This window comes from Dipodomys spectabilis, unplaced genomic scaffold (genome assembly GCF_019054845.1).
Source record: "Dipodomys spectabilis isolate Male_0828 unplaced genomic scaffold, ASM1905484v1 ptg000095l, whole genome shotgun sequence".
NCBI lineage: Eukaryota > Metazoa > Chordata > Mammalia > Rodentia > Heteromyidae > Dipodomys > Dipodomys spectabilis.
In genome coordinates this window covers 14,137,698-14,281,876 of record NW_024870772.1, presented here as the reverse complement: position 1 = coordinate 14,281,876, position 144,179 = coordinate 14,137,698, and the positions used below count along the sequence as shown (strand labels likewise).

Here is a 144,179-nt window from a genome sequence, read left to right as displayed (position 1 = left end):
GGGTGGGGAGGAAGGAAAGGAAAGAGAGGAGAGACAGACGAAAGAGTACATGCAGTAAACAGTAACATTACAGTTAAAGTTTCTTATAGGTTCCATTCTTCTTAATTCCAGTTGGCAGTAGATCTAAGAATCCATTATAGACATAGTGCCATCTTCCTTAGTTCAATGTGCATGTAAACGGAAAACAATACTCCCAAACTACTTATGGTGTAGAATTTTTTTTAAAGCTTCAGTTATATTTTATCAACTCTGAAATTTTTCTGAAAAAAATTTAGTAAAAACAGTTAAAAATAAAAATATAAATCATCTGGATTGATCTTTTGAAATGAGGTTTACATATAGGAATATAATTCAAATTTAACAACAAAATTCAAACACATAAATAAGTGTACACATAATTTCTCATACATAATGCATTTAAGCATAGATATAATATGTGTCATAACAGAAAATATTCTCCCCAGTGTGTCTGATTTTACTGTTACTTTAGAAATATTCCGTAGACAGTGTCTACAGAAATTTTACTACTCAAGTTTGCTTATATCTGTTGCTCTCTTATCTAAGACAAGAATAAATAAACAGAAATACAGAAACATGTTACAAATCAAGTTCTCCTTAATACACTCTGCTTTGGCAGAATCCTGATTCAGGAGAATGCTCCTACGCTTTTATATGCACAAAACTATATTGAAGACTCATTTATCCCATATGTCTCTTATTTTTATTTAACCACAGAGAAATTATTTTTAAGCTTTCAAGATGATTTTAGGGTGCTGCAGCAGTACTTTTTATATCAATAGTAGATTTCAAAAATAAATTATGAGAAATGTAGTGGCTATGTTAGCCTGAGCTGCATACTGAATAAAATCAAAGTCTCATTATCATACCACATGAAAAGAAACTATGAGCCCCTAAGTAGAAATGGTGCTTTTGAATTCTAAACTTTACTCTATAGACCCTATATCAAAGCATATTGAAAAGGAGAAATCTACTAGAAAGAATAAGAAATGAAGTCTATGTAGGAGTTAAGCTTTCTTGCAAGTTGTCAAAGGGAAGTACACTACTTCTGAAGTTAGTGGAGTGAGGAAAAGAACAAGAACATGAACAGACAGTTCTACTCCAAGTGTAGCAACTTAAGAGAAAGGAGAGGCTTGAACTTCATGTCAATCAAGACACCATTTCTTTCATTGAGAATGTCTTGCTAGACAACAGTGAAACTGAACAGTGAATTCAGTTTCAAAATTTTTCTGTAAGCTCCTCTTATTTCTCTATTTTTTTAAAATTACCTTTCAATAGTTGTACAAAAGGGCTTCAAGTTAACATGTCAGTTTAGGAGTAAAATGCATCTTGATCATTGTCACTCCTTCTCTCATTCTCCCTCATCTCTCCCAACCCCACTCATCCCCTCCATTTTTCTAGTTCCATTTCTATATTGAATATTCAATATTATGAGTGCATTTTCTTACCCTTCCTTTCTTCATTTGTTTACACGCTACCCTTGACTTCATCACCTCTTCCCCCTCACATTTCAAGTTCAAACTTTTTGGGTGTTCATTTTGTTAGACTGTTGGACCTGTAAAAACGTGTGTAAAATGAAATAAATCAAGCCCAGAGAGACAAAAGGTGTTTCATTTCAAAAGTCAACATTAGTTATAATTTAAAATATGTATGTGACATATACAGGTCATACATGTATATACATAAGCATACCATCTAATGTCTGGTGTGCAGACAACAATTCTATTGGTGTAGCTCCTTTGCTATAAGATCTATAAGTTTAGAGCCTAGGTCACAAAATCTGGGAAAATTAGCCAGTCTACAAACATATTTTGATTAGCACTATAAAGATATTCCATTTTTCTGTTAAAAATATTATAACTCTAACAAGAGAAAACATTCTTCTGTGAAATAATGAAAATAAAGAACAAAATAGAGTTATCAAAATTCTATTCTATAAGATTTTAAAACTATTTTCAAATTTTGTGTTTAGTTAAAAATTTTAAATAATAAATGATTGTTTTTAATTTGTATTTTTAGACAAATCTATCTTGCCTAATTTCGAAATGCAGTTATTCCTTATGAACTGGTTAAACATGTATAGTAATAGGAAAGGCTGAATTCAGGAGCAGCTTTTCTGCTATAATATGAATTCCTTTTTTTTTTTTTATCATCTTTGAGCCAACATTTACTTAAGTGCATAATTTAGATGTTAATGTAAGGTCATACTAAATAAAAAAAGACAATGTCAAGCACTTAGTCATAATGACTCTGAGGAAATGTACTTTAATTGTAACATATTTCTTAGAACACATCTAAAGTCTATGTATTCCATTCCTGAAAGCCCAACATTTTCCCATACAGATAATTCTGTGGTTCCCCTACTTGCCTTCATCAATACTGGTAAAGAAGTGTAAGGTTTGCTTAATGACACATAGCCAAAATAAAAATCCAATGATACTAAGTTATTTTTCTCTATAAACTTTGCCTGAAAAATCAGAGGAAGAAAATTACCTGTTAATCTGTGAAATAATCATATAGAAACTCCAGGTTCATTAAATGACACATATATTAACATCAGAAAATATGATTTTAATGCTGAACATGATTTGTCCATTTTAATCCATCAGTTAGTATCAAAAATATTTTATCTAATGTACTACATATTCTTTACTATTTTACAAAGCATGTGATTTTCTATCCACAAGCTAAAATGGGTAAGATCCTAGTTTATGACTTAAAACTTTCAGCTTGCTTCAAACTATTAAAAAAAAATCTAGTCACATATGTGTGCTTGAAAATTAAGTCTAGATGGTCTAAAAAGTCACAATCAGAGCACATGTCACAATTATTCCTTCCAATTTCAATGTTAAGGATTTTCTGTGATCATATCATCTTTATTTTACCTGCTTGCTAACTTTTTAAAAAACAACTCCAGTCTGAAAATTAAATTTATGGGAATTATGCTGCTTGCCTTTACAGTTATTTGGTGGTTTAATGATTAAAATACCAAGAAACTGCAGCTTTATAATAATGTTTGAAATTTGGCATTGGTATTCCTCTAAAGGAATATCACTGTTCTTCCTGCTAAAGATTATTTTTGCTATTTGGGGTCTTCTATTATTCCATAAATTTTTGGGTTGCTTTTTCTACCTCATTAAAGAATGATGTTGAGATATTGATCTGTATTCAATTGAATTTTAGATAGCTTTTGGCTGTATTGCCATTTTCCCTATGTTATTTCTCCCAACCCAGGAACATGGGAGGTTATTTTTTATTTCCTTAAATATGTTTTAATTTTCTTTCTTTCTTTTTTTTTAGATTTTTAAGTTTTTTTTTTTATCATAGAGGTCGTTCACTTCTTTGGTTAAGTTTATTCCTAGCTATTTAATTTTTTGAGGCTACTATAAAATGAGTTGCTTTTCTGATGTCAGCCTCTCTCTCTTCTTATTGTTGGCATACAGAAAAGCTACTGATTTTTGTGGGTTAATTTTATACCCTGCTATTTTGCCAAAGTTTTGGATCATGATGCTCAAGTAACTTGGGGAAATAATGTCATCTGCAAAGAGAGAGAGTTTCACTTCATCTTTCCTTATTTGTATCCTTTTTACATTTATCTCTTGCCTTATTGCTCTGGTTAAGCATTCCACAATATTGAAGAGGAGTGGAGAGAGCACAGCCCTCAGTAGATGAATGGATCAAGAAAATGTGGTATATATACACAATGGAAGCCTATGCTTCCATCAGAAAGAATTACATCACCTCATTCATAAGGAAATGGGAAGACTTGGAAAAAAATCATATTAAGTGTAGTAAGCCAGACCCAAAGAAATATGGGTTCCATGGTTTCCCTCATTTGTAACAATTAGTATGCCCAGTATAGTCCTAGCAGAGGATCCCAATAGTTCAACAGCTGTGTTCATATGACCATACAAAATGATGCTAATAGAAATGATCTCCAAGATATAGAAACAAGAGTTGCTGATGTTGATGCTGTTATTTTTTAATGTATTATATGTAATTATATTTTTTTGTCTTTTTCCCTTTGGTCTATCCCCTGTAGTCACTGTGTTTGATTCTGGCACCCTGTGTCCTGCAAATATGTTTGTCTGATTTGGGAAAGGAAAGAAGAAGAATAATATGATGAAACAAAGGACAAAGGGTGAACCAATGCAACAGTGATACAAGACAATATGTTGAAAATGAATTATACAACCTGGTGGGGAGGGGAATTGGAGGAGAGGGAAACTGGGAGAAAAATGAGGGAGAGGTAACAAGCTATGCCATAGAAAAATGAGTTCTTGGTTCAATCCTCCACAATGAAAACAAATTCTGTTTTCTATATAAACTTGATGTCATCTTACAGTAATAGAATATTATCCACTTTGGGGAAGTGGAACAATTTGTGTGTATTTATATTCATCTGTAGTTAGCCTCCACTGACTTCTGATTTCTGTCATAAATACCATTTCTATCATTACTACTATCATTATCTACCATTAAAACTATCTTTCGCAGAATTTGGTAGTAATTGGGAAAGTAGTTTATATATATATATATATATATATATATATGCATATATATATGAGATTACATTTGTATTGTAGGAATTTTATTAAATTCAGTCTATTTAGTAATCCTTAAATAGTATTTTAGAACCCATGGAAATTAAATTAATTTACACATTAAACATGAAAACAGACTGTCCACCAGGAAAAGAAAAGTTTAAATGCACTTTGCATATGAAATTCAAAGCTCTTACATCAGGCTTTGATAAAACTTTCAGGCTAGGGGAAAAATGAGAGATGAATCTAATGATTAAAAGTGGATGACTAAATATTCAAAAGTACACAACTAAAACATAATGTTTCCTTCTATGTTCTTATTATATAAAGAGTATATACACATATTAATATAAATATCGTATACATGTACTACGTAATCAATAATCACATAATCAATAATCAATTAAAATTCTATCATATTCAGGAATTGAGTTGTTAGTGGGTAATTCTAGTGATTATTCCAATGTGTGTGTGTGTGTGTGTGTGTGTGTGTGTGTGTGTGTGTGTGTGTGTGTGTGTCTGCATGCATGCATGCCTGTTTTAGGTTGTGAATTTAGGGCCTAGGTGCTGTCCCTGAGCTTTTATGCTGAAAGCAAGTGCTCTGATATTTTTGCCACAGATCTACTTTCAGGTCTTGTTGGCAACTCATTGGAAATAAACATATCACAGACTTTACTGCCCAGGCTGGCTTGGAACCTCCATAGTCATAACCCAGCCTTTCGAGTAGCTAGGAGGAAAGGTGTAATCCACCAGCACCTCATTGATTATTCAGTTTTATGGCTATGGCAAAAGTACTTTTTGTTTTGTCATTTTCATTTTTCATCAAAGCATGTACATGCTATCTATTTACATACATTTGATTTTTAAAGCCCATCATAAAAAATTTAATATTACATTTCTGTTAAGATTTCCTTTTTCTATTTTTGTTTTGGCAGTACTGAGCTTTGAGATCAGGGTCTCATGCTTGATAGGCTGGTGCTCTATCACTAACACAATGCCCTCATTCCCTGTTTGGTTTTAGTTACTTTTTAAATTCTCATGTTCTTTCTCCAAGATCAGCCTCCAATCACAATGCTCTTAGAGACACCTCCCACTTAGCAAGAATTAATGGTGTGCATCACCATGCTTTATCTTATTTGGTGAATGGAACCTCATTAACCTTTTGCTTGAGCTGGCCCTTGAACCACAGTTCTAATCTTTGACTCACAATAATTTAAATTTCAAGGATGTATCACCACATCGAGCTAAGCTTTGTTTTTGATTTATAATTCCTCTATTATCTCAAAAAGTTTTGATAAAGTTTTCCAAAGCATATTTATGAGATCTGCAGTCTTATTTACAAGTATAATTGTGCAATATGCATATCTAAGTAGTTGATAATTTGATAGTAATTTACATTTTATTTCCAAAACATATTGATTAGCAATGTATTTCATATATAAAATACCATTATTTTAACCTGATACTTTCACCCCTATTGTTATTTGTATAATTTTTCTTTACTGAGAATCTATTTCTATCACCTACTTCCATCTGTTTTGTTCTTGTCAATTGAAGTTTCTTTCAGAACTCCCTTTGTTGACTCAGCTGTAGAGTTTTGGGAAGTTTTCTTGCAGAATGCTTTGGCAATTCATATAGGAGGCTCAGTAAATGACTGTGATCTGTCTGCATAAATCTCATCACTATGGCCCATGACAAACTGTTCATGCACATTTGAAAATATGTTAAAATCTATGTTCTTTGCAGCTAATAAATAAGTTTAAAAGTAATGTGCAATAGTTATTATTTAAAGGAGTCAAGACAAATTTCATAAAATTTACAATTAGGAATGCTGAAGTTTGTGTAGGTATTCTTTTGTTTCCTCTACACTTCTTTTTTTTTATTGTGAAAATACTGTACAGAGGGGTTACAATTATATGGGCAAGATAATGAGTACATTTCTTATCAAGCATTGTAGCCTCCTCCTTTGTTTCCCCTTCCTATCCCTTTCCGTCCTCCCCCCCCCTTCCCCATCCAATCCTCCCCACCCCACACCCACCAAAGTTGTAAAGTTCATTTTCGACATAACGACGTGTACATCTCATTATTGCAATGGGTCCACCTGTATCCCTAAATGATTTGTTTTTCCCGTTCTCCTCCACAAATTATACCGACATCAAATACAGTGAAAGCAGGGATTATACTGTGGGGGAGGGACATACAAAACAACAAAGAAATAATCATATAAATGTGTTAGAAATAATCACATGAAAGAAAAAAAAACATTTGTACGTATGCTATGGATTGTTTCATATATATCATTTGGTTCTATTCCAGTGAAAATAAAGAGGCTGTGACTTGCCCTAGAGAACATTTTTTTTTGTTTGTTTTTGTTTTTGTGAGTTGTGGGGCTTGAACTCTGGTCCTGGGCACTGTCCTTGTGCTTTTCAGCTCAAGACTAGCACTCTACCTCTTGAGCTATAGCACCACTTCTGGTTTTCTAGGTTTTTTTGTTTGTTTGTTTTTTATTGGAGATCAGAGTCAGTCTCATGGACTTTTCTGCCCGGGCTGGTTTTGAAATGTGATCCTCAGATTGCAGCCTCATGAGTAGCTAGGATTACAGGCATGAGCCACCAGTGCCCAGCTTGCCCTAAAGAACATTGTTAAATATAGCTATCTTCATATAATTTTCTTAACTATAATAGCAATTATTTGATTTTTTTGTTGTTGTTGTTTTTTGGGGTCCGGTCATGGGGCCAGAACTCTGGGCCTGGGTGCTGTCCCTCAGCTCTTCAGCTCAAGTCTAGCACTCTACCACTTGAGCCACAGCGCCACTTCTGCCTTTTTTCTTTTTGCTTATGTGGTGCTGAGGAATTGAACCCAGGGCCTCAGGCATGCAAGGCAAGCACTCTACCACTGAGCCACCTTCCCAGTCCTAGCAATTATTTGTTTAAACTGCTTTTAGATATATTAATTGAGCTGTCAGTGGTGACTCAAATGTGGAATCTCAGCTATTTAGAAGGCTGACACCTAAGGATCATGGTTCAAAGCCTTCCTGGCAGGAAAGTCTGTGAGACTTCTATCTCTAACAAAACACTAAAAAAAACCCAAAAAACAGAAAAAGAGCTATGGCTCAAGTGGTAGAGATTCAGCTTTGAGAGAAATTGATACTGGAAAATTTGTTTCATGTTGCATTCAATTTTACATGTAATATATATGTTGAAAAAAAGAAAAATAGCCTTGTTAGATTAAGCATAAGTGCAAGATTAAAGAAGACTCACACATAATACTTTATTTCTTTTTAAAATTAGTTTTGTTAAAGTTAAAAATGTTCCTTCTGTGAAAGAAATATTTAAAGCATGAATGGCAACCAATAGACTTCCCAAAATGTTTTCAATATCCATAGACATCTAGCTAAAACAAAAACAAAAAACAAAAAAAATATGTATCCAGAATGAGGAAACATTAGAATTTACACAACAGAACAAGAGGACTTTATTAATAGATATCTTTAAAATACTCCATTTAATAGACATTACACACATTTCTTAGTATCCCATGGACCTTCCTCTGAAACAGATACCATTTTAGAACATAAAGCATGTATTACAAGAACATTGAAATAACTCCCTGTATTTCTTTTGTACATTTTTTTAGTGTAAAAATGTTGTACGGAGGGGTTGCAGTTACATGAGCAAGATAATGAGCACGTTTCCTATTGAGCATTTTTGCCTCCTCCTTTGTTTTCCCTCTACAATACCTTCCCTCCCACCTCCACAACTACCCCCCTGTGTGCTGCTCCTCCCCCCAAAGAAAAGTTGTAAAGTTCATTTTCAATATAGTGCTTTGTACATTTCATTGTTACAATGGGTCAACCTGTATCCTTATTTAAGCATTTTGCTTTTTTCCTTTCCCTCCTGGAATTAGAGATTCAGGGCACTGACATCAAATACAGTGAAGACAGGGGTTATATCACGGGGGACAAACATACAAGGCAACAAAAAAAATCAAATGGTACATTATAAATATGTTAGAAACAATAGCAAGCAAATGAAAAGAAATTTGTGTCCCTGTCTTGGGGATCATTTCACTTAACATCATCTTACATGGTCATATGTATATAACTTTTGGCCTTTTCTGATTGTCTTACACATGTACTAGTAATTGAAAATAAGGGAAACCATGGAACCTATGTTTCTCTGGGCCTGGCTTACTTCATTTAGTATAATTTTTCCAAGTCTTTCCATTTTCGAATAAATGGAGCAGTGTCATTCTTTCTGATAGAGGCATAGAATTCATTGTATATATATACCACATTTTCTTGATCCATTCATCTACTGAGGGGCATATGGGTTGGCTCCCTATCTTAGCTATGGTAAATAATGCTACAATAAACATAGTTTTGCTGATAGCCTTAGTATGGTCTTGTTTGTGATCCTTTGGGTAAATGCCCCAAAGTGGGATTGCTGGGTCATAGGGGAGCTCTATGTGGAGTCTTTTGAGGAACCTCCATACTACTTTCAAAGTGGTTGAACAAGTTTACACTCCCACCAACAATGCAGTAAGGTTCCCTTCTGGCCACATCCCCTCCAGAATCTGTTGTTATTAGAGTTCTTGATTATAGCCATTCTAACAGGGGTGAGGTGATATCTCAGTGTTGTTTTGATTTGCATTCTTTTATGGCTAAAGAAGTTGAGCATTTCTTTATGTGTCTATTGGCCATCCTTCTTTCCTCTTCAGAGAAGTTTCTCTGTAATCTTTAGCCCACTTATTTATTGGGCAGTTGTTTCTTTGAGGATTTGTTGGGGGATTTAATTTTTTGAATTCCAAGTATATTTTAGATACGAGACCCTTGTCCGTTGTATGGCTAGTGAAGATCTCCCAATCTGTGGGCTTTATTGATCTTGCTAGCTATGTCCTTTGCCATGCAGAAGTTCTGCAACTTCATGCAATACCATTTGTCCAGCCTTTCTTTCATTTGTTGTGTTTCTGGGTCTCTATGTACTCCCTGTATTTTATCAGACCACAATAGTATGATTCCAGAAATCAGTAACATTAGAAACCACAGAAAATATTCTGCTATATAGAAACTGACTAAGGCACTAGTGACTAATCAGTGAGTTATAGAAGAAAGAAATAAGGGAGCATAAGAGAATGTGAAGAATAGAGGAGAATATATATATGTGTATATAAGCATATGTGTGTATATATATAAAATACATATATGGATGAGAGTATGTATATGCAAAAGAATATATATTATTATATTTTAAGAAGCAGAGTAAAAAATAATAAGGATAGGGATATAAATTAAAATAGAAAATGAAATAGCAATAAAATGTAAGAATAAGCAAAAATTTGCCCTTTGAAAAGATAAATACAATTGAATAAATATGACCAAACTAATTAAAGAGGGAGCAGACACCAATCAGTTGACTTAGAAATGATAAAGAGAATACCACAACACTTAGCAAAGAAATCCATATGGTAGTTATACAATACCTTGAAAACCTACATTCTAAATGAAGGAAAATCTAGAAAAAATTGATAAAATTTTGGAGGCATATAACCCACAAAAACTGAATGAAGGGTTTATAAAGCACATATTTTGAGACATAAATAGATACCATGGTATTTATTTAATGGCCACTGTGATGTTTCATGCCAGAAGCCCCAGTTACTCAAGAGGAAGTAACAGAATGATTGTGAGTTGAGCTCAATCCAAATTACACTGAGATTCCATCTAAAAAACAATTTGGGATAGATGCATGGCTATTTGTTAGTCCTAGGTCTTCCCTAGGTTTAAATCCCAATGTTGCCCAAATAAACAAGTTAAATCAATTTAGGTTTTTCATTTTCAGTCAGTCATGAGGCTGAAACTCTGGGACTGGGTCTTGTCTCTGAGCTCTTTTGCTCAAGGCTAGTTCTCTATCACTTTGAGCCATAGTGCCACTTCAGGTTTTGTGGTAGTTAATTGGCAATAAATGTCTCAAGAACTTTCCTTCCCAGGGCAGGCTTCCAATCATGATCTTTAGATCTCAGCCTCCTGAGTAGCTAGGATTAAATCATAAACCACCCATGCCTTGATAGTAAGTACCTATTGTTCCAGCTACTTGGCAGATAAAGGTAGGAGAATTACAATCTGCAAGGCTATCCTGGGTTGAAGTGTGAAACCTTTTCTTTCTTTTCCTTTTTTTTTTTTTACAAGCAAAATGTTAAACATTTTTTTATTGTAAAGATGATGTATACAAGGGTTATAGTTACAAAATGTAATCAGGTAATGAATACATTTCTTTGAACAGTGTCACCTCTTCCTTCATATTCTTCCAGTTTTTCCCTCCCAAACTTCTTCCCCCACAAGTTGTATAGTTCATTTTCAACATAGTATCTAGTGAGTATCACTGCTGCATTTGTTCATCCTTTGCCCCACCATTTCTTTGCTCGACCTATCCCCGTGAATAGTTACAAACTTACATTAACTCTAAAGAGACCGATTAGTTCTTCTCTTTCCCTCTCCCTCTCCCTCCCTCCCTCCCTCCCTCCCTCTCTCTCTCTGTCTCTCTGTCTCTCTGTCTCTCTCTCTCTCTCTCTCTCTCTCTCTCTCTCTCTCTCTCTCTTTATATCAGTCATGGGGATTGAACTCTGGGCCTGAAAGTTTCTGTTCAAGGCTAGCACTTAAGCTGCAGCGCCACTTTCAGTTTTCTGGTGGTTTATTGGAGATAAGAGTTTCACAGCCTTTCCTGCCCTGGCTGGCTTTGAACTATGGTCCTCAGATCTCAGCCTCTTGAGTAGCTAAAATTACAGGTATGAGCCACAGATGCCCAGCTTCAATTGTGTTTTAAATGACCATGTTTTCTTATATGAAACCCTTGAATAACTCTTGATTTAACATTTAGTTACTACAAATCTAATAAAAGTATGAAATAAAATTGTAAAATTTACTGTTCTAACAAAAGTGTTTATATTTTATATATCTGTCAGTACTGGTATTCAGCAGAACAAGCTCTCCTCTGATAGAGAATGGAAACTCACTTTTCAAATGGCTTGGGAACTAATGCCTATATACCTTATATGTTCCTTTTTTAATGGTAAGGATCTAAAAAACTTCCTACTATCACAGTACTTTTACTTGAAATTGAACTTGCTTTGCTATTTTCTTCCTTTTACAATTTTTGCCTACTGTACCATTTTAAATAAAAATTAATTTGAAAGCTGGAGCCCTGTATGTTCAGAGAATGTGTTTGACCTACTTGGCTTCCTTATTCTCACTTTTAGAGTCATAGGTAGACATGTGACAGACACAGAGGACTGTTGTTTAACCACAAATTTGCCACCTGATTTCCTGAAATAATCATGCCAACTGTTTTATTGTCTTGCTGAAAATTGAGCAGAATTTTCCATTTCCAGGAAGGTATGCACAGAATTGTAGGACAATCAAAATACCCAGAGGTTATTTTGATTCCTAAATTTTCTTAGGGAATCTTTTCTCTTCAGACATCTTAGGATAAAGGTAAACACAACTCAGCCTTCAATGAATTCTAGACCACATAGTCATAAAATATAATGTCCTTCATCATGATATGTGGAAGGTGTATTACAGCATTTGAGAGCTAGGAAAAAGCATCAATATGCCCCCATAGCTGAAAAGCTTTGTAAGAATGTAATGGTCCCAGAATGTGTGGGACAAATGTGACAAATTTTATTAAATGACTGGGGCTCAGATGATTGGACATTTTTTTTCTTGTAAAGTTTACTGCTAGATTAAAGACATTGGATTTTGTGTAATAGCAAAAAAACAAAAACAAAAACAATCAATCAAACAAACAAACAATAAACCATTTCTGTTTTCCTCACATTTAACAAACACATCCCCTAGGGTTTTGTTTCTTTTAGCCTCTCTACTTTATGTTTTAATAGTTTAATAGTTCTGAGTAATACTAAGTGTTGACTGAAAATATAAATTAATTGATAGAAACCTAGAACGTAAGATGATATCAGGAATAATCTTATTTGTGTCATTTATACTAACAACAGAACTAACACCTGCATTTTCTAGATACTGTAATCAAATTTGTGTAAACAACTAATGATTAACAACTCAAAAATGAAAAGCTAGCCTAATGGACTTCAAAGAACGAATAAGTTCAGTGTAAATATGTGTAATGAGTCCAAACTCCTGACAAATCTAAATTTGTTACCAAATAAAACTAATAAAAGTAAACAAGTAATTAATGAATCTTGGCTGGAATAAGAATATTATTTCAACTTGAAGATTCTTTCTGATGGACTGGTTTATCTTTTCAATGGTTGAAGATTGTGACTCTTTATCAAATTGACAATATGTTACAAGGATGAGCAGAGGAAATTTGCTGAGTAAATCCATAAAATTCCACCAGGATCTCTGAGGTGATTGTCATGGATATAACTATAGAGTATTCAAGTCATAAAAATAAGATGTCTTGAGTATTAAATATAGAAAAATAGAATCGTTGTTTGTATTTTTAATTTAATAAATGGGCTGAAAATACATTTCTTCCTAAGTTTATTTAGACATTTTGGCTTATAAACAGATGATCTGCTCTTTAGAGGTTAAAATCAAGGGCTTTTGGAAGTAGTGCTGTGGCTCAAGAGGTAGAGCGCTCGCCTTGAGCTGAAGAGCACAGGGACAGCGCCCAAGCCCAGAGTTCAAGCCCCACGACCAACAAAAAAAAATAATAATCAAGGGCTTTTTAGCCATCTTTGTTTACATATGGTTTAGGATAATGAATTGAAGATTTCATAAATTTAAATGTATAATCTTAAATATGAGTTTTAGCATTAAGAATTAATAGGTAAATTTGTTTGACCAGCTCCACATTTTATATATAGTTAATGTAAGTCTGTATCTGATTAAGTAAATGTAAATCACATGAAAACAGAACTAGGAAAAGAGCTGTTTTAAGATTCTTTCTTTTCCCTTCTATTTACTTTACTTTCCCCATGCTTTCATGTTTTCCTTCATGTTATTTATTCACAAGAGAATATAACACTTAAAAACACTGCTTCTCTAAAAATCTTCTTGTAGTGACAGTGATTGTTTCTAAATCCCATTAACCATAATCAAGCTTTATTAAAACAATTTTAACTCTTGGAGATTTGTGAATAATATGTTTTAGACATTATGAACCATGTTACAATGACACTTTGGTACAACTGTTGTTGAAAAGAAAACCTAGAAAATCCCCAACTCTTTAGAGACTTAACCAAATGTACCAAAGCAAGGAAATATAAAATGATTAATGTTTCACAAACAGATCTTCAAGTGAACCTTTTTGTATTCACCAACAGCAGATTTAAAGAAGAAAATGTAACATTCAACAAATATTTGTTAAACATTTAGGATGAATATGCTACCCTGCTGTATGTTTCCAAGTGTAGAAGAACAAAATAAGAGACAGTCTCATTCTGAAAATCATAAGGCAATCCAAGAATCAGTGAAAGAGCTCTAGAAGTGAATAACTATTTACTTAAGAGACAAAAGGACAAACAATACATAAAAGGTATAAAGTACTGTAGGATTCAGCTGACTTATTTTCAACTCTTTGGAGATGTGTTTCATAAAGTCAAAAACCTTATTTCTCTCTGCAGCAGCTGCTGACATTTTCTGAAACCCTGGTCCAGTGTAAGTGGATGAGGTCAGTAACAGATATGGATGGACATTGACAGAACTAAGAGAAGGCCCAAGGCAGGTGAAAACACAGGGAGAGTAAGACAAGTTGACTATTACGAGCCTGTGGAGATACAATGAGTATTTCACAAACAAAGAAAGGGGCCTACAGAGAAAAAGAAACAAGCTTAGTTAGAGTTAGCAGCAGCTCAGGATAATGAGAGTGTATGGAGAGTGGTCATGAGCGGACCATTGACAACGAGTCTAATAATTGGGCACAAATACCTGCTTTCACCAAGGCTAAAACCAACATTCAATAATGATTTGTTGAAATACCACTCTATACCAGGCTTTATTTAATACTTTTTATTGTAAAAATACTGTACAGAGGGGTTACAGTTATATGAGCAAGGTAATGAATACATTTCCTATCAAGCATTATTACCTCCTTTGTTTTTCCCCCACCATCCCTTCCCTCCTTGAAGATCTAATTTTAACCAGGTCATTCAAATGACCAGGTAACATCCAAAAATTAATTTCATCTTCTGAAATTAAAAAAGCAAAATGAGCAATTTTTTTCTTAGTTAAATCACTCAAAATTAGTTGGATTCCTAACATACACCAGATTAACATGGTGAGAAGGAGGAAGATGCAAAAGCTCTCAAGTCAAGGCAGATTTAGATTTAAATTTACTAATTCCCAGAGTGCAGAATACCCAAGCCCTATCAAGTCTGTGGTTTCTCCTCACAGAGCCTATAAACAATGGTCCTTCCCACTTAATGAATTGGGTTTGGTCTGACTATACATTCATCATTTCATGTCCCTTTGCTCAGAACACTACCTTATCCTGTAACTACTCAGAACTTAAAAACAAACAAACAAAAAAGCTAAATGTTGTGATATCTTTAAAGTGCTTAGGTACACAAAACAGTTCAGAGAAATACCAACAAAAGTTTACTTTAGAAAAAATAAAAATACATTTTACAAGTGATGGAGTATTGTTACTTTTAGCTATATCTGTGATTTGTGAAAATATAAATGCTTTAAGAAAATAGGGACTTGGACAGTATCCAGTGAGAATGTTTGATTCATTTTATTCTTTAGATATTTGGATTGCTAATTATAAAAAAATAACTTGCCCATTGATTCTTTCAAGCAAGAGGGCAAGGCTGATAAATATAGATTCAAAGGGAATAATAACAAAATTCACTTTAAAAGAATATTTAATGAACTATTAATGAAGAAAAGGTCTGACTTTTCTATTATGGCTTCTCCTGATAATCGATAGACATAGAGGCACATTTTTTATTCTACCAGCCAATGCAATTTTCAGCTAGGAAATACTTATCAGTACCCTTTCTTCTTTAAGGAAATTGTCCAAAATGTATAAAGATTAAAGATCTCACTGGGTGCAGATGGCTCATATCTTTAATATGAGCTAAATAAGAGGCTGAGACTTCAACATCACCAATATGGGAGGAAAATTCTTCACATTCTCCAATTGAGTACCAAAAGTCAGAATTGAAGCTTTTTTTTAAGTGATAGAGCACCAGCCTTAAACAAATATATAGGACAATACCCAGGTCCTGAGTTCCAGCCCTAGTACTTACTTTCTCGCTCTGTCTCTGTCTCTCTCTTTCTCTGTCTCTCTGTCTCTCTCTGTGTCTGTCTCTGTCTGACTCTCTCTCTGTCTCTCTGTCTCTCTCTCACATACACACACAAATATACACACAGTGTAGATGTCAAATGAAGCTTATCAGCTTTGCATATTTCCCTATCACATGGAAAGGAAACAAAGCATGCAGAAACAGACAAAGCTTTGCTTGTGAGCAGTAAATTTTCTTTTAAGCAAATTGACAAGTTTGAGTTAAAAACAGGACCAGTAATATTAATGTATTTACCATTTTAAATACTACATAGAAATTATTACATTTACTAAATGGATGATGAGGTTCAGTTATTTTAAATGACAGGTTATTCATGGAGTTATCAGGGCAGTTGTCCCACTCAAACAAGTCTTCATACTTCTACTCTTGATGTCCCTTAGGATGACAGATACATTTACCTTTGAATGGAGAATATTTCATTTTACCATGATATTCTGAATGAAAGGCCACTTCTCATGATGTTTTGTTTGCTCTGAAATAAACAACTATATACAAAGGTAAATTTCATATTAACATTTTCTTTGTTTGTGGTCAGCAGTCACCTTTGTTATTCTGAAAATAATTAGCATATGGCTGAGTTTTATATGATCAGTTAGTGCCTAATTTCAGTTTTTCACTGTCAGAATAATTACTAGTTATATATATATGTACACATACTATACACATGCACATACTGGACACAAACATTGATTATTACCAAATATTATTTCTTAAAAAGGCAAAAGCAAACATAAAGACTGAGAGTAAAAAAATGATTCACAAATTCCTTTGTTGGCACTTAGTTCAGTTATTTTGACAAGTGCAATTTAATTTTTAACAACTTGATTAATCAGCCTTAATGCAGAATCACCCCAGGGAAGATTACAAAGAAAGATAGCACAAGGTAAGGGCAGGAAAGTAATTTTTGCCTTTTTCTAGAAGACAGAAAATGTGCTGTTCTCTTTTTTTGATGATAACCTTTTATTAGACTACATAATCAAAATATTTGCAAAGCATCTTCTATATCTATGAAAACACTAGACATAGTCTTAAGATTTTTTTTATCTTGTTTCCAAGACTCAAGTACATTTTTGTATTTCTAAAAAAAATATCATTTTCCTGCCTTTGAACCCCAGTTCAAGCAATTCCCTAGTCCATTTCTGAAATTTACCATTCTCTTGTGTGTTTGGTGATAGTTCTGAGTCCTCTCTGATTCTAAGATATTTGCACACTGTCATATTTGATTGAAAAAAAAGAATGCAACATTATACATATGGGGCTCCCATTCAAGGTGAGGGAAAATCAAGTTAGCCTGGAAAACTTCAAAGTACAGCTCATCAACAAAAATTAAACTCAGAATTTAATATCCACAAACACTATCATAAAATAGCTCTAAATGCCAAAGCCTTGTTTCTGAGTGTTTATCAAGTCCTAGGAACAAAGAGGCAGAAGAACAGGTTGAAGCATACTTGTAAATGAATATATAATATTAAGAAACATTTTCCCTCCTTCTACCTGGTGATAGAAAACAGCAGGAAATATATTCACCACCAATGTAATGAATTATCAAAATACATTAATAAGGTAAAGGGATCCAGTTACATAAACTCTGTACAGGGTTCTAATTTTTGAAAATTGTAGAAAGGTCTAGTGAGACATTTACAAGAGCATATGTTTTGTAGTATTTATCAGTTATTTATTTATTTATTTATTTATTTATTTTGTTGGTCATGGGACTTGAACTCTGGGCCTGGGCACTGTCCCTCAGCTCTTCAGCTCAAGGCTAGCATCACTTCCTTTGTCAGTTTAATAAGTCAATTGCACTCTATCAATTATAGTTCAACTTTACTTCCATATTTTCTCTTGCACTAGTAGCCAAAGAGTGACTCTGCACTATTGCTATCTAGTTAAAAGAATTGGAGGTGGAATCAGTTTGTCTTCAAATGTATATTTGTGTGGTTCAAAGTTATTTTTTGTAATAAATCGCTATTATTTGAAAGGTTCCCAATGAACCATTTACCACCCAAGACTTCAGTTTCAAATGAGTCTACCAACTCAGAACTTAAAGCCTAAACCAGAAGTCAAGGAACCATATGAGTATATTAATACAACAGAGCCATATAAACAAATATGTATAAAATTACATTCCTCATGTGAAGAAATAAAAGCTATTTTATGGAATATTCTTCTACAGCAATAAAAGCATATATGGATTTTGTTTTGTTGTGAATGTATTTGGAAATATGTCAAATCACAAAATACTATGTTTTATTTTGTTCTTGGATGAAATTTATAGAAATTATTTTAATACCCAGAAGCATGTTGTTAAAAAAAGTAAAAACATAACAAAATCCCATATTCAGATATTTAGAAAAAAATTATGAATTATGGAGTTATTCGATAATACCATGAGTAAAAGTCAAATAAGCTCTAGAAATGAGCCAGACATCATATGTTTAGCACTTACAATATTGTATTTTCGAACTTAAAAGCTAATAATGCCCCTATACTAAATCAAGCAGAAGAAAAACTGTACAAAAAGACATAAAGGAACTTCAAGAGATGGGGTGTATGCATATTACTTTATCTCAGACATTTTTGGAGCATAGCATACATTGTCAAACTCATCATATTGATTATAATAAATATGAAGTCTTACACATCAATTATTCCTCAATAAATCTGCTTTTAAATAAACTCATTGCTTTTTTGTTTTTTGTTTTTTTTTTTACTTTTGGTTTGGGCTGTAAGTTCTGAGGTGTAAACACATGCTATAGAACTGGAAACGGTGAGTGGTAAATGTTTCATTGGGAAAACTTCAAATCTTAGGGCAGATTTGTTAAAAGATAGTAACTGTGGCCAGGCGCTGGTGTCTCAAGCCTGTAATCCTAGCTACTCAGGAGGCTGAGATCTGAGGATCACGGTACAAAGCCAGCCCTAGCAGAAAAATCCATGAGACTCTTATCTCCAATAAACCACTAGGAAACCGGAAGTGGCACTGTGGCTCAAGCAGTAGAGCGCTGCCTTGAGTTGAAGAGCACAGGAACAGCGGCCAGGTCCAGAGTTCAAGCCTCACAACAGACAAAAAAAGAAAAGAAAGAAAGAAAAGAAAAGAACTGTGAACCAGGCAAATATACATTTAAGACAAACTAATTCCACCTCCAATTCTTTTAAATAGATAGCAGTAGTGCCACAGTCACTCCTAGGCCACTAGTACAAGAGAAGGACATTAATAAAAATCATAGCTAATAAGTATATCAAATATATCACATTTCAATTATTATCTGAATAATAAAATGAATATAGCACAAAACTCATAATGATCACTAAATATAAATAATGATGAACTTTCAATGAGTTACATAAACTAAAAGAGTATTTACCATTCATTGAACTCTTCAATAAAAATTTAAAAGCCCTGTAATTCTATGTAGAAACTGGATGTATTTGAATATTAATCATAAATATACACACACGAAGTCAAACATCATTTATTCAGAGTGTGAAGTGCTGCTGCACAAATTTTATGTATGTATATAATCTATTACTTATAAGGTCATAAACAAAATGATGTGAGATCCAAGAGCCAGTTGCTCATGTCTGTAATCCTAGCTAAATCTCAAATATATATCTATATATATATATTTAGAACTATATCTATACATAGATCTATCTCTATATATAGATACAGGTATAATATCTATACATAGATCTCTCTAGATAGATATATATCTAGAGAGATCTATGTATAGATATATGCATAACATAAATATAAAAATGTGGAAATATATGTGGAAAAATATATAATCTATATAGAAAAAAGTACCTATATATGGAAATTAAGTACAATCTAAAATAGTATGTATAGCATAATGGCAATACATATCATCAATGTCTAAAACAAGTAACATGTGCTGTGCATAAGTCTATATAGATGCTTTTTGATGAATGATGCCACAATGCATTTGTATATGATGTTAAAAGTTGATAAGAAAAAAAAGCAGTGATAAAAACTATGCTGCTCTATAAAAACTTTAGAGGACCTTCCTTTGATAGAGATGGTTCAAGTTATAGGGCTGCAGCCCTCATAAGTGTTATAACATTTAGCGGTCCTAAAGGTGGTAAACCAAAATTAAAGATATGAAATGTTTTTGTAAAGGCTTCTAATTCTTCCTGGTAGGATTTAAATATCTGCTAGATTCACCTGAATGAGTAGTATTTGTATTGGGTAAAAATTTTTAGGAAGCCCTCAAAAATCAATGGCTTTTCTGTATGCCAACAATGAGAAGAGCACGGCTGAAATCAGAAAAGAAACTCCATTCATAATAGTCCCACAAAAAATAACATACCTAGAAATTATCTTAACCAAAAAAGTGAAGGACCTCTATGATGAAAAAGGAAATCAAAACAGAACTTAGAAAGTGGCAAAACCTCCCGTGCTCCTGGATTGGAAGGATCAACATCGTGAAAATGGCAGTACTTCCCAAGGCTATCTACAAATTCAATGTGATACCTATCAATATTCCAACCTCATTCTTCAAGGAAATAGAAGAGAGAATCCAAAAATTCATATGGAAAAATAAAAGGCACTTAATATCAAAAATGTTCCTTAACAGAAAGAATAGTGCTGGAGGAATATCAATACCAAATTTCAAACTCTACTACAAAGCCATAGTAATCAAAACAGCTTGGGACTGGCCCAAGAACAGACCCCAGAACCAATGGAATAGAAGAGAAAATCCAGACATGAACCCATCTATCTTCGATAAGGGAGCTAAAAAAATAGAATGGAAGAAAAACAGTCTCTTCAGTAAATGGTGCTGGCAAAATTGGTTAATCACTTGTAGAAAACTAAAGCTAGATCCTTATTTATCACCCTGCACCAGAATCAACTCTAAATGGATCAAAGACCTCGGAGTCAAAGCAGACACTCTGAAAACATTACCTAGGAGAAACCCTTGGTCTCCTTGGCACAGGCTGAAATTTTCTTAATAGAGACCCAGAAACACAACAAATAAAAGACAGGTTGGACAAATGGGATTGCATGAAGTTGCAGAGCTTCTGCATGGCAAAGGACATAGCTAGCAAGATCAATAGAAAGCCCACAGATTGGGAGAAGATCTTCACTAGCCATACAACGGACAAGGGTCTCATATCTAAAATATACCTGGAACTCAAAAAATTAAATCCTCCAACAAAAAAATCCTCAAAGAAACAACTGCCTGAGGGCTGAAGACTTAAAGAGAAACTTCTCTGAAGAGGAAAGGAGGATGACCAATAGATACATGAAGAAAAGCTCAACTTCTCTAACCATAAAAGAAATGCAAATCAAAACAACACGGAAATACCACCTCACCCCAGTTAGAATGGCTATAATCAAGAACTCTAATAACAACAGATGCTGGAGGGGATGTGCACAGAAGGGAATCCTACTGCGTTGTTGATGGGAATGTAAACTTGTTCAACCACTTTGGAAAGCAGTATGGAGGTTCCTCAAAAGACTCCACATAGAGCTCCCCTATGACCCAGCTATCCCACTTTGGGCATGTACCCGAATAATCACAAACAAGACCATGCTAAAGCTACCAGCACAACTATGTTTATTGCAGCATTGTTTACCATGGAATCAACCCAAATGGCCCTCAGTAGATGAATGGATCAGGAAAATGTGGTATACATACATAATGGAATTCCAAGTCTCCATCACAAACAATGACAGTTCCACATTTATTAGGAAATGATAAGACTTAGAAAAAATTATATTTAGTGAAGTAAGCCAGGTCCAAAGAAACATAGGTCCCATGGTTCCCTTATTTGCAATAACTAGTATACGTCTGAGACAAGCAGAAAAGGTCAGGTAAGATGATTTATTTGAAATGAACACCAAGATAAGGACCCACAGGTTTTATCTTTCTTGTTATTGTTTCTGACATATTTTTAAGGTGATTTTTTTTATTGCTTTGTATGTTCTGCCCCATGGTATAACTCCTGTTTTCCCTGTATTTGATGTTGGCATAATTTCGGGAGAGGAAGGAAAAAAACAAATTATTTAAATAGGGATATAGGTCGACCCATCGCAACAATGAGAGGTACAAGATACTATGTCAAAAATGAACTTTACAACTTTGGGGCAGAGAGAGTGTAGTTGTGGAGATCGGAGGCAGGGATGTTAGGGGAAAAACAAAAGAGGAGGCAACAATGCTTGATAAGAAATATACTTATTACCTTGCTCATGTAGTTGTAACCCCTCTATATTTTCACAATAAAAAACATTAAAAAATATTAAGAAGGAAACTTGAGGCAAGAGTAAAATGCCAATAAAAGTCAAAGTTGGCTTTGAAGGACAAAATATTTGGCTGGAAGAGGATACTCACGCGTGAGGTATGTGATGGTAACTTTTATTCAGTGAGTTGTTATTCTAATGTTTAGAATGTGTACATTAAAATATGGTTGATATTTGAGTGTTGTAATGATTATATTCACTTTTTCTACTGAAGACATACATGTGGTGAAATGGAAATATATATGAAAAATTCATGATTCTGTTACTGAGTGCACTGGATGAATTTCAAGGTCATTTTGTTCCTGTCAATTCTATGCCTGATTCTTACCTAAAGCCATACAAACTTGAATAAGCTATTTTCTTTGTTGTGTATATTATTATTATTCAAGGCAAATACTGTATGTTCACAAAACTTGAGGCTACTCATCTAGTTACTTAAATATCATGTACCTTCAAAGTAATATTGACAATGTGTTAATCACTAAAGCTAGCCTCAATTATCCAATTGACAACCATTCATATATTGTGTAATTGTGGCTGGATGACTTACCATGCTTGAGGAGTTCATTCAATCTATATTCAAAGAGAAGGATGAGGAAAACACTTCAGTTGGCTATTAGACATAAGCCTTAAATTACTAAACAATCGTGGTGTTGGAACACATTAGGGAAGTTCCAGACATTATTGATCTTTCATGATGCTTACTCGGTGAGAAATGATGAAAGGAAGAAACAAAAGGAGCCTCAGGAAAATGAGTCCACATTGAATCTGTTAAAGATGTAATTTCTGATGAACCGTTAAAATGTTTGGGCAAAAATAACTAAATCACTGGGCAATTGTAGTTTGCTTCCCAAATAGTAACACGTCTGTTCCATAAAATCAGATATAATTTTATGTGTTTTCTTTATTCTCTAGCCTCATGGAATGTGAAAGTTTTCATCAAACCTTTTGTCCTTTCTGTATTTTATTAATAGTATAGAATATGATGATTTGAAAATATTTTCCTTTTTTAATATATAGTTATGATTATTTGTGTGTATAACTAAAATATACAATAAAACTAATAAAAATTCACACTTAAATAAAAAGTATCATTATTCCTTTGTAATTGACATAATTGTTTTTATTCAGATTTGCTAAAAGCTAAGGTTCATCATCTTCCTGTATCTAAATTCGAGTTTTATTTATTTTGACTTAGCACATTTTCTGTTAGTATACCTGGATACTTAAAGCTGGATATTTTATTAAAAAAATGTTTGGACTCAGAAGGTAGACATTAGAAATATCATGACTGATCAACTACATATATCTGTTGACTTGTAAAAAATTCAGATCATTTCCCAACATATTGTCTTGTGACTATGGCTGTTGCTTTGGTTGCTCCTTTGCCCTTTGTCTTTTCATTCTGTTGTTCCCCTTCCCTTCCTTAATTCAAATAAATGTATATACAATACCAGGGAACCAAAATCAAATATTGTGGTAACACAGGATATACCATTGGGGGAAGAACATACATACAATATAAATCTATGTTCTGTATGACTTGGGGCAGGGAGGGAAAGTAGAAATGGGGAAAAGGGTATCAAGTTTGATAAGAAATGTACTTATGAGCTGGGAAGGTGGCTCAGTGGTAGAGCGCTTGCCTTGCATGCTCGAGGCCCTGGGTTCGATTCCTCAGCACCACATAAGCAAAAAGAAAAAAGCCGGAAGTGGCGCTGTGGCTCAAGTGGTAGAGCACTAGCCCTGAGCTGAAATGCTGAGGGACAGCGCCCAGGCCCAGAGTTCAGGCCCCACTACTGGACCCCCCCAAAAAAAAAAAAGAAATGTACTTATTATTACCTTACTTATATAACTGTAACCCCTCTGAACATCACCTTAACAATAAAAAATAATAAATTAGAGATTTACTTCTACTCATGGTTCTTATGGTATGTAAGGCTAAGGACACAATGGTGGTGGCATTTGGTGAGGGGCTCACAACCTTGCAGAAGATGACAAGGAAAGCAAGCTCAGGCTAAGGAGAAAATACAAAAAGTGGTCTTATTTTTAAATTAATTCCTCTCCAGGGATTAAACCTGCTTCTATGAGAAATGTTTCTTTAAATGTTCCTGCCTCTTAACCACCAAATTGATTTTCAAATTGTAGAGTATACCTTAGCTTCTCATTATATTTATAATCTCTCACCTTACATACTATAGTCTTAATTTATAGGCCAAAGTTCTACAGTTATTTCTGAATAACACTAACTTACCTGAAAGTTAAAGTGAAGTGTTGTATGATCACATTTTAATCTTTATCAAATAAAATAAAATAGTAAATCCATTGGATGTATGATTGTTTAGCCTATGGTTAACAAAACCAAAAAAATTAAAAGAAACTAAAAAGTTATTCAAAAATAAACCCAGCAAAATGTATCCACTCAATAAAAGACAAAACATTTCTTCCAGCAAAATATGTAAATAATTTTACACAATATACTAAAGATAAATGAGCATTATATACTCAGAGTTCTAAAAAGAGAAGACTTAAAAATTGTAAAAAATTTACTCAACCTATCCTGTCACAGAGAATGAAGTATAAAATTTCTGTAACTTACGTATGCTCTATAACAGCATTGTTATTTTACTGATCATTATTTGGACTATTATTTATGACAAATATCCTGTTTCTTGTTTCTTCCTTCTCTTTAACAGTAGTAAATTATTATCTTAAAATTTTGTCTTTCACTCAGAATTCTTAATACTAATTAAAATGTTAATCTACAGACAATTAAAAGCAAGTCATTTTCTTTTATGAATCTAGCATAGGTAGGAATATTTCATTGTTTTCTAAATCTTTTATATGCCTATGAACCACAATTACATGAACTTAAGAAACCAGAGGACTGAAAACTCAATGACATATAAATCAGTCTATGTGATACATCTTCACAAACTAATTCCATCATATACTTATCCAGATATTAATATTGTATGAAAATATTTCAACAAATACTATATCTGTGTGATCAGGAATGGTATCTGGATACATTCCTTGCTAGCAATGTATTTCAAGTAGTAGTAATCTTAATTTCATATGAAGCTCACATAGATTGTCAACAAACCTTAATTTACTATGCACAACAAAATTAATATGTTGATTTTCTTGAAGGAAAGATAGAGACACTAATATAGTGCAATGTAGGTACTGAAAAATTGTAAATTTATTTCAAATCCTGGTTGATAAAATTTGTTAGATCTCATTCTAACGATTGGAGTTGTTTTGAATAAACTCATAGTAAGTTAGAGCATTTGGAAAAATATCAACTAAATTAGGGCATACATATGGAAAATATGATCTTGTAAACAATTCATATTTGAAATGATGAACATTGCCTGATTACCAATCTGCTAGTGGGATTTGTATACCCTCTTTGCACCTATCTGTTATTTGTGAGTCTACGGATTTTGAAACAAATCTTTCTTTTTTTTTCTATCAAATAGAGCAGTACTGCTGGATTGTCACTGGAATAAAAATTACTTTCTAAAGAAGAATCTATAATTCTAATTGTGTGTTGATAAATAAATAAAAAGGAGGAAAATGCAGTTCATGATTAGTTTCCTAAATAATCCTCTCATTTGTGCTTGTATTAAGAGCTTTATTATAGAATTAATTTTAAGTAAACCAAAGTGCAAAGATATACATATACAGTTATGACAATGTGTTTTAAAAGTGTAAGTTTTCATCAAGAACTGGTGACTCACTGCTATAATCCTAGCCAACTCAGGAGAATGAGATCGGAGAACTGATACTTGAAGCCATCCCTAGCAGACCAATCTGACAGACCCTTATCTTTAATTCACCAGCAAAATTCCACAACAAAGTGTCACTCAAATGGAAGAGCACAAATTCTGAATGAGTGAGGCTCAGAGTTCAAGCCTCAAAAAAAAAGTCAAACTATGAGTTTGCATTGCTTTTGTTTTGAACAGAACATACTTTATATTTACTTAGGTCTAAATCATATAGAAGACGGTTGAAATTTTCTATTCTATAGTGTAGCTAAAGAGCATTAACAATCTCTTGCCACTTTATTAAAAAAAGTTGCTTTTATTTTCTTATTTTACTTTTGAACTCAAAGCTATCATTCTTTTCCTATAGAGAAATCAAAATGCTCATTTTTGTTTCAATGATCAAATTTTCTGTTTTCTGGTGACTTTTTTTTCCTATGTGGATGATGATCTTCAGATCTCTGGAGTGAGAACAATAAATTGCTTATATGGGAAGAAATCTGAAAGTGAGTCACAGTACTTGACCCAGTGTCAACCTGGAGTCGGCTTGTTTTGTTCTGACTTTAATGATGCTAAAACCTCCTGTCATGATGAGGATAGCAGGTCTAACCTCATGAAGACTTGTTAGTCACTGTCACAAAACCTAGATGTTATGTGTGCATTAATGACTTAGCAGTAAAAGAAATATTGAACCCACTGGCTGCTAGCCAGAGGTAGTTGATGTAGTAAATTAACAACAAACATTCTTTAGGCTTTTCATTTCTAAAATGATAAAATAATACTCTTACCAAATATTTTAAGAGAAAATTCCTTTACTAAAACCACAACAAATATTAAAAAGCAAACCAAGTTACCTTTTTAATATATAAAATGAAGTATTTGTTTTTGAATCTAGATTAACAAAATAATAATATATTAAAATATTATGGGTATCAGTGGCTCATGCCTGTACTCATAGCTACTTAGGAGGCTGAGAGCTGAGGATTATGGTTCAAAGCCAATCATGGCAGGAGAAAATGGGTGACATTGTTAGCTCCACGTAACCACCAGAAAACTACAAGTGGTGCAATGGCTCAAGGTAGTACAGTACTAGCCTTGATAGAGCTCAGGAATAGCTGAGCTTAAGACTCATGACCAACCAAGTATAATATAATGTATATATATATAATTATTGATTTTTCTGTTATTTAAAACAAATACTTAAAAAACTCTTGCCAGACATGATAGGAAGAAGAGCAGATGGAGTTAAGATGACACAAGATCCTTCTGCTTTTTTAGCTCTTGGATACATTAGCAAATAATCATTTTTCAAAAATTGAAATATGTTCTAGTAAGAGATGTGGAGAAATGCCAGTTTGTAGAGAATAACAAAAATTTGTCTTTTAAAGAAAAACATTATTACTATGATTTCTCTAGAACACGTCACCTAATAACTATATATTTAATATTATAAGATATATTAAACTAAAAAGTAGAAAAATACAAGACTAAAATTAGAAAACAAAAACTAAGATTGGTAGTAATTGTCCTCTCATTAAGAAATATTTCTAGAGGGGGGACCAAGATGGCGACGGGGCAGTAGGGAAACGCCACAGCTCTCTCCAACCAAAAAGAGAGTTCGAGTTCCAACGTTTAATCTCCCCAAGAGACCGACAACAACAAAAAGACGAACACTCAGAGAAAAACCAGAGGTGGAAAATAACAAAAAAAGAAAGAGAGGAAAAGAAGAATTTCAGAACAGAGAAGAGCGAAGACCCCTCCCCCAACCTTTACTGGCCGCGCGGCAGTGCGCCAAGCCGCCGGCCAGCCGGCCCGGCGGGGGCTGCCGGAGCCACAGAGACACAGGGGGCTGCTTGCAGATCACCAGGTACCGGATTGCAGAACAGCGGATCGCCAGCAACAGAGAAACCTACCAGCCGGGAGTCTCCAAGAGGATCCCACCCCCACCCATCACTCTCCACCGGAGCGGAGAGGCTCCATCCCGCCAAAGCTGCCCGGCACCAGCAGCGCGACAAAGGGACCTGTCGGCAGACCACCCGCCCAATCGCAATCGCAGCAACCCTGCGGGGGGCCGCCCAACCCAGCCCGCAACCACCCCAACTGAACTCGGATTGCAACAACAACTGACGACCTACAGGAATCAGCAACCAAGCAAAGACAGACACACCAAAACAAGATTGAAGAGCAGTCTCCTGAACCCCCATGCGAAAATCACAGAGAAAAATCACAAGGTTTACCACTACCCAGGACAGCAAGCTCACCTCAAAAGCCAGCAGCCACGCAGGGGAGAGCCCCAGTGGGAGCAAAGCAGGAATGGAAGACAAAAACTACATCCAAGGGTTGCTGGAGGCAATGACTCAAGAAATAAAGCGAGAAATGGATCAGAAATTGAAAGAGCACAAGGATGAACTATCAAAAGATATACAGGACATCAAACAAAAGTTGGATGCAAAAATAGAAGCTGCACAAACCTCAGTAAGAAGTGAGATAAACGCCAAATTAGAGGTAATGCATACTGATCTCACCTCACTGAGAGGTGAGATCAGTACTCTGAGAACCAACATTGAATCCATAAAGGGATCCATTTCCACCATGCAAACCACAATAGAAGCCACCGTCAACAGAGTGAATGAAATGGAAGGTAGAGTGTCAGACACAGAAGACAGAATACACCAACTGGACCAAAAAGTGACAGATATGGGAAAATCACTCAAATTAAACCAAAGGAAAATTCAAGAGCAAGCAGATAATGCTAAAAAATTTAACCTTCGCATAATCGGAGTGGACGAAGGTGAGGAATTCCAGAGCAAGGGAATGCAACACCTATTTAACAAGATAGTCAATGAAAATTTTCCCCACCTCAAAAACGACCATCTTAACTACATCACAAAAGCTTATCGAACACCCAACAAGCAAGATCCCAGGAGAAACACTTCTAGGCACATTATAGTAACAATGATGGATCTGAATAATAAGGAAACAACCCTGCATGCAGCAAAAATGAAGAAGGAGCTATACTACAACGGGAAAAAAATTAGAATCACTGCAGATCTCTCCACACAAACAATGAATGCAAGAAAAGCCTGGGAAAGCACCATACGAGCCCTGAGAGCCAATAACTGCCAACCCAGACTGATATACCCAGCAAAGCTAGCATTCACATTCGATGGAGAACTGAAAACTTTTAATAGCAAAGAAAAACTAAATGAATACATAAACATTAAGCCAGCATTACAAAGAATTCTAAGAGGGGGGACACAACCTGCGGAAAGCAACCAGGAACTGGGACCTGCCCCAAACAGGCATTACTCAAAGTCTAACTGAGCAAGCACAGGAGGAAAGGAAAAAAGAAAAACTTAGGAAAACGGAATGGCAGGGACAACAATGCATCTCTCTATACTTTCTCTTAATATAAATGGGCTGAATTCGCCAATTAAAAGAAAATGAACTGAGGACTGGATCAGAAAACAAGACCCATCCATCTGTTGCCTTCAGGAGACCCACCTCTCAGCCAAACATACAAACAAACTCAGAGTGAAGGGGTGGAAAAGGATCTACCAATCAAATGCCCCCAATAAGAAAGCAGGTGTAGCTATCCTGATATCTGACAAAATAAACTTTTCATTAAAATCAGTACAGAAAGACAAGGACGGACACTACATATTAATAAAGGGAACAATCCAAGAGGAGGATATAACCATCATCAACTTATATGCCCCAAATATCGGTGCACCCAGATATGTTAAACAAATGCTCTCAAACTTACAGAATAAAATAGATCCCAATACGATAATACTAGGAGATTTTAACACGCCACTCTCACCAAAGGACAGGTCTACCAACCAGAGGATTGGCAAAGAAGCTACCGAATTAAGTGAGGCCATACTTCAAGCGGAAGTAACTGACATCTACCGAGTATTTCACCCTAAAACAACACAGTACACATTCTTCTCAGCAGCTCATGGAACTTTCTCCAAAATAGACCATATCATAGTTCATGCAAGGAACTTTAAGCAAATACAAAGGGATCGACATAATCCCCTGTATCCTATCTGACCACAGTGGAATCAAGCTAGCTCTCAATAACAAAGCATACCGCAGAAATTTCTCTAATACATGGAAATTGAACAGCACACTCCTTAACAAGGCCAGGGTAACAGAAGAGATCAGAGAAGAAATAAAGCATTTCCTACAACTCAATGAAAATGAAAACACCTCACAAAGAAACTTGTGGGACACAGCAAAAGCAGTCCTGAGGGGCAAATTTATTGCCCTCAGTGCCCACATCAAGAGAATGGAGACAGACCAAGTAAATAATCTCATGTTGCAACTAAAACAGCTAGAAAAACAAGAAAAACTGGGACCTAAAGCTACTAGACGAAGCCAGATAACCAAATTGAGAGCAGAGATTAACCAATTAGAAAATCAGAAAACCATAACCAAAATAAACCAAACAAAAAGCTGGTTCTTTGAAAAAATAAACAAAATTGATGGCCCGTTGGCAAGATTAATTAAAAAAAGAAGAGAGGAAACCCATATTAATAGGATTAGGGATGCCACCGGAAACATCACAACACGTACCCAAGATATCCAAACAATTCTAACAGACTACTTTCAAAAGCTATACTCTCTAAAGGAAGAAAATCTGGCGGAAATGGATGCATTTTTAGAGAAATACAAGTTACCCAAACTGAGCAAAGAAGAAGTTAACCAATTAAATAAGCCAATATCCTATAATGAGATACAGGAAGCTATCAAAAGTCTTCCAACAAAAAAAAGCCCAGGACCAGATGGATTCACAGCAGAATTCTATAAGACCTTTAAAGAAGAACTAATACCCATACTCCTCAAGCTCTTCAGAGAAACAGAGAAGGAGGGAGCTATCCCAAACTCATTCTACGAAGCCAATATCACACTCATCCCCAAACCAGGCAAAGACCCAACCAAAAAGGAGAATTACAGGCCAATCTCCTTGATGAACACAGATGCAAAGATCCTTAACAAGATTCTAGCTAACAGAATCCAGAAACACATTAAAAAAATAATACACTATGATCAGGTAGGCTTCATCCCAGAGACACAGGGATGGTTTAACATACGTAAGTCAATAAATGTAATCCAGCATATCAACAGAGCCAAGGTCAAGAATCACATGATTATCACCACAGATGCAGAAAAGGCCTTTGATAAAATTCAACATTCATTCATGCTAAAAGCTCTGGAGAAAATAGGAATAGAAGGAACATTTCTAAAAACAATAAAAGCCATTTATGACAGACCAATAGCCAATATTATACTTAATGGGGAAAAGCTACAACCAATCCTCCTAAAAACAGGAACAAGGCAAGGATGTCCACTGTCTCCACTCCTCTTCAACATAGTCCTAGAACCCTTAGCCAGGGCAATAAGGCAAGAAAAAGACATTAAAGGGATCCGCATAGGGAAAGAAGAAGTTAAACTATCCCTTTTTGCAGATGACATGATAATATACCTCCACAATCCCAAAAACTCCATCCCCAAACTTTTAGAAATCATAAGTCACTTCGGCAAAATAGCAGGATACAAAATAAACCCACAAAAATCAGTTGCCTTCCTATACACTGATAATGCACAGGAAGAGAGGGAAATAAAGGGAGCAACCCCATTCACAATAACCTCCCCAAAAATAAAATATTTAGGAATTAACATAACCAAAGATGTAAAAGAACTATTTAATGAGAACTATAAAAAGTTAAAGAAAGAAATTGCAGAAGACACTAGGAAATGGAAAGACCTCCCATGCTCCTGGATAGGCCGACTTAATATAGTAAAGATGGTGATACTTCCAAAACTAATATACAAATTCAATGCAATTCCTATTAAAATCCCAATGACGTACATCACTGAAATACAGAAAACAGTCCAAAAATTTATATGGAACAACAAAAGACCTAGAATAGCCAAAACAATTCTAGGGGATAAAGACAATATGGGAGGGCTATCCATGCTGAACTTCAAACTCTACTACAGAGCTATAATCACAAAGACAGCATGGTACTGGCACAAAAACAGACCCGAAGACCAATGGAACAGAATAGAAGATCCAGATATAAATCCACAGGCCTACAGCCAGCTGATATTCGACAAAGGAGCCAAAGACATACAATGGAAGAAACACAGCCTCTTCAACCGCTGGTGCTGGGAAAACTGGGCAGCCACATGCAGAAAACTAAAAGTGGACCCCAGCCTATCACCATGCACCAACATCAACTCAAAATGGATTAAAGACCTTAACATTAAACCTGAATCTCTGAAACTACTACAGGACAGAGTAGGAGAGACACTTGAACTAATAGGCACAGGAAGGAACTTCCTGAACAGAGTCCCAGGGTCACAACAAGTTGGAGAGAGACTCGACAAATGGGACTACCTTAAAATAAAAAGCTTCTGCACAGCTAAATCTATCGCAACTAAGCTAGAAAGACAACCAACTAATTGGGAAAAAATATTTACCAGCAATATATCAGACAAGGGGTTAACATCCTGTATATACAGGGAACTCAAGAAACTAATCCCTCCCAAACCTAACAAAACAATTACTAAATGGGCAAGGGAACTAAAGAGGGACTTCTCAAATGAAGAAATAAAAATGGCAAAGAAACACATGAGGAAATGTTCATCATCCCTGGTGGTGAAGGAAATGCAAATAAAGACAACCCTGAGATACCACCTTACCCCAGTCAGAATGTCCCACATCCACAAATCAGCCAACGACAAATGCTGGAGGGGATGTGGAGAAAGAGGAACCCTATTACACTGCTGGTGGGAATGTACACTTATACAACCACTTTGGAAAGCAGTCTGGAGGGTCCTTAGAAAGCTAAAGATTGACCTCCCTTACGACCCAGTCATACCACTTCTAGGCATCTACCCTGAACAACAGGAACCAATATACAAGGACACGTGTACCTCCATGTTTATTGCAGCACTGTTCGCAATAGCCAGGATATGGAAACAACCTAGATGCCCCACCACAGATGAATGGATCCAAAAATTGTGGTATCTCTACACAATGGAATATTATGCAGCCATTAGAAATGACAAAATAATGGCATTTGCAGGGAAATGGATGGAGCTAGAAGGAATCATGTTGAGCGAGGTAAGCCAAGAACGAAGAGACAAACGGTACATGGTCTCCCTGATAAGTGGATGCTAAATCCAAAAGGTTAGGTGATACGATAAAACTAACAGGACTTAAGAAACAAAGAACTCCCGCTCATCTGGTTGAACCACTACTAAATATCCCCATGCTGCTGATCACAAATATGGTATATAACATGTGAACACTGTTATATATTACAGACTGTGGTAGACAATTTGCTCCAGGGAAGTTAGAATGAACTTGTGACTTTGAAATTATGTAATCATTTAATCACAATCAAAAAAAAATAAAAAAAGAACCTTGGGGAAGGGAGGGAGGGAGGGGATGGTAGGGGGAAAACAATGGGAGGGGTAACAATGTTCAAGAGGAAGTGTACTCATAACCTCACTCATGTAACTGTAACCCTCTGTATAGTAGCTTTACAATAAAAAAAAGAAATATTTCTAATATTCTGAAATTCAAAAATATGTTTTTCTTCCCCAAATTTCACAGGAAATTAAAGATAATTAAAAAATCTCTACAGGGTAGTTTATATTATCTTCCTCGTGGAATATACTAGCTTCCTGCTCAATAATGGAGGCAGAATAATTATAAGTACTGCCTTTTGGGCACACTTTTTTCCTTGTTTTCTGGTTATTTTTATTATAATGTGTTTCCCTATTCGTTTTTTTTAAAGCTAGTTGCATGCCATCAATAATTATTTTTTATTTTCAGACAAAAATTTCATTCTTTCTCAATTCACAAAACATATTCTTGCAATAAAACACACATTTTTAACCCAATAATTTCTCATGATAAAGTAACATGATAATTATTTCTGCCATCATTAATAACAGATCATGTTTATACATAAAACAATATAAGACAACTGAAAACCTGACAGCAATTAATATTGAAGATTTTTTAAAGCATATTTAGTTTTGCAGAAGACCAGAATAACAGCGATAGGAATAAAATACTTTGCTGATTTACTCATTAACATTTTACATTATGAATTGTCTCTTTATCAACCTTAGAATTTTCTGACATCGTTACATTAACCAACACTACAAAAACAACAAAAAATACAAAAAAAAAACCTTGCTTAGTAAACATATTACGTGAAGAACTAAAGACAGTTTTGTAGTTGTTAGAAGATTTACAGAGCCAGGCGCTGTGGCTCACGCTTGTAATCCTAGCTACTCAGAATGCTGAGATCTGAGGATCGCAGTTCAAAGCCAGCCTGGGCAGGAAAATCCATGAGACTCTTAACCTCCAGGAAACCAGAAGCAGCGCTGTGGCTCAAGTGGTAGAGTGTTTGCCTTGAGCTGAAGAGCTCATTAACAGCGCCCAGGACCAGAGTTCAAGGCGCACAACCAACCAAAAAAAAAAAAGCCTTAAGACCAGATCTGTTTTTTTTGGTTTTGTTTTGTTTTCCTCCGCCTCCACAAATTCATAGTATGTGTGCAAAATGAAGCTAACAAATTCTAAGCAAGAATTCTAGATCAGATTTTTTTGTAATTAGAAGAAAGGCTTAAAGTTGGGACCAAACCAGTTACTTCATGGAAATTAGATAGATAGATAGATAGATAGATAGATAGATAGACAGACAGACAGACAGACAGACAGACAGACAGATAGATAGATATAGATAGATATTTCCTACATTTGAAAATTCAGCTTTTAAACTTCTCTAAAACACAGTATCTTTCATACATAAAGATAAAGGCTTACATTAAGAAAATCGATTCTACAATGAATGCTCCCACTTATGCCCATTATATACAATGTTCTTGAGTCATTTATCCTGGACACTGTTACTGTTGAAATTTTCTTAATCAGCAATTTAAAACACTAATATTTTCAGAGACTTTTAAAAATGATGATCCAGTTAGCATAATAATACAGTTTTTCTTGTTATTCTTTGATGGTGGTTTACTCTGTATCTATCTTCAACACTATATTCCCCCCCCCCCAAAAAAAAGGAGAATAGGATCATTATTTAGAAAAATGTGAAAAGATGTACAGGTTTTATGTATATGACTTATGACTTCTGGAGAGTGAGACAATCCATAGAGACTCAGTGAAAAGTGAACAAAAAAAAGTTTATTTATACTATTTACACCAGAAAGGGGCCCTGAGACTACCTTGTCTTGGGCTAGATACCCAGAACCAAGAGCAACCTCGACCACAAAACCTCCAAGCCCCGATTCTCTGACCTTTACAAGTTGATCTGCTAACCACCAATTAGTCTATCTGCAAACTTCCAAACCTCAGACCTCCAAAGCTTCAAAGCTCCAAAGGGGAAGGCTTTTCCTTCCCTTCCCTTCCTCCTTCTCTGCAGGACTCTCCACTCTCCAGAGGCCTGCACTGCTCTGCTCCGGGAGGTGCCTCTCCACAGGCCTCTCTAGAAGGAGGCCCCGAATGACCTTCAGACTGCCATTCATGCTCCTGCCTCAAGTGTCCACTGTCCAATCACTTCCTCACAGCTTGCCATGTGGGGCTCGCTGCCCCACCTGTCCAGTAGCACACCCAACCCCTTTCAGCAACAAGGCTCGCCCCTCCAGTGGCACCCTATGGGGCAGAGACATCTGCCTCGCAAAGCCCTGGTCTGTCTCCTTGTCCGGATGTCTGGTCTGTGGAATGGTGAGGCTCACCTCTTGATGTGCGCCCCCCCACCCTCCAGCAGGCCAGGCCAGGGAGCCACACTGACTAATGTGCCCGCTGATTATCGGGGCCCCATGGGTTATTATACTTCCTTCTTCTTTCCTTCCTTCCTTCCTTCCTTCCTTCCTTCCTTCCTTCCTTCCTTCCTTCCTTCCTTCCTTCCTTCCTTCCTTCCTCCTTTCCTCCCTCCCTCCCTCCCTCTCTTCCCTCCTTGTCTCCCTCCATCTCTCCATCTCTTCCCCTCTCTTTCTTTCTCTCTTTCCTTCCTTCTTACTTTCCTTCCTTCTTCCTTTTCTTTCTTCTTCCTTACCCCCTCCTTCCCAGGCCTCCTTCGTTTCTCCCTCTCTCCCCACTTTCATTCCTTTCTTCCTCCCTCCCTCCCTTCCTTCCCTTCTTCCTTTCCCTTGTTTCTTTCTTGAGGTACTGGGGTTTGTCCTCAGAGCCTTGGTAGGTAGGGGTTCTCTCATTTGAGTCACTACCAGCCCTTGTTATTTTATTTTATTGCAGAAGATTTCAGATTCTTGCTCAAGTCATCCTGGTCTCTAATCCTTCTATTTACATCTCCTGTACATCAGGGATGGTTTTATTACTTTATTAAGATGATGTCTACAGAACATTTTCCCATCTGGGCCTTACAGATATTAGTCACAATGTTCTTCCCACACTATAGTATAGATGAGAAATATTTACTTTCTATTCTCAATAACAAATTGTTGCATCTGAGAGAGGGAACTGATAACAAAGGCAAACAAACCTCAAAGCTCTTATTACAAATACAGTATTGACACTCCATGTTTATTAATGACTTTCATGCTTATAAATTTGCATGAGTCAAAATTTCATTTTCACATGAATCCAGAGAAAATAGTGAATTTCTAGAGGAGGCCATAATTAGTTTTGAGCTTCCTGGAATTGTTCTTCTTTTCTATTGGTAGCCAATTTTCTGGAAAAGATGGGGGTGTTACCTAGTCCTTTACTCTTACTGCCCAGCTTTATCTCAGAAGCTTTTTTTCAATTTTTGTTTTATGAAATCATCCTTAAATAGTTGTACAAAGTAGTTGCCATTTAACAAAGCAGTATATGAATACAGTGCATGTTCATCAATATCACCCATTTCAAAATTCTTTCCTGAGATTCTGTGACCCACTCCTTCCCTCACTCCTCCTAATTTTATAGGATATACATTCAGTTCTTGACTACATTCTCCCAATCTTCTCCTCTTCATTGATCTACCCCTTTATGTTCGACCCCCATCTCCCCTCTGGTCAAGTACCTGCTTCCTAATTTTAAGTGAAGTAAGTTATGCCAAGGGAGCCCAAGAATGAGTATTTTCCCTTGCATATAAAAACTACAGTTAGCTTATAGGTCTTTTACTGTTATTGTTTTAAATGTGCTATGTGATTTCTTTTTTGTTTGTTCTTTGTGTGTTCTTTCCCCCTATGGCATATCCCCTGTTGTTACTGTACTTGATTTTGGTACCTTGCATCTTGTATATTCATTTGTCTAATTTGGAGAGGGGAAAGGGAATAACAAAATGCTGAAACAAGACACAGGATGACCCATTGCAACAATGATATCCACAGCACAGTACATTGAAAATGAACTTTACAACTTTGGGTGGGTAGGAAGGAGTGGGGGAGGTGGGGATGGAAAGGGACAGTGGGATAGCAACATGGGAAGGGGTAACAATGACCAACAAGTAATTAGCTCATTACCTTACTCATGTAACTGTAACCCGTCTGCACATCATCTTTACAATAAAACAAAATTTTAAAAAACAAAATAAATGCCTAAGAAAATATTTTGGGTGGTATGCAAGTACATACAAGTGTATTAATTGAAATATAGAAGGTTGAAGGAGAACTCAAATAGTGTAATAATTCCTTAGAAAGGAAAAGTTGAGAAACATCAGAAACTTTCTCTAAGCTTTTGTCAGCGTACTCATTATCATTTAGTCATTTCCAGGAATGGCTGCTGCAGGTGACCCTTCCATGTGTTCACATTTCCACTGATGACAGCACTCGAAATGAACAGATGGAATGAAAGTGAATTATTTCTTCTAGAGAGGGTTTTCTACTGGCTTTCTGCTTGCTGGCTCTTAAAGAACTTTAAAAATGTTGACAATCTCAAGGGTTAAACTTCCAGATTCTCTGTGATTTGGCATTTCCTAATGCCATCTCCTATTTCTTAAAATCATGTAGTATGGTTTTCTAACAACTGAGTATTAACTGTTGACATTGTCTTCCTGCTAATGATATTGTCACTGAAAATTTAATTCACATTAATTAAACTTTTTTTTTTGTGTCATGGGGCTTGAACTCTGGGCCTGGGCACTGTCCCTCAGCTCTTCAGCTCAAGGCTAGCATTCTAACACTTGAGTCACAGCATTACTTCCAGTTTTCTGAGTGCTTTATTGGAGGTAAGGTTCTCACGGACTTTTTCCTGCCTGGGTTGAATTTGAACCATGATCCTCAGATCTCAGCCTCCTGGGCAGCTAGGATTACAGGTCTAAGCTCTAATTAGACATTTCTTATTCACAAATGTTTACATATTTGATATTTATATATTTTATGAGACCTAAATTATTTGATTTATTCTATCAACTTGTTATATTCAAAAGACTCTTCTAAGATTTTGGTGACTGAATATAATTTTAATAACTTGACATTATATTGGAGGATTTAAAATTTTAACCCATAAATTGGTTCATTTGTTTACCATGTAAGCCATGTGCTAAAAGAGAACAAATGTATTTCTCTTATTTTACATATAAAGCACCATTCAGTAAGAATAAACAATTTCTAAATGTAGGCCACAATAAGGTCAAGAACTTTAAACCAGCTTTAAAACTTTATGCTTAGTGCTGTTTGCCATATATCACACTGTTTTCTAGCCCTGAAATGGGTGTTATAAGAATGAGAGTATGACAAATGTCACTACCCAATAAGGAAATACAGAAGAAAAAAGAAGAGTTAATAAACATTGGAATTAAACCACTGTTTATAATTGTGTAGAACCCACAAAAATAATTCTGTAACAATACTGTCTGGTTATTGTGTTCCTTGTCTTTCAAGGGCCTTTATAGAAATTTAACTGGAGTGTGGAAATCAATTCTGGAAGTGTTTTTTACTGGGTCATTCCCTTCTGGCTTCAAGTAGAATGATCAAAGCTGCAAACTGAGTCTTGAGCTAATTCCTCCTCTCAGTAGGTGACCTTCAAGCCAAAGACCCCATTCAGTGTATCACTGTTGGGACTGAATATTGATGTAAAGGTAAGCTCACTCAAAGACATATTTAAATGCATTTGTTAATTTCAAAAAAGAGGCATTTAGAGCTTTCAAATAATATTTAAATAAATAGCAAATAATATTTAAATAAAAAGCATCTCATAACCTGCATCCCAAAGAGTCTCCTTCTTGAACAATCACCAACAGATATAAGGAGAAATGAAGGGTGTGACAATCCAGATGTGAGGAAGAATTATATTTGGATTTCAAAGGTCAATTATTCAGCCGATATTTCGATTTGAATAAGCTTACACAGGGAAATGTAGGGATAAGTTGAATTTATCGTGATGAGTGTTGGGGGCAGGTAGGGTCAGAAGGAGCATAGCGATTCACAGTGTTGATGAGCCAACAGGTCCCAAAGGCTAATGGATCCAGAGCAGCCGATAACATTATGTACTCAGCACCATGCTCCTAAGACCTTGGACATTATGTGAAAGGTGACTACACTGCTGGATGAAATTCCAACCAGAGCAGTAAACCTGGCTTTCTTAAAGGAATGTTAGACCTTTTATTTAAAGAACAGGATAGTAAATCTTAGAGAAAAGAACATTAAGAAAATCAAAGTGTTTTTGTTTTGAAGAGTGATTTTGTCATGTTGTATTTTGTTGGGACATACTGTGTTTTTCATAATATTTGTTCCGATGTGATTTGACATTTGGGTTTGCATTTTGGGTTTGCTTTTTTTTTTTTTTTGGTTCTTCCCTGAAATATGGACAACTTGGATCCTTCTTGACTGTGCACAATGAAAGACTGACTGGACTTTGCATTATGACATACAATCACATCAGAATTCAGCTCTGGATGAGAACAAGGAATACTTATAACAGATGAGAACTGGAGAAAAGGAATTTTCCTTCAGCCTGACACAATGGGAACAGCACCTGTAACATAACCTATCTATGCACTTCTGGGAACTTCATCTTCTGTCTCCATGCTTGCTGCCTTTTTGCCATACTCAAACAGCAGGCCCTTGGAAGGAGGCAGGAAAATGGCTGAAAGAAAACACATGACATAGACTGACAGAAGTGCTTATGTAACACAAAGAAGCTCTGCAGAGCTGTATAAATTCTGACCTGGATACATTCTTAAGTGCAAAATGATGTTGATCTTGTTTTCACCTGGTGGTAAGCTCTAGTGCCAGGAAAGGACTTCCTATCCCTGCTTCTTTCCTCTTCTTAACTTCCCTTTATATAAATATCACAGTCATTGAAGTAAAAATGAGGATTTTAGCATTTGTTCTTTATGGTTTTACACCCATGCTCACATGGATTTAAGGAATGACAGGTTTTTTTTGTTTTTGTTTTTGTTTATTTTGTTTATTTTTAATTTTCTTGATTACAATGAGACACAGCTCATAGGTACCACCTTGACAATTAGAGTAAGGAAAAGAAAACCTCTTAAAAATAACACTAATTAGCAAACTTCAGCTCTTACCTTGAAGCTGTTACCATGCCGTTTGTAAGCCTCACTCCTTCTCAAAAGTCTACCTATCAGATTTAGAGACCGTAGTGGGCATGTACACAGAGTTCTTTTGACATCATTAGCTGGTGGTCCCATTAGTGGATCAAGGGCTATCTGAATAATTCTTTGGCTCAGTCATTCCTTGAATTAGTAAAGTTATAAACTAAACGTACCAAAGATATATAAATATTGGTTGTTTTGTTTTTGTTTTTTTTTGTTATTTCTTTTTGGTGTTAATACTGGGGCTTGTTTTTCAATGCTCTGGAATAATTGTGTAATACTTATAATATTTCTTCCTAAATATTTAAAACCATATTCTTTAGAAAATTTTAAGTTGATAATGTATTTTCCAGGTTCAGAGGACTTTACAGATTTTATATTTCTTCTTGAGTCAGTTTTGTTGATTAATGAGGATTTCTCCATTTTAACTGCTCATTTTTTAACATTAACTAATTTGTAATTGTTCATTTTTATTGACAATGCTGTTAAGTATATCCTGTTTTGATCTTAATGTCTTTTATCTGCATGAAGATCATCTTTTTTGTCATTCCTATTAGTCTCTGTGATCCGAGGTTTTCTTCTATGGATTTAGTTACCCAAGTCAGTCTAAGTCTCAAAATTTGGGTGGAAATTTCCATATGTTAAATTTAGTGCATGCTCAGGGTGTGGTGACAGAGCAGTATTTTCAGCTTAGTTCTGTTGAATCCTACCCCAAATATATGTATCATCCCTTTGTTCAATGAACTTCATTGTTCACATTGCCACCTTCTGAGTTACTCAGTAGCCATATAGGTTACATAGAAGTGGTCTGAGTTATTTATGATCTCAGTGGTCTTGGAACCTATATCCTGTGAGTAAAGGGGAGACTAGTATAATGACATTTTATTTTCTCTTTTTTTTCTAGAATTTATAGTTATAAGTAATTTTAAGAAACATTTTTGTCTCCATTGATCTGACATGCTTATTTGCTAAGATTTTTTTGGGGGGGGGTCCGATCGTGGTGCCTGAACTCTGGGCCTGGGCACTGTCCCTCAGCTCTTCAGCTCAAAGCTAGCACTCTACCACTTGAGCCACAGCACCACTTCCAGCTTTTTTCTTTTTGCTTATGTGGTACTGAGGAATCGAACGCAGGGCTTCAGGCATGCAAGGCAAGTGCTCTACCACTGGGCCACCTTCCCAGCCCTATTTCCTAAGATTTTGTTCTTACTTTTAGTCGTGGTGAGAAGGACAGGTGGTAGCTAATAATATTAACTAAAGCAAAAATAATTATTTTGGTTTGAATCTAAAATGTCACCAAAGACTCCTCCAGGGATCAAGGCTTTGTCCCCAGCTGATAGTATGACTGTTTAGAGATGATTGGATCCTAAGAGGACTAAAGTCATCACCGGGTTATTATATAAATACATTAGAAGTTGGAGATTAACAGAAAGAAGTATGACGCTGGAGACATGTCTTTGAATGATATTTTTTTTAAATTTAAATTTTATTGTAAAGGTGATGTGCAGAGGTATCACAGTTACACAAGTCAGTTAATGAGTACATTTCTCTTTGAAGAGTGTTAATCTCTCCCTCATTTTCATCCACTGCTCCCAACTCCCTCCCAATTTGTAAAGTTCACTTCCAACATAGTGTCCAATGAGTACCACTGTTGAATTGGTTCACAATTTGTCCCACCATTTCTAGGATTCCCCTTCCCTTCCCCATATCAGATAAACATATAAAAAAATTTGCAGAAATTAAACATAGTGACATCAGGGAATAAACAAAAGGGAAAAAACAAAGAAAAAAGAAATAATTGCAAATAGTACAATAAAAATATAACATTGTTTCCATTTCTTGGAGTTCATTCTGATGAGCATCATTTTATATGGTCATATTCACATAGCTATTGAGCCATTATGATCCTCTCCTAAGAATATCCTAAACATATTCTAGTTATTACAAATGAGGGAAACCATTCAACCTATCTTTGGGTCTGGCTTGCTTTAGTTAATATAATATTTTCCAAGTCTTTCCATTTCCTTATGAATGGGGCAATGTCATTCTTTCTAATGGAAACCTAGAATTCTGTTGTACACACACACACACACACACACACACACACACACACACACACACACACACACACATATCACATTTTCTTCATCCATTCATCCACTGAGGGACATTTGGGTTCATTCCATATATTAGCTATGGTAAATAATACTGTAGTGAACATGATTGTGCTGCAGGTTGGTTTGTGGTCAGTTGGGTAAATGCCCAGAAGTGGTATTGCTAAGTCATAGAGTAGCACTATGTTTAGATTTTAAGGAAACTCCATACTCCAGAGTGGTGAAATAGATACATTCCCACCTACAGTGTATTAATATTCTCCTTTGGCCACATCCCCTGCAGCATCTACTATTATTAGTTGTCTTGATAATGTCCATTTTAACTGGGTGAGGTAGAATCTCAGTGTAATTTTGATTTGCATTCCTTTTATGGCCAGAGATGTTGAACATTTCTTCATATGTCTATTGGCCATTCATATTTCTTCTTTGGAGTAGTCTCTTTTTAAGTCTTCAGCCCACTTATTCATGGATTGTTGCTTCTTTAAGTATTTGTTTTTGCAGTGTTTATTTGTTTGAGCTGTAAGTATATTTTTAGATATGAAACCATCATAGTTAGTAAAGATTTTCTATCATTCTGTGGGCTTTCTATGTATCTTGCTAGCTATGTCCTTTGTCATGCAGAAACTTTTCAGCATGATACAACTCCATTTTTCTAACCTTTCTTTGACTTGCTGTGTTTCTGGGTATTTACTTAAGTTTTGGCCCATGCCAAGGAGCCCTACTGTTCCTGTAGCCCTTTCTGTAAGATTTTCATGGTATCTGATCTTACACTGAGGTCTTTGATCTGTTTGGAATTGATTCTGGTATAAGAAGACATATAAGGGTCTAACTTCAGTGTTTGGCTCATGTATAGCCAATTCTGCCAGCACCATTTGTTGAAGAGGCTTTCTTCTATCCTTATCAAAGATTGGCTCCCAATAAAATAGGAGCCTACAGGTCCGTGGGTTAATTTCTGGGTCTTTGATTTTATTCCATTGGTCCTCAGGACTGTTCTTGTGACAGTACCAAGCTGTTTTTATGACTATGACTTTGTAACAGAGTTTGAAATTTGGTATATTCCTCCAGCACTGTTCTTCCTGTGAAGGATTGTTTTTGCTATTCTGGATCTTCTGTATTCCATATGAATTTTTGGACTGCTTCTTCTATATCGTTGAAGAATGCTGTTGGGATTTAGATGGCTATAGCATTGAATTGGTAGAAGCATTGGGCAATATTGCCATTTTCACGGTATTAATTCTCCCAATCCAGGAGGATGGGAGGTTTTTCCTGCTCCTTTAAATCTACTTTAATCTGAATGATGTTTCTTGTCTCTAGGCTCTTCCTTTTTGTTTCTTCCTAGATGCTGTGAAATAGATACCCTCTTTTACCATGAGCTCAATCCACCATGATATTTGCCTCTCCGTCAGCTCAAAGGAACAGAGCCAACTGACAATAGATGACATCTCTGAAAGCAGGAGGCAAAATATATCTTTTTTCATTTTAAGCTGATTTTCTCAAGGACATTTTCACAACAAATGTGTTATTTTCTGTGCTAAATCAGAAATGAAATCACAAGCAGTTTCAATTTACATAGATAGAATGAATTATATACTGAATTGTGATCTAGGGGCTATATTAATTTTCTGACCATATTTTACAATATAGTCCCAAGAACTATAAGCTGTCTTGACAGTCTTATAATGTCATAGTTAGTCTATTTTACTAATGTCTTTATACGAGTTGGGAAGAATGAAAAAGAAATGTTTAGTAGCCTGGAGAACTTGGTAAGGTTATGTGCATTTCTAATAGCACAAATAAATCTGATGAAATTTCAATAACCTGTCATATCCATAAAAATTTTGTGTTCTGATAGTCAGGAGCATGCCAAGGCATCTCCTTCAATTACTACATCATATCGCTCTTAAACCAAAGAACAGTGTACAAAGTCTATGTGAACATTTTCATGGTGGGAATCAGTTTGATCTATACATACACCAGAACAGAGATAAAATTTGTCATTGGTCCAAAGTATGATGTAAGAAACTTTGCCAATTGACCAATGTAATCCAGAAGACTTTATAATTTTGAAGTATTCATGGTAAGAACAGATGCTGTGTAGAATTTGGGGGGTAAGCTGTCATGAGTTAATAATAATATAAGGATCCTGGAACAAGGTAATGCAATCTGTTGTGGGAAATGTTAGACTTTTAAACAACAATGGGGCAATGAAAAAGAAAGAGATCCTAACCACTGAACACTGACTAACCATGAAACAAGAATGGCCTATCACATATTGGGTCCTCTCAAGACAACAATAACATAAATTTAGACAATTCATCATATAATCTATTAGATGATGGAAGTTATGCTTCAGAATTGAATAACCTGTATAAAAGAGAAAATATAGATCTACTGTTGAGTAAGTACCTTTCAATTTGTGCAGATTTCTGTCTACATGAAGAAGGAAGACAACTGACATGACACTATGTGTCTCTAGAAGATACTTTTTCAAATACTTTTTAAACATAAAATGCTAAGAATTATCTGAACTTGAAGTATTACATCTGGTCATTTACTTGTTTGGAAAAAAATAAGTGACCTGAAATGAGAACATACATAGATTCATGAACAATGGGAAAATGGCATGACAGGAAAGTCAGAAAGAAGATAATAAATAAGTAAATAATAAATAGCTAAATAAATAATTGAACAAACATTGGTAGTTTGAGTAAAAAGTTACCCAAACAAGAAGTATGGAGATTTTTATGTTGGGAATCAGTGCCCATATGAGGACTTTAATTATAGAAAGGGCATTAAACAACAAGGAATATGACAAATCAATTGTTATCATCCATTTTTGAATTATTGACCACTAGTAATGGCATCTTAGGTACATGAACAAAGTCATCATGATGATGATATGAAGTCTAAGTGCAAGCAGAAAGTTTGGGGTCTTTCAACTATCATCACAGAATTTCAAGCTTGGTAGACATAAAGCAATGTTCATAGCATTAAGCGTGACACTTTTCCCTGAAGAGACCCACCAGCAGTATGTTGGTAAGAAGGTTGCTGTGAGATTTTGTGCACTTTGGAATAACTAATACACAAACCTTCTACATACAAGCCTTGACTTCTCTTATTTTAATATTTGAATTATCCCATTATCTATGTGGTTTATAGAGTATGTGATCCTCAATCAGGTGTTCTCCCATAATACTATGTTAAACTGTCCTTCTCATAAACATTCAGAGAGTACTCAAGACCTCAGCCTACCCTGGTGTGATCACCTATAATATCAGAAAGTGCTTTAATAAAATGATAGAATAGCATAACTGATGTGTGAAACTAGAAGAAATTCTCCTGTAGATCCTCCAGAGTACCTATCATCCTCCAGAGTACCTATCTCTCTATCTGTCTGCATTTCTGTGTTCCCAATAAGAAGAAGACAAGAGAATGAAGTCAAGCAGGAGAAATAATTGTCACATTTGTTATCCCTCCTAATCCCCCATTCCAGTTAGAGGCTATAGTTCAAGAGACATAATGAAAAGAGTAATCAAATAAATCTGACACCTGCATACTTTGTGCTCTTTATGTCCATGAATCAGCATCAGTAAGTACAGTCACTTTCTTAACAGTGATAATCCTAATCATCAGGAGGAAGGAAGGACCAGGGTATAATGTGTGTGTAACATAGATAGTCCACATTAAAGCCCATTGGCAACTCCTTGCTCAGCTGGACAAATATCACACTCATCCTGAAAAGAACACAGTAACAAGGGAGAGATTAGTCCCTCCTAGATGTGTGTGGGTCTCCATAATAGCTTTAAACTATTGGTTAAGGAGAAATCAAGCATGCATTGTGGATTAAGGACAGATTGAATTTCATCTGAGCAACCTTGATCATGCTAACTTGTTCTTCTAACTAATCTTGTTTTTTCTAAGCTTTCTATAGGAATACAAGCCCTCAAAAGAGCTGCATATTCAGTGTATATGATGCAGTTACACATTATGTGCAAACTGAAATGAAGGAGTGTAGGAGATGCACTTCTATATATATTCCAAGAAATACTTGCTATGTAGTCCTGGGACATGTCAACAAATATTGTCTAATTTTCAGCCTTGTCATTGTCAGCTTCATAATCAGAGAAGTAGCAAACCTAGGAACATGTATCTGCCAAAGCAACCTATCTTTCCTAATTGAACAATACAATTGTAAAGATCTAACTATTTTGTCTTCATGAAAGACACATTTGGCAATCTTTTTTTTTTGCTCCAGATCTTCCAACTGAGGTGACTAATGCTTTGTCCAGACAGGTTACATGAAAATTTAACTAATTCCTCTGACAAGACGAAAGAGGTACAAAGGTACATCTTGGCCCCAGATTTTTCTCTTGTACATTCTGCTTCTCAACAACCATAAAGGTTGAGAGTTTTTCTCTGCTGTTACCTAATATCAGGATGTTCTGACTTACACAGGCCCAAAAGCAATGCAAAAGGCTAATCATGGATTGAAATACTGAAACTGTGAGCTCAGATGGCTTGACATTAATATTGATGGTTAAACACTTGTGATGTTGATTATTTTGCCACACTGATAGAAAAGTGACTAACATGGAGACAGTAGCCATTCTCATTGCATTGTCATCTCAATGTCTCTATAAGGCAAGAATCCTGAGAACCTCACCCCAATGGTCTAATTATTTATCAATGTCCTTATTACCAAATCATGCGTGGTTCACATAGCAGATCATGCTTGTAATTTTTTTTCAGGGAATAGAGGTATGTAATTCAATCTCTAGCATGTATCATAGGCATACAAGTAAATTAAGTCAATTTTATTTATATTACATTAAAATAACTTTTAAAAGTTTGTACAAGTTCCACTAATTTTTCTTTTAAAATTCATTTCCAGGAGAAAAACTGATTTTAGTTGTCTCACATATAATTTGTCTACATAGTCCTAGACTAAAGTCAAGCCACTCTAACTCATTATGAGTTTTATATGGTGATTCATCAATTTTGACATTGTCTATTGTTTCAGTGAGGGTAAATACAAGTACTAACTTAATTTTACATAGTCTTTCATCTTGCCAATACAATCACATCTCAAATTTTCTTAAATGTATGTTTAATTTTTAATTACAATGTCTGTCTAAATATTGTTTGCTATTGAGCTGAACACCAAGCTCTGAGCTTGTTTAATTTCTCCTATAATGTTTTTATTTTAATTTAATTAAATAGCACCTATCTTGTTTCTCGTTATTTAACACATGAACAGACTTCCTATGTAATTTAAGAGCTTCAAAACATTATCTCTTTTGAAGTTAACACAGAGAGACACTTCAAAGCCTCTGATTTCCTACTCTGTCTGGTCTTATCATTTGTTCATTAGATATCTTCCATAGCTCTTCTGTCAGGCTGAGTTTTCTATCATCCTGAGAACTCTCATTTTGTTATATTATCCTGCTTCTAAGTACCAGTTCACATAGCAGTTACCTTTGATATAACAAATGACCACAAAATTTAAAGACTTAGGTTGTGTCATACAGAAAGAGTGGGTAAGGGGACTTCCCTCATCTGAGCTTGCTGGAATAGTAGCTACTGGACTGTTTCACATGTTTTGGCTAGCTAGTGATCAAGTGGCAGCTGGACTGTCTATGGTGGTTTCAGTTACGTCTCTGTTGACTGGCAGCTTGTAAACCAATGTATCTTAATTCTACTTCATGTAGTTCTGCATAGTTTGGCAAATTGGCTCCTGTTTGTAGACTACAAACCCAGCACAAAATTAAGTTCTGGTATACATGATTTACTGACACTTCTAGTTCTATTTTATCAGTTAAAGCCAGCATGAGAATACAATCTTCTATGATAATACATCGTCCTTGAAAATGAATTTCAACGACAGATCTTGGTTCAAACTTACAAATTATTTGTGATTATATCTATTATAAATGTTTTTGAATATTTATTTTCAATATATTATTGTATATTTATATGTTCAAGAAGCACATATGTCTTTATTACTCATTTTAACTATTTTAAACTATTTATTTATTTATTTCCCACTTATCATCAACTCCTATAAAAAATTAATCTAGAAAGTGGAACTATCAATATTCCCAAATAAAAGATAAGAAATTTTGTCCAGAGAGGTAATGCCCAATGTTAAAATTGATAAGTTAGTTAGGTGCCGGTGGCTCACACCTTTGGTTTATGCCTGTAATCCTAGCTACTCAGGAGGCTAAGATCTGAGGATCATGTTCAAAGGCAGCCTGGCTAGGAAAGTCCTTGTGACTCTTATCTCTAATAAACCACACAGAAAACTGGAAATGGTGCTGTGGCTCAAGTGGTAGAGTGTTGGCCTTGAGTTAAAGAGCTGAAGGTCATTGGCCAGTCCCAGAGTTTGAGCCCCATGACCAAACAAAAATAAATAAATAAATAAACAATAATAAAATAAAATTGAAAGGTGAAAATGTAGCTTTTGAATCTATTTCTTACTGTAGCTCCAAATCTGTGCTTCTTTCTGCCCTAACATACTGATTGAAATAACTATGGTTGAAAACTTCTTACATGTTTCTTAATTAGCTTTACATTGTTGTGACAAATTTTCTGAGAAGGAAAAAAAAAACAGTAAGGAAGGGAAGAATTAATATGGATCATGGTTCTAGAGGTTTTAGTCCATGATCAAAAGCTTCATTATTATGGGTCTAGGTTATGGCAAAACAAAATGATTATAGGATGACATAGAACAATCAAACTGTTCAACTCATGGAAGCAGGAAGTAGAAGGAGAAGAAGAATCCCAGGATAAGATATAGCTTCAACGGAGATACCTAAGGAACATCGACCTCCAATGAGGCCTGATTTCTAAGTTTCCAATAATTCCCAATAATACATCAAATTATGAACTCACCTTTGGATTGATCCATTAATTAAGTCAAATCTCTCATAAAGCAATTACCTCTCACAGATTGGTTCCAAACTTTCAATACATGACAGACAACTATTGTGCTGCCTGTTCTTCACAACTATTTATTATTTTCTTTCACATGCCACCTCCAATGTTTCAGAGTCTCCATAGCTTCTCCTCTAGAAATTAATTAATATTCATTTGGAAAAAAGTATGCATAATCCCGGTACTTGATTTTTCTTTTGGGAATACTTTGTTTTCCCCCAAAAAACAAAATTGAAATTTATAACAATGTCACATTTATTCCTCTATTTTGGAAGATTTCTTCTTTGAAAAGAGAAATGCCACAGAAATTTTGTTATTGGACCTTATGTCCAAATAAATAATGTCCAAATGATAAATGTTACATATTATATATTTACATATAAATCATGAAATTGTATTCATTGAAATTAAAAGTAGGAGCCTTATGAACACATTTACCACTCTAGATGGCATGGATCATTTATTTTCAAGATAAAAATGCATCGATTATTTAAAAGTTAATAAGGGAACACAGTGAGAGAAGCTTTTAAAGTTGTAATTAGGAAAATTATAAGCAAGCTGGTAGTAAAGCAGGCAACAAGTAAGATAATAAATAGTACATCTTAAGATTGCAGTAGTCTTGAGTCTGTAGACAGATTAGAAGGACAGTTGCCACTACTTATCATATTATTATTTCTCATCCTCTAACTGAACCCATTCTGTTACAAGTGGAACAAAGAGATTCAACTGACATATTTAAAAGACATCTTAAACTGATTTTTGTTTTTTCGGTCATTGGGCTTGAACTTCGGGCCTGGCACTGTCCCTGAGCTCTTCAGCTCAAGACTAGCGCTCTATTACTTGAGCTACAGCACCACTTCCAGTTTTCTGGTGGTTTATTGGAGATAAGAATCTCACAGACTTTCCTACCAGGGCTGGCTTTGAACTCTGATTCTCAGATCTCAGCCTCCTGAGTAGCTAGGATTTCAGGTGTGAGCCACCAGTGCTTGGCCTTAAACTGATCTTAACGAATAAATCTGATTCATACCTCATTGTCAGATCGATTTTTTTGAAAAGCAAAGAAATACCCCAAGACTCAAGAAACATACTCTTTTATGTGAACCTGTCTTAGAAAATTCTGACTTAACTTCTAATTTGCGAGTTTTAAAACCCTATAGCTTTCTTAGACTAGAATTAATAAAGAAACCATCACACGAAATACTTGAATTTCAGAACAACCACCCTGTCAACATTACATGACCTTCTGGGATCCATGAATGAATGGCCATAATACGCTCTAACATAGTCCACAAACCTAATGATAAATTCTAGAAGATTTAAATCATAACTAAATATATAATGATGTAGATGAAATACTGAAATTGAATTGTAATTTTGGATTAGAAGTATCAAATTTTTGTTTTTCTTCCTACTTGTGAGCTCAAACAAGTGTTTATTTTTTAATATTAGACATTCCTGTATGTTCTTATATGTAAAATTTGAAAATAATAGCTGACCTGACCTACAAGGAAATTATTTAAAAGCTACAGACTGTGAAAATGGCAAATGTCTATTGAGTATGATGTGCAGATAGAAAGCCTTATTCCTCTGGGTACAGCAAATGCTGCCAGATCACCATACCCAGCTGCTGCACTTGCTTGAATATTTCTATAGGCTCAAAGCTTTATCCAAGATTATGCCTTTCCTAGGGTAGCCAATATCTAATTGCTTTCAAATTTGGGTATTAATGTTACAAGAATGGCAATTTTCATGCAGTGAAAAAAATATTTTGGTTAGTATTTGTTCCAGAATAATTTTGAAAATATATAATTACAACACAAATTGGTTTCTCTAAAGGAAGAGGACGTAAAATAGATTGTTAGTAGCAGCCATCTAATTGCCCTTAGCAAGATATTAAGGGTAAGTGTTATCTTCATTTCTACTGAAGTGGCATGTATTCAGAGCTTTTCATGTCTTCTACTTTTGTCATAGTAAAATCTGTTTTATTTTAGGTTAAAATAAGAGACTCCAAGTCACTTTTAACTTTCAAATTCCTTAGTCTCCTCATCTAATAATGCTTTCTGGTTTGTACTTTTCAAAATATCACAGATGTTTCCATTAGGATACCAGTCATCATTTGAAAAAATATCTGCATTTGATGGAAAGATTATACATTAGAAACTAAGAAAACTGTATTAAAATCTCAGCTCTACCTTAATGTTGAAAATCCTAAATGCTTTCTTATTTTTAATGTTATTTTCTTGAAAAAAAGATAATAATATCAACTTTTCCAAATTTTAGTAAACATTAAAAAAAAATAGCCAGACACTGGGTGACTCTTAGCTACTCAAGCTGCTGAGATCTGAGAATCAAGACTCGAGGCCACCTTGATAAATTTGTGATTCTCTTATCCAATTAGCATGCTAAAAACTGAAAGTGGAGGTGTGGCTCAAATAGTAGAACCCAATCCCTGAGAGAACAAGCAAGAGAATTCAAACCCTATTAGTGTTACAAAAATAATAATAACAATAATAAATGAGCATATGCTAATTAATATGTGCATATTAAGTTGATGGAAACTATATATAAGGACACATTATAGCCAGGCTTTTTTGCTGTCCCATTAATCTTTCTCAGACAGTCCTTTCCCACTATTTAATTTAATCATTTTATATACAATATAATTTCTAGAAGAAAAGTTTAATATATCCTTTTGTATAGTATATTTAAAGAATTATTGCCTTTAATCATCCTACCTTCTTTTCTATTCAATCAAACGTTTTTCTAAGGTTATTCTTCTTTAATTTCTTGTAATTACCTTCTATTCCAAAAGTTTCCTTTACATATTTCCCAAATAATTATTTCTTTATGCCTTTTCTTTTTCTGCTTATTCAAATCAAATCTTGTCAAGTTTTTAAGGCTGGGTCAATGTCAATATGTACTCAGACTTCCATTGATGAAATCATGCTTACTCAATCTTTTCCTTCTCTCATTTTAGAAAATATAGACAAGTGCTCCTAAACTGGCATAGCTAGTTAGATATAAATCTCCCTGAGGAAAGGAACTTTACATTCAATTATTTTATAAACTCCTTGGAAGATGAATGAATACTAGATAAACATTACATTTTCAAACAGCCTGGCTGACATTTCTTCTTAAAAATCTAAGGTACTATATATGACATTATAATTTATTCAAAATTGACAGGTACATATAGGAACAGTAGTTAGTTTTGTCTTGTTTTATTTTCAGTATGGAGAAACAAATACCTGTATATAAAACTAGAAATACAATGTTTCTATTTAAGATGATTTCAACTGAATGTATCAAAAATTATATGATGATATTCAAAAACGTATTTGGGTAAAAGACAAGACAGCTGGGTATCAGTGGCTCAAGCCTGTAATCCTAGCTATTCTGGAGGCTGAGATCTGAGGATCATGGTTTAAAGCCAGCCCAGGCAGAAAAGTCTGTGAGACTCTGATCTCCAATAAAACTCTAGGAAACCAGAACTGGTGCTGTGGTTCAAGAGGTAGAGTGCTCATCTTGAGCTGAAGAGCTGAGGGACAGCGTTCAGGCCCAGAGTTCAAGCCCCATGACCGAAAAAAAAAAAGACAATACAATCCTCAATTAATCCATGTGATTTAATATTTAATATGTACAATGACAGAAATCAGAATTTTTTCTCTCGAAATTTATAATTCCATATTTTATCAGGTTTTTAAAACTCAACATTTTAAACCAGGTATGGAGGTCCATGTCTGTAAATCTAGTACTTGGGAAGCAGAGACAGAATTGTGAATTTGAGACTAGCCTAGGCTCCATTTCGAGCTGGGTTTGAGTTACACAGAGAGATTCTGTCTGTCCAAAAATAACAGAAGCAAACAAATAAATACAAATTCAACTTAAACATGGGAAAGTAACTTGGTTATTTCAATCATTAGAATACCAGACTACAGTAATATTCTTTCACTCATGTTATTCTGACAAATATAGAAATTACACTGTTTACAAAGAAAGTATAGAATCTAGTACAACTTTCCATATGTGACTTGTTCTTTTTCTCTATTATAACAGTTCTTCCTATGGGGGGGGGGAACAAATAGAAATTAAGTAGAAAAATGTATTACACTCATAAGTCTAAACTTTAAAAATGTATGTATGCATGGTGTGAGAAATATTTCCCTGCACTACAGCTTTATGCAAACATACAGAAGCATTCTACTTGTTTTTATTTCTCAGCACCCAATTTTACAGAAGTATTTTTCATAAGCATTTCTAGTTATGGTAATGCTTTACTATTTATACTCATGATTACTGTAGCTTTCAGTCTTCACAACACTGGAGGCATAAACAAAACAAAACAAAGCAATGGAATAGCTGTGACCCCTGAAGAGGTTAGTTTATTGGCAGAGATCACAAATTAGTGATTGATTCTCAAAATTAAAATCAGGTAATTTGACTTTCAATTAGTAGTGTATTACATAACAAGCAATTGCCATTCCATTCCTTAGTATTATCTCATATGAAAATTTTCCTTTCTTCTCTTTTGATTTCTAAATGAATAATAAGAAATTAAACTTGTATATACATTTTTCTAATTTGGGGAGAGGAAGGGAAAAAACCAAAATGCTGAAATAAAGATACAGGTGGACCCATTGTAACAATGAGATGTACAAGACAATATGTTAAAAATGAACTTCACAACTTGGTGCAGGGGAGAAATTGGGGAGGTGGGGAGGGAAGGGATGGTAGGGGAAAAACAAAGGAGCAGTCAACAATGTTCCATAGGAAATGTAGTCATTACCTACTGTAACCCCTCTACACAGTATTTTTACAATAAAAACATATTTTAAAAAAGACTGAAAAAAAAAAGAAATTAGACAAATCTATGTGCCAGTAGCTAATGCCTGTAATCCTAGTGACTCAGAAAGGTGAGATCTGAGTCTAGAGGCTCAAAACTTGCCCTGACAGGAAAGTTGATGATATTTATTTAAAGTCAACTAGCAAAAGGTAGAAGTGGGGCTGTAGCTCAAGTGGAAAGGCACCAGCCATGTCAAAAAAAATGCTCAGGACATCACCCTGGCCCTGAGTTCTAGCCCCAGTACCAGTACCAATTACTACTACTACTGCTGCTACTACTGCTACTACTGCCACTACTACTACTACTACTACTACTACTACTACTACTACTACTGTTTCTCTCACTCCACTTAAATGAATGAGAGCTGACATGTTTTGTTTCTTTGTTTCTTATCTTGCTTCTTTTTCCCTCTTCTCTCTCCCCTCCTCTTTCCTCCCCTTTCCTTCCCTCCCCTCCCCTCCCCTCCTCTCCCCTCTTCTCTTCTCTTCTCTTCTCTTCTTCTCTTCTCTTCTCTTCTTCTCTTCTCTTCTTCTCTTCTCTTCTCTTCTCTTCTCTTCTGGTACAAGGCATGAACTCAGGGCCTTCAGAACTTAGGAAGTGGTAAAACCTCCCATGCTCCTGGATAGGAAGGATAAACATAGTGAAAATGGCAATACTTCCAAAGGCTAACTATAAATTCAATGCCATACCTTTCAATTCCAACCCCATTCTTCAGTAAAATAGAAGAAGCAATTTGAGCTTTTGTACTCCAGTATATCACTCTAACACTTGAGCCATGGCTCCACTTTCTGCTTTTCTTGGTAGTTAGAGCTAAGAGCCCAGTTTGGCTTTGAATCACAATCCTTATATCTCAGACTCCTGAGTAGCTAAGATTACAGGCATGAGCCACAAGCACCTGACACTAATCTGCTTCTTGAAGCAAGAAAAACTCATTCATTGGATAGGGTCAATACTAATGGGAATGCAATTGACAGATGTATCATCTTATTAATGTCAATATTTTCAATGCCTGTTTTATTATACTAAAATTACATGTAAAAATAAATTAAGTAATGAGGATAATCATGACAGAATTACTATGTCTGAGTTTCTTCTATATTTATTAAGATTTTTGTGAGTCATAAGTAAGTTAGAAACTCAGTTGAGAAGGAAATCAGAGTGGCTTATACACAATATAAGAAGCAATTTGTTCTTTTTATTAAAGCTTTGAAAAAGAAATAGTTGTTTTCCTTTTTTACATTTTTATTGATCATTGATATGTAAAAATCATATATATTTAAACCCCACAACTTTAAATCCAATAAACTTTATACATTTCCATCCTACAACTTGAAGTTTAAATGCATGTATACAATATGAAATGATGACTACAATCAAGCTATTAGCATATCTATTATTTACTTATCAGACAATGTATACATTTGGAGACAATTTAATATCTATAATCTTAGCAAATTATCAGTGAGACAGAAAAATACTAAATGATGTCACATTTAATTAGAATCTAAAATAGGAACTGAGGAATAAAGTAGAGTAGTATTTGTGAGGGAAAGAAAGGATTGAGAGGAGGAAGACAACGGTCAAATGGTGTAAAGTTTCTACTATGCGAAAGAGGGATATTTCCTGGGGATTTAACCATGCTGATGGTGGTAAAAATATATTGTATTTTACACTTGAAGAGAAATCCTGTCATGACAAATTTCTACTTATTATTTTTGCCATCTTGATGAGCTGTTTTGACCTTAATCAGCAAGTTATAAAATTTTAAAGTCACTGTCATTGTCTTAATTTCCATGCAAGTTGTTTTTGATTAAAACTCAAAGTTGAAGTTGTCCACTATGCATTCCTTTTATGATCTTTATCTGTACATATAGCCAATTTGTTTAAAATTCCCTGGAACTTAGATGCTATCCAGTGCAGAAAAAGTAAGTTTATTTAATATCCTCTGGTTATTTCTCAACCTGAAAACTATCTCCTCTACTCATTTAACAACCTTGTTTAGTTCCTTCTTGATATTTTTGCTTCAAATACTCTTTTTGCATAATCTAGATATCATTTTCTCTGTGTGATTCAATGACTGAAAGTAGTGAAAAAATGGCTCACATAATTCTGAAGCAGGATATTCTAGGCTCTAGGGGCATGTTCTCTCTAGTTTTCCTATATGTACTATGCAAAGATAATTCTCAAACCAAGAAATAACCACTGATCTCTTCTTTAGAACATGAAATAATGATGAAATCCAATCAGCTACTGAGAAGAACAGGCAAAGTATTTCTGAAATGCAGAATCCATTATGCAAGTATGCATGAACACAAGCCATCAATCTACTCATTTATCATTCTAATCCACCCACCTATCCATCCATAGAAAAGAAACAGATATATAGAAAACATAGATTTCTTGATTGTAGCCATTCTAACTGGGATGAGGTGGAATCTCAATGTTGTTTTGATTCACATTTCTTTTATGGACAGAGAAGTTGAGAATTCCTTCATGTGTCTATTGGCCATTCTTACATCCTCTTCAGAGAAGTCTCTCTTTAAGTCTTTTGCACACTCATTAATCAGGCAATTGTTTCTTTGAGGATTTAATTTTTTGAGTTCTAAGTATATTTTAGACATGAAGCTCTTGTCTGTTGTATAGCTAGTGAAGATCTTCTCTCAGTCCATGGGCTTTCTATTAATCAGATGCTGGAGGGGATACCCCCAAATTGAAACCCTACTACATTGTTGGTGGGAGTGTAAACTTGTTCAACCACTGTGGAAAGTAGTATGGAGGTTACTGAGAAAGTCTACACATAGACCTCCCCTATGATCCAGCAATCCCACTTTTGGACATATACCCAAATGACGACAAACAAGGCCATACTAAAGTTACCAGCACAACTATGTTTATCAACATTATTCACCATACCTAAGCTATGGAACCAACCTAGATGCCCCTCAGTAGATGAGTGGATCAAGAAAATGTTGCATACACACACACACACACACACACACACACACACACACACACATTATGGATTCTGTGCCTCCATCAGAAAAAAATGACACCATTCGTTTGTTAGGAAATGGAAAAATTTGGAGAAAAATCATATTAAGTGAAGTAAGCCAGTCTCAAAGAAATTTAGGTCCCATGGTTTCCCTTATTTGCAATAATTAGTATACATATAGGATAATCTTATCAGAAGAGCTGAAAAGGTCAAACACTATGTATGCATATGATCACATAAGTGAAATCAATCTCAATATATGGACACATGAGGTCTGTCTTTGTTGTTGTCATTTTACATGTGCTAGGTGATTTTTTTTTATTTGTATGTTCTTCCCCCTAGGAATATCCCCTGTTGTCACTCTATTTGATTTTGATATCTTGCATCTTGTATATACAATTGTCTAATCGGTAAAGGGGAAGGGGAATAACAAAACGGTGAAACAAGGACACAGAATGACCCATTGCAACAATGAGACCCACAGGACAGTATAATGGAAACTAACTTAACAACTTCGGGCCAGGGGTGGGGAGGAGTGTTGGAGCTGGGGAAGGGCAGGGATAGTGGGACAACAATGAAAGGGGTAACAATGATCGACAAGTAATGTACTGATTGCCTTACTCATGTAACTCTAACCCCTCTGTACAGTATCTTTACAATAAAATATAAAAGAAAAAAAAATATATACATATGCCAGATATATAGATATATCATATATGTAGATATACCAGTAATATTCATGTACATAACCATTTATTCAAGTTTTGTTTAGTTCACTGGTGAATATATACATTGAAGCAAAATTTAAATTAATGATGTTTGCTAAAATTAAAGTAATATGATCCAATTCTTCTAAAATATACTATGTATGATCACTTTTTGGACTTTGTTTCTTTTTTAACTTAAAAATTAGACTACAATTCAGATAACTTGATGCATTTTTAGTGGTGGACTTTTTACCGTTTTATGAAATGTATTTCCCTTACTGCATTAATTATAGCAATAAATATGTGGTTTTACTCCATGGAATTTAATATTTCTGTTATTTGAAATATAAATTATAAATTCAAACAACGTTTGGCAAGAGAAAATCATTGTTAAAGGTACAATGTGAGGAAATAGTATGTCTATTTGAGCTTCCAGTTTTCATCTTGTAAATTTGATTTGATTTACACATTTAAAAATATTAGAAAGCAATACAATCTAGAGAGATAAAATGAGAAAAGTAATTCCTTAAAGAAGAAAGACTGATTCAGTTATGATATGAAAACAGTGAAATACATTTGCAGATATGAATCAACTTAAGAGGTATAAAACAGCTTTAAAAGAAATATTTTACTTGTTGACCATTTATTCATTCACTCTTAATTTCAACAACTATGTACATAGTCTTTATTGTAAGCTAAGCATTATTTTAATAAGTTGATATTCATTAACACACAAATACAGGTTTGTAGAAAATGGAGATGTTTAGATGGGAGATTGCTCATGGACCTACACCCAGCTTTGTGACATTAACAATGAATAGAAATGAAGACAGAAACAAGAAAATTCAAATACAGAGCAATATGCTTATGGAACATTCAAATTAGATGTTTAGGAAAATGTTATTCCCAATAAGGTAGTCTGGCATACTGATATCATTTTTCTATGAATTATCACAGATTCCACCTTATTGGAATATTTTACCATTCCTGATGTTATTTTTGTTTACTTGTCACAGAATACAAAACAGATTTAGTATTCCTACAGAAATATATATTGTCAAATAGGACAAATCCTCGTGCTCTATCTCAAATGCTCTGGAGATTTGAGTTTTTCTAACCAAGTAATCCCCTTATCAAGATCACATAACTATTAATAAAACAGAGGGGGCCTCTACAAAATTATCTTTCTAGGACCACTAAATCATTTCTTTGAGGATTACATAGCTGTATAATTCTTACTCCATTGGAACTTAAGGAGTGATGAGCTCAGAATCTATTAAGGATTTAAGAGCTTTTCAAGGAAATGATTTATATAAATACAGGGTTTTATATTACAATATTCCTCTCTTGTACTGCCATGTAGAGTTAGGTCTCACTCAGAGAGAAGCTTATGTGGCATTTATTCCCTAAGCTGCTGATTATGTTCTTCCAAAGAAAGGAGGTAGACTCCATTTCTCACAGATGGTATTTGCTCTGCCCCAACTTAGCCCCATTCATCAGCCATCAGAGCATGTGTGTGGCCATATTCCTTTTAGGCTCCTGAGTGACATTTGAAGTACAGCATATGTCATAGCCATTACATTTACTTGATAAACAGTGTGAATGACAAAGTTTTCCAATTTCATTCTACTAACTCCATTTACAACTTAAAGAAGTGTTAATGTGCATTTATGTGAGAAAATTAAATTTGCCAATGAATTGGAAAATGACAATAATTTTCTAATTAACTGAGATAAAATTAAAAACAAAAATTACCCTCAATTACCAGAAAATTTCAAGGGAAAAATTCCCTGAATTACTTAATTCATTTGATTATTATAATTTGTACATTTTCTCCTGCTCTTTTTTAACATGGCTCTAAGGACCATATGCATATATATATGAAAGTATAATTCCATTGTTATTCATATATGTTTACTTTTATCCCTATAAAATCATAGTCTAAACTTTCTTGTAATCTGAAATACCCAATGACAGTAATAAATAAGTTTATAGTCAGAAATCTTTTATTATCAGAAATATCTTATAGCAGCAATAAAAAATGTGTTTATAGTACACCCTATGTATGCACTCTGACTTCTAGAATGTAAATCTAATTATGGTAATATAGATATTATAAAATGTCTAAATATTAAATCAGATATATGTGTGAAGTAAAGGATAATATAAAATACATTCTAAAGAATAGTAAGTACAAAATTTATTTTTGAGATATAGTTTTGAGCTTTGTTTACTCTTGATAAGTAATTTGTTTTAGACTTTTCAGAGTCTTGATTATGTTTTTTCTAGATATTATTATTTCATGCAATGTTAGTGACTAATGGAATTTGGATGTTCACATTTCTAACCCTTAGGCTATTTTTATCCTGGTTATAGGTCCTGAGATTCTTTACTACAGCAATTTATTTGGAACTCTTATAATTATAAATTATTTTTCTACCTCTATTTTCTTTTTTCTTAAAATTCTTTATTATTCTTATAGAGTTGATATATGTAGGGGTTACAATTACATGAATCAGATAATGAATACAATTCATTTTGAGCCATGTCTTCCTTTCCCTTGCATGGGGTTTCTTATTCATGTTAACTAGAATGTACCTATAAATATACAAGTAAACATATTGAATGATTACATACTCTCTCTCTCCCACATACACACACATACACACACACACACACACACACACACACACACACACAAAGACATGATAAATTATATGGGACTCTAAACATTCATTGAGTCTAAAGCACGATATGCATTGGAGTAGTTAACAAAGATTCAATAGGGCATATGATCATATAAAATGATATTTTGCTACTTCTTTGAGATGTGAATACTTTCCTGGCATCTTACAACCCAGAAATGGAATTCACAAGATTAGATTTTCTTTGAAATATATCAGCAAAAACATGGCTGTCTTGACCCTCAGTCTTTGGGGCAACACCAAGGCCTAGCTTCAATAAGGACCACTTAACAAAGAACATGACTTAATCTATTGATTAATCCTCACTATAAGTCCTTCAGTGCCTTCCCCTTACCTCACTTCAGTGATCATAATCTTCCCTACTTTTTTTTATTTCCATCAGAGTTTAGTTTGTCTATTACCTACCTAAGAGTGAATACTATTGAGACAGTTTGAATAAAATATTTCTCGCCTGTTTCATGGACCTGTTTGTTGTTGATTTTTTTTACACTTTTTATAGTATCTTTGTAGTATTTTTATTATTATTAAGTAGGTTTACAAAGAAGTTTTCATTCCTTAAGTCACACTTTCCATCATTCTCCCTTATTTTTGTCTCTCACATCCCTACCCTCCAGGAACCTAGTACCTACATCAAGTTATACATAATGTGGATCGATTTTGTTACACCAGCTTTGAGAGAAATGACATGGCTCCTGTTTTGTATTCAAATCTCTGTAATAATGAAGTATATTTCAGGTGAGCCTGGCTCCATTGTAGAGTGATTGATGTGCTGAATTGCCTTTAGAAATGAAGTAATGATCCCATTAAGAAACTACCTAGCACAAATTGTCATGAGAAGCTCTATTCTTTTCCTCCCTGAAGCAGAAAAGGCCAATAGAGAAAGAGAGAGAATTTGCCACAGACATTATGAATAGTAGTAGTACCTCATCTTTCTACTATACTTAATATACAAATATACTTGCTGCATATTGACTTAAGATTATTATAGAGTCCATCTGAATAGAGAGCCTCGTAGGTAGCTGCAGTGCTTTTCAAGAAAAGTTGGAGTATTTGTGCTGGTGTTAGCCTCATAGACAATTTCTCTTTCTTTCTTTCATTCTTTCTTTCTTTCTTTCTTTCTTTCTTTCTTTCTTTCTTTCTTTCTTTCTTTCTTTCTTTCTTTCTTTCTTTCTTTCTTTCTTCATTTCTTTCTTTCTCTCTTTCTTTCTTTCATTTTTGCCTGTCCTGGGGCTTGAAGTCAGGACCTTGGCACTGTCCTTGAGCGTCTTTTGTGCAAGGCTAGCACTCTACCACTTGAGCCACAGTGCCACTTCCGGCTCTTCCTGTTTATGTGGTACTGAGGAATTGAATCCAGGGTTTCATGCATGCTAGGTAAGCACTCTACCACTAAACCAAATTCCCAGGCCTTACAACCTCTAATATTTCCAGAGAACCTCAGTCTTGCTCTACTTCACCTGGTCTGTAGTGTGTGTGTGCACACTCACACACATATACATACAAATTATTAAGAGACATTCATTTCTTGAAAATTGCCTGTTTTCAATTTCAAAGTTTAAAATGAGATTTTGTTAGCTGTATTGCAAATTTAAACTGACAAAACACATTTTCTTTCTGTATATTTTTTACTTTAGTTCCAGTGAAATGAAGCATTCTTAAAACCAAACAAATTAACCATGCATTAGTGACTCATGCTTATATAATTCTAGCTACTCAAGAGGTTGAGATCTGATCATGATATAAAAGCAAGGTTGGGTAGACAAACCCAAAAAACTTTTATCTGCAGTTAGTCTACAAAAAGCCAGAAGTAGAAGTGATAGACCCATAGTTATGAGAAAATAAGAGCTTGAGGAGCTGAGTTCAAGCACCTGTATCAATAGACACATACACAAATGCTTAAATTGTGATTGTTTCCTATAAATTTAGATTTCAATCTGGACACACAGCTGCTCAAGAGGAAGATATAAAAGGATTATGATTCAAGAAAAAGATTAAAGATCTTGCCTCAATAAACAAGCTGGGCATGGAGATCTATAACTGTAACCAAAGCTTCTTGGAAGTCAGAAGTAATTGGATCATGATCTGAGGTTAGCCCAATTGAAAATCCAAGACCCCACCCACAAAAACAAAAACAAAAAATTAAGGAACAAAAGGCTAGAGAAGGTCAAAGTTCAGTGATACAGAAGGGAAATTTGGAAAGCATAAGGCCCTGATTTTAATTCTCCATATCACCAAGTAAAAAAATAAAATAATAACACTGATAACTTTCATGTGCATAATGTGTATGTATATATACATATTTCTTAGTATTTCCATAACTATCTTGTGACAGTAATAATTCACATTAATATTTAAATATAGTAATATTTAAATATAATAGATTCTATGTCATGTCACATGTATGCTCTGACTACTATGGTACAAACCTTTCTAATTAAAGATTATATAGTTAAGAGCCTAAAGATTACACCATATGTTTGTGTAATATATTTATATAGTTAAGAGCCTAAAAATTATACCATATGTTTATGTCTTATATATTAATGTACACATTATATGTAAATATATGTGCATGGTAGCCAGTTTCTAAAATAAACACTAGAGAGTTCCAGGAATATGGCGGAGGAGAAGCTGGAATCTGAACAAGCTCTTGCATAGAAAGCAGTTTTAGAGTTCCAGTGAACAGTCCTAAGCCAGAGAATCACACCAAGTGTGCCATCACAGGACAGAGAGTTAGACAAGAGAGGGGAAGCCAAGACAAGGAGACACATCTGAGCGCCTGCCAGCAGCCGCCGCCGCCGCGGCAGGGTTGCAGCGGCTACCGCAGCCGCGGCCACCGCAGCCGCGGCCATACCTGAGCGCTCACACAGAGAGTCCGGGACGAAGGAGCCAGACGCAGCGGACGAGCGGATTCTACTCAACACCAGCAAGAACCGACAAGGAGCGGACATCTTCATCCTGCAGTTTGCAGACAAGAGACGACCCAGGATCCAAGACTCGGCCTGAGTAGAAGCCCGACGTCCTCACTCCTTCTCAGGGAGCAGAGGAGGGAAGGCCACCCCTCCACCCCCAGCACCGGTGATCTCCATCTTGGATACCGACAAAGCTCGGAGGAGCGGCTAGCTCCAACTCAGGCCTTGGAATAAAACGAGTCATTTAACAGGTCACAAGAACTTAATGGCGAAGTGACCTGCCAGACTCAGCTCCATCCAGGGAAAAGTCACCCAGCTCAGGCACCAGCCATTGGAGTGGCTTTCCTCACTGGGTAACCAGAGCCAGAGGCTGCCCCTCCCTCTAGCAGCCTCCACAATCAATTGAAAAACAGAAACCCTGAGAATGGCTCCAGGGTGGGCTCTGTGAATTTTTCACAAAATAGCCCCAGGGAAAAGCTACTGTTTGTTGAAAGGCCTCAACTCTACCCAGAACCTAGCCTCACCACTGCATCCCCCTCTTTTGTGATTCTCAAAGCAGATCACCCTCCCAGTAAACTAACCTGGGAGGGGGATCTCAAAATCTTGGGTAAAGCAGAGCATTTTTCTGCCTGTTCGAACAAACTGACTTAAGAAACCAATCAAGCCACAGGACCTCAAGCTGACCAGAGACTCCAACAAGAGGCTGGTTACAGACAAAAGGGAGATACAGGATTCTTCCCACCCCTCCCAAAAAAATTAAAAAAAAAAATCAAAGAACTTTTTTTTCTTCTTTTCTTTTTTCTTTCTTTTTTTTTTTTTGGTACCGTATATATATAAAATTTTTTTTTCCTTTTCTAAAACTTTTATTAATCTTTAATTTTTGCCTTTTTTGAAAAAAATAATTATTTTCCAGAAACTTTTTTTTCCCTCTTATAATTTTTATTTTTGGAATACGTGAATGTACGTTTTCCTTTCTTTTCTTGTCTTCTCTCTCTTTTTCTTTCTTTCTTAATTATCTTTTTGTTTTTTGTCTAGCTCTACTGAACTTCTGATCTTTTTTTTTCTCCCTTTCTTATCCTTTTCACCTTTTCCTTTCGTTTGTTCTTCTGTATGTGACTTAACTTTGGCCTGCACATCCTCAGATAAACCCATAGTTAACTAGTAGACCCTATCCCCCATTGTGTACATACTTAATCCACAAAGTTATTACTCAATCCAAAACCTCTGAGACCTAAAATCCTTAATAGCAGTACTACCTCTTTATACCTATATAATATTTTAAGCATTTTTTAAGTTTTTCACATCTCCTCTATCTCCCTCCTGTTTTCTCATTATATTCACATTCCTCTCTAAATAGATGGTCTTTCAATCTCCATAACTATATTAATTTTTACGTATCTATTTTTTTTCTGGTCTCTTTTCATTTCCAATTCCCTTTCTTCTTTTTCTCTCCCTCTCTACTTGCATCCTACCCAACCTATTTCCTGCATTGAGATTAAGACATAGTTAACTCTCCCTGTGCCTCCCCATACCAATCTATTCCTAATTTTTACCCACATTTCTCCCTAACCCTAAAAATTTCTGGTTTTCCAAATTCTTCTCTGCGATTCAAAGCCCATTAACATATAGTTGTTTGATGTTGAATAGATGTATCTGTTGAACTAGATTGTATCTGCAGACTATTGACTGTATAAATGCAAACGTTGGTTGATGGTTGCCTTAAGATAGTGTTCTAGCACAAAACTGGAGCTATTTTCATCTCAAATGGGCAGAGTAAGCCGGAAAAATACAAGAAAAATGGCAAATCCGGTTATCTCAATTCCCAATCTTGATAATCAGGGGTCAGATCAGATAATGAACCATCCAGAGGAGAGTTCCCAAATAGCTCTACAAACACTGGTGGCAAACATGATAAATGAGAAGTTTGACAACTTACAAAGGACTCTGTATGAGCGTGATAGGGAGAGAGAGGAGGCATCCCAAAAGTTTATGCAGGAATATCATAAGCGTGAGGAAGCTACTCAAAAACTGATACAGGATTTGCGTGAACAACTTGAGAATACTCAGAGAGAAAGGGAGGAATGGCATGAGCAGGCTGAGAACACTCAAAGAGAACTGCAGGAATCCCACGAACGGGAGGAAAGAGAACTACAGGAATCCCACAAACGGGAGGAAGCTAATCAAAGAGTAATTCAGGAATTGAGAGACCAGGTAGAGAACACACAAAGATCACTAAAGGCATTCATGGAATCCATTAACAAAGAGCTGAAGGAAGTCAGGGAGACCACAAAGGGAATGCTGAATGGAACCCAACAGAAGGAATGGGAGTCCAAAGAAACCATAACCAATCAACTAAGTGATTTGAGAACAAACACTGAACACCAAATTAAGGAAGTAAAGAAATTCATACAAGACCTAAAACAGAGCTTCAACAAAGAACTTGAAGCCATCAAAGCTGACCAATTAGAAGGAAAAGACATAAAAAACAAAGTAGAGAGTCTTGACAGCAGGTTAGACCATGCAGAAGATCGAATCTCAGGGATTGAGGACAGCCTAGATATTATAGAGAAAGAACATACAACCATCCAAGACAAGTCCAAGAAATATGATAGATCTATCCAACACCTGGAAGACACCATCAGAAGGCCTCATCTAAGGATAATGGGTGTAGAGGAGCACCTAGAAACAGAAGTTAATGGTCTAGGAAATTTGTCTAACAGGATCCTAGCAGAGAACTTCCCAAACATACAAAAAGATAGGCCTATTCAGATACAAGAAGCTTTTAGAACCCCAAATAGACCAGACCAGAATAGGACATCCCACCGTCACATTATAATCCACACAGGATCAACTCAGAACAAGGAAAAGATCCTTAAAGCTGTCAAGGAGAAAAGGGTAATCACCTATAAAGGGAAACCAATTAGAATCACCTCAGATTTCTCAGCAGAGACAATCAAAGCAAGAAGAGCCTGGAATGATGTATGCCATGCCCTAAAAACAAACAACTATCAACCAAGAATACTGTACCCAGCTAAACTCTCCTTCATAACTGAAGGCCAAATAAAAACCTTCCATACCAAAGAAAAATTGAAACAATACATCTCCACCAAACCAGCCCTACAAAAGATTCTTAAAGATGTCCTACACATAGAAAACCAACAAGACCACAATAAAGGCCAAGAAACTGCACCCAAACTGAGAATCCAAGAACCATAGGAAGAACCCAGTTTTCGCAGCCCCCAAGAAGGTGAATAACATGGCAGGAACTCCCAAATACCTCTCAGTCCTATCTCTTAATGTTAACGGACTGAACTCTCCAATTAAGCGACATAGACTGTCTAGTTGGATTAAATAACAAGACCCTTCTATCTGCTGCCTGCAGGAGTCACATCTTGCCCGTAAAAACAAACACATTTTCAATGTTAAAGGCTGGAACAAAATCTACCAAGCAAACGGCCCCCATAAACAGGCGGGAGTTGCAATCTTAATATCAGATAAAATAGACTTCAAATTAAAATTCGTGAGAAGAGATAAAGAAGGTCGCTACATACTAATTAAAGGATCTCTCCTTCAGGAGGATATTACAATACTAAATATCTATTCGCCAAACAATGGAGCAGCCAAATTTATCAAAGAAACACTAATTTCCCTCAAATCCCATATAGATCCAAAGACATTAATTGTTGGGGATTTTAACACACCGCTCTCCCCACTAGATAGATCAACTCGGCAAAAACTGAACAGAGAAACCGCAGATCTAAACAGCTGCATAGATCAACTAGACTTAACAGACATCTACCAAACATTTCACCCAGCAGCATCAGAATACACGTTTTTCTCAGCAGCACATGGAACGATTTCTAAAATAGACCACATTTTAGGCCACAAAGCAAACTTGTCTAAATTCAGAAACATTGAAGTTATACCTTGCATTCTCTCAGACCACAAGGGAATAAAATTAGAACTCAACACCAAAAGCCACCAAAGAAAGTCCGGTATCACATGGAGGCTGAACAAGACACTGCTGAATTATGAGTGGGTCATGGAAGAGATTAGAAAGGAAATTCAAATGTTCATGCTATTCAACAAAAATGAACACACAAATTACCAGCTCCTCTGGGACACAGCAAAGGCAGTACATAGAGGCAAGTTTATAGCTCTGAGCTCCTACATAAACAAGTTGGAGACATCTGAAACTAGCAATTTAATGACACATCTAAACCTCCTTGAAAAAGAGCAGCAAGATAAACCCCAATCCAGTAGATGGAAAGAAATAATCAAAATTAAATCAGAATTAAATGAATTAGAATCCAAAAAAGCTATAGAAAAAATCAACAAAACAAAGAGTTGGTTCTTCGAAAAACTTAACAAAATTGACAGACCCTTAGCAAATCTTATCAGAAAAAGAAGAGAACACACCCAAATTAATAAACTCAGAGATGAGAATGGAAACATCACCACGGAAACAACCAAGATTCAGAACATTATAAGGGAATACTTCTCAAAACTTTATGCTAATAAGTTTGAGAACTTGACAGAAATGGACCTTTTCCTAGCAAATATAGACATGCCAAAACTAAACCAAGATGAGTTAAACCAGCTTAACAGGCCCATATCAAGCATTGAAATAGAAACAGCAATAAGAGACATCCCAGCTAAGAAAAGTCCAGGACCAGATGGTTTTACAGCAGAATTTTACAAGGCCTTCAAAGCAGAGCTCATACCAATACTCCTCCAACTCTTCAATGAAATTGAAAGAGAAAGCTCACTACCGAACACATTCTATGAAACCATCATAACCTTCATCCCAAAACCAGGCAGGGACTCATCAAAGAAAGAGAACTATAGACCCATTTCTTTGATGAACATTGATGCAAAACTTCTCAACAAAATTTTGGCCAACCGACTTCAACAATTCATCCAAAAAATCATACACCACGATCAAACAGGATTCATTTCAGGGATGCAAAGCTGGTTCAATATACGCAAATCAATTAATATTATTCATCACATCAACAGGAGCAAGAATAAGAACCACATGGTTATCTCAATAGATGCAGAAAAAGCATTCGACAAGATCCAACACCCCTTTATGATGAAGGTTTTGGAAAAATTAGGAATGCATGGAACATTCCTCAATACAATAAAGGCTGTATATGACAAACCTACAGCCAGCATTATACTCAATGGTGAAAAACTAAAGCCATTTCCTCTTAACTCAGGAACAAGACAAGGATGCACACTCTCTCCACTTCTCTTCAATCTAGTATTAGAATGCCTAGCTACAGCAATAAGACAAGATGCAGACATAAAGGGGATCCAAATAGGGAAAGAAGAAATAAAACTCTCCCTCTTTGCAGATGACATGATCTTGTATTTAAAGAATCCCATAGACTCCACTCCCAAATTACTCAAGCTGATTCAAAACTTTGGCAAAGTAGCAGGTTATAAAATTAACCCCCCAAAATCCATGGCTTTTCTGTATGCAAACAATGAGAAAAGTGTGGCTGAAATTAGGAAAGCAACTCCATTTGTAATAGCCCCACAAAAAATAAAATACCTAGGAATTAACTTAACTAAAGAAGTGAAGGACCTCTATGATGAAAACTTTAAAATCTTGAAAAAGGAAATCAACACAGAACTTAAAAAATGGCAAAACCTCCCATGCTCCTGGATTGGAAAGATTACCATCGTGAAAATGGCAATACTTCCCAAGGTTATCTACAAATTCAACGCAATACCTATCAATATTCCACCCTCATTCTTCAAGGAAATAGAAGAGGCAATCCAAAAATTCATATGGAACAATAAAAGACCCCGAATAGCAAAAACACTCCTGAATGGAAAGAACACTGCTGGAGGAATATCAATACCAAACTTCAAACTCTACTATAAAGCCATAGAAATCAAAACAGCTTGGTATTGGCATAAGAACAGACCTCAGGACCAATGGAATAGAATTGAAAACCCAGAAATGAACCTACAGACCTATAGCCATCTAATCTTCGATAAGGGAGCTAAAACAATAGAATGGAAGAAAGACAACCTCTTCAGTAAATGGTGCTGGCAAAATTGGTTAACTATATGTAGAAAACTTAAGCTAGATCCTTATATATCACCCTGCACCAGAATCAACTCCAAATGGATCAAAGACCTTGAACTCAAAGCAGACACTCTGAAAACATTACAGGATGGAATAGGAGAAACCCTAGGTCTCCTTGGCTCAGGCCGAAATTTTCTGAATAGAGACCCAGAAACAAAACAAATCAAAGAAAGGTTGGACAAATGGGATTGCATAAAGTTGCAGAGCTTCTGCAGGGCAAATGACATAGCTAGCAAGATCAATAGAAAGCCCAAGGATTGGGAGGAGATCTTTACTAGCCATACAACGGACAAGGGTCTCATATCTAAAATATACTTGGAACTCAAAAAATTAAACCCCCCAACAACAAATCCTCAAAGAAACAACTGCCCAATAAGTAAGTGGGCGAAAGACTTAAAGAGAAGCTTCTCTGAAGAAGAAAGAAGGATGGCCAATAGACACATGAAGAAATGTTCAACATCCCTAGCCATAAAAGAAATGCAAATCAAAACAACATTGAGATATCACCTCACTCCAGTTAGAACGGCAAAAATCAAGAACTCTAACAACAACAGATGCTGGAGGGGATGTGGACAGAAAGGAACCTTACTTCATTGTTGGTGGGAATGTAAACTTGTTCAACCACTTTGGAAAGCAGTATGGAGGTTCCTCAAAAGACTTCACATAGAACTCCCCTATGACCCAGCAATCCCACTTTTGGGCATTTACCCTAATGTTTACAAACAAGACCACACTAAAGCTACCAGCACAACTATGTTTATTGCAGCATTATTTACCATAGCTAAGATATGGAACCAACCCAGATGCCCCTCAGTAGATGAATGGATCAAGAAAATGTGGTATATATACACAATGGAATTCTATGCCTCCATCAGAAAGAATGACATTGCCCCATTTGTTAGGAAATGGAAAAACTTGGAAAAAATTATATTAAGTGAAGTAAGCCAGGCCCAAAGAAACGTAGGTCCCATGGTTTCCCTTATTTGCAATATCTAACATAGGTATGAGTCAAGCGGAAAAGGTCAGATAATGTGATGTCAGGAAAATTAACCCTTAGATATGTATTTTAATGTTTTTTCTTTCATGCATGTGTTTCTAACACATTTATAAGATTATTTCTTTGTTGCTTTGTATGTCCCTCCCCCACAGTATAACCCCTGCTTTCACTATATTTGATGTCAGTATAACTTGTGGAGGAGATGGGGAAAAACCAGTTGTTTAAGGATACAGGTGGACCTGTTGCAACAATGAGAAGTACAAATTGTCATGTCTAAAACGAGCTTTACAACGTTAGTGCGGGGGGGGGGGAGGGAGGAGGAGGGGGGGAAGGAGAAGGATTGGGATTAGGTGGGGAGGGGGGAGGCTGGGAAGGGATGTGAAGGGTAAACAAAGGAGGAGGCTGCAATGCTTGGTAAGAAATGTACGCATTATCCTGCCCATGTAACTGTAACTCCTCTGTACAGTATGTTCACAAATAAAATTAAATTTAATTAAAAAAAAATAATATAAACACTACTGGTGACACAGTGCTTGCTGTAATCACGGGAACCTGAAAAAAAACTACTAGAGGTTGCCAGGAAAAGTTTAATAAATAGAAATTTATGCCTTTATTTAAATAAATGATTGGTATAAAACCAATCATTACAATTTTTAATGTCATTTTACCTTTTCTTGTATTTTGACTGCTTTCCTGAAAGTAAGCATTCAAACATCCAGTGAGGACAGATGGGCTTTCAGCCAACCAGCTCTGTCTACAATCAATGAGACCATGATAAAGATTTCCTATATTTGACTCCCAGTTTGCCATTGATTTTTCAGGATGTCTGCTTGAGAATAACCTAAAGAAAGGTGTAGAACTGCTTAATCAATATGCCATTATACTTCATGAATTTGGTTGATTATCCACTTACTTTATTGAATACTGGGTAACAGTTCAACAGCACAGTCCTGACAGGTAACACATGGTTAATGCTCAAAAGCTGACTAAACTTGAGGCTGAGCAAACATGAAACTTCGTAACCTTCCTCCATATGACTTCAGATCTCTTTGAGGTTGCTGCAATGTAAATTTAATTAAAATCAAAATACTTGGCCTTGGGAAAACTTAACCTTCCTTCTTGAGTAAATATGATTCAAAGAACCATCAAATAAAGTGGCAACTCATTTAATGGGGATTATATTTTCTGTGACTATGTAATGAAGGGTGACTAGAATTACATTTTAAGGCTACAGAAACATTAAGTTTGATGTCTTTTTTTATTATTTTATTGTGAAAATACCATACAGAGGGGTTACAATTGCATGGACAAGGTAATGAGTACATTTCTTATCAAGCATTGTTGCCTCCTCCTTTGTTTCCTCTTCCTATCCCTTCCCATCTCCCCCCTTCCCCCCAAAAATTTTAAAGTTCTTTTTTTGACATGACTTATAATGGCTTATGGGTCCACCTGTATCCCTATATAAACGATTTGCTTTTTCCCTTCCCCTCCACAAATTATACCAACATCAAACACAATGAAAGCAGGGGTTATACCTTGGGGGAGGGACATACAAAGCAACATAGAAATCATCTTATAAAAATGTTAGAAGCAATCCGCAAGACAGAAAAAAAAAACATTTGAATCCTTATCTTGGGGTTCATTTCCCTAACATCAACTTATTTGACCTTTTCTCCTTGTCTCAGACATATACTAGATATTGCAAATAAGGGAAACCATGGGACCTATGTTTCTTTGGGCCTGGCTTACTTCACTTAATATAATTTTTTTCAAGTCTTTCCATTTCCTAACAAATGGGGCAATGTCATTTTTTCTGATGGAGGCATACAATTCCATTGTGTATATATTCCACATTTTCTTTATCCATTCATCTACTGAGGGGCATCTGGTTTGGTTCCATATTTAGCTATGGTAAATAATGCTGCAATAAACATAGTTGTGCTGGTAACTTTAGTATGGTCTTGTTTGTGATCATTCAGGTAAATGCCCAAAAGTGTGATTGCTGGGTCATAGGGGAACTCTATGTGAAATCTTTTGAGGAACCTCCATACTGCTTTCCAAAGTGGTTTAACAAGTTTACACTTCCACCAACAATGCAGTAAAGTTCCCTTCTGTCCACATCCCCTCCAGCATCTGTTGTTATTAGAGTTCTTGATTAGAGCCATTCTAACTGGGGTGAGGTAGTGTCTCAATGTTGTTTTGATTTGCATTTGATGTTTGTATAATTTGTAGAAGGGAGAAAACAAATCATGTAAATAAGAATACAGGTGGACCCATTGCACAATAAGATATACAAGTCATTATGTCGAAAAACAAACTTTACAATTTTGGTGGGGGAGGCGATTGGGGGTTGTGGGAGATGGGAAAGGATGGGAAGGGGAAACAAAGGAGGCAACAATGCTTGACAATCAATGTATTCATTACCTTACCCATGTAATTGTTACCCCTCTGTACGGTATTTTCACAATAAAATCAAAAAGGAATGCAGTAATTTTAGAGTCAGTAACCAATGAAGACCTCAGAACAAACAAACAAAAAAATGATTAGAATCATTATGTGTGATAGGAATCAGGAATTTCCATGGATGGATATCAGGAATTTGACAAGAACAATTGATTGCATTTACCCAGTCAAAATACTTGATCTTAATTTCACCTGACACCTCAGAAATACAGATTAGATTAAAACAATTATAATGTGCATTTCTCTCTGTCTCTTTCTCTGTCTCTGTCTCTGTCTTTCTCCTTTTTGTATGTATAAACTGAAACCATGAGATGATTGTAAATACGAATGAATACAAAGTTTACATCAAAGCAGAATTAATATTTATATATTAATCATTTTATCATCATTCCCACAGGAAGATATAGTTAAATAACTTGACAAAGTTTACAGAGTAAAGAGAGTATTCATAAAAATAAGAAAGAACTGAACAAATAGATATTCACTTAATACATATTTAGACAGAATGTTTTCAAGGAATTATTCACAGTCAGAATTGTTTTCTATGAAAGTTTAGAAATATGTACTGGTTTCTAGGCTGATCCTAGCCAGAGAAATTACTTTTTTTTAACCACAGGTTATTATAACCATACCGAATTTTAAACATCCAAAGAAATGGATCCATCTAGTAGTGCAAAAGCTCTGAAGAGAACACTGGTCCAACATGCTGTCACAAATTCATAATTGTGGTTGTTTATACACTATGTGATTCTTTTGTTTCTATTGTATGTTTTCTCCCCATCATATAATCCTTGTTTTCACTTGATTTGATGCCGGTGTTCTCCACCTTGTATATATATTTTTGTAATTTGGGAAGAGAAAGTGATATTGCAGAATGCTTAAATAGGGATGACCCATTGTGACTACGAGATGTACAAGACACTATATTTAAAATGGACTTTACAGTGTCGGAGTGGGGGGCCAGGAGGAGTTGGGGTGATGGGGAGGGAAGTGATGGTAGGGGGAAAATAAAGGAGGAGGTAACAATGCTCGCTATGAAATGTGCTGGTTACCCTACTTACATAACTGTAACCCCTCTGTACAACATTTTTACAATAATAAAAAAAGTTCAAAAAATTGTACTTGTTTTTGTGACCAAGCTAGTTGCTCCTTGTCATAATACTGCCCATTCCAATAACCATTTTTGTAATTTTTCACTTGCTCTCATACCATGCTTTCAGTTTTATTGCAATTGGGATCAGTCGGTATGCCCTCTTTCAACACTACCTCTTAGTTTTCCTGATATTATTGTTTAGATTAATTTAAGATCGCTAAGAGGAAGAGAATGAACTATCATTTTTACACCAAAGAGAAGAAGGAAGGAAGGAAGAAGGGGAGGGAGGGAGGGAGGGAGGGAGAAGGAAGGAGGAAGAAAGGAGAGAGAGGAGGTAAGTGGAAGAGAAGGGGAGAAAAGGAAGGAGTGAAGTGGAGAAGGAGTGGAGGAGAGATATAAAAACAGAATAAAAACAGAAAGTAAAAGTAACCTTCTTGAGTCAGCTCCACCCTCCTCAGGTCCTGCCTGAAAATGCAAAAATTCTAAGTGCATGCTCCTTAGTCATTTTAAGGGTTTCTGAGGCATAGACTCCCTATTAAATTTCAATGTGTTGTTAGAGATTGATGTTACTGTTGTTTTTCTTTCACAAATCTGCTGTGTCTTCTACTTAAGAATATGTTGCAGTTATAGCTCCTATCCATTGTTTACAATATGCTTGTCACTGCTTCCTGTGGTTGCCCATAAATACTATCTGTGGCTTCAGTGGGAGAGGGCTTGAAAAACCTCACTCGCTATGGGCAGAAGATTGCCTATCCCTGTCTGAATCATTCCCTCCTGCCAATAACTTTGAAACCTGTCAACTGTGGTTACTGTTATAAAAATCCCCTACCTCTAATACCCCTTAATATCTATAGCAACCTAGCTCTTGTAACCAGCTCTAGTTAAAAATTGACTTTGATTTGAAGAGTTTTTTTTTGTTTTTAAATCTTCAATCCCTAAAGTTTAGCATAGTAAATTATCTAAGGTAGAAGAATAATGTAGGAATTAAATAACAAAAGACAAAAAATTAGGAGAGGAGATACACAAAAAATAAAAGATGCCTGAGAATTTGCTAATATTTTCATAGAGTTTATGTAATATAAAATGAAAGACTTGAAAAGAAAAGATGGTTTCTGACCCATACTTGTATGAAGTATTCATTGCTTCTTTCCATTTTCACTACTGTCTTAAGATATTAGAAAGTCAATAGCACTAGATTATGCAAAATGATGAATTAAAAGTTTAAAATGTATTTCAAAATTTTAATCTATATTCCTAGTAATGATATAGTGGTTATTTGTGACTTTAAAATATGGTCACTAAGTATCTCTTTTAAGTTGAGTATGAACTAAATTTATATTCCGTACAGAAAATGTCCCTATGATTCAATATGTATGTATATATATAATTTATACATCCTTGTAGTATATAATCAAAAAAATTTCTTTGAATTTAAGCTATTAACTTGGTTTATTGTGATTCCATCAATTGCACACATATGTACATTTCAACACAACAGTTATGTATCTTGCTCAGCCAGTATTATTTTTAACACTACCCAAACTTCTGAAAATTCTGCAAAGCACCTATGCTAGTGAAATTTGTACTAGTTATTGCCCAAATTAGTCTTGAACTGTGATATGCCTGGTTTCAGCCTCAGAGCTACAAATGCACACATTTGCTTGTCTGAGCAAAAAGCTTATGAGACTTCTTTTGCTAATAGGATGATGCCTCCTTCATAGTCCAGCTACATAGGAAGCTGTGATCGATATACTGAGATCCCATACTATCCAAGATATATTTTAATTTATTTTGCACTAATGACAATTCACATCATTTAAGAAAAGATAGTATCTTTAATATTAGGTGAAAGTAAAAAAATAATTAGGAATAAAATTAAATTGCATCAGTAAAGTTGTCATATGTGAAAATGACTTATAACTATATTAAATGCTTAAATGTAAAATCAAATAAGATAATAAGACTAAATAAATGGCAACCTTGTTGGTAAGGTTGTATTGTTCAATATTCAAATCCAAAATGCTAAAAAAAAATTTGCTTTATTTTACCAACAAAACATAAGAAGAAAGAGGAAGAGAAGGAGGAGGAGGAGCAGGAGGAGGAGGAGGAGGAGGAGGAGGAGGAGGAGGACAAGTAGGAGGTGACAATGATGACACATGGATAAAAAATAATTTGAAATCTTGCCATGCCGAAGATACAAGATAGTTATTATATTTAATTTATAATAGTACTTGATAAATGACAAGACATTATGTTAAATATTAGAAAATGTGTAAAGTACTTCAAGAGGCAATTAATACCGGAAGCAATCTAATGAAAAGATTCTTAAACTCATTAGTTTTCAGGGTAATGCAAAGCAAAAGAACTATGAGTTATCACATTATAGGAATCAAAATGTCACAATTAAATGTCTTACCTTCTTGTGGAAAAAAGTTTGTTCCAGGACACTGTCCTGTATGTTTTTTATAAATATAAATCCCATAGTTCTTAATAAAACACTTAGAAAAATATTAATATATGGTCCTGTCTTAACACATCAATCTCAGTATTTAAATTTATGCCACAGATATATGAGTACCATTAGTGATACAGTAGCAGGTATGTTATGACAACATTGTTTGACATTAAATAGAATTTTGGAAGAGGGTGCCAATGGCTCATACCTGTAAACCCAGCTCCTCATGGAACTGATGTCTGAGGATTGAGTTTCAAAGCCAGGGTGAGAAAAAAAAAATCTGTGAGACTTATCTCCAGGGAAAAAAAAACAACATAAACTACCAGAAGATTCTGGAAGTGGAGGTGAGCATCAAGTGGTAGAGCATTAACTTTGAGCAAAAAAGCCCAGGCACAGCAGAGCATATAGGGCCAAACCTGGCAGAAAACAAGCAACAACAACAACAAAAATGAATCCTGAAATGAATCTCTGTGATGAAGGAAAGAATTGTATAATATATAATATTCTGGTATGTTCAAACTTCATTAAACAGAGCTATAGCAAATTATTGACTTAACAATATAAGTTATAATTGAATTTAAAATAAATGCATTGATCAAAGCCCATTACAATTGTAATAAAACTTATACATATATATATTGCTATATGATTATCTGGAATGCTTAATGAGCAGTGTTGGGTGTGTGTATGGGGGTGGTATCACTATCAAAGAGAAAGAAAAAGGAAAGAAAGAACTGTATAAAAGAATGCTATAAACTTCATAAAAAGATTAATGATAATAGAATAATATTGCAGTATACAACAACTTATACACATAAATAATTGTGTGAATATGACTTATAAAAGGAAATGGATGATAATAAGAAGTTTAGCAAAGTGATGAATCGGAAATGCTAGACTACATGCAATTACCTTCTGATGAGCCAATAAATTTTATTCAGTATGCTAGAACTACATAAAAAAATGGAACAAACATGTAAACATACTAGAGATGTGATCATATTTTTAGAAGATAAAGAGTAGATCACTTTTTATAGATGAAACAGAGTGTTAGAAACAGCAGGCCCCTGAAGAAATAAGTAAGTTTTCTCACTTGCTACAAACAACAGCTAATAAATATAAGCACAACTCTTTTGGGAATTTGAAGAAACTGAAAAGACTGGTACTGGAAAATAGTTCCTGGGAAACCACAATGCTTTCTTTATCTATCTGGACAACTTTCCTGTGAATTAATTATTTGACTAGTAGCTTCTATATGTTTGTAAAACTAAATATAACCAAATAGGATGAATCTAGTCAAGAAATTATGTGTCAGAAACAATAATTCCACAGAAATAGAGTATTATATAAGTAGTTGCTCTTGGAATAACAAGCTTTTGATTTTCATTGTTTGCTTTCCACATCTAAAAACTATGACAATTCTAACATTTTATTGAACTTGGGCAAACTAAGAGAGCAAATCAACTGCTTACACAGCCCTAAACTTATTTCATAGTCCCTTGAAGTTGCTATATAATATTTTATATTTTAAAGATGCTTGGAAATCTTGAAATGACCAAACTTTTTTTTCAGTAGTAAGGGGGAAAGGTATTAAAGGTGAAATAAAAAGAATGAAAACAACATGCATAATTTATTCCCCAAATCTTGCACTTAATTAATAATGTATAAGTCCTAACACTTAAAATAGGTGACTTCAAGTTCCTGCACTATTGTAAATCTCATTCAAAGGGTGTGATTTCATACTTTCAAAAATGTACAAATGTAGGCCAACTTAATTTATGAAAGACATTTATTCTGGCATACTGAGTAAGTATTTTAAGAAGACAGAATGCTTTTAAAATTATAATATAGATTGTCCAGTTATATGCAAAGTGATGACTAAAAATAGGACTTGATTAAAACATTTTCTTATTATCTACAATGAATACTAAGATAATCTGGGGAGGAAACAGTTTAGATCCTTGTTTCAAAGACTGTATGAACTATAGATTTTCATTATTTATTTTGATTGTTTTTGATTTTAGATTAACTCTTATCTTCTTATTCATTTGTAAACTACATGAAGATTATGCCTAGGGGTACTCAGCAGTTTATTCTCCATCCCAACCAGCACATGGTCTAGTGCTAGTTGTTACTTAATTTAAGAATAGCTAAAGAATAATTAAAACCTCCACTATCAGGTTATACAATACAATGGTGTGAATCATTATTGAAATCCTCAATCAGCATTATGATCAAATTATATGATATATTCCAGCATTACTGGAGTCTTAAGTAAATGTTTAAGTAGGATTCTGTAGTTACTACTTCATTGTATTTATTCAGATAATCATTTAAGAACAATATATTTCTTAATTGAAACAATTTTGCAATTGAATATGGAGACCAAGAGCTAAAACAGAATGTAAAGAAGAAAAAATTCTCTGAAAATATTGAAATTACTTTTCAGTTTCCAAAATTGTGATTATGTAACTAAATAACAAGCAGAAAGCATTAGTAAAAATGTGTGGAATTTATAAGTAGAGGTATTTTAATCTATAATAAAACATTATGTCTGAATGTAAATAATTTATTTGAATATAAGCTATGTAAGTTCACAAACACTAATCATCCTGATTTTCATTTCTGTAGAAATTAAAGGAAATACAGTACTTATTAGACACAAAATAAATGCATTTTGAATAAATTAATTGCATAGCCTTGTACATTACTGTAGGTAAATGCTGTCAATTCTAAAAAGAAATATAAATGTAAAATATACATATTTTGTAAGTATATACATGTATGTATACTGTGTATGTATCTGTTTATACAACTTTGTAAATGTGTACTTTAAAATTGCAGCATGATTAATTTTCTTAATGATGATTTTAAAGATCAATACACATAAATTTTACATCTCTCTAGTTCTTGTTATCCTAATTCCTTGCTTTTAATGTCATTGATTTTGTTTACTACTCTGTGGATAAACTATATGAGTCAATTAATCCTTTTCCTTCATATATTTTTGCTCCCTTGGCCAATGAAAAGGATTAATGATGTGTATTAAGATTTCAAGTTATGGATTCCAATCTGCATTAACATTAAGAAACAAATATTAAAATTTGCATCCCATGAAATACCAAATTTGATCCCATGAATATTTCCTTAGTCTCCAAGTAAATCAACAGTTACAATCTTTCTTTACAGATACAGTGTTTCTTATCTGTCTGTAGTATCAACCACTATTTTCTATGGGGGAAGAATTTCATGATCTTAATGTATTCAGAAAGCAAGGAAAAAGTGTTTAAAATAAACTTCTTTTAATAAAGCAATTCTACTACTTTTAATAATATGCTTTATTTTAACTTTGTTACTTTAGTAAAAGTAATAGTTAAATAACTTCATATAATCTGAATAAAAATACACTAAAACAAAACATTCTATAGCATGTATTTTTTTCTTTGTTTGTTTATTGATTTTAACTTCTTTTTTTAGACATTTCTTGGTACATTTGGTTTGCTGGAAAAGAATGGAGGCCAGATTATATTTTAAGAAAAGTAGACATCATATTGAGCTACTGAATGCTCAATAATTGTGTTGAGAAAAGAAAATGAGAGACAAGAGAGAAAAAGGAATGAAGGAAGCAAAGAAGGAAGGAAGAAAGGAAGGAAGGAAGGAATATTTGCTAAGGGTATAGATTGGTCAGAAATCTTAGAAAACATGATTTTAAGTAATGTTGGGTTATAAAGAAAAGTGGATAGCCGATCATACAGATAGATACTGAAATGTCACAATTAGTCATTTAATGTGATATTATCTGAATTTACATTTCACTATTTATGTTACTTGTTTTGAACAAACTAGTTTAGCTACACATTTATGTCTCCTTTCTTATTTAAGATAGGTTTATTAATTATATCTCTTATTTTATCATCTATTAACATGAATATTTCATTTTCTGTTATTAATTTTATGTTACCATCTACTTCTCAATATTCATTATATATTTATGTCAAGTTATTATATTGTTAGGTGAAATACTTTAAGCATGAAAAGCAACTTTTGCAGAGGCCAATTTTCTTGTATCACCAACAATGGCTACTAATCTGCTTTGATTTTTCCAACTTTCCTATATGTGTAAGTAGTATATGCATACATTTTCTAGGCAATGATCCATAAGAACAGATATTCTCTTTAAGCTAACAATTATTTTGCTTCTAGTACTAAGGTAACTAGATTCCCCAACACTGTTAACTGTTAAATTGCTGAAAGGAATATTTAGTTAAACATTCATGAGTGTGATCCAAGTATTTTCCAGTTGATAATAATTGTGCCTAATCTGTCAGAACAGAGAACTGTTGGAAAGAAGTGAAGTGGATGAGAACTTTGGTGAAGACAAATTTTCAAAGAACTTCAAATTTGTATTCATAAAAATATGATTTGGCTGTGTGAGGTGATACATACCTATGGTCTGAACTACTCAGAGGACAAGGAGAAGGATTGCAGGCAGATAAGTAAAGTCAAAGTTAGCTGGGGAAGTCTAACAGAAAAACAATCTAAAATTAAAACAATTGAGAACATAACTAAAGTGCCTGCTTAGCAAGTATAGTCCCTGTGTTCAATCTCTAGTACCAAAAATGAATAAACAATTTCAGAAAACACAATTCATCATTATTAGTACACATCATAAGATTCTGAAGAATGAATAAAATAAAGTAATTACTAATACACATTTTCTACCTCTTGAAATGTCCTACAGCACTTTATAGGTAGTGTATTCTTTTTCCTGCCACCATGCACCTCTAGTCCCTTGAAAGCTCTGAGGTAGTTTGTATTTTTATTAGAGTTTTGTCAATTTAAAAGCTGTTTTGTCAGTGAAAACATGTACTCTTTGTAACCGATGTTCCACTCAACACCAATTTCTGCTCACTGAAATTGATTTTCAGTGAATTAGCTGGTTGTTCCCAAATAATGTACTAACATCCTAGTATTAAAATCCATGGATATTATCTTACATAACAAAAGTAGGAGCATCAAAGAAGGTGGAACTAAGAGTTACTACGTATAGTGAAGTCAAGGCATGATTCTTCCTTAGTACCCTAGAAGGAGTTGGGCCTTGATGACAACTTGAATTTAGATTTCTGGGGTCCAGAACTGTGAAAGAACATGTTTCCATTGTTTAAATACACAAAGGGGGAGGTGATTAGTCCTCCTCAGAAATTAATATATTCACTGTTCATATACTGGAAGTCTGTCTTTTTGTACTGATAAATAGTATTATATGTAAATTTACCAACATTTTCATGATACTTGGATATTTTTTCAGTTTTTGAGTATTCAATTTGCATAAGTCTAAGTCTTACTATAGATAGAATTGGTTTGCTCTTGATGAATCATATGGCAAAGATGTGCTTAACTTTGAAAGAAACTTCTTTTTTGTTATTATCCTGAGGTAGCTGCACAAAATGTTTCCAATATCTCAACTTATAAGTACAATGAATCTTGATCTGTATCTCCCCTTTCCTCATCTTCCTCTACTTCTCCCATAAGATTATTACTTTCCACTGAGGCAGTTACACATTGTGATATTTGTAATGACATATGAGAGATGTATAAGCCTTACACCTTACCAATATATTTTTCCTTTGAATTAGTTTTAGTATTAGTTTTTTGTTTGTTTGTTTGTTGTCAGTCATGGGGCTTGAACTCTAAGCCTGGGCACTTTCCCTGAGCTCTTCAGCTCAAGGCTAATGCTCTATCACTTGAGCCAGAGCACCAATTCTAGTTTTCTGGTGGTTAATTGGAGATGAGAGTCTCAAGGACTTTCCTGCCTGGGACGGCTTTGAACTGAGATCCTCAGATCTCAGCCTCCTGAGTAGCTAGGATTACAGGCGAGAACCACTGGTATTGTGCTGAATTGTACTAGTTTTATATTTATGTTATTTATTTCTTTTAGGTGCTTAATAGTGTTTCATGTTGGTTCTGACTTGGACTTTCTAAGTACAAAGTCATTAAGTGCAAGGCATTATGTGTCTATTTATCATCTGCATTCCTTCATTTACTACACACTGATCTTTTTTCACACACTTAAATTGGATTTGGGGACTATTTTGGTTTGCTGGGACTGAGGCAATGAAATGCCTCACACCAAGTGGTTTAAGAAAGTTAAAGTTGTCTCAGGATTCAGAAGGTTAGAAGTTTAAGATCAAGGTGTTAGCAGTACAGCCTGTTTTTTGAGGTGATAAGGAAGAATACATCCTATGCTACCTCCTTGCCAGACATATTTTCTGTGATATAAAATACCCTCTTTGACAAGTGTACCTTTCCAGATCACATATGTGATCTGGATTCATCTTCTTAAACTTCAATGTGCATATTATTTACAACAAATAAATGCCCACTAGTTCTATATTCTACCCAGCTCAACTCCCACATATTCTGTGAATCACCTTTTAATTAATATAGTACTTATTTCTTTTTCTTTACATTGTTATATAGTGCTGTTTTATTGTCCAAACACAAAATAATTACAACTTGTTAAAATATATTGGTTAAAGGCTACACTTTTGATTTTTGTAGCTCTATGAACACTTTCATAGTGTCCATCTTCTGAACACACAGAAAATATTACTTGAAAGATAGCTTTGTGATTTTTATATAGCCAATGGCTTAGTTCTAAATACTAAATATAAAATTGTTGATTAATAGAAAATTAAAGAAACATGCTATGTCTCATTAAGGCACATTTATTTAACATTGATTAAATTTACCCTTTTGTGTGTTCAAAGGGAAATTTGGAGAGGTTTCTTTTTTAAAAAAGAGAAATGTCACTTGATAGAGTTTATGAAATTATCTACTAATCTAATATTTACAGATGCTCAGAATGTATTTTTTTATCTTATTCACATTTATTGAGGACTCACCCTGTGTCAAATACTGTACTAGTGATATTACTAAAGTACTAAACAAGACTGACAAGGCCCTGCCATGTTGGAGCGTGCATTTTAGAGAGAGTGACAGATAATACAATAAACAAGCTATTCAATCTTGTTTAATGGGAGTGGAGGCTTTAGATTCAGCAATACATACTGGACCTCGAGTACTCTGACAAACTTAGAGCCAGTCAAATATTCCAGTCATGAAAAAGACAAACACAACACCAAAGATAACAAGAGTTTGTATTACCAGTGGATACTGTAGGTTAAAATACATCAAATCTCACAAGTATTGATGCAAACAAAGCCTGTTTGCTGCTTGGCTCCACATCCAGAATGTCTGAATTACTAGGTTTTCAAGACACTTGATAAATTTACATTTTTCTAATTTCTTAAGTGGCATTTATGCTGATAGTTTAAGTACTATGCTTTAGAAAACATTGAGTTAGAAACATTAAAAGATAGTAATAAATATGATCTCATTTGGAATCTGATAAACTAAAATGAGAGAAAGGACGTGCAAGAAAAGAGAAAGAAAGAGAAAGGAAGAAGGAGAGAGAAAGGAAGAAGGGAGAGGAGGAGGAACCATGAGATAACAAAATTAGGAGAGAAGGAAGTAAATAAACAGCAGGGTCTGAATCTATTAAAGAGATTTAAAATGTATTTTTAATGTTACCAATAACAGAGTATCAAGGTATTATCTACTAATATCACGGTTTTACTGTACAGTTTCACTGAACATTAAAAAAGGAACCAATTTTATTAAAAATAAAAATAAACACAAGATTGTTGAATCTTTTCTAACTCTTTTTTATCAAGATGAAAACAGAACAGGAGAGACCCTCATAGAACGCTGTAGACTGACATATCCTAGGCACTTTATAAAAAAACATTCAATAACATATTAGTAAATCCAATTTAGCAATAAATAAAATTAATAATAGACCTGGCAAATGAAATAAATCTTTGTCATATAAATCTGTTCAATATACAAAAATCAATGTTATATGCTATGACAACAAGAAAAAATATTAAGCATATTATTTAATATAACAAATATATAAACAATATAATACTCAATTATGCTAAAAACATTACATAGAAAAGATGTGCTCATCCTTAGTTTCATTGAAAGTATGTATGAAAGAAAAGAAGGAAGGAAGGAAGGAAGGAAGAAAGGAAGGAAGGAAGGAAGGAAGGAAGGAAGGAAGGAAGAAAACATGCAGCTATGGAATTGTGATTAAAAGTTTGCTCTCCAAATTTTAGGAAAAGAGAAAAGCCTAACACTTTCAAAAGAAATCATTCAAACAGAAAAACAAAGGAGGAGGCAACAATGCTTGATAAGAAATGTACTTATTACCTTGCTCATGTAATTCTAACCCCTCTATACAGTAGTTTCACAATAAAAAACTTATTAAAGATAAAAAAAATCATGGATTTAAGTGTAACCATAAGATTACAAAAGTTTTTAGGAAAAAAATCTAAGAAAATCTTTGGTACCTATGGATAGGAAAAAAAGACATAACACCAACCTGTAATCCACAAAGAAAAAAAAATACTGTTAACTTTACTCAATCAAAATTTTAAAATGTAATTGCCAGGCACCTAATAAAATGGCCATATATCTGAAGGTAAATCAGCAAGAACAGATCTGAAACCAGCCTGAGCTTTGTAGCAAGATTTTGTCTCAAAAATTTAAGTTAAATCTAAGTAACACACACACACACACACACACACACACACACACACACACACAGAGGAAAGTATTTTCTGTGAAAGAGTCTGTTAAGATTGCAAATTATACATTGGAAATAAATGTTTGCAAATTATGTATCAGACAGAACACTGAATCTAGAATAAATAGGCAGTACATAAAATCAGAAAAGTGAAAAGGAAATATGCTGACATTTCACCACAGAATACAAACATACCAAACTACATACATAAAAGTGTTTAAAATTATAAAAGGTAAATTAAAACCATAAGGAAATATTATTAGAGTCAATATTTGGAGTACTTAACTTCATGGTTCAAAAGAGATTATTAGTGAGGAAAAACTAATACGCTTAGGTTACTCCACGTTCAGATATCTAACCTCACTCAATTTGACCTATATTTCCATGCAGTAGATCTGAGTATCTACAACTTAAAACCACATGGAGTAAGCTAAATTCCCTTTCAAAAATTACTATTGCACATATTGGTACTGATAACTAAAAGCTAGATCTTGTTTCATGTTCTGTATTTCAACTGATGTGGATACTTGATTCATTTTTCTCCTAACACTGTCCAACTTCCCCTGAAAATATTGTCTTTCCATGAATCTATAAATTTTCATTGAATTATTCAAATCAAGAACATTATTTTTTAACCTCACCCTTGGGGAGGCAGATTTTTCAAAAAAATTAAGGGCAGGCAGATACTTGGCAAACATATGATTTAAACACCACTAAGGATAACACTGGCCTCACAGACAGCCTCTCTGCAATAACTGAGCATGCACAGAACCTTTTTCAATAATATTGTAGGGATTTTATGAATTTATTATTACTTTTATTATTATCATATTGGTCAGATTTGATTAATACTATGACATATAATAGCAACTAAAACAGATTTCTGTCTAAAGTCATGATTAAAAGGAAATATACTACAAGCATAAATATTGACAAGGAAGCAATCACTGGTGGGAATTTGTACAGTGACCCTCACCAATAATTTGTTAGTTTGCTAAATAAAGCATACATGTAACTATCACATGAATCAGCATTATCATTTATGGTCGTTTATTTCAGAGAAATGAAAATGTCTAGTAATACAACACACTTATGCCTGGGTATTTGCTTCAGCTTTATTCCTTGATTCAATCATCTCTATGTGTACTGTAATTGTCACTCTAGGACTAATTATGAAAAGGGAGAGACACATTTTCTTTTACAATTAGACGATAGGTCATTCAGGAATTATAGCAAGTTACCTAACGTCTCATAGATAGTAAATGGAAAGATGGAGAGTAGGACACATTTCATTTCTCTATCTGTTATATCTTATCCCTTGGTCACAGAAATTTGGTATGGCCAAAAAAGGATAGTAGTATAGTCATAAATAAAATAGTCATAATTAAAATTCATAAGAAATTGTCATTCAACTGATCTCAACTCAGAACATTTGATTATAAGTCCTTGGTTTGATTCATATGCAATTTCTAGTGTTAGTGATGATTTCCTAATGTTATGTGACTTTCTGAGGTTAGAGCTCCTTATAACTAAAACCTCTGTGAAGCCAGGCACTGGTGGCTCAAGCCTGTAATCCTAGCTACTCAGGAGGCTGAGATCTGAGGATCACTGTTCAAAGCCAGCCTGGGCAGGAAAGTCCGTGAGACTCTTATCTCCAATAAACCACTAGGAAACCAGAAGTGGCACTGTGGCTCAAGCAGTAGAGTGCTCTCCTTGAGCTGAAGAGTTCAGGGACAGGCATCCAAGCCGAGTTCAAGCCCCACTACTGACCAAAAAAAAAAAAAAAAAAAAAAACATAGAAAACCTCTCATTAGAGCGTCACATTTTTATATCTGATTTAACAGAGAAAATGGCTTATCTAAAGTAATATTATTGATGTTTTCTTTAACTTTTCCTGTATGCCATCTTTGGCAATTTGAGACAATATTGTGATTTACAGATCAGTTATGTATAATAAGGATATTGTAAGATATTGTTCACATTTTGTAAGTCTAAACAAAACTAGCCTAGCAGCAGAAAGGATTAGTCTCACAAAATTCACTTATAAAAATTATTATCAAAATATATTGACTAATATTTACAAGCAACCTACCATTAGACTAGGAAACAATGTAACTGCATAATAGAAAAGCCAGTATCTAAATTCATACTTGTCCATTCTCTTCAGGAATCCTAAAACCTGTTCTCCAGGATTGTTGTACAGGAAATTTATTTATTTATTTATTTATATTTTGTCGGTCATGGGGCTTGAACTCTGGGGCTGGGCACTGTCGCTCAGCTCTTTAGGTCAAGGCTAGCACTCTACCATTTGAGCTACAGCCCAACTTCTGCTTTTCTGGTGGTTAATTGGAGATAAAGAGTTTCACGGACTTTCCTGCCCCAGCTGGCTTTGAACCACAATCCTTAGATCTCAGCCTCCTGAGTAGCTAGGATTACAGGTGTGAGCCACAGGCGCCTAGCACTTCTACAGGAATTATTTTAATACATTCACAGCATCGAGGTCCTGAATTCAAGTCCCAGTTTTGGCACACGCACACACACAGACACACAAATAACACAGTCACTGTGGTCACATAACTCTTAATCAGAACAATGATGAAAATCAACAAGTTATTAGTGGTTTCTTATACTCATTCTGGAGTTCTTAAGTTGAAAAGTGAAGAAAATCCTCAGGTGCAGTGTTTATCTCTAGAACATGGAGATCTCTTTTAAAATGGTCCCAGACCATTAGAAAAGACTAATGCAAGGAAATTCTTTTTTCAGAATACATTTCTTCCAGTTGCCATTTTATAAGCATGTTAGTTTTAGTCACTCTTTCCACTTCCTTTTTATGTGAAGTACTGTAAACCCATGTGCTAACAGTGACCACTTATGTAAGGGACAAAATGAGAGAATATTATTCAACAGAGACCTACCCTCCAGTGGCCAGTAAATAATTCCATCCAATACACATTTTGCTCGTCCCTAAATGTGCCCCCTTTGTAAGACCTTTGGTAATGTGTGATTATTTGAGAAATTAATCACATGTGAAAAGCAATCTTTGAGAGGGAAAAAAACATAATTTTAGTACAAGGTTTTATTTTATGTTACAAAACTCTCAAAAAGTATTATAAATTCAAGTCAGAATTATACAAAGCTGTGAATCACCATTATCACTGGATCTGGTGAAGTTTAAAAGCTAATCCATTTTCAAAGTGGCAGAGAAAATAAGTCTTGTATTTTGAAGACATTTTCTTGTCCATCAATTTGCCATTAATAGTTAATTCTTAGCTACAGATATTTATTTAAGAAATAGTGCTTCATTTTTCCTGCCTTTTTCTTCACAGGATCATGCCTTGACAATGAGTAATTGTCCTAATTCACTATGCTAACATCAAAAGTATTAACTTCAATGGATTACAATAGATTGAGCCAAATAGCACATTGTTTTCTTTCATATAAGTAATGTTTAGTGATCTATCGGAAACAAACATGGTGTACTCGGAAGTAGAAAAACGAAGTAGCAAATGATTCAAGTCAAGGAATTACTATTACTTCTAGGAAAAAAGCCTTAATATGAAACCAGAAGGTCAAGATAAAGAAATGAAGAAATGGGATCTTAAAAACATTTGACTTCAATTTCTATTCTACTCTCAGATAGACTCCTATGATCAACTATAGCTATCAAGACTTTAATGCTGTATAACATTTCCTAAGCTATTTTGTTAAAAGAATGTTGTCAATTCGTGAAAAATAATAACTCTTCGGTTTCTTTCTCTGATTACTGAGAAGAATTTAAATGAAACATTCCTAAACTAAAATATGCACAATTCAGACAGAAAAGTAAATATTTTATAGATACAGAAAGGTGAGTATTTGGTAAGTTTAAGAACAAAATTAAAATTAAGAAAATAAAATATCAATCCTTTCATTTCTTATGGGAAAATATATTAATATCATCTGGTGTATAAAAACAAAAAGTAACATTAGAATCCAAACCTCTCTAACTGTCAAATCCCAGTCTACTGGATATAACAGGCATAATGGTAATATTCCATAATGTCAAGAGAGAATGTGTATGAGTTCCTAGAGTCTAGCAATGGTAAAGTGCAGCACATTTCTCCATTTATTAATTATTCATCCAATCAAAGTTAGTAATCTCAGGACTGAAATTCATCCTGTTTTTGGAAGAATGAAAAGAAAGAATGCCTGTTAAGGAGAAAATGTAGACATTCAATTTGCCTTTATTTTCCAGAACACAAACTTGACTGAAGAGCTAATGGAATCACATGTCACATTTCCATAGCTCTTTCATTTCCAATTCATAGTGGCTTCCCAGAATTCTCAACCAACTCAATAATTGCCTCTCTGATATTTTAATTCGAACATCTGTAATATATCTGATGTTGTGGCGAAGAGCTGTTTATGAGTTGAGACTTTCTGAGTCAATTTAACTTGAGTCTTCTTTATGTTTTCAGATATGCATGAGCATTCACATGCACACACACACAGACACACACATACACTTACCCATTTGTTCTTTATCTAATTTACATCTTGAGTCCTGATTTTGAAATTTCCTCACTCACTGGGTCTACACTGTAATAAATGATAGAGGAAAAGTAAGGAGAGATAGATATGGTTTTGTAGATTATGTGATAAGGGCAGATCAGAAGCATAGAGTCCTGGTTTCTACTGAACCTGTTGTTCACATCTGAACACCAATCTAAATGATAAATATATTGTGGAGATAACAATATAACCACAGCTTTAGGTTTTGTTGTTGTTGTTGCTGTTGTTAGAAGGAAGCTAATGAGTGGCAGGCCATTGGAAACATAGAAAATTGCTAACAAATTACCGATAGAAAGAAGTACAGAGGAGGGGCAAGCTAAGAAAGTAATAAGAGGTGAGGGGCTGGGAAGGTGGCTCAGTGGTAGAGCGTTTGCCTTGCATGCAAGAAGCCCTGGGTTCGATTCCCCAGCAACACATACGCAAAAAGAAAAAAAGAAAAAGCTGGAAGTGGCACTGTGGCTCAAGTGGTAGAGCTCTAGCCTTGAGCTGAAAAGCTGAGGGACAGCGCCCAGGCCCAGAGTTCAGGGCCCCGACCAGAACCCCCCCCCCCCCCATACACCAGAGGTAAGTCTCATGGACTTTCTTGCCTGGGCTGACTTTGAACCATAATCTTCAGATCTCAGCCTCTTGAGCCGCTAGGATTACAGGTGTGAGCCAGAGGAACTCAGCTCTGTTAGCAATTTTTAGTTGCAAAACAAAAAGGTGGCATTTGTTCTCAAAGGATAATTCCTCATGCTGTGAACAAATAAAAGCATTGAAAATAATTTACACATTAAAATAAAAGTCATTTAGGAAAGAAGTAAACGATGCTAATCTGAAAGCACAGTGAGTGATATGAAAAAAACGAACGGATTTGAGCCATATTTTAAACTAGAAAAGTAGTCTGAGACAGGTTGAGTAGATGTAGGGTATGAAGAAAGAGCAGATTGGTGGTCTTGAAACAATCATTATAACTATACGCACATTTGGAGACATAAAATCATATTATAACTATGAGAATCCATGATCAGTTCAGAATGCCCTTGTTCATTGAAATACTGGATGTCTCTGTTTCCCTTTTTTTAAATTTTTATAAACTAGCCTTTGACCTCAGTGCAACATACTTGCTAGGCAAGTGTTCAAACACTTGAGGCATGCCTCTAATTCTATTTTTAGTCAGTTTTTCAATAAATTCTTGAACAGTTTTTTTTTTTTTGGCTCAGGCTGGTCTTAGACTGTGATCTACACAGTTCTATTCATATTTGTACCACCATATCCAACTTGTTTGATAAGATGAATGTCTCACTAACTTTGCTGGACTTGAAATCACAATTCGCTTACCCATGCCTCCCACATCTGGGATTATAACTGTGCACTCATCACTGTGCCATTCTAGATGTCTTTAAGAATACAAATTTGAGTTCTCTCTCTCTCTCTCCTCTCTCTCTCTCTCTCTCTCTCTCTCTCTCTCTCTCTCACACACACACACACACACACACACACACACACACGCACACACGCATGCACACACACACTTTCAGCTAGACTTCAAGACATTATTTTCTCCAGTGCTCTTACAGGAAAGTCATTTCTTTTTTTCCAAGCAATTTTAAAACTGAATTAAATTGTCCAGAAGAGATAAACCTGCCTCTGAATAAACAGTTACATTTTTATTTTGAGCTTTAAGACACTTGTGCATATTTTCTCCTATGAAGATTTTCCCCCCAAAGTAAATAAATAGAACATTGATTCTCAATAATGTTATCTATACTTTTTTGCCTCTTTTACATGACAGTTTATTGCACATCCCATGTCATATAGCCAATGAACACTCAGGGATGTGTCTAAACTGCTGGACATCCTCCGCGCTGGGGTGGGAAGCTCCTCTCATTAACCTTGACATTTGTACTGTCACATATAGGGTCTGGTACTAGTTTGTGTTAAACATGCAGGTATGATAATATATTGCAAATACATCTGATCAAACTTTATATACTAATTCCTTTTAAATTTATCTTACTGTGAGACTTTGCCCAAACTGTGGTGTGAATTCTAAAGCCACTTTTTCCCTTTGTCTCGCAGTAGAAGATGAAAATGTAGTCATTTCAACCACAAATGCAATGGCTTCACTATTTTTTTCTGGGTTATGCTAGACATAGGAATTCTCTATCATTTTGACTTCTGCTGACTCATAGAGAAATGTTTATCCATGCAAGTCAATCCCTCCCGCCCACAGCAAAACACCACTAAAACATTTATAACTATCTATAACCATTGATGCTCAATAAAGAAGAGAGGACATGTAACAGTTAAGGAAAGAAAAATGATATGTCCCCATAAGATTACTCTTGGGTAAATATTCTAAATGGTGATGAAAACAAGTATTTAGAAATCTAAAATGCTTAACTATTTCTGATGCTTCTTTTGACCATTTGAGGTCTCTTCAGCTGTCTCTTCATCATGTAAGTTGTTAGTTCATTGATAATAATTCATGATAGCTGTACTCATGGCTGCCTTAGTCATCCACTACTTCTCATTCTTCCTTTCAGAAGTTATTGTAATATGCAACTCTAAGATACACTTCCTGTGAAAACAAGGACTGTCATGCCAATGTTATACAGGCACACTATGAGTTTGACATTTCCTAGTACATTCTTTCAGATAATTCAGCATATGACTTTAAGTGTAATATAAAGATATCCTTTAATGAAATGTCAGAAATTTCTGAGAATATACTACTTCTTCCACATATAAGTGAAAACCTTCCAACAAATGAAATAAAGTAAAAAAAAAGACATAGTTCTCAAAGAATGTGGAAAATGAACAGAAACAATTACATAGCTACTCTAAATGGACATCTGGTATGGTTATAAGATTGAAATACTACAATTGTCTCCAAATGGAAGAGAAACATTTCACAAATATTGCTATTGTCAATTCTTTCTTCAAGTTAGCTATTATTATATGATTATCACATAAACTTTTGATATATATTCATGTATGTGTGTATATATACATCTATTAAATGAGCATATATTTAAAATCATATGGACAAATAAATAATGATGTCTGAGTAGTGACTGACAAAACACTAATATATCTGGATCTATGGATCTATAGACAGAAACTTCTCCTTTAATATGAATACTAAATAATGAGATTACTTTGGAAAAATGATTTATTATAGTCTTTCAGAAATAAAGCAGGTGTAATGTAGTCTAAGAAGAAATGGATAAATATAAACATTATTTTTACCTGTTAAAATTCACAGTGCAGGAAAAATATATTAAATGAAAAGATATTCACATGTTTACTGCTTAGTTTTGCCTTTAGAATCTTTCCAGTCTGTTGGTGTTTTAAAATGTTTAATAGCTTATTATTGTATTTGCCATTATGAAGAATAGTAACAACTAACTGAAGTAAGGCTAAACAAGAAGGAAGTAGTGGGTTTTGTTTTTGTTTTTGTTTTTGTTTGTTTTTAATAATACTTGCCACCCATGGGATGATGGGGGGGGAATTCTAACAATGTGAATTCAGATTCTAAAAGCTAAACAAATTTAAGAAATTGTATATAAAATTTGTCCCAAATTCACATCTTCTGAGATTATCTGGCAACTGTACATTAAAACAAAAACAAAAACAAAAACCACAGAGTCTAGTTCAAATAGCAACTACATTATTTAAGACAAAATAAGGTGGTAGTTTATATATGAATTATTACCAGATTTCTTTATTAGTAATTAAAGATTCTGCACATTAGCTGAATCTATACAACAGTTTGAAGAAGACAATTATAAATATCCCAAGACTATCAAGGTTATGGACAAATACTGGAAAACGAACACAATGGCTACACGGAAACAAAACAATGGCTGATGACTTAAGCATTTTTAGCTTGTAATTGTAATCTATTTAAAAGCTTTTGTTAGAGAATTTGATGTGCTCCTGTGATGAAAAATGAAGATATGGAAACTACAGAGATGCTATTAAGATAAAAATCCTCTAAGTACAGGAAATATTGACCATCCTTGTAAAACTAGAAAACATCTTCTCAAAACAAAAAAGCAAAAAAAAAAAAAAAAACCTGTTGATGACATTAGAATTACTTGTTCTTGAATGGAAATGTTGAGTTGATAACTTTCTTTGCACACAAAATTGTTTTTATACCTATACTTTGTATTTACCAAAATAAATCTAAATCTCCTGCTTGGAAACATTTTTGATGCTCAGAGATGAAAAATAATGATCAGTAGCTAAGACGTTATTGGAATAGAATAAACACAGAATACTTGCTCAACAGCAAAGGGGTTTGTGATTTATTGAAAACAAAGGATTCTTCATGATTTATTCCACGGGATGGGAAGGTGGCTCAATGGTAGAGCACTTGCCTTGCATGCTTGAGGCCCTGGGTTCGATTCCTCAGCACCACATAAGCAAAAAGAAAAAAAAAAGATGTAACTTCATGATTTATTCCAGATATGTGAATATGAATAGTCACTCAAGGCTTCTGAGTATCCTTACCAAAGAATTCAGAATATTGTTTAGATATTGCTTCTGATTACATAGTGACTGGCATGAAAATACTAAATGACGTTGCATTGATCAAGATCCATTATACTCATGAATTGACATGTTGAATTAAAATCCCTTTGTATAACTACTTAAAGATAATAAATAATAAAGATGATAATACCACTAACATATGAAAAGGTTGTAATTAGAGCAAGTTATAAGAAAATGAAATAGCCATGCATTCATAGCTCACACCTGTAATCTTAGCCACACAAGAGGCTGAGACTGAGGATCATGATTTAATGCTAGCCCAGGCAGGATTGTGCTGCAGCTCAAAGTCCTAGAGTCCTATCCTGAGTAAATGAACTCAGAGATAGCACCTAGTTCAAGCACCTGAGTTCAAGTCTCACAACTAAAAAAAAAAAAAAAAGAAAGGAAGAAAGAAAGGAAGAAAGAAAATGAACTAAACTTCAACATACAATTCTTTTCCAAATGTTCACTGTTCACTATTAGGCAGATAGTTGCTGCAATATAAAGCTATGTGTAGACAAATAGATAAAAACTCTACCACTCAGCAATCCAGAAATAAAAACTACATTTGATTCCTCATCCCAGTATAATTTTGCTCTCCAGAATTATTCAAAGATCATTGGACAAGTTATATTCTTTTCAATGAGACATGTTAAGGTATTTGGTAAATTAAACATTATGTATAAAAAGAAATGCCATATATAATTATTACAGACACATACATGTTAAGAAATATTTCTACATAAGAGATGAAATTTGCATTCTATCTAATAAACTTTATTTGGAATTTTACTCCATTACATAGCACTAGAGCTGTTATATACTTTAGCAATGTATATTTCTGTAACTATTCAAAGAAAATGACCTTTTTTAAAAAATGTGTTTTTTATTATAAAAATACTGTACAGAGGGGTTATAGTTACATGAGCAAGGTAATGAGTACATTTTCTATCAAGCATTGTTACCTCCTTCTTTTTTATCTCCTACCCTCTCCTCCCTCCCACCTCCATGAGTACACTCCCCCCTCTCCCTCCCTGTCTCCCTGCCTAAATTGTAAAGTTCATTTTTCAACATAGTGTCTTGTACATCTCATTGTTACAAATGACCTTTTTAAATCTTCACTTTCTATCTTAAGTTATATGAAGAATTCATTTTATTGTAATAAACGTTTATTGCCAAATTCGAAATCTATATGAGTTCGTTCAGTGCCTTGGATACCAACCTTATCTCCAAATAATATTAATAATATTTTACTATATATATTTATTTTATATAATAATTATTAGTTAACTCTTTACTCTCTTCAACTAATCAACATGGTCACATATGTCATAAAAGTTATTGACACAGAAGACTCAAAAGTGGGACCTCTGTACTCGCCTGGGGGGTAAGTCAGATGAGCAGGTTTCTCTTATTCTGAGAGGAATGGAGACTTGGAGCTGTTATCCTCATGGTGAGGGTCATAGAACCCGCACTTTATAATTGCAATGGTTTCAATTTTCCTCATTCAAGTTTTAAGCCCAGTTCCCATCTGACCTCCTCATCCACACCAGCTTCAACTTTCCGCCTAAACCTGGGTCAGTTCTTCCCCCTTCCTTTTTTTTTTTTCTTTTTTTTTTTTAATTTAATTTAATTTTATTTGTGAACATACTGTACAGAGGGGTTACAATTATATGGGCAGGATAATGCATACATTTCTTACCAAGCATTGCATCCTCCTCCTTTGGTTTACCCTTCACATCCCTTCCCAGCCTCCCCCCTCCCCCCCAATCCCAATCCTTCTCCTTCCCTCCCTTCCCCCCCACACCGACGATGTAAAGCTCGTTTTGGACATGACAACTTGTACTTCTCATTGTTGCAACAGTTCCACCTGTATCCTTAAACAACTGGTTTTTCCCCATCTCCTCCACAAGTTATACTGACATCAAATATAGTGAAAGCAGGGGTTATAGTGTGGGGGAGGGATATACAAAGCAACAAAGAGATAATCTTATAAATGCGTTAGAAACACATGCATGAAAGAAAAAAACATTAAAATACATATCTAAGGGTTCATTTTCCTGACATCACATTATCTGGCCTTTTCCGCTTGACTCATACATATACTAGATATTGCAAATAAGGGAAACCATGGGACCTATGTTTCTTTGGGCCTGGTTTACTTCACTTAATATAATTTTTTCCAAGTTTTTCCATTTCCTAACAAATGGGGCAATGTCATTCTTTCTGATGGAGGCATAGAATTCCATTGTGTATATATACCACATTTTCTTGATCCATTCATCTACTGAGGGGCATCTGGGTTGGTTCCATATCTTAGCTATGGTCAATAATGCTTCAATAAACATTGTTGTGCTGGTAGCTTTAGTGTGGTCTTGTTTGTAAACATTTGGGTAAATGCCCAAAAGTGGGATTGCTGGGTCATAGGGGAGTTCTATGTGAAGTCTTTCGAGGAACCTCCATACTGCTTTCCAAAGTGGTTGAACAAGTTTACATTCCCACCAACAATGAAGTAAGGTTCCTTTCTGTCCACATCCCCTCCAGCATCTGTTGTTGTTAGAGTTCTTGATTTTTGCCATTCTAACTGGAGTGAGGTGATATCTCAATGTTGTTTTGATTTGCATTTCTTTTATGGCTAGGGATGTTGAACATTTCTTCATGTGTCTATTGGCCATCCTTCTTTCTTCTTCAGAGAAGTTTCTCTTTAAGTCTTTCACCCACTTATTTATTGGGCAGTTGTTTCTTTGAGGATTTCTTGTTGGGGGGTTTAATTTTTTGAGTTCCAAGTATATTTTACATATGAGACCCTTGTCCGTTGTATGGCTAGTAAAGATCTTCTCCCAATCCGTGGGCTTTCTATTGATCTTGCTAGCTATGTCATTTGCCCTGCAGAAGCTCTGCAACTTTATGCAATCCCATTTGTCCAACCTTTCTTTGATTTGTTGTGTTTCCGGGTCTCTATTCAGAAAATTTCGGCCTGAGCAAAGGAGACCTAGGGTTTCTCCTATTCCATCCTGTAATGTTTTCAGTGTGTCTGCTTTGACTTCAAGGTCTTTGATCCATTTGGAGTTGTCTTCCCCCTTCCTTATGCTTTCACCTATAGCTCCTACTACCAGCAGTTGAGCTCCTCCCACCAAGCACTTGGGTAGGCTGGGGTGTGTGTGATGGGAGGGGGAGGGGCGCAGAGGGTATCCCGGAGGTGAGGAAGAGGATTTGACATTACACCTTCCAGAATCAGTTCTAGTGGTCTTGTGCCTGAGCAGGTCAGACGGACAAGACTGGGCACTAAGACCTCGGCTACACTGTCCCTCTTAGGATTGTCTATGAGAGGGAGGCAGGCAAGAGAGAACAGGCTATATTCATGATCTCCAACACTGCCTCTTAGGAAGCCCCAAATCTCACCAGCCCTGTCCTCATGGTTCATTCGGTACTGGGGTCAAGATCTTCAGCGTTCACCTGTCTGTACAACATATGAGCATCCTACCATGTATGCTCCGCTCTAGTTCTCCAAGAATGTACTGATCACTTTCCTACAGATTGTTTCCGACCCCCAAGAGCTGTTCCCCAGAACGCTTGGGGGGTAGACCCAACTCTCTCCTGGTCTTACAAAGTGACTCATCACCTTTTGGTCCCTCCTCACCCTGACCTTGTAAGTCCGCTGAGAAATAGAAGGATGAGAAGCGCCTTCCCCGGCCAGCCCCATCCCTCCTCATACCACCCAGAGCGACACACTTTAGAAACTAAGCCAAGTCTGATCACGTGAAATGGACCAAAGCTTTGGAGAGAATCACCTGCAACAGGGATCCCACTCCCCCAACTCAGGAGTCCCATAAACATGGGTCAGAAAGGACATGCTGCTTTCTGAACCATGATGACACTAGTGACACACTGCTCTGGAATAACAGAGCCCAGAGGCCAGCTGAAGTGCCCTTCAGCCGTTGGATGTCTAGGAAGGGCTGGCTTGGATTCCTGCAAACCTGTGGTGGACACCTCTAACCCCATTCCCTGAAAGTTCCAAAGGTGAAAACCCTTCATGCTTCATCTATCCTGCCCCACAGGGATGACCTACATACTTGAAAGGACCAAATCCAGACCGCAGGCCAGATAAGGTGCCAGGTATGTGAATGCCACTGAGGGAAGGAGCCTGCCTGTTCCTACCTACATTGACAAGTGTCAACAAATAGGGGACTGTCTCTAAAGCCAAGAGGAGAAAGGTCCGTCTAAATCTAAGCCTATAACCCCCAAAATGGTAGCAGAAGCTAAGTAGCATAGAAAAACTTAAAGCTAGATGCAGATTTCCTCTGATGGAAGTCTATGAATCTGTTTCCCAAATTATCAAAAGTGAGCGGCCACTATTCAATTCTTCCTGAGACATGCTGGTCATAACATTAGGTTAACATGCCAAAAAATAAAATTTATGCTGTAGTTTTTAATCATTGGTAGAAAAGTGTCCAAAATGGATAACTTTGAGAAAAGACCCAAGCTTCCTGAACATGAGTTACCTGAAGAGATTTGAGATTCACTCAGCTACATCAATATCATATTCATGGAGAAAAGAAGGTAAATCGATTATTAAGGAATAATCTGGAAGAGATTTAAGCAGTTCCCACACTAAGAAAAACAAGAGCCACAGCAGCAGCAACAACCCAGAGTTCAAAGCCACAAGATCTCCAAGCAATCAGTGGAGCTTCAATACAAACTTCTATGTAGAGCTGGGCCAATCAGTGTAAAATATGAGTGATCTAGCTGACTCCTATATTCTCTGATGGGGCCTATATTAATATAAACATTTTCAGACTAATTTCTGTTGTTTGAGTAAAGTGATTAAAAAAGAGAAAATGCAATAAGGTAGAAAGTAGAAAAAAAAACACTTTTAACAGAACTAAATATTAAACCAAGTGATAGAAGACTTGAGAAGACTATGCTAGAGGTGTCTGAGAGAACAAATTAGAAATCTTTAAAGCTACATGAATAGTAGTGATAAATGGAGACTCCAAATAAAAGCAAACTACAGGATCTATAGTGATGAAAAGTTAGCCAGCCACAATAAAAGGATGAACAAAAACGTTCATTTCACACAAGAGTAAAAAATTCACATTAATTTTTCAACACATCACCTGATTTCTGCATTACTAAGAATGTAGGGTCACATAAAAATTACAACTCTATATGAAGGTCTGTACTGTTGTCTACACAAGAATATCCATGAAAAGAATACTACATCCATAAATTATAGTCATTCTCAATTTGACTGAAAAACAGAATTGCTGACTGTGTGTGTGTGTGTGTGTGTATTCTCAATACAGAGATTCAAATATAATTGGGCTTAGATTGTTCCTCAAGGATTCCAATATAATTCTAGAATGAGAACCAGGGGGCTAAACCATCTCATCCCGTACACTCACGATTTGAATATGTTTTCACAATCATAGCCATAGTGTGCTATTATAAGCTACAAGGGAAATGTAGAAGTTGATGTTACATCTATTAAAAACATTTAAATATATTCAGAGTGATTCCCACCTCCATTTTTTCTTAACGACAGATATTTGGATAACTACCTTTATTGTAATTTAAGTAATATTTGCATGAATTATTTATACTTATCTAGCTATTCTGTCTGTAGAATAAATTTACTTATGGATTGGAAGAGTTTAGAGTCTTTATTAAGAAATAAATATAAGTAAAACAAAGTTTGAACTTGCATGTAAGATTTATATTGCATGATTTTCCTTTCTCTTAATATTTTATCTCACAAATATAATTTTTATTTTAATACTAAATAATACTTATAAAAGTAATGAAAATAGCTAAATGAAACTCCTTTGTACAAAACTTAAGTATAGCAATTTTTAAAGATACTCTGAGCTATGGCTCAAGCTGTAGAGCTTTGAGCTGAATTGCTCAGGGACAGTGACAAGGACCAGATTTCAAGCCCCATGACCCACAAAAAAAAAAAAACAACCCTGAAAAAGTAATGGATATAGTTATTCTGTACTTCAGTCTTCTTTATTATTCACATTTTGTATATGTCATAATTGGAACCATAAAGACAAACAACAATAATTACTATTAACTTAAGTCAGTATATTATTTATTTTTTAATTCCTGCTTAATAAACTATTTTATATTAGAGAGTTTCATTTATCACATGACCTAGAATTTATGGCTTGGAAAGTTTCTGTTTGCTGGAATGATACTCACATTTCTTTGGGATTGAGCATTGGTCATCTTTATTACAGAATACTATAATGAAAGTTTTTCTCATAACTTGATTTGGATTTTGGAAGGAAGATCAAAAAAGTGAACTGCTGTTCTCATTGCCTCACATCAAATGTGGTATATAAACACAATGGAATTCTATGCTTACATCAGAAAGAATGATATTGTCTCATTCATATGAAAATAAAATGACTTGGTAAAAATTATATTATTTGAAATAAGCCAGACCTGAAGAAACATAAGCTGCATGATTTCCCTCATTTGTAACAACTATAATGTTTATAAATCTATAAATAAATCCAGTGGGTAGTAAAAGACAACTAATTACACTTGGACATGATTAAGTAAATACCACTCTCAACATTAACATAGTGAGAATAAGGGAGGATGTTCTTAGGAGAGGATCACAAGGGCTCAATACCTATGTGCATATGGTCATATAAAATGATGCTTATCGAATTGAACTCCAAGAAATGTTAACAACTGGTTTCTTATTCTATGGTTTGCAGTTATTTTTTCCCTTATGTTTGTCACTGTTCTTGATTTCTGTACCCTTTGTCTTATATATGTTTATCTGATCTGAAGAGGGGAAGGAGAAGCGCAGAAACGGTAGGATAAAGGGTGAATTTAACAATATTACTCACTAGACATTATTTTGGAAATGAACTTTACAACTGGGAGGGGAGGGGATCAGGAAGGGAAAAAGTGGGAGAAAATAGGGAACCAGTAACACTGTGCAAAAAGAAATGTTCTTATTACCTATTTATGTGTTTATTTATGTAACTGTAACCCCTCTGTACATTAACTTTATGATATAATTTAAATTAAAAAATGTTTATGATTACTATGGCTTTGTAGTAGAGTTTGAAATTTGGTATTGATATTCCTCCAGCACTGTTCTTTCTGTTAAGGATCATTTTTGCTATTTGGGGTCTTTTATTGTTCATATGAAGTTTTGGATTGCCTCTTCTATTTCCTTGAAGAATGAGGTTGGAATATTGATAGGTATCACATTGAATTTGCAGATAGCCTTGGAAAGTATTGCCATTTTCAGGATGTTGATCCTTCCAATAAATGAGCATTGGGGATTTTTCCACTTTCTAAGTTCTATTTGATTTCATTTTTCAGGTTTTTAAAGTTTTCATCATAGAGGTCCTTCACTTCTTTGGTTAAGTTAATTCCTAGGTATTTTACTTTTTGTGGGGCCCTCCCTAGCCATAAAAGAAATGCAAATCAAAACAGCATTGAAATACCATCTCATCCCAGTTAGAATGGCTATAATCAAGAATTCTAATAACAACAGATGCTGGAGAGGATGTGGCCAGAAGGGAACCCTACTGCATTGTTGGTGGGAGTTTAAACTTGTTCAACCACTTTGAAAAGTAGTATGGAGGTTCCTCAAAACGCTCCATGTGCCTATGGCTCATGCCTGTAAGCCTAGCTACTAAGGAGGCTGAGATCTGAGGATCGTGGTTCAAAGCCAGCCGGGGCAGGAAAGTCTGTGAGACTCTTATCGCCAGCCAATAAACCACTAGAAAACCGGAAGTGGTGCTGTGGCTCAAGCGGTAGAGTGCTCCGCCTTGAGCTGAAGAGCTGAGAGACAGTGCCCAAGCCCCACGACTGACCAAAAAAAAAAAAATAAATAAAAGAAAGAAAATAAAAAGACTCCACATAGAGCTTCCCTATGACTCAGCAATCCCACTTTGGGGCATTTACCCAAACGATCACAAAGACCATATAAAGCTACCAGCACAACTATGTTTATTGCAGCATTATTTACCATAACTAACATATGGAAGCAACCCAGACGCCCCTCAGTAGATGAATGGATCAAGAAAATGTAGTATATATACACAATGGAATTCTCTGCCTCCATCAGAAAGAATGTCATTGCTCCATTTGTTATGAAATAGAAAGACTTGAAAAAAATTATATCAAAGTAAGTCAGGCCCAAAGAAAGATAGATCCCATGGTTTCCCTTATTTGCAATAACTAGTATATGTCTGAGACAGGCAGAAATGGTCAGACAAGTTGATGTTAAGCAAAATGAATCTCAAGATGAGGACTCAAATGGTTTTTCTTTCTTGCGATTGTTTCTAACATACTTATAAGATATTTCTTTGTTGCTTTGTATGTCCCTCCCCCATGGTATAACCCTTGTTTTCACAGTATTTGATGTTGGTATAATTTGTGGAGGGGAAAAGAAAAAACAAATTGTTTAAATAGGGATATATGTAGACCCATTGCAACAGCGAGATGTACAAGACATTATGTCAAAAAATGAACTTTACAACTTTAAGGGTGGAAGGGAGGGGTGGGAGATGGGAGGGCAGGAATAGTAAGGGGAAGCAAAGGAGGAGGCAACAATGCTTTATAAGAAATGTACTCATTATTTTGCTCATGTAACCCCTCTGTATGATATTTTCAAAATAAAAAAATCTTATGAAAATGAAAAAAAAGGTGTATATTGAAACTCATGATATAGGATTTGTCCCTGTAAATATTAACTAAATATTAACCTTGATATTTGGCTGGATGTATGTAGTAATTATTAACTTTTTTCACAGCAAAATTTCTTTTTCCTTCCTCCCCTCCCTACTTTCTCCTCTTCCTCTCCCTCCTCCTTCTTATCATCATCATCATCATCATCATCATCATCATCATCATCATCATCATCACCATCATCTTCTCAAAAGAGTTGTGTAAGAGAGTTTCCATGTAACATGTTCATTTGTGTATACACTGCATTGTGAACAGTCACCTGTTCTATCATTTTTGCCCTCCCATCTATCTCCTACCAATTCTTTCCCCAGTCACCAAGTGTGCTATTCCCATTTTCAGATATATACATTGAGTCTTAGAACTCTAGTAATCCACTGCCCATACATTCCTATCCCATTAACCACCAACCACTGTCAACTAGTTTCATGTTAAAACTACCCGATATTTATATTTATATTTTATTTATATATTTATATTAGATATGTATATAATTATATTTGTCTATTAATTGTTCCATGGGTTTAGACTTTGGAACTTCACTTGTATGCATACAATATTTCAATCAGTTGGAATACACACACACACACACACACACACACACACACACACACCCTACATGTACATATGGCCCTAAATGTTCTTTCAGATACCTTTATATTTTAGGTGTGATGTTTATATAGGAGAGAAAAACTGTGCCCTTTGTCTCTCTGATTTGGAGGAAATTTAGTAGATGAAAGCAGAAACAAACAAAACAATATAACCATAAAGATCTAAAGTGTTAAAGGGACTAGGTCAGGCCAAACCCAAGTTGACCAATCATAACAAAAACATCAGATTACAGCCTAAATTAACTTTTTCCACAGCAAAATTTCTGTTTCCTTCTTCCCCTCCCTACTTTTTCCTCTTCCTCCCTCTTCTCCTTCTTTTTATCATCATCATTCATCATCAACATCACTATCATTCTCATCTCAAAAGAGTTGTATAAGAGGGTTTCCATTTAACATGTTCATTTGTGTATACACTGCATTGTGAACCAAGTCACCTGTTCCATCAATACAGATATAAATAGTGATTAAATGAACAATACGTAAACCTGCTGTTCAGACAATTTTTCATATGGGTATAATTTTTTAAGGAAATGAGAAACAAATGCTTCTACTTATATGTTGGATTCACACAATTCTGAGATTGTTAAGAAAGAAAGAAATAAAAACATGTTAAGACATTTTCTCCCCAAAACTATGCACAGCTTAATAGTCTTTGCATAATTTTCTACCAATGAAATTTAATTTTAAGTACACTATTAATTCAAATGTGTGCAAATATTTGCATTTAAAAAGTAAATGAATATTTCTGGAGGTACGAGTTAAATACTTGTAAAATAAAGGTCAGTTCTATAATATTTTTATTTCTCTGAAAACAACTTAGAAACCTTAGGGAGTATAAACACATTTATGTAACATAATAAGAAGACCAGATTATCTATGTATTTCTATGCAAATTAGTGAATAGGTAAAATATAACTAAAACATTGTTGACTTTGAGAGTTTTTCACTGTGGAACTTTACTGGTAAGAGGAACAATTAAAGAAAATGTCATTAAACAAGTGAATTGTATTTCTTTTCTAAATTATTTGACTAACTAATATTAGTATAACTAAATTATTTTAAACACTAGGCAAGCACCCAGAGTCTGGAGAAAACAGAATAGTATTGTATAATAGGAATTAGACCAAATTCAGTCTCTTCTTGGTCTTTATTGATGTCTCTTTATTTTCTTTTTAAATTGTTTAATTAAAAGTTCAGATTATAAAACAAAATATTTATGTCCTTATTATTCCCCTAGAAAGTAAAAAACACAATATTCTATACTCAATATTCTGTTCTCAATTTTTAATTACTACTTCATTGAATGAATTACACTAAAAGATGAGAGCAGAAAGGAAGTTTATTATCTTTCACTAATACTCAATTAAAATTATTCTATGTGCTAGATTCATCACTGAGAAATAAAATCTTAGTCAAATTTAAAGCTGTTTTAGACACTTTCAGATAGTAAAATAATAGATTATTTTTTCCATAAATAAAATTTTCCATGTCCGTATGTCATCAAAACAACAAATTTTCCCTTTACATCTGATTGGACAAAGGAATCTGCAGGTGAAAAGTCCAATGTGCTTGCTGTCTTTTTCCTTTCTTCCCTCATTTCACTGCTTCTATCATATTCTAGATGATTAAGGCTCTATAAATTTGAAAAAAGAGAATCCAGAGATAATTGAAAATAATAGCTGCATTTGATATTGATTAAATCTAACCATGATCGCCACTGTGGGAAGTTAACCCCTTACCCCAAACTTTTCTCTCATAGGGAATTCTGTTTGTTAATAGAAGGCCCCCTATTCCTTGAAATCTCTCAAGAATAAATGGAAATCACTAAATTTTAAGGATTTTTTCTTAGTCCAATTGCTGATGATGGTATTTCTGTTGGAAGAATGCTCTTTTTGAAATTGTGCTCCAATCAGTCAGATTCCATGCTATGCTGCCCACAACTGGCATGTGAAGCCTCACAGATCCTAGCGTCACCAAATTCTGCCCTTATTGTCCATTCTGGAATCAGCCATTTCACACTCTGCTGCCCAAGGTAACCAGTCAAATCAATTTGCATATCAAGTGTTCAGGAACAGGTCAGGCTGCTCTGTTATCCCTCTAAAGTAGAAAATTGAAGCTAAGCTCTTTGGTTATCAAACCCTCTTCATATATGCTTAGGAGCAGGATTGATCTCTCCCTTTATATCTAGTGGTAGGAATAGCAGAGTAACAGGTGAGCAGCTCTCTGTTAAGCAAGAGGTAAGTGAAGGGCTAATAAGGGAAGAACACATTTTGGTTTACATTTGTACAGACTTTGCAGAAATGATTTGAGTTTCTGCTTTAAGGAATTGAGTATGATGACATATTTTCAGTATGTCAAAATCTTCTTTTTTAAATAAATTTTTTGTTGTTAAAATACTGTACAGAGAGGTTACAGTTACATGAGCAAGGTAATGAGTACATTTCTTATTAAGCATTGTCGTCTCCTCCCTTGTTCTTCCCCTACCATCCCTTCCCTCCCACATCTTCAACTACACTCCTCCCCCCAAGTCACCCCCATGCCTAAATTGTAAAGTTCATTTTTCAACATATTGTCTTGTACATCTCATTGCTGCAATGGGCCAATCTGTATCACTATTTAAACACTTTGTTTTTTTCCCTTCCCCTCCCCAAATCATAGCAACATCAAATACAGTGACAACAAGGGTTATTCCATGGAGGAGGGACATACAAAGCAACAAAAAAATCACATGATACATTATAAATACATTAGAAACAATAGCAAGAAAGAAAAAAAAAAACACTTGTGTCCCTATCTTGGAGTTCATTTCAGTTAACTTCATCTTATCTGGTCATATATATATATATATATATATATATATATATATATATATATATATATATATATATATATATATATATTACCTTTTCTACTTGTCCCAGACATATACTAGTCATAGCAAATAAGGGAAACCATGGGATCTATGGGATCTATGTTTCTTTGGGCCTGGCTTACTTCATTTAATATAACTTTTTCCAAGTCTTTTCATTTCCTAACAAATGTGGCAATGTCATTCTTTCTGATGGAGGCATAGAATTCATATACATACATATATATGTGTATATATATAATATCGAATATTCTTGATCCATTCATCTACTAAGGGGCATCTGGGTTGGTTCCATATCTTAGCTATGGTGAATAATGTTGCAATAAACATAGTTGTGCTAGTAGCTTTAGTATGGTCTTGTTTGTGATCACTTGGATAAATGCCCAAAAGTGAGATTGCTGGGTATTGGGAAACTCTTTTGAGGAACCTACATTCTGCTTTTCAAAGTGGTTGAACAAGTTCACACTCCCACCAACAATGCAGTAGGGTTCCCTTCTGGCCACATCCCCTCCAGCATCTGTGGTTGTTAGTGTTCTTGATTATAGCCAATCTAACTGGGGCGAGGTGGTATCTCAATGTTGTTTTGATTTGCATTTCTTTTATGGCTAGACAGGTTAAGTATTTCTTCATGTGTCTATTGGCCATCCTCCTTTCCTCTTCAGAGAAGTTTCTCTTTAAGTCTTTAGCCCACTTATTTATTGGGCAGTTGTTTCTTTGAGGATATGTTGTTAGGGGATTTAATTTTTTGAGTTCTAAGTATATTTTAGATTGAGACCCTTGTCCATTGTATGGCTAGTGAAGATCTTCTCCCAATCCGTGGGCTTTCTATTGATCTTGCTAGCTATGTCCTTTGCCATGCAGAAGCTCTGCAACTTCATCCAATCCCATTTGTCCAACCTTTCTTTGATTTGTTGTGTTTCTGGGTCTCTATTAAGAAAATTTCAGCCTGTGCCAAGTAGCCCTAGACTTTCTCCTATTCCTTCCTGCAGTGTTTTCTTTCTGTTAAGGATTGTTTTGGCTATTCGGGGTCTTTTATTGTTCCATATGAAGTTTTGGATTGTCTCGTCTATTTCTTTGAAGAATGAGGTTGGAATATTGATAGGTAGCGCATTGAATTTGTAGATAGCCTTGGGAAGTATTGCCATTTTCACGATGTTGATCCTTCCAATCCAGGAACATGGGAAGTTTTTCCACTTTCTAAGTTCTGCTTTGATTTCCTTTTTCAGGTTTTTAAAGTTCTCATTGTAGAGATCCTTCACTTCTTTAGTTGATTCCTATATATTTTATTTTTTGTGGGGCTATTACAAATGGAGTTACTTATATTTTTAAGATGACTTCTTTGTTGCTTTGTATGTCCCTCCCCCACGGCATAACCCCTGCTTTCACTGTATTTGATGTTAGTATAATTTGCGGAGGGGAAAGGCAAAAACAAATCGTTTAAATAGGGATGCAGGTGGACTCATTGCAACAATGAGATGCACAAATAGTTATGTAGAAAAAGGAACTTTACAAGTTTGGCGGGGAGGGCAGGGGCGGATGGGAAGGCATGGGAAGGGGAAACAAAGGAGGAGGCAACAAGAAATGAGTACATTTCTTGATAAGAAATGTACTCATTATCTTGCTCATGTAATTGTAACCCCTCTGTATGATATTATCACAATAAAAACAAAAACAAAAACAAATGAAGTTGCTTTCCTGATTTCAGTTGCACTCTTCTCATTTTTGTCATACAGAAAAGTTTTATGCCAAGAAAATCTTCTTTTTCCAGTAGGAAAATATATGCCATGTGTATATGCATTGACATTGCTGAAGATCTCTAAGATTTGAATATGTATTACACAATATGACCATTTTCATAGTGTATTTTAAAAAAATGTTCCCAGCAGCAAGTAGTATGCTTTTATTGTAAAATCAACTTCACTTTACAATGATTAAATATACTTCTCTAAAGATTTGCTCCTCCTGAAGTTCTAAAAAATAATTAAATTTTAATTTTGGACATTTTTAAAGTTCATGTGACTCACTAATAGAACTTGATTGCCTTCTTTCAAATTGTTGATATCCAGTATATGCATATTTCTGAGCATGTGATGTTATAGAAAAATATTAAAAGAGGAATGTTCATAAAAGCTCTTCATCTTCACCTGATGGAAAATTGAGGTTTTGATACTAAGTTCCTGGGTAGTTGTAGTACATATTAAAAATAACTGGAATGAGAAGAATTGAGAGGCAATGAGCTATTTTGATTTTCAATACAACATGGAAGGTGTAAAAATGTCAGAAAGAGGAAAGGACAGCAAACTTTCAGCACTGTGGTAAAAACTCAGTAATATTTTTGGAAGTTTGAATTGGCTTTGAAAATCCTGGCATATCTATACTAAGCCTGTGGTGCTATGAAAAAGAGAAGAGATAGGAGGGAATTACCTCATCTGTATTGTACAGCAAAGTGAAGTATGAACATCTAGGATCATTCATAAATAAAGGCTTAAATAGATTTCATAATGAAGAAATATTTTATGTACTTTTTAAAGTGTTGGGTTATTTAATCTGATATCTATGCCATACTAACCACACTGAAGCTACATTTATATGAACACATTCTATATCCACTCCACAACATTGCATGATTGGATTTAGGTGAAATGAACAGGTTCATTTCTTCTTCCCCATAAACATTTGGTATGTAGCCTATCAAGCTATTATTTTGATGAGTATATACTTGTTTTTTCCTAAATTAAAAAAAGTAAAAGAATATTTTTAACCTTTTCCTTTGTCAGCAGGTGGCAATTTTTAAGGGAAATTTTGTGAAATCATGTGTCACTTAACGTACGTTTTCTCAGCCTAAGAAAAGCTTCTGAACATCTGATTTTGGATTGCTTTAACTAGTGCCCAATGTAATCAATTGAAGAGGGAACTGATTCAACCTTTGTGATGAAAGGGTTGAAAAAAAGCTAGGTCTTATTCGTTCTAGATTCTAACAGATATATAATGAAATAGAGTTATAAAAGCTTTGGATTTACTTCTTTACCTATACGTGTTGAATCAGGCCCCTCTTCAATTGATTGTAGAGCAGCTATGGAACAGCAGCCAATTGTGAAGATTTTTCTCCTCTGCTAAAATTGCTCTGTACTTCAGCCCACAATCAAGATTTAAGTAAATTATCATCTTGCCCTGACTCCTTGTTATCTTTTATCCTTGTTAAATTTTTGGCTGATTTTAAAAATCTAGAATATGACTATCATTCTGTTTATATTGTACAATAAACATGAAAGATATTCCATAAAATATATCAATATTATATTGCTTATTTCATGTTTCTGAGTGAGTATTAAAGATTTTCATTTTATGACAAAAACTATTTTCTGTTACAAATGATTGAAGAAATGTTCCTAATAAGTAAGAACTAAAAACCTTATCATTATTCTATTATGACAATACATGGTCAAGGGAGCATTGTCCTCTACTTTCTTCATATAAAATGGTGTGAAATGGTGTTTATTTTTCTTTTGTATGCTCATTATTTACTGATTGACCTACATTGCATATATTCTCAAGCAAACACTATCTTAATAGTGTTTATTGAAAACACTCAGGTATCCAGGAGATTACAAAAGTGCTAGCAGAAGATATATGGTATACAATGTTGAAATTGTGTGCTTATTTATGTTATCTAGTATTTTTTATCATTGTATGTTTGCTTTACATTTTCATTAAATAAAATACAAAGCTTGTATAGTCATATCCATAAAGTACATGGTAATCATAGCCCAAAAGATTAGAAGAAAAATATTCTGAGCAGGTCATAATAATTATTTACTGAAATCAATAATCAAAGAAACAATATTAGAAATAAATATGTATTAAAATGTATCTTCTTTGAATTCTTTAATATGTTTAAATAGAAATCTCAAATCCTCATTTTCCTCTTTTCTTTCCCTTCCATTTTTTCTTCCTTTCTTCTTTCCTTCTTTCCTTTCTTCCTTCCTCCCTTCATTCTCTCACACCCTCTCTTTCCATTACACATCTCTCTCCTTCCTTTATTCTATCTTCTTCCTCCTTCCCTCCCTCCCTCCCTCCCTTCCTTCTTTCCTTCCTTCCTTCTTTCCTTCCTTCCTTCCTTCCTTCCTTCCTTCCTTCCTTCCTTCCTTCCTTCCTTCCTTCCTTCCTTCCTTCCTTCCTTCCTTCCTTCCTTCTTGCTTTTCTTCCTTTCTCCTGACCTATAAAGATCATTGAAAATTGAGAGCTGGTGGCTCATGCCTGTAATCCTAGCTACTCAGGAGGCTGAGATCTGAGGATGGCAGTTCAAAGCCAGCTCAGGCAGGAAAGTCCTTGAGACTCTTAATCTCCAGTTAACCACTAGAAAACCAGAAATGGCACTGTGGCTCAAGAGGTAGAGCATTCATTTTCAGCTGAAGAGCTTGAGGGGCAGCACCCTGGTCTAGAGTTCAAGCTCCATGGCTGACAAAAATAAATGAATTAATTAAATAAATTATATTCAATTAAGGTAATTGATTCCTCTACAACGCAGTCATACTCATGGAATTCTCTGGAAGAGCTGAAACTAATCAGAGACTGGGACAATCACATGTGATGATGAAGGTACCATACATTGTCATCCAAAATACTTCTAGAAACACGCTCCACCATAAGCTAAACTCTTGAGCCTATTTTATAATCTCCTTAGTAAGAAATCTTCAGTAGAGACTTCCTCGATAGTCATTTTTCTTTTGCATTCCATGTCAAGAATAATATACCCCACTATGTCAATGAGATCCTCTAATAAATGTTCTGGTGTTTAACACTTTTTCCCCTTCAGTATTGCAGCTTCCTCTGTTTGGGGATGTATGGGGCACATTTCTTGGAAATGTCCCTGCCACAGCCATTGACGCAACTCCAATTTTAGGTTTGGACTTCATAAAACAAGTTTTCTTAAGCTGATACTGTTCATATTGTGGCCTTGGTTAACCTAATATTTACAAAGCATTCTCAACACAAGATATTCTCTAAGACATCCTCAAATAGAAGGCAATGTGGGAAAAGACCAAGACAAAAGAATGGTTAGTTATTCTTTGAGTTTTTAGAAGCTAGTGTGTTGAAAACCCCATCCTCAGAAGAGAAGATAAGTTGAAAATGCAGCTATTCTATCTAAGCTAATACATCATAGGTTAGCACTCAGGCACTGTAGGTTAAATTTATTATTTAAATCTATAACTGTGTGGGAGCTGTGGCACCTTTTTGCTTCATGATATTATGAGGTATCATCATTCTGCATCTTGTTCCTTAAGAAAAGATCAACATGCTAAACCCAATTTTTAAAAAATGTATCATGTTTCTACAACATTGCAGTCAAAATCTCTCTGTACATCATTTAAGTATTAAAATGAACAGTTATCAGAACAATTGATTCTGTAAATGGACTTCATTCAAAAGAAAGTGCATGTGATACTTGTAGCCAACTGGAGAGATTAATTCAATGAGTAGGATATTTGGTTCAGTTAACTGCAATCAGTCCTGGCAATAATGTTTTGTAGGTTGCTTCCTTATGGCTTTCCACTAGATAAAGGTAAATGAGAGTGGAGAATCAGTTTTTATCACACTTATTTAAGCTCTTCTTGCATCGTAGAAAAAGTTCGTAGTATTTGGCACACAAAAATGATTCCTAATGTTGACAGTGCTTTACTTGATTTAATACTTACACTCTTTCTGCTTAATTTAATTTTCTACTGTAAGAGTCATTGTAAATTAATTCATAATCCTCATATCCTGTGGCTTTGGTATATTAGAATAAACCCTTAGTGGTGTTAATTGCATGTTGAGAAATTATTAAGATGACTTTGGTCTTATGGTTGGATGTTGATATGTTAGACAACATGATGAAACAAAATGGTGACTTCAAAAACACTACCACTTTCATTAATGAACTAATTCTATGAAGTGTGAACTTATCTTATTAAATTGTTAGGGTAAGTTGAGTTACCTATAAAATATCAAAAAGTGATATTTCCAGAAGAAAATTAAAACACTTTAATATGATAAAAAAAAAACAGATCAAATGATGGAAACCATTTTCCTACAGCATATGTATGTATATATACACATATGTAGGTATATATATGTTTGTGTGTGTATATATATATGATATAATATATATATATATATATATATATATATATATATATCACTCCAGGAACCATCATGTGAACATTCTAAGCCACTTGAGTACAGATGGATATAACTGAAAATGTTGTGGCGGGGAATAATGAAAGAAAACAGAAGAACAACAGAAAGACTTATGAATGAAGAAAAGTAGAAAAAGATTAGCCACTTAAGATTATAGCAAAGGTATTTACACACATAAGAGAAGTTACAAAGTAAATATGTCTTGTAAATATTTCACTGATATTAGATCACGGATGACCATTCAATATTCTCTGAATATGTTATATCTAAAACTAAAAGGAACCCAGTGATGAGGTGATACTAATTTTCTGAGCTGAAAAGAGATATGATTTCCTGGCAGGATACTCAGACAAGTCCTACATTGGAGTGTTTATGCAAACCCAGTGTAATATTATACCAGACAATGAATTCAGGAGACTTTTAAAAAAACAGGTAAGTGATGGCTATATCATAGACAGACAATTGAGAAAGGCCAAGTTTTTATGCAAACAACACAGTAGGACGTGCTCCAAGTTAAATAATATCTTCAAATAGGCACTTATTTAAAGTTTATATGACTCTTAAGTAAATACCTTTTCTTTTTCATTGCTTTGTCATCACGGTATCATACTTATAATTTGAATGTGTTCGATATTTGAGTGTTAGATATTTGCTATGTTTTATATTTCTGCAAACAAACTCGAGAGCATAAATATATCTATATATCTACATATAAATATATAAATATCTATATATCTTTCAAGGAACTCAAAGATATCTATATATCTTTCAGGGAACTCAAAGATATCTTTATATCTTTCAGGGAGCTCAAATCTTAATGGCTTTAAACAAATCAGAAGATAGTAACTCACAATTAGATTATTATACATTTTGAATATTTATAATGTCATTTTTAAGTTATATTTCCAAATAGTACTCCAAAGCCAGGGGGAAATGATAAATTGTTTTTGGTTATTGATATCGGTCTCTTAGTTTTGTGTTACATGGTATAGAAGAGTGAAAGTGTAACATTATAAGACTGATATTCAGTCTTAGTACAACCACTAGTAATAGTGTGCATTTTTACTGGTAAAACTATTTTCAAAGGAAAATATTTCTTAAACATTATTTAAATAATGTAAAGAAAGTCATAAATTGAAGCTTTGAAATGGGATTCTTATGAACTGGCATAGATACTGTGAGCTTCCTTGGTTTGAGCTTGTATATTCAGGCAATACATAGTTCTGTAAGAGCTTAATTTTTACTTATGCATTTTATTTTACATTTATTATCCATAAAATCATAGATGATCATTATAACTAACGAGACTGTCAATATGCTATTATCCTAATCTCTTAGAAATCTTCAAATAGGAACTAAAATATATAATAATGTTTCCTTCTTATGTGTGACTAATAGATTCTGACATTTTATTAAAGGCTAGTGAGCCAGGATTCCTTCAACATTTTATGAGAGATGAGCTCCAAATACTGTCAGAAATGAGACGAATTATCTAACAAATCACTTAGTAAAAATCCTTTTAGGTGTACACATTATTTTATCAGAAATTCTCAACTTTTAAAAGTTTCTTTATATAGAATATGGAGAAATTAATTCTTTTATAAAGCCAAGTGAAGCCAAAAAGAATTGCTATTTAATTTTCCAAGTTTTTAAATTTTTATACAAGGTAAGTCAAACCAAAAAGGGGGAATAAGGGTCAGTGATCTGGATTTTTTTCAATATAAAATCTGCCTTAAGACATTTATTTTTTAATTTATTTTTATTTTTATTATTTTAAAGTTGATACAATAGGGTTACATTACATTAATCAGGTAATGAATACAACCAATTTTGAACCATGTCTCCCCTTTTCTTGCTCTCTCCCAGTTTTTCCCTCCTGCCTGCACCCTTAAGATATATAGTTCATTTTCCATATAGTGTCTAGTGAGTACCATTGTTGTATTTGTTCACCCTTTGTTCCAACTTCTCTGTACCCCCACTTACATTCCCAAATACAAAGCAAGACAAAAGGACAAGAAAACAAAAGCAGCAACTAATATCTCTTGTTTCCTTCTCTTGGAGTTCATTTTCTAAAATAGTTTGATCTGATCATATACAAGAACAGTCATTATATATTTTCTTTATATTCCTCTTGAAACAAAATCTAGTAGAGCTTGTGGAAGGTTGGGGTAAGTCCTGATCATTGGAGTATTATTTTGGTCCAGTCAGCAAAGGGAAAGGTTGAACATTGTTTGGCCAATTCATTTGACAAAGAATAAACACCATGCTAATCCCTGGATGCGGTGGTGTGCAGAATCATAAAGAGATCTGACTCATCAAGGAGACATCCCGAGGGCTCATCAACCACCAAATCATATGTACAAAAGAAAAGATCAATGTTCTAGGACCTCTCTGCTTCATAAGTTTAGATGTCTAGACTTTTATTCTTTCTTCTCATTTTCCAAAATAATATGTGCATATGTGTATAGAATAAGTATCATATATGTTCCATACTCTTGTTCACTTTAGCAACAAACATCAGTATATCTGTCACAACCCACGAGTCCAAATGGATACATAATTAATATTACTAAAATACACATTTTATTGTATTGGTTTTTTTCAGTTTTCCCCTAATGTCTTCTTTAACAGCTTTTGGGTGTGCAATACCTTCAAACAAAATGCCCTTTGGTGCATGAATAAATAAACCAACTCTGTCAAATTCACACTATGAACTCCTGCTCAAAGTGGAGGGTGGAGTAAACCATGCATAAACACAAGAATGTGGATGGATAGCACAGTCCTTGTACCTGGTGGAAGAAGCATCATCTCATGGTGTACACACTGTTTGTTGCATATAACCTTCTGAAAATGAGAACACTAAACACGGGTAGCAGTCGGTGTTTGCCAAATACTGATATTTTCCAACAGCAGTAATTTAGGATCATTCATAAGACAGAAAACACGTTAATAAATGGGCAGGGATTCATAAAAGATTACAACTTAAATTATAAAAATAATTTATAGTAAATAAATTGACTCTGCCACACACACTCCTTGACAGCAAGGATAACTTAGAAAAAATGTATGATTAAGAAATCTTGTAAGGATTCTGATTTCAGATAGATGAAATGATTCAAGCCTGTAATTCCAGTTTCTCAGGAAGTGGGCATTGGTGGATTACAGTGTAAGGCCAGTTTGGGCAAATATAGTTAATGAGATTACAATAAATAATTAGCTGAATGTGTAATCCCCATTGTAATCCCAAATATGACAGAGGCATGTGTGGCAGTATGGTGATTCCAAGAGAGGCAGAATTTTTATTTTGTTAATGAGACACTGTGTGAAAAATAACTGAAGCAAAAAAATGGTCTGGGTGCATGGTTCAAATAGTCAAATGGTTGCTCACCATGCACAGGACCTGGATTAAAGTTTTTAACTGGGGTCTGATACACAACACAGACCTTATGTAAAGGTAAATAATTGTTTCATGTTCTTCCCTCTGTAGTATATCCTCTGTTGTCACTGTATTTGATTTTGGTACCCTGATATTGTATATGTTTATTTGAATTAGGGAAGAGAAGAGGAACAACAGAATGGTGAGACAAAGGACAAGGGGGAACCAATGCAACAGTGACATACACAAGACAATATTTTGGAATAGATCTGTACAGCTTGAAGAGGGGTATTGGGGATGACTGAAAGTAGGGGAAAATTGAGGGAATGAGTAACAAGTTTGACAAGAATTGTACCTTACTTATGTAACTGTAACCTCTCTATCCATCACCTTGATAATAATTAAAAAAATGCCTAAAAAAGAATTTATGGTAGGCATAACAAGTGGAAAGTTGGACTCAGCAAAGTGAAACTTGTAGTTACTGAAAAGACTAAGTCTTCAATCTTAGATAAGCACATTGTGATCAAAGTTCAGCTCCCCCAAACATTGAATTAGTCAAAGCTGTGTACAATGGGTCTGCTGTAGTTATGCACTCTAGAAACGGTAGAACTACAGCTAAACTAAATATAGAATAACAGAAAATATTGTAAGCCTAGCATTGCAGTGAGTAATATAAAATATGTGGAGTTGCCTCCCCAGGATGAGACTCAAAGCTACTATTGTTCTTCAACTGACTCACACGTATCAGCGTTTCGAGTTACTCATCTAATAAGCATCTGCTCAAAGGAAAGTTCAAGATGTACCAAATCTGACACCTAGAAATTAATAAACTATTTAATAAGTCATATGTTATTATTTATTTACTATTATATTTATGTGTTTTTATTTATTTACATAAGCAAAAAAGTGGTATCAATGTGTTTTGGCTTCATTTTACTGCTCTATTTTTTTAAAAAAAGAATTGCATACTAATTTGTCTTCTCATATACATACATATGAGTTTCTAAATAAATATAGCAACATTAAAAGAATAAATAATTATGTAAATATTCCATAAAAAGTAGTTTAACAATGCTTTTAAATTTCCTCATGGAAATGAAAATGTAATTAATAAATGAATATAATTAAAAGGAAATAAATTTCAGGAAGATGTTAGTTCGATTCTTGTATATGATAATAATTGTTGATCAGTTTCCCATAACTCCTATAGTGAGACCAATTTTCATTAAAATATTGTTCAAACTCTATTGATTTTGACAAATGTCTCTGTGTATTTGTTTTCCTGAATTCTGATAAATGAGAAGTAGTGTATTATCAGGTAAAAAAAAAACTATTAAGTGAAAAAATCTTCAGGTTCATCTATATACATTGAAGTATTGCCTTTGAGCTTACAGTCAGATAAATTACTTTGACTACACAAAATTTTGGAATAAGTTTTCATGCTCATGAAAAGACATCTGTAAATTATATCTCCAAAGCATGATTCAATGTGAATTTACACTAACTTCTCAACTACAGTATTTATAAGCAGTGTCAACCTTGCTCTAGCAGTGAGTGTTGTCGCTAAGGTAGTGCTTTTGTTGTCATGGTAGTGAAAGATCATCAGTGTTTAGTGGAAGACCTGTAATTTGTGAACTGAATGACAGGCAGCATTGAAAACGCACTGCAGTGGCCTTTTCTATGAAAGTTGGAAGCTTGTGGTGTGAGCTCTTTTTTTTTTTCTCTTTAAGTCGTGTTTTATTTTAGTCTTCACACCAGGTTTGACATTTAGTTTAGGAAGTTATAAATGAGATCTTCAGGTTTTGAACTTAAAATAAATTTTTTGTGTAATAGAGCAATAAATATTTTATTGTTTTCAAAGGACTCTAGGACTCATTTAAAAAGGGTAGACATTTTTGTCCTTATATATCCCTAGTGAAGGTTTTGGTCTTTTCTAATTAAAATTGGTATCTATCTTTTCCTAGCTGATAAATCTGTAGGATTGAACCAAAGAAAAATATATTTCATAAGAAAAATAGCATCTATTTCTGTGATTGCTTTTCATTTTCTAAGCAAAATTCAATTACTCTCTAATCTGGAATTGATAATTCTCTCTTCTGAGAATATTCAGTTTTCAATATGAAACCTTCAAAATTCAGTGTCCTCATGTATAGTCTATGGAGAAAATGTCAACCAAGTCTGTAACGTTTTGTGTCTCTCTTATTCAGTTGTGAATTGCTATATTTCAGAATCCATACTTATTTTACTCAGTGAGCTAATGCTTTTTAAGCAGTACACAGTCATTCATTAACTTTGGTGTAATATTAATTAATTAATTAAAATTGTATTGTTACATTGCAAAGCTACTGATTGAACTCAATTGTGCCTACTTAGCTGTTTAATTTTCTTATGAATCCATCTCCCATACGTAGATGATAAACTCTCAAAGTAAGGGAAAATTACACACACACACACACACACACACACACACACATATATATATATATATATATCTTTAAGTACCAAATTAGTAATTCCACATTCCACATAGAGTCTACGTTGTGTCATTTATGTATAGAAAACTACCTATTGTTCACACCATTATGAGAAACTAGCAAAGAAAACACAGAACAAGAGCAAGCATTAATCCCAAACTGCTACATCAGTTTGCATTGGCAAAACATGATCTACCCCGAAGCAGCTCTTCTGATTTGACAGATGTTCCCTGATTTGAGTGGAACATTTCTGCAAGTGGGACGTGTGAGTTCTATTTTAAATCGCTTTATCATAGACCCTAGAGCAGTCATACTTTTTAGTTACTCCACTTTCTCCAGATCTAAAGGCAAGGAGCAATTCCTGTCATTTGTAAAGCTTATTACCATGTAGTGATGTTAATAGACTGAGTTTTGTTAGCTAAGACCTCAGGTGTTGCCAAATGACATTGCACATGTATAGGACAACAGTCCTCTGTCTCTTTCTGCTAGAATCCTTGACTAAGCAGTTAACATAAACTTCCCCACCAACCACCTAGTCATTCAGCTAATAAATTTGAGCACCATTGCTTGCCCTGCTGTGCAAAAAAATGACTCTAATATATTTTGAATAGACATTATATCAGAGGTAGATACATAAAAAGTACAATAAGCTCACAAAGGAAGGGAACTGCACAGTTCTACAGGGGACAATTACTGGCCTTAATGTAACTATGGTATATTTGCATTCCAGAAAAGTAATGTAGGTATATTCATGACTGCATGATTAAAACTTGTGGAATATATATTGGATGATATTAGAAACAGGAAAATTAACATATGATTTAATATACTCTCAAAATATCAAAAACTACTCGTCAATAGCCATCTCTGGGAGTTTACTACAGGAAGCTATGATTATCTTTGGTTTATTACAAAAGGTCAACTTGTAGGTGATACCAAACTTGGAATATTTCAGTCATTGTTGAGACAAAATTATTGAAATCATCAGTTTCTAAGCAATAGGCTGACATGTAGGACATAAAATTTAAACATGGATAAATGTGATGCTCTGTAGTATTAAAAATAAAAGTAAAATACCACTTTAAACAAAAATAAAAGTCAGATATATTTATCTGAAACTTTCATACCTAAACCAGTGTAAGTTTGTTGAAGGAAAGCTTAATTTGGCTTAGATTGGCATGTAACATCTTGTACAAGGCATATATTTATTCTCCTTTCAACATCTTCATATTGTGTCTATCACATTTACTTTTCATAAGCCACATTTTAAAGTCATTAGTGACATAAAGGAGCTCAAAAAGAGATGAAGAGAATAATAAAAGAATAATTTAGAAATCATAGTATCTCAGATAAAGTGGATGGGTGGTTATGGGATTCAAAACTATGTCAAACTAAATATGATTAAAGGACTTGGTTATTTGTAACAGGAAGTATGGAAGATTAAAGGGAAACATGACAACAGTTTCAACTATTTGAAAAGCTAGTATGTTCCAGAGGTGGTTTATTAAGTAGTATTACAAAAGGCAAATGGGACAGAAGATATAAAGAAAATCAGTTAAAATGTTCATTTTACTCAACAAAAAATATCTAAGAAAGATTTTTATGTTTTATTCACTATTATTCCTCAGCTTCTATAACAATGATTAATCCATGAAAGAAATAAACAAATAGTTTTGAACATGTTAATGGATGGATAAGTATTAAAGTGTTGAGACATAATTTGTTAAAATACAAAATGGGGTTTTTCTGTAAGTAGCAGAAGAGTGCGTGTAACTAAATATATTGTCAAAAAAAAGCCAATTTGAATTCTCAAAAATTGAAAACTTCACAGAAAAGTGAAAATATTTTATCAGGGTTATCTTTTAAAAATTTTATTATCAAAGTAGAAATTTTAACTTTACTCAAAAATGTTATGAGCTAATTTAGAAGATCCTAGTTCTTAAAAAATATATTTAGTTTTCTATGTAAGGATTTATCACATAATTTTGTAATCACACAAATATGTTTTTTAATTCTTGTTTAACATTAGCAATACTTACCATTCTTTAGCTAGTAATATATTGCAGCGCTTCCTCCAGGCTCATTTATTTTTTTAATATTCAATTTGTTGTCTTTGGAAATATTTATGACATACTTGGCTTCATAAGTTGATTGGATTAACTATACACATGTTCCTATATAAGGCTTTGCCTACGATCTAAGTATTCTCTATCATATCTCTTTCCCTTTCTGGTATGAAATACTCTGATATATTAGAAATAAATTGTTTCTAATATCTCTACATTTCAATATATATTGATAAATAAAACATTGGTGAATGAAAAAGAACCCTTCTATTATTTGTGTGTGTGTGTGTGTGTGTGTGTGTGTGTGTGTGAGTATATAATCATGGAAATGGGTATTCAGTAAGTGTTATCATTCATTTCCTAATGTAGCAATCATTTGTATTTTCCTACAAAATTCAAATTGGAGTAATCCAATAATATTGGCAAAGGAATGATCCCATTCCTCTACTAAAATAAAAGTCCATTGGTGATTCCCCCAAAAAGAAAACTACAATAAATATAAGTTATCCCTTAGTGGTTTTAAAATGACCTTAATCAACACTATTCTTAAGTCAGTCTTACTATTTGGTAGTTACCTAATTTGAGTTCTAATATAAAGTGTACTAATTTACAGTTACCTGGCACTTCTATTATGTTAGTTTCATCTACTGTATTTAGTTATTTTTATATTCTGATTCAGATGCTAAATTTATTAGCTAGACTTTTCAAATTTATGTCACTGAAGATTCTGAGCAAATAGAGTTAAAGACAGAAACTTATTACCCATTTAGAAATGTTCCCACTAACTCCCAGTACTCTATTTTTATCACCACCTTGCTAGGCAATCAGTTCTTAATCCATCTTCCCATTCTTTCCAAACATGAAAAGAGATTTTTGGCATATGATTGATAAAGTTCAAATTTATGTTGTTTAAGATAATGTGAAAGTTAGAATTTTAAAAGCAAAAGAGTCAACTGACTTCTCTTTTTGTGTAACTATGCATGGCTTATTCATGATCAGTGACTGTTTCTAAAGATTTGTGAACCATATGTTAAGCATTAAACCATTTATACATGAAATTTTAGTTTAAGTAGATAGAATTGCTAACCTTCTATTTTCCAGTGATGGGCTTATTATACCTATTTCCACATATGTCAACACAGATTTTATAAAACTTTTTCATGTTCTTCTGGATCTCCTCACTAAACATTTCTTTTTAAGTTTTTATTGTGAAGGTGATGTACAGAAGGGTTACAGTTACATAAGTCAGGTACTGAGTACCATTTTTTTTTAACAGTTTATCCTCTTACCTCATTTTCTCCAGTTGTTTTTCTCTTCCCTCATCCCTCGCCTCCCAAGTTGTACAGCAAATTTTCAACATCTGGACTCAATGATACCCATTCACAAAGAACAACTAAATTACTCTTATTACCTTTATATTTGTATTCATATTTTCCTAATCTCTCTTATGTTTTCCATGTCATTCTTTCTACACAGAAGAAGAATGTAAATATAAGCTGGAGATTTTGAAGTACTTCATGGATAACAGTGCAGTCATCTTCAAGTGAAGAGCAGTTGCATGCATTGATTTGGGGCTAATATATTGAGAATAATTAGCAGCTGACATATCAAGAGTTATGTTTCTGGCTTGCTATTTTTTTTACTATTCGCAGACGCTTCAACTTTTAATATTTTTTTTGAAAATAAAAGCTGGTTTGTTTAGACAGTTTATTTAAATTGCAATCAAAAACTAAGATTTGGGAAATGTTTTTTTTATCCTCTTCTCTTATTAATATTGTGGATATGTAATAGGGAGGACACTAAAAGAAAATTGTCTCGTAACACTGGAAATTAAAAAGAGTTGTCAGAAAAGGTTTGGATTCCTGCTGGAATGTTTACATCTAGAGTTAATCCTTAAGGACCAGGTTAGAGAAGATGACACTAATCCTCTAGTGAGTCTCCTAATTTCTATTTAATTTTTGTAGTTAATATTTTGTAATGAATTTTCTGTTTACTATTGGGCCTTTTGCTTTTATTCTTGCTTACAGTTTACATATGGCATGAATAAAGTCAATAGTATTAGCTATTCCTTGTCAAATACCTAATTTTTAGTTACTCAAACTCTCCATATCATATATTCAAGATGGTTGTATTATCTTCATTTTCCAAAGTAAGAGAACAGAAGTTTAGAGAAATTCATAAGAAAAATGTTTCCAACAATGAAACCAGTATTCAAATCCAGTCCTGTCAGATCTGAAATCTTGTTAGTTCTACTAAAGCACATTGCTCTTGTTAGCCCTCAATGATAAGATTAAATTAGATTTTACTAAACCTGGGTAAATTTTGGAAGCAAAGATCGTTGCTACTGTACACCATATCTTACTATATATTTCCTAGGAGTATTACTTAATAACGGAATTTAACTGATTATTTCTCTCAGGAAACTTGCTGTCACTGTACAAGGATTTACTCTATGTTAGAATTAATATGTCTCTTTTTATGAAATATCTCAAGGCATTACATTTGAAAAAGACATACCTTTAAACATTTTATTTATTACTTTTGGCAGTCAGATCTGCAGCAACTGCCTATGCTGTCTTTTTATTTCATTTTAGAAAATGACAGAAAGGACAATGGGTACCTGGACAGGATCCCACATTTCAGGATTCTGTTCTGTATAGTTTTACACTGCTATTTTGGAGAGAGTAAAGGACCTATGACAATTGTTGTGACAGCAGATGTGATTTTTATGTGGCTTCAGTATTTTTTCCCTCTGTAGAAGTAAGTTATATCTAAAGATGGTGCTAAACATGCAGAGTAGCATGCCAATAGTCTGCCATTCCTAAAGTATCTTCTGCTTCATTTGAGAGGAATTTTTTTGTTAGACTTAGAAGGAAAATAGAGATGAATTCTATTTGGAAAGTAGTACAACTAGAGAAAACTAAGAATTCCATAGTCAAACAGGCAAAAATCAAAAACAAAAACCCAACCAAACAGAAAACAAAGTAACCCCTGGGATTCACTATGGTATTTTTCACACTATTTGCAATTGAAATTTCTATCATTCAAATATTAGTTCCTATTAATTCAAAACAATTATTCAATGAGAAATGGAATTGTACCACATCAGAAGGATGATTCAATTTCTGCTCAAAGGAGCAGATGTATGAAACATTATATCACAAATGCAGATATCAACAGTATGTTTTAAAATAAAAACTACATAGTAATATAGTTCAATGTAAATGTCAGAAAAATTGTTACTATTTAATGACCAATAAGTGATAACTATTTAATAACCAATAAATGCTAATTATTGCTTTATCTGAAAAAAATGACAGTGTAAATAACTAAGCCCTCCAGTAATACAATTAACATGTTCATTCATATCATATATGTATTCCTCTACTTGGTAGCTTTATAACCTTGGAAGCTTACTATTTATTTTCTTTTCTTCTGTGTTTTTCAAATCTCAGAGAAATAGTTACCTAGCTACCTTACAGTATTGTGAAAATTAAATGTGATACTTCTGAAAATGATCAGCACACCATTAGTGCAGACAAATTATTAAACTTCTTACAAATTATAATGATTATAAAAAGTCGATTGAATTTTTATGCTTTTTGGTCTTTCAGGACATACTTAAAATGTATAAGGGGAAATAGGAAAAGGAGGAGGCATGAAAGGTAAATCAAAGTCCTATGTTTTAAAAAAAAAATAAAGGCAAGGTCATAAACATGGTTTGAAGGGCATGGCAAAGCTACTTTTCCTGTGACCAGAACAACTACTCAATTGGGAAATTGTGAATCAATCAAGTCTGAACACAATAAATTTGAAGCCTTTAGAATGAATAAAAATCCAGTAGGTGAAATGTGTTTTGAATAAAAGACAGTGAGTTTATTTTCACTCTTAGTGACAAATTGAAGATTTTTACATTGAATTATAAGCACTAACTTCAAAATTTCCATGTAACTTCTTCTAAAAATAATTCCTAATTTGAATTTTATTTATCTCTTCTACTATGGCCATTTGGAAAAAAATAATAAAGGTATAAAAAGTGTGATGTTTGGTGGCAAAGAAAAAATGTAAAAATAAGAATAGGTAATATTTAAACAGGATAATGTCAATGAAAACTAACAAGATGAAAGCAAAAACAAAAAGACAAATAATTTAAAAGTGGAAATATAATTCAATAATATTGATCTTTTATAATTCAATAGTATTGACCTTTGTGCAGTGCTTTGAAATTTTCAATACCAAATATTATGCTTTAGTGAACATAATTCTAACCAGAATTCTATGAGGTAGTTTATGTTCATGTTGGAATTTGGTGGTATGCAATAAATGGCTTGTCTTACCAAAAGCCAGACAGATATATTCCTTTAAGAAATATTTATTTATTCTACCCATATTTCACACTCTTAAAGATCCAATAATGCAGCAATTGAAACAAATTTTCTGTCCTGCACTCAGAACAAGCATATTCCACAGATGAGAGACTACTAACAGATATCATGGTACTATAGAGCAGGACAGGAAGTAACATCTACTATGATTAAATGTTACTCCATGCTATTAGCTCATTCAGGTAGTCAAGTTGCAGCCAAGTTCACAACTTGAAGAGAATTCACCCACACCTAAGCATGTATTTGTCCATGTCTTCTGTGTTTATGACTTCACTGAGAGGCTCAACATTATATTTTCAGACTGTGTCAGATCTGTGTCAAAATGAGGTCATTCCACCTGTCTATTGCTTCTTCCTCATTTTCTTCCAAATTTTAGTACCCCTTCTCCTCCCCTTTCCTGATGAATTCTCACAAGTAGATAAACAGATGAAAAGATGGATCATACTCTTAAGAATAAAAGGACTATTGTTACACATACATTTGACCTCTGGCTAAAGAGTGTGCAATCTTATTTACACAATTACTGTCAATATTTACCATTGAAGGAAGTCTCCCACAATGTACAAGTCTCTTACACAATGTGTCAGTTAATAAATTAAGTAGAACAACAGACTGGCCACCTAGATATGTCACACTTTTCACAGAAGAGAATGAGACAATAATATAGACTGCAGACATATGACTCCACTTGTACTCCATTGACATCAGCTTTCTTCTTAGTCGTTCAAGTGAAAAGTATCTCTAGGACTCAGCAATTTAAGTTTGCTGGTTTTATAGAAAAGCAAATATAAATTATCGATAATTGGAGATAGACTAGAATATACAAAGCTTGACGAGGCTCCAGACTTATTTGTCAAAACTAATATTTTTGTTCACTGAATGTAACCAATATTATGGCTGTGTGTATGCGACGGAAAATCAAGAACTCACAACTAACTGTGAAGATATGAGCTTTCTCATCTTCTATTTTCTTTTGAATAGATTTCCTTAAAGTTTTATAGGAAACAAATGTCTTAATATTTAAGCTACATTTGTATATTTTTGATATCTCAGAATCTAATTAGAAGTTCTATATATTTTATGTGTTTAATATAGTGAAGTAGTGAAGTTATTGTTGCTTTTAATGTACTATATGATTTCTTGTTTCTTTGTGTGTTTTTACACCTATGGTTTATCCTCTGTTGTCACTGTAATTGATTTTGGTACCCTGGTGTTATATATACATTGATCTGAATTGGGGAAGGGAAAGGAGACCAGAATGGTGAGACAAAGGACAAGGGGGGAACCGATACAATAGCAACACTCACAAGACAACATGTGGGGAATGATCTGCACAACTTGGGGGAGGGGATTAGGGGAAGGGAAAGAGGGAGATAAATCAGGGAAGGCATAACAAGTTTGACAAGAAATGTACTTATTACCTTACTTATGTAATTGTAACTCTTCTGTAATCACCTTGAGAATAAAATAAATAAATAAATTTTAAAAATGTATTGTGAAGGTGATGTACAGAGGGGTTGCAGTCAGGTAATATGTATATTTCCTTTTGAACAGTATTCCCCCTCCATCATTCTTTCCCAATTTTTCCTTTCCCAGCTTTTCTCCCCTCCAAGTTCACATCCAATACAGTGTCTAGTCACTCTGTTTCTGTGTTTCTCCTTCCCCGCCACAAACCAGATATATTTATATACAAGACTAAAGATATAGAAACCAAAAACAGAGACAGAATGGAATAAACAAAAGAAAAAAGGAAAGAAAAAAAAGAACTGCAAACATACAATAAACAAGACAGTTACTTCCATTTCTTGAAGTTCATTTCAAAAAACATCATTTCATTTGTATGCATACAGCTATTGAGCCTGTATGAACCTCTCCTATGAATATTCTTTGTTCTTCTCAGTTTGTGACTGTTTAGTGTGCTATTTAATTAAACATGTCCAAATATTATTATTTGTCTTTTACTATCCATTAAATTTACTTGTAGATTTATAATCACATTCTAATTATTCCAATGAGGGAAACTACATTTTGGGGGGATTTGGCTTACTATGCTTAGGATAATTTTTCTCTAAGTATTTCCATTTCCTTACAAATGAGGCAATATTATTTTTTCTACTGGAAGCATGGGATTCCATTTATGTGTGTGTGTGTGTGTGTGTGTGTGTGTGTGTGTATGCACGCGTATCATACTTTCTTTATCCATTTGTCCACTGAAGGACATGTAGGTTGATTCCATATCTTAGCTAAGGTAACCAATGCTGTTATGAACATTGTTGTACTGCTGGCTTTGCAGAGGCCTGGTTTGTAGTCATTCAGCTGATCTGAAACTTTAGCAAAGTAGCAGGGTATAAAATTCACAAACAAAAAAGAGTAGCTTTTCTATAAACCAACAGTGAGAAGAGTTAGACTGATATCAAGAAAGCAACTCCATCTGCAATAGCCTCAAAAATGGATAAAACAAAATACCTAGGAATTGACTTACCCAAAATTATGAAGGACCTCTGTGATGAAAATTTTAAAAACTTCAAAAGGAAAATTAAAGTAGATTTAAGGGAGTGGAAAAAAATATCATGCTAATGGATAAGAGGGATTAACATTTTGACAATGGCAATACTGCCTAATGCTTCCTACAAACACAATGCTATACCCATCAAAATCCCAACAACATTCTTCAATGATATAGATGAAGCAATCCAAAATGCATATGGAGTAACAGAAGACTCTGAATAGTAAAAAAAAAAAAAAAAAAAAAAAAGTACCTAGCAAGAAGAGTGCCACTGCTATGCTTCAAACTCCATTACAAAGCTGTAGTAATAATCTTGGTATTGGCATAAGAATAGGACTGAAGACCACTGAAATTGAATAGAAGACTCAAAAATGAACTCATAGACCTATAGCTAACTAATCTCTGATAAGGAAGCAAAACAAAACAAAAAAAACCATAAAAACAAAAAACGATGGAAGACAGCTGGCAGAACTGGCTATACACATACAGAAAAATGAAGTCACATTCTTACATATCACACTGCACTAGAATCATTTCCAAATGGATCAAAGACCTCAATGTAAGACCAGATACCCTGAAAATATTACAGGAAGGGGTAGATGAAACACTAGGGCTCCTTGGCACAGGTGAAAACTTCTAAAGTAAATATTAGGAATCACAAAAATATTAACAAAATAAAAAACTAAATAAATAAGATTGCTTCAAACTGAAGAGTTTGTGCATGGCAAAGGACATAGATAGGAAGATCAACAGAAATCTCACAGAATAGGGATATTTTAAATAATATGGCTATATTTTGTATTTTATGATATTTTGCATGTTTTGATGTTTCAGTATGATATGTTTAACAAGGATTTCATATCTCACAAATACATAGTCTGTGAAATAAAAAAATAACAGTAGGACACATTATATGAAATATAGTCGATCAATAAAAACAACTTATACAGACTCTTTCTACATCTTGCATTGAGTACTAGGAATCTCTCTCTTTTTTACATTTCTTCTACTTCAACTATGCTATACTAAAAATAAATCCTCACTAAAAAATATCTTTCACCTTAATGGTGTTTTTGAAAAATATCTCTACATTTTAGAGGAAATCTATTGCAAAGAATGGAATCATCAGCATTAAATATTTTCTGTAAATCAGCAATACTTAATTTTTAATGATGCTAACAATAGCAGCCACCCAGTCTTTTGTTTTTCTTTCTTTTCCTGATGTTATTATTTTGCTATTATTTTGAAAAGTAGAGTTCAGAGAAAGTTCACTCAGAGATACCACAGCTTTTGGAAGATTCAAAGCAGGCACTGGAAGCCACTGGGGATTTTGCTTACATTCTAGATATGAACATGCTTAAAACAATTTGGAATTTTCTATTTCATGTCCTGCCTTTAGATATCTTATTTGTTGCCTTCTGTGATCAGATTATAAAAAGATTACACTTTAGCCTACATTTAATCTAAATGAAATAGATATCAGAAGCCATGTTAAGAAATTCAATTTTGTTGTTTTTAAGAGCTAGGTGAAGGGTGGAGTTTTATTTCGGTATATTAAATGTTGCTGAGCAACATAAATTGTTTCAATATACTTTATATCAGCAAAGGGCAGCTGTAAGTTGTCCCTTCATTTCAAGGGGATATTTTCTATAAAATTTTCTCTACAGACACCAGCATTTCTATGGATGAGAGGTCAGGAAGAATTATAGCAAAATGTATGTTGAAGAAAATCTTCAGGGAAAAAAAAACCATAACAACTTGAAAGTCTTCCATGTTGCTGTCCTGTCTTTTGTATATACAATAGTTATTATTTTTTTGTAATAGTGAAGTTCATCTTTTCATTCTATCCTTTCAATTATTGCTCTTTTATTCCTATTTCAGGCCACTAAATTTATAATCCATTCTAAGCTCATCTTTAATAAACATTTACAGTTGAACAGACCTGAGTTATACTCTGTTTATTACTTCTAAACTTCCTAACAGTGTAGGCAGCTTCATAAGGCTTCACTTACGCATCATAAACAAGAATCAACACAGAGGAGACTTTGTGATGCTTTTATTTTAATTATGTGCATGACTCACTTTAGTTGTATAAGTGACAATGTCACCTTTTATTTGACTTACATGGTACAGAGGAATTACTTAGACTTTTATGAAAAGTATCTGGGGAGTACTACAGATCCAGCATTCTACAAATAGGGAGATATTTCAGGCCCTTGAAAAACTTGACAAAGGCTGTATATTTGTTTTTGTTTTTGGAAACATTACCGAGAAAAACAAGATAGGGAAGAAAACACATAATTGTGTGTAAGACTGCCACAACTGAAGTACATTCTTTTTTCTATTTTAAACTGTTCGCATTCTTTGTTTGTTTCTTTGAGGAAATAATTGAAGGGAAATACTAATAAAATTTAATTAACTCCACAATGTGCTGTCTTTACTGTCTACCCATGAATAATATTTTTACATAATATGCTTTGCCTGATTCACACAAGGAAGAGCAATTAATCTTTCTTTCCAAAGCAAAGACATATAAAATAGGCATGAAGAATTGCATGTGTAGAGTAGGAAGAATCTCTTGGTTTTCTTTGTGTGTGTGTGTGTGTGTGTGTGTATGTGTGTGTATGTTCAGTTAACTCTTCTAAATTGTTTCAACTTGCTGCTATTTGGGCTATTGAAGCCAATTCATGGCAGCATTTCTTGAGAGTCAATAAAACTAACATTGTTATGTAGTTTCAGTGACAGAGGCGCAGTCATGCAAAGCAAGATGGATGGGATGTCGGTTTTCTCTATCACGGGATCTCCATTTAGTGACCCAGATGAGGACTGAGAGAACTTGTCACACAAGCATGACAGGCCCAGATACAACTTTAAATGGAGCTCCAGAATCTCATATAGATTGAAGTTACTGCTAGAGCACAAAATTGGTCATAAAAGACTTGTCACTGCAGAGTTCATTAAGGTGAAGATGATAGCCCTTTATCTGGACATCCTAGGCCTCTCTTTGCTGGCTTGGTCTTCAGTTAGCAGAAGTTGTTTTCTTTGTTCCTCTTAATGGATTTTAAAAATGAATCAATTAGCCGGGTACTATTGGTTCCTGCCTTTAATCCTAGCTCTTCAAAAGGCTGAGATCTGAGGATCACAGTTGGAAGCCAGCCCAGGCAAGGGACTTACTTTCAATTAAGCAGCAACATGGCAGAAGTAAGGTATGGCTCAAGTGCTTGAGCTCCTTCTTTCAGTCCAAAAAGTTAAGGGAAAGCTTAAGTCTCTGAGTTCAGCCCAATATCAGCACACACATACATACACACACACACACACACACACACACACACACACACACACACACACACACACTGTTTCAAAAAGTTTTTCCTTGCTCTTTAATCTGAATTCAAAGGTTTCATGTTATATCTTACTTTTTCTTAATTTTTTTAAATTGTAAAGGTACTATACAGAGGGTTGCAAATACATGAGTAAGGTAATGAGTACATTTCCTATTTCCTTTGTTTTTCCCCTACTATGCCTTCCCTCCACACCTCCCTAACCCCCACTCTGTGAAGTTAGAAAGTGTGTTTTCAACATAGTGTCTTGTATGTCTCATTGTTACAATGGGTCAACCTGTGTCCTCGTTTCAGCATTTTGTTATTTCCCTTCCCCTCCCCAAATTAGAAAAAAATTTATATACAAAATGCAGGACACCAGAATTACTTTTTATCTCCTTTGTTAAGTTTGGAGGTGTCTTTTTTATTTCAGTTCACAGGTACTTGGGACTTGACTGTGTGTTGAGGTGAAGTGTTATACCTCTCAGGGGCAGAAACTGAAATGCCTAAGGTGAAAGTCAAGACTCCTAATCACTAGCTCTGCAAACTGTCACACTATAACGTCCATAGCTGAAGCAGATATTTTTTTTCTGTTCAGAGTCCAAAGATCAATAAATGTATACGAATATCACTTAGCTGTCTGGGGCTTAAGAGAAAATACCAATGTTTCAATTACACAAAATGTTTAAGTCTAAATTGCAAAATATTTTTAAGAAGCAGTTGTAATGCTTAAAACATAAATAATTTTGCTATCAATATTGCACTGAGTTCAACATATTTGGGGTAAATTTGTCTTACTCAAAGTCTTTAGAAGACTTGTGATTTATTTTTCTTCACCTTCTTTCTCATTGTCCATGGAACTTACCTCAAGTTTATATGTGTCTAAGAAAAGGAAAAGAGAAGTAAATGATTTTACTCTTGTTTGGGAAAGGCAAGGAAATGATGACTGACATATATTAGTAAAGATTGGCATTCAGAATATTTATCCAGGTCTTAATCTAGGATCACTGGTTCAGAGTTTCCATTATTCACCTGAAATATTTCAATAGTTTTCCTATCTCTAAGCTCATTATTTAATGTTTATTGGAGAGTAATATTATCCAGGTTGTTCATTTTATTAAAGTGTAATGATTATCTTTTACTATAAACTAAACTATAGCAACATAGATAACTACATAATCACAGATATATCCATATCTCTGTGTTCATCTATCTATACATATGGAGATAGATATGTAGATATATATTTAGTTTCCATATATATTCCACACATATATGTATATGTATGTATATATTTTCATAATTATGTATGTATATTTACATACATATATGTATGCATGTTTAATATGCATATGTATATATATTAAGCATGTGTGTGTATATATATATATGTATATATATATATATATATTCAATTTCTATGAATCAAGAGTTCAACTTTGAATGGTTCCTCTTCTCTCCTCAGAGTCTTGGTAAGGCTTCATTAGAAGTGCCAGCAATTTGTTTTTATTTCCATCTGAGATTCAGCTAAGGCTTCTCTACAAGTGTAAACAGAATTTATTTCATTGCAGCTATGAGATATATTCTTGAAGTCAAAGGAGAGAGAGAGACAGAGACAGAGAAAGACAGAGACAGGAAGGGAATTAGAGGGGAGATGAGGAAAGAGGAGAGGAGAGGGAGAAGAGGATGAAGGGGGAGAGGATAGGAAATGAAGGTGGGTAAGAGAGGTAAACAGATTAACAGAGATGGAGAAAAAGAAGGCTATCTTCTGCTTCTAGATCCTGACTTTTAGATTCATCTTAAAATAACATACCCAATTAGGAAAAGCCATCTAAAATAATCTCTTTAACTTGAAGTCATTTCATAAGAGATGATTATATCATCATAGTCCTTGTTTGATTGGGTAGAATTCCTTCCAGAAGGAATTCTGCTAAACATATAAAGTAAAAGTGTATTTATTACAAACCTGACAGTTATAAACTATGCTTTAAGGCATATTAATGCAATTTTTGCAGAAGCTATACACAATCCAGTTTAACAAATGTCCCAAGATTGAAACCCTACTTCTCTGATTGGAGTCCAATTAATCTACCTCACTTTATGGCTGCTTCAAGTACTATTTGTTGCTCCTTTGACAACAGACAATGCTTTTAATCTAATTCCTTGAATAACACATTAATTTTATTTCAGGGTCTCAAATTTACCTAAACCTTCTATTCTCTTTTCCTCAGATGACTATTCTATTTCATTCTGGCTGAATATTTTTTTAAACCAAGGGTGAATGTCAAAGTTTCCTTTTCCTTCACCAGAGAAAAATGTATGTATTCTTAAGAGTGCATAGCATTGCAATGCCTAGTTCTTGAGGTGCAATGGAGCATGTGTTAAACATACAGGCACTTAATTGTTATTAAAACAAGTCACATGACCTACTATGATTTATTAGATGCCATGGAAACAATCTTTTTTTGTCTACTTCTTGATGACCTGACATTCCCTGTGGCAAGAATTTTTCTTGACTAGTTACTAGTATAAGGTGGATGAGAGAAATCTAGAGGATCCTAAACCTCACCAAAACTATACAGCCATTTCTGATTAACTTGCAGTTTTGAGAAACAGACACAATATAGCCTTATTATAGCTGGCTTAACTGTTATTAGCTTAAGTTCAGGTAAGAAAGAGTATAAAGGTGTGCTGTTTAAGTCCCTGACTCATCTTTGCAATGGTTTGCTGTCAGCATTACAGAAAATTACTGTTAAGTGTGTATGAATTTACATTTGTTTACATTGTGTACAAGTAGGAAACTGGAGAGATCATTGTGTAATTTAAAAGAATTTTAATCTCATTCACTATTCTAAACCTAACACTAGGTGGCTATCTCTTTTATTTATATATCATAGCATACAAATAGTGTTTTTAGTGTCTTTACTAATTTTATTACAAGGGCCTAGATTTAATCTCTAAAAACAAAATTTTTAAAAGGATGAAAAAGTAAATGCTGCTAATAAATATAAACTCAAGTTTCATCTTTTTTTTTTTTTTGGGTCCGGTCGTGGGGCCTGAACTCTGGGCCTGGGCGCTGTTCCTCAACTCTTCAGCTCAAGGCTAGCGCTCTACCACTTGAGCCACAGCGCCACTTCCGGCTTTTTTCTTTTTGCTTATGCGGTGCTGGGAATTGAACCCAGGGCCTCATGCATGCAAGGCAAGCGCTCTACCACTGAGCCACCTTCCCAGCCCTCATCTTTTTTCTTAATCTTCCACTGATACTATCTTTTCCTTAGGAACTTCTTAGGGCCCTTGTAAGATTTATTACCTTACAAAGTATTTTAGACTTAAGTATATTATGTTCAGTTGGGCTAAAGTTCCTCTTGTGCTTGTGGTTAACCATGTCATTAGGGCTAATATTGTTATTTCCTATGTTTGCTCTCTAGCAGGACAGTACTGGAAGCAATGCTCTCTGGTCATTCATCAAATATTTATTGGGAGCCTTTTATGGTCAAGGTACCATGACAAATTCACTGTTAATATTTTCTCTCCAATTACATCAGAATAGCTCTACTCAAAAGCTTATAGCTTCTAATTCTAGATCCATCTTAATTGTAAAGTAGGACTTTTATGGCTACAATAAAAGTTCAAGTGAAATGTATAGTCTACATTTTTGTAAGATATACATATACTAATGATAGAAAAATTAAAAAGTTTCTTCTGCCATAATCAGTAATAATGATATAGAGAAAGAGCAAAATATTTGAATAACAATTAAAGTTGTAACAAATAATAAGATGTGATATATATTTCTATGTACAATTAATATATGCTCATTTAATTATTTATCCCAGTGAATTGGATTTATATTATTCTATTCTAGAACAAAAGAAATCATAAATATTCACATATATGAAGTATGTATGTGATCAAATCATAGCACTTCTGGTAAAATGATGTTATTACGCATATAAGCCCAGAAATATTCATTAATGTATGGTATATACAGGGGAGAATTTCAATGGTGTATATTCTTTAAACAACTTAGAGTCTAACAAAATGAATGTGAAGCTAGAACATATATTGTTGGAGTGGGGCAGGTCAAGAGAGAGGGTTAGGTAAAATGTACATATGTGCAAACAGAACTAAGTAAATTGAGGAGGTGGTTGGGACTGGAAGTGATGTGGGAGCATGATGAAAAATGGTGACATTGATCAAGATGTACTGAACTCATAAGCTGACATGTTGGATTAAACCCCCTTTTGTACAACTACTTATAGATAATAAAAATAAATTACAAATGAAAAATAATTTGTTTTCTATATTCACACCAATGAACCAGGAAAGTCAGCAGCTTTGTGTTCCTCAACTGATAAATGAGATTTGTCATACTTATTCAAAATTTCATACCAACAGTAAATAAGATGAAAAGCTTTCATAATAGTGTCTGAAAAATAAAGAATTCCAAAGAAATCCCAGTAATTACTATTAATTGATGGTGTTCTAAAGCTGATTGGTGAATGATTAACAAAAAATAACAAGTTGTAAGAAATAATCAAGGCATATTGTATTCAGAAGCTGATTATTAAATGGCAACTCTTTGTATAGCTACTTAAAGTAAATACATAAATATTTATTTATTAAATAATAAGAAATATATAAACCAGAGTGATGCTTACTCACCGCTCACAGTCTATGATGGATCTCCTCTTACGATGTGCTTCTCCCAATGTCACGTCACCCTCTTGTTCCACTTTAGTTTTTGTTTACTTTCACAGATGACTATACAGAAAATAAACTTATGATTTGCCAGACACTGCTATAACCTTATGCGGCAGTGTTATTACTCTATTCTGTAGGCAGAAGATAAAAATGTTTAGATGATTTAAGCAAGATTACATCAGCAATAATGAGGGTAAATAGATCTAGATGCAATCTATTGTGCTTATCTCCTCCAGAGGCTCACATTTAAGTCAGTTTCTTCAAAGTAATTTTTAAATTAATTTACTTTTTTAGAGAAAACATTTTTTTAGGAAAAAATATAGTCATCTAGTACATAGTTTTCAGGTCCCATCTCACTCCACCCGGCCACTCCACAAAATAGATTTCCTTATGAACATCTTGCACTGAATGCTGTAATTAATGAACCATAAATTATTACTATTCAAGTCTACAAGCTTTCTAAAATGGATGCTAGTCATAGCCCACAATTTTAGTATTATTGACAATAATTTTGTCATCTACTTAGCATGTAAATTCCCCATACCCTTCTCTCATTCTTCACAAATTAGTAGCAACCATTGAGCTTCCATTTGTGTCTGCAGTTTCTTCTAGGCTGAATTACAATCCTGTGGTTTGAAACCTTCTTTCAGAAATTTATTTCACTTAAGAATACTCTACATATGAAGTTCTTTGATCTTTTTCATAACTTAATATATTATCTTGTTTTTATGGAATACTTGTCAATAGTGTTTTCTACAATCTGTGTACTTACCTACTGAAGGACATCTTGGCTGGTTTCAATTCTGGCCAAATATGAATTTGTGTGCAGGTTTTTGAGTGGACACTTCAAACTCATTTGGATAAATTCTTAGAAGTATGATTATAGAATTGTATGCTAGTAGCATATTTATCCTTTAAAACACAAAACTTTCTTCTACGTTGGCTCTGATCCATAATATTCCCACCAGAAGTGAAGAACAGGTTTGATTTTGCATATACTCAGCAGTACTTTATATTGTCAGTGTTTCAGATTCTAACCATTCTGACAGTTATGAAGGATAAGCGTGCTTTAGCAGTTATGACTTTGCAAAGTCTTTCTCTCACTTTGCAGTTTGCCTTTCAGTCATTTTAACAAGGTATTTTGTAATTTTTATAAATTCAATTTTGATCAGTTCTTAATTTTGATCAATTCCAACTCATTGTTTTCTTTCATTGCTCAGGGTTTTGGTAATGTGTTTAAAAAGCCATCAACAAACCTATGGTCATTTAGACTTTCTTCAGTGCTGTTATCTAGTTTTATAGATTTGTATTTTATCCTCAGCTCTATGATTTATCTTGAGTTAATTTTCATATAAACTTTAAGTTTAGCAATTTTATAGACCATTTTTGCATATAGAAGTTCAATTGTTCCACCACTATTGGTTGAAAGTATCATTCTTTCTCCAGTAAACCTCCATTGCTCCTTGCAAATTGAATTTTTATAATGTAAACAATCAACCTCTAAGCTAAACAACATCAAAAAACAGTCTTTAACAGAATATCTATATTGCTGGGTTATTGGGCTAGTTTTACATGTTAATTTTATCAAGTTGTCTCATCACAAAACCTATAATTATTATATATTTCTAATACAAAAACTCAACACCTCCAGGGAAAATGTAGTAAAACAACATCCAGAACAAAGGTTTTTTTTTTTTTTATAATAAGGAATCTATTTACTAGCAGACTATAATTTTACAAAAATGTAAAGATAAGTCATCCTTTGTAACTCTTAATTACCTTAATTTGATTTAACTACTTCACTTTACATCTTCATTCCCAAATAAAATCTCTCAAAAACCAAAATATATCATGATTAATGGTTTTATTCATGCATTCTATGATTCCATTGTGGAAATAAAGCTCTAAAATTCCTAATTAAGTGAATACAGTACACCACTGGAAACTTTGGAATGGCTTTTTATTTGAGGTGACATTGCTATTCCTAATAATATTAGTTATAATCACCACATTACTTCATACCACCCTGTGACTCTTCATAGTAACAGCAAATAGTGTAACTTTTCCAATTTTCTTTCAGCATGAACATGTTTATATTTGTTACTGCCAGCCATTTCAGACAATGTATTTCTAACATCATTCTTCTAGGACTGATGCCTGCATGTCATTATCATCTCGTGTCCTTGTCCCCAGTAAATGTTTCCCTGGGGGAGCCACATGGCACTCAAAGCTGCCTGCAGTCTTTCCAGGAGGCAAATAATTAGCCATGGAAATCATTCATTTCCAAAAGACATTCAAATTAGCTCCATTTTCTCATGTATCTTCCCTTTACAACAATAAATTCCATATTAGTTATGCCAAAATGATACTGTTTGGACTTAATTCCGAGTCTTCTTTTTGCTGTTGGATAGGTGAGGTTTAGACACCCATGTGAGGCTCTTAATCAGAAAATGATATGATTCCATTCAAGTTCAGCCAGTTTGTCTTTGGAACAATATTAAACTAAGATACATTGAACTTTCAGAGACAAACAGCACATCAGACTAACTGCTGGATCCATTATGATATAATTATATTTATCAAATTATCCAATTAAATATATATATGATATATACATATAAGTGAAATTTCAAATGTAAGTTGGCATTTACCTTGTGATGGTTCATGTTCATTGTCAACTTGATTGGCTGGAGAATTTTAGAATATTAGTAAAGTCACAGAGAGACAATAACTAGATTACTAATACCTAGATTACTCCCTTGATGAATTTATAACATGATGGCCTTTTGGGGAGATATTGAAAAGAAGGAGGTAGGGCTTAGGTGGAGAAGGAAGTTTACTGGAGACATTTCTCTGGACTATGTCTTGCCTCGTTTTTTCCTCTATCCCTTTTCTCTGCCATCCTCTACCAAAATGGGAATTGCTCTACTCTGGTATCCTGTAGGGACTAATATCTCTAAAACTTGGAGGCAAAATACATTCCTTCAGCTGCATTTTTTATTTTTTTATGTTTTCTATTTAAATTTTATTTTACAGGTAATGTACAGACGGGTTACAGTTAAAGCCAGGTAACAAGTACATTTCTTTTATAACAGTGTCACCTCCTCCCTCATTTTCTCCCACTTTCCCCCCTCCTGACTCTCCTTCCTACCCAAGTTGTAATGTTAATTTTCAATATAGTGTCTAGTGATTATTACCATTGAATTGGTTCATTTATTTTTCTTTTTTCTTTGTAGTGGTCATTTGGCTTGAATTCTGGGCCTGGGTGCTGTCCCTCAGCTCTTCAGCTCAAGACTAGTGCTCTACCACTTGAGCCGCAGCGCCACTTCTGGTTTTCTGGTGGTTGATTGGAGATAAGAGTCTCACAGACTTTCTTGCCGGGGTTGACTTTGAACCGCTATCCTCAGATTTCTACTTCCCGAGTAGCTAGGATTACAGGCATGAGCCATGGGCTCCTGGCTTGGTTTAGCTTTGTCCTACCATTTCTGTGATTCCCTTCCTTTCCCTTTCAGATAAACTTATATACCACACAAAGGGTACAGAAATAAAAAAAAAAAATGACAACAAGGAATAAACCAAAGGAAAAAATAAAGAAAAAAATGAAAGACAATACAATAAAGAAAAAAAGTCTTGTTTCCATTTCTTGGAATTTTTAATAAGTATCATTTTATATCATCATATGCCCATAGCTACTTAGTCATTGTGATCCTCTGTTAAGAATATCCTACACATATTCTAGTTATTACAAATTATGGAAACCATGCAGCCTGTTTCTTTGGGTCTGGATTACTTTGCTTAATAAATATTTTTTTCACGTCTCCATTTCTTTACAAATGGGGCAATGACATTCTTTCTGATGGAAACATAGAATTTGTGTGTGTGTGTGTGTGTGTGTGTGTGTGTGTGTGTGCGCGCGCGCGCGCGGGTATCACATTTTCTTGGTCCATTCATCCACTGAAAGGCATCTGGGTTGATTCCATATCTTAGCTATGGTGAATAATACTATGAAAAACATAGTGTTGCCAGCCAGCACTAAAACTACATTGTTATGTCAGGTATTTTTGTCCCATTGATGAGAACAGCATTTCTAACGAATACAACATATTCTATTTGGCATCTGACTTCTTACGTAAATTTCTTCTTTACTTTCTTTGAATTCTATTCTAAATTGATCCAATCTCTTATATACCCATTGGTCACAGTGAGAGGATTTGTAGTCATTGTAGATTTTTTTTCCTGGAAGCTGATTTATTTGATATTCATTATTTTATTTTTACAATGGTAAAGTCTTCAAGAGTCCTTGATTCTCTTTGCTTTACTCTTGCTGTTAAACTGCTTTATTTTTCCTCTAAATCCTCTGTCCCTGTCTTTTGTTTTCTATGGATCACATTGCCTTTCATTCTGTTAATGACTGAGCACTTATATTTCCCCCTTAGGCATCTCAGATTTTCCATCCTGAAAGTGACTTTTTCCTTGCATCACTACCTTCTTTGTTGGGGACAAAATTTGTTTATGATTCATCCAGATGCCTTATGTCTTTCTGAAGCTCTTCCACTTAGTGGTGTAGAAGAAATTATCTAACCCCCACAAAAATCGATTTCTTTAAGATAAGAAAAATAAACTTCTGTGTAGTTCCACAGGAGAGTTCTCATAAAAAACTAAGAAAACTCTGTATTTATGTAGTCTCTGTTTTTTTTTTTTTAAATCAAAGTAGCCATACAACAGAGACTGTTGTCTGCCAATGAACTAGAGAAACACTTTCTCAGCAGTTTTATCTTTAACTCATTATTGTCCACTAAGTGTAACTTGTATAAGTATAATGTAGGCTTAACAATATAGATAATCACAGAACACAGGAATTAAATAAATTAACTCAAATTTCAAAAAATGAAGTACTGGATATAACATTTAATATTTTCTAATAAGCTTTTAGTGATTTTTGCTTTGGCTCTATTCCAATGAGTTTTTGTCTCTTAGGGACTCTTCAGGCAAAGGAGAGTTGGATGTCTTGGTAATCACAGGGAATCCAATATGAAAACATGGTTCAGAGAAGGTACAATGGCCACAAAATGAATGATTGCCTAGCAGTAAAGAATATTTCTTAAATAGAAATAAGCATTAATGCTGTTTATAATAATTCCAGTGCCTTTTCTTCAGCATGCATGCAGGCCAGAGAGGTTTGTTTTCATTCACTGTGATGTTGACATTTACTCTGAGGCCAGATTTGGCATTGCCTAGCTTTTGTACATGACTAAGAGGAACCAATATATTGATTTCTCAAGTTATCTTTTATTCTGTTGTTATCTTTTATTGAAAGCCATGGAATGATGGGAATACTGGAATAGACACCTTGCTGACCTGTAGTACTGACAACCAAGATATACATAAAGAGAAAACAATTAGAGTAAACATAATGCAAACACCACTGGTTGTCATTACTAATAACAAAACATAGAGTTTTTTATGTGATCTCTCTCTCTCTCTCTCTCTCAGATACTCTCACTCTTCACATACATGCATGAACTTTCAGAGTCATATGTTGTTTAGCCATGGAGATACAGTCTGAGAAATTCATTGTGAAGAAACTTTGATTATTGTGTGAACATCATAGAAGATGCTTAAACAGTTAGTGAATAGGATTTAAAATTGAAAATAGGAGTTTGCCACAAATAACATTAAAATTGAAGTAATTTAGGTCGTTGAAAACATGCTTACAAAGTATAATATTATGAGATCAATGTAGTGTATGTGTGGAGATATTAACATTATACAGCACATGGCTATGTGTGTAGTACACATAAAATATATACATTTATGCATACCTAAGATATATATTTACAAATAATTTCATAGATTTTCCTTATGTAATAATATTTTCCAAGGATATTAATATGCTTTTATTATATTGACAAAATTTATCATTTACAGTTTCAAAATTACTTATTATCATTTATGGCTTCATGACTTGTTTTTTTTGTTTGTTTGTTTGTTTTTTGCTGGTTGTGGGGCCTGAACTCTGGGCCTGAGTGCTGTCCCTCAGCTCTTCAGCTCAAGGCTAGCGTTCTACCACTTGAGCCACAGTGCCACTTGTGGCTTTTTCTGCATATGTGGTGCTGAGGAATTGAACCCAGGGCCTCACCCAGGGCAATCACTCTACCACTGAGCCACATTCCCAGCCCATGACTTGTTTTTCAATGTATTCTTTTTTCAAACTTTGTATAACAATTTATTATGTGTTATAAAATCTGTTTTTACTGATGATATGTTTGTACATATAGAATATCTAAGTCATAATTATGAACAATTATTCTTCCTCTAGTTAAATATACACAGCTTTATTATAATTATTATTATAATTTATTATATTATTCAATGCATGAGATTTTAAGTTTTCTATGTTTTTTAATAAAAACAAGAATTACTTTCATTTAGTTCTTGTAATTTTACTTGAAGCACTTAGAGTTCTGAATTTGTCTGCATTTGTTTAATAATTAGATCAGTATAGGTATTTTTACATTCTAATTTCTCATTTATATACTTCATCATCCTGTGTTGGATGCATGCACTTTTATCAAGTATCTTAACGCATACAACATTTTCCTGCAATGAGCCAGTAAAGATATACTTCCTTTGAAAAAAGAAAATATTGAATTCACTGGAACTGAGCATACTAAATCATATCAATCTGTATGTTGATATAATATAGACAGTCATCTTGTCCCTGTAGGCTATATAATTGAGGTGCAATGTAAATCATGTTATCACTAAGATAGCTTTTAAATATCTTAAGGAGATTTTCCTGAAGGCAAAAGTAGTCATTTTTTATTATAAAATGGTAAAGTACTGAAATATTTTATTTGCTCAAAACCAGTATTGAATTTGTCAAATCCAACTGAATTTGTTTGGAAACTTAATGATAAATTTCATATGTTTTAATTTTGTAATGAGATTTTAGTAATGCTCACTATTTTCTTTCTAGAGAATATTATAGAAGCCTCAATATGCCAATACTGCCATTTAATAAACTTCAAAGTAGCTCATTTTCACCATCTTAGTAAGTAGAAGATGAAATCAGCTATTGAATAACAGACATCAGTAAGATTGGTGTAATTCTAAGTGAAAATTACCTATCTTATTTCCTTTTAATCTATGGGTAGGATTTAAAAATAAGAAATGTGAATTTGACACAAATAACATGAAAATGGAAGTAATTCAAATGTATTTACAAAGTTATTCTGAAAACAATATGAAAAATGCCATGGATAATTACAGTTTTGATTTGAGTCATCAATACAAGAAAAAGGATAGGAGATGATTATATAAAATACAATATAGTTATGCTCTGATCTGTAACTCATTCAAACCTCAACATTCCAAATTTATTTTAAGAATAAGTAGTTAGTAGGGTGCTGCTGGCTCACGCCTTTAATCCTAGCTATTCAGGATGTTGAGATCTTAGGATCACAGTTCAAAGCCAGCCCAGGCAGGAAAGTCCATGAGACACTTATCTCCAATAAACCACTCAGAAAACCAGAAGTGGCACTGTGGCTCTAGTGGTAGAGTGCTAGCTTTTAGCTTAAGAGCTGAGGGACAGTGCCCAGGCTCAGAGTTCAAGCCCCACGACTGACAAAAACAAAAACAAAAAACAAAAAAAGACAAAGAATAAGTAGATGTCCTTATGAAATTCCAGAACTGGAAGATGGAGGCACAGATATACATTTATTCTTTATTTTTTTAATTGTGAAAATACCATACAGAAGGGTTACAATTACATGGGCAAGATAACAAGTACATTTCTTATCAAGCATTGTAGCCTCCTCCTTTGTTTCCCCTTCCCACCCTTCCCATCCTTCCTCCCCCCTCGCACCCCATCTCACTCTCTCTGCCCCCCACCAAAGTTGTAAAGTTCTTTTTTCGACATAACGACTTGTACATCTCATTGTTGCAATAGGTCCACATGTATTCCTATTTAAACAATTTGTTTTTTCCCTTCCCCTCCACAAAGTATACCAACATCAAATACAGTGAAAGCAGGGGTTATACTGTGGGGGAGGGACATACAAAGCAACAAAGAAATCATCTTATAAATATGTTAGAAACAATTGCAAGAAAGAAAAACCATTTGAATCCTTATGTTGGGGTTCATTTCGCTTAACATCTATTTATCTGACCGTTTCTGCTTATCTCAGACATATACTAGATATTGTAAATAAGGGAAACCATGGGACCTATGGTTCTTTGGGCCTGGCTTACTTCACTTAATATAATGTTTTCCAAGTCTTTCCATTTCCTCACAAATGGGGCGATGTCATTCTTTCTGATGGAGGCATTGAATTCTATTGTGTATGTATACCAGTACATTTATTCTTTTTTATACTTCCTTTCCTGACCAAGATCTGACATTCTCACCACTCTGAAAGTCATTATCTAGCCTATACCTGAGACTGTTTTATATTCCTTTCTTCTGATTCTGTATTACATTACTCATGATAATTTGTCTCTCTGGACATTTTC

At 34.4% G+C, this 144,179-nt stretch overlaps 1 non-coding gene across 1 annotated transcript; it reads right to left on the bottom strand.

Moving 5' to 3' along the window:
* Positions 1–134,113: 134,113 nt before the first annotated feature.
* Trnaa-ugc lies at positions 134,114–134,193 on the bottom strand. The gene has a single exon. It is a non-coding gene; the product is annotated as a tRNA-Ala (tRNA).
* Positions 134,194–144,179: the final 9,986 nt, after the last annotated feature.